At 40.9% G+C, this 123,304-nt stretch overlaps 8 protein-coding genes and 1 long non-coding RNA gene across 13 annotated transcripts; 2 read left to right on the top strand and 7 right to left on the bottom strand.

Annotated features, from left to right (window-relative positions):
• Positions 1-1,820: 1,820 nt before the first annotated feature.
• Positions 1,821-3,810, bottom strand: LOC145454238 (uncharacterized). Its single transcript, XM_080332238.1, has 3 exons — positions 3,235-3,810; positions 2,421-3,161; positions 1,821-2,375 (listed from the first exon to the last, which is right to left on the bottom strand). Exons 1-3 carry the CDS (start codon positions 3,808-3,810, stop codon positions 1,821-1,823), a joined length of 1,872 nt encoding a protein of 623 aa, XP_080188364.1.
• A 1,959-nt stretch (positions 3,811-5,769) lies between these two features.
• Positions 5,770-22,234, bottom strand: LOC145453744 (rabenosyn-5-like). Of its 3 annotated transcripts, none has more exons than XM_080331728.1 (12): positions 21,999-22,231; positions 21,805-21,939; positions 19,475-19,575; positions 14,999-15,038; positions 14,773-14,934; positions 13,881-14,086; positions 13,749-13,819; positions 13,491-13,683; positions 12,304-12,501; positions 9,237-9,354; positions 8,985-9,097; positions 5,770-6,233 (listed from the first exon to the last, which is right to left on the bottom strand). In XM_080331728.1, exons 1-12 carry the CDS (start codon positions 22,183-22,185, stop codon positions 5,922-5,924), a joined length of 1,836 nt encoding a protein of 611 aa, XP_080187854.1. In that variant the 5' UTR covers positions 22,186-22,231; the 3' UTR covers positions 5,770-5,921. The 3 variants fall into 3 exon arrangements, with proteins under 3 accessions (XP_080187854.1, XP_080187853.1, XP_080187855.1); XM_080331727.1 differs by having other exon boundaries at positions 12,289-12,501; XM_080331729.1 differs by lacking the exon at positions 5,770-6,233 and adding an exon at positions 6,255-6,410 and having other exon boundaries at positions 8,962-9,097; positions 12,289-12,501; positions 21,999-22,234.
• A 1,320-nt stretch (positions 22,235-23,554) lies between these two features.
• On the bottom strand, positions 23,555-43,373 carry LOC145453737 (isoleucine--tRNA ligase, cytoplasmic-like). The gene is made up of 30 exons (XM_080331718.1): positions 43,152-43,373; positions 38,787-38,943; positions 36,764-36,883; positions 36,514-36,705; positions 36,296-36,445; positions 36,085-36,240; positions 35,932-36,027; positions 35,536-35,658; positions 34,941-35,131; positions 34,682-34,882; positions 34,498-34,621; positions 33,910-34,067; positions 33,439-33,574; positions 33,291-33,373; positions 32,724-32,854; positions 32,363-32,454; positions 32,227-32,304; positions 32,048-32,163; positions 31,658-31,760; positions 30,744-30,930; positions 30,596-30,678; positions 30,163-30,239; positions 29,982-30,102; positions 29,170-29,343; positions 26,986-27,109; positions 26,796-26,924; positions 26,517-26,591; positions 26,341-26,460; positions 24,195-24,338; positions 23,555-24,122 (listed from the first exon to the last, which is right to left on the bottom strand). The coding sequence occupies exons 1-30, from the start codon at positions 43,268-43,270 to the stop codon at positions 24,064-24,066; spliced, it is 3,819 nt and encodes a 1,272-aa protein (XP_080187844.1). The 5' UTR covers positions 43,271-43,373; the 3' UTR covers positions 23,555-24,063.
• A 6,774-nt stretch (positions 43,374-50,147) lies between these two features.
• LOC145454012 (microfibril-associated glycoprotein 4-like) lies at positions 50,148-60,882 on the bottom strand. The gene is made up of 7 exons (XM_080331986.1): positions 59,955-60,882; positions 59,792-59,887; positions 59,361-59,411; positions 58,848-58,954; positions 58,671-58,767; positions 58,515-58,611; positions 50,148-50,548 (listed from the first exon to the last, which is right to left on the bottom strand). Exons 1-7 carry the CDS (start codon positions 60,100-60,102, stop codon positions 50,212-50,214), a joined length of 933 nt encoding a protein of 310 aa, XP_080188112.1. The 5' UTR covers positions 60,103-60,882; the 3' UTR covers positions 50,148-50,211.
• A 1,286-nt stretch (positions 60,883-62,168) lies between these two features.
• On the top strand, positions 62,169-72,086 carry LOC145454008 (mitochondria-eating protein-like). 2 transcript variants are annotated; one of them, XM_080331982.1, is made up of 13 exons: positions 62,170-62,302; positions 62,858-62,983; positions 63,052-63,273; positions 64,375-64,460; positions 64,710-64,805; positions 65,853-65,987; positions 66,497-66,559; positions 66,853-66,982; positions 67,614-67,838; positions 69,335-69,510; positions 70,148-70,268; positions 70,329-70,400; positions 71,507-72,086. In XM_080331982.1, exons 2-13 carry the CDS (start codon positions 62,897-62,899, stop codon positions 71,546-71,548), a joined length of 1,455 nt encoding a protein of 484 aa, XP_080188108.1. In that variant the 5' UTR covers positions 62,170-62,302; positions 62,858-62,896; the 3' UTR covers positions 71,549-72,086. The 2 variants fall into 2 exon arrangements, with proteins under 2 accessions (XP_080188109.1, XP_080188108.1); XM_080331983.1 differs by lacking the exon at positions 64,710-64,805 and having other exon boundaries at positions 62,169-62,302.
• A 498-nt stretch (positions 72,087-72,584) lies between these two features.
• Positions 72,585-84,940, bottom strand: LOC145454006 (N-alpha-acetyltransferase 15, NatA auxiliary subunit-like). Its single transcript, XM_080331980.1, has 19 exons — positions 84,773-84,940; positions 84,629-84,713; positions 83,574-83,767; positions 83,446-83,514; positions 82,687-82,827; positions 82,476-82,620; positions 82,254-82,338; positions 81,901-82,031; positions 81,659-81,838; positions 80,986-81,152; positions 80,589-80,741; positions 80,398-80,526; positions 79,584-79,733; positions 78,769-78,947; positions 77,798-77,873; positions 76,584-76,800; positions 76,131-76,268; positions 75,073-75,170; positions 72,585-74,359 (listed from the first exon to the last, which is right to left on the bottom strand). Exons 1-19 carry the CDS (start codon positions 84,827-84,829, stop codon positions 74,126-74,128), a joined length of 2,628 nt encoding a protein of 875 aa, XP_080188106.1. The 5' UTR covers positions 84,830-84,940; the 3' UTR covers positions 72,585-74,125.
• A 2,818-nt stretch (positions 84,941-87,758) lies between these two features.
• Positions 87,759-94,098, bottom strand: LOC145454005 (WD repeat-containing protein 17-like). The gene has a single exon (XM_080331979.1). It carries the CDS (start codon positions 92,366-92,368, stop codon positions 88,523-88,525), a length of 3,846 nt encoding a protein of 1,281 aa, XP_080188105.1. The 5' UTR covers positions 92,369-94,098; the 3' UTR covers positions 87,759-88,522.
• Positions 94,099-99,375: 5,277 nt separating this feature from the next.
• On the bottom strand, positions 99,376-109,309 carry LOC145454040 (serine/threonine-protein kinase PLK4-like). 2 transcript variants are annotated; one of them, XM_080332021.1, is made up of 15 exons: positions 109,056-109,309; positions 107,826-108,263; positions 107,304-107,505; positions 107,148-107,244; positions 106,934-107,092; positions 104,811-105,768; positions 104,141-104,256; positions 103,964-104,074; positions 103,438-103,562; positions 103,261-103,376; positions 103,108-103,204; positions 102,169-102,330; positions 100,836-101,155; positions 99,894-100,098; positions 99,376-99,837 (listed from the first exon to the last, which is right to left on the bottom strand). In XM_080332021.1, the coding sequence occupies exons 1-15, from the start codon at positions 109,081-109,083 to the stop codon at positions 99,750-99,752; spliced, it is 3,222 nt and encodes a 1,073-aa protein (XP_080188147.1). In that variant the 5' UTR covers positions 109,084-109,309; the 3' UTR covers positions 99,376-99,749. The 2 variants fall into 2 exon arrangements, with proteins under 2 accessions (XP_080188147.1, XP_080188146.1); XM_080332020.1 differs by lacking the exon at positions 109,056-109,309 and adding an exon at positions 108,793-108,987.
• Positions 109,310-112,092: 2,783 nt separating this feature from the next.
• LOC145453387 (uncharacterized) lies at positions 112,093-112,667 on the top strand. The gene is made up of 2 exons (XR_013919749.1): positions 112,093-112,211; positions 112,404-112,667. It is a non-coding gene; the product is annotated as an uncharacterized LOC145453387 (long non-coding RNA).
• The last annotated feature ends 10,637 nt before the right edge of the window (positions 112,668-123,304 follow it).

Genomic DNA, 123,304 nt, shown 5'->3' on the forward strand with positions numbered 1-123,304 from the left:
AATTTTCCGCTGTTTCCGCTGCTTCGGCTACACTCCATTTTCCGCTTATATGGATTCCGTAGCCAGCAGATTATGTCAGTATCAAAGCCCGCTATGTAATCGATGGTCAAATTTTCCGTCAAATTTGCCTCAAACTGGTATGGTTAACTTTTCCGCTGTTTCCGCTGCTCAGGCTACACTTCGTTTTCCGCTGATTTAGATTCCGCAGCCAGCAGATTATGTCAGTATCAAAGTCCTCTCTTCAATCGATGGTCAAATTTTCCGTCATATTCGCCTCAAACTGGTATGGTTAAATTTTCCGCTGTTTCCGCTGCTTCGGCTACACTCCATTTTCCGCTTATATGGATTCCGTAGCCAGCAGATTATGTCAGTATCAAAGCCCGCTATGTAATCGATGGTCAAATTTTCCGTTAAATTTGCCTCAAACGGGTATGGTTAACTTTTCCGCTGTTTCCGCTGCTCAGGCTACACTCCGTTTTCCGCTGATTTAGAATCCGCAGCGAGCTGATTATGTCAGTATCAAAGCCCGCTATGTAGTCGATGGTCAAATTTTCCGTCAAATTTGCCTCAAACTGGTATGGTTAAATTTTTCCGCTGTTTCCGCTGCTCAGGCTGCACTACGTTTTTCCGCTGATTTAGATTCCGCAGCGAGCAGATTATGTCAGTATCAAATTCCGCTATTTAATCGATGGTTAAGTTTTCCGCTATTTCCGTCTTTCCGTCTTTTAGGAATCGGCATTTTTTATTGTTTCCGCTGTTTCCGTTGTTTCCGCGTTTTAGGGTTCGTTTTCCGCTGTTTCCGCTGTTTCCGCTTTTCCGCTTTTCCGTCTTTTAGGGATGCCCCGCATCCGCTTATGCAACTCTCTCCGACCAATCCATTCTGGCCATTCGTCATAAATTCATAATAACAATCGATGAAGAAGTCGAAATTCAGCCCGTCAGGGTGCAGTAGAGAGCGGTAAAGTATTCCGTCTGTTGGGATCAGGGAGCGGCGTTGCCAAATGCCAACAGACAAGTCATCACGTCAAGTCGATAGCGTAGTGCTTGCTGTGCCATCGGAGTACCTAGTATAGCGTGCTCTGTCGTCGGCTAGGAAGGCTAGCGAAATCACGTCGGGTTTAAGTCAGCTGGCGATATCACGTCGGGCTCACCAAAATATAGCGTGCTCTGATCGTGGGCGCGCGTTCTTTAGGTCCGCGGCTCGGTAAGACATAGTAATCACGTCAGCATTACTCTTTTATTAAAACAACTAAAACATGACGATGCTTGTCCGACGGAGACTGAAAAGCGACTGCTCCTCGGACGGTGACAGAAAGGCGACTGCCACATGGGTTCGCAACATCGAGAAATACCCAACATAATCAGTGATCAGCGAGGGTAATTATGGAGCGGTAAGCTACACTAGTATAAGCACTGCGTTACTTCTTCGTCGCGATGTGCGTCCAACAAATCACTGCTCAAAAGATTCGGTTTCCTAAACATAAAAGATATGCGCAAACTAGAAGTGCCAAGTTTAGGGTTACCATATTTTTGTGACCCAAATTCCGGACGCTCTTTAGCGCCCACTAGCGGATTTTAAATGAGTTATGTGAGAAGTATATTTAAAAGATGCAAAAATAGAAAATGGCACAACTGCAACGCAACAACGACCTCTCTCTCCACGGGTCACACGAGCTCTGAGTCCCAATATTCACGACTATCAAACAACACGATTCCAACTACTTAAACGAGCAATCAATCAGTCGCACGCGCTATGATCAGCGTCCGATGTAACAGTCAGTACACGAAATCTACAAAGGCACATTCCCCCGTGATGAATATCACTCTTCATCATCATCATCATCGTCGTCATCTTCTTGCCCCCCTCCTCCTCCGAAGTCAGTCACGTAGTCTCCAAGGCGCACTGGCCTTCGTCGGGTTCGCGTACTTCTTCTAAGACCGGACTGGACCTCTTCTCCAACTTGTTCTCGAGTCACACCACTTTCTTGTGCGAACTCTTCGCTGCGCCGCGCTCTATCAGCCTCATCTTCACGATCCTCTGGCGATCGATTGGCAGTTATCCACGTCAACGGTACTCTGGGTGAATCACGGAATACCGAACTTGGCTGATGACTAACTCTTCTCACATCACCGACGTGTCTCGGGATGCCATCAACCTCCACTTTATGATCTGAAAGTATGTTAGTAATCTTACCAATGTTCCACTTCGTCGTGCATCGGCTGTTCGCCGGCTTCACCCAGACAAGGTCCTCAACGGACAAGTCGCGCACCTTGGGCTCGGTTCGGCTTACGGTTGTCTCTTCTGACGATTCCAGGAAGGGGTTACGCCATGTACGTGAGAATATCTTTTCAGCCGGCACCAAGTTCGTGCTACTCTGCGGAGACAAATTATACCAAAAAACACACTCTTGTATACTCACTCCCGTTCTCGCATTCATGGTCTTGATCGTTCTGTGGTGTCGCTCAATGATCGCATTTCCCGACGGTCGATATGCACATCTAAATTCCAAATCGACTCGCCAAACATTGCACAATTGTCTCAGACGATGCGATCGAAATGATTTCGCATTGTCACACAGCAATTGTCGAGGCGGCCCGTATCCCGAGAAAATGTCTTCCAAAGCCTTCGTAATCACCATATCCGATTCGTCTTTGATCTCTCTCCACACGGCGTACCTGCTGGGACCGCAATCGATGATTGTTAAATACTTTTTACCGTTCGCGAGGTGCGTAACATCAGTCGCTAATCTTTCCCAGTTTTCGGTCACGCTCAATTCGCCACCAACCCAACGTCGCGGTTTTGGATCGATCGACTTGCAAACATCACATTGTTCAACTACCGACTGTACGGTGTCTTTTGTGATATGGGGACACACCTGCTTGCAGAAATGAAGCGTCGTATCAACACCCCGGTGATTCATGTTGTGAATTCTCTTCACCGCGTCGGTGGACATATCGACTGAATGCGTGACCGCCGCAACGCAAGTCTTTTTGAGCCACTCCTTTGAAACTCGCGTCAACGCATCGGCTTTGTTCTTGTGCGACGGAACCAACTCCACAGACCATTTTATTCCGTACGCATCCATAGTCTCGTCAAGCAAAGTGAGTCTTCTCTTCACCAGCATCTCGGACAGTCCAGAAACTCTGATCTTCCTGTCCTTCTTAAGCAGAGAAGATAACCAGGCGTGGACGGTAGCCGAATCGGTATACACAGTGAACTCTCTCGCCTCCCACTTCACCGCCACACAGAAAACACCGCACTCTTCTTTCTTTACCATAAGAATTGGCAACGGCGCTCATCTCGGCACCATCCAATCCATGATCGGTAACGAGGGCACGTGCTATCGATACCAACTCCGTCAATTTTAACTGCTCCACCTTTGGTGTCGCCCTTATCTGAGCAGACACACGTTTTGGCAACCCCACGACAAAAGATAATTTCAACAGCTGTTCGTCTTCGTTTTCCCCGATGCCCGCCAACTTTGCCAATCGTTTCAAGTCGGCAATGAAAACGTCGACCGACTCTCCTTCATTCAACACCCTCATCTTGAATTCCTGATACGCCGAAAACTGATCACAGGCGAAGGCACGCAACAGAGCCTCTTCGATACGATTTTCGTCCTTCTTCTCAGTCTCCGGTAACTGGTCGTACACGGCAAATGCATCACCGTCGAGAAACATCGGGATTACTACAGCCAAATCCTCAAGTTTTAGCAAAGCTTTTGCCAGTTTCGCCTGCTTTATCCATGTTGCGATATCACCCGCTCCATCATACCGCGCCAACACATCCGTCACCTTGAAACTGGCCATTCTTGATGATGGGCCGCGATAGCTTGTGAGAAGTATATTTAAAAGATGCAAAAATAGAAAATGGCACAACTGCAACGCAACAACGACCTCTCTCTCCACGGGTCACACGAGCTCTGAGTCCCAATATTCACGACTATCAAACAACACGATTCCAACTACTTAAACGAGCAATCAATCAGTCGCACGCGCTATGATCAGCGTCCGATGTAACAGTCAGTACACGAAATCTACAAAGGCACAAGTTATGAGCACATTTCGATCAATATGACGTCACACCAGCAAAGCTTTGTCTATCGTCTAGAAGTGGTCACGATCCGGTTCAGGCGTATGTGGCTGTGCGTTGTAAGTTGTAACCACGGCCGAAGCCACATTTTTTCACCTCACTCCCGCACAAATAAACACTGGTCGGCCCGCCGTACGGTAATCGATGCAACTTCTGGGGGCGTAAATGATTTGAATGAATTACAGAAGAGTGCGGAAAACTAATCCTCTTCGATAATCGATAATCAATATCGATAATGATAATAATTTATCGTTGGGATATTTTTTTTATCTGAACAAGACACACAAGGTAGCCTAAATGCGATAAGACGCAATGCGTTGTAATGAACAGATAGGCCTATAGTGCCCGACGTCACAGTTCTTTTCGATGTTGACATTTTATGAAGCCGCGGCCCTTTATAGTTCTTTTTATTCCGTGCGAATCTTTTCTGGGCTTTTTACGGCGGGGAAAGCGGAGATAAGATAAGCCTCCGGCGGGAATCGTACCCTTATCGTCACCACTACGCTATCTCCCTCGCGTATTGTGGAATTAAGTCAATAATATTGGTTCCTCCATATATTATTATATAATTTTGATCCTCTCCACCCACATGATCAGAGTTAGCGGTCGAGCTGGTGGAGGATGATGACTTCGAAAATGCAAATAGCGTAATTGTACGTCATGATCATGTCACACCGATAGGATTATTTATCAGCCTGCACCACTGAGCTACACAAACACCGCACATACGGTGGTTTCCAACCTTTTATGGTCGCGACTCCATTTCCAACTTGGCATTGCCAAGCTGATTGCTAATTAATGGTCGGCAAATTTGCCCAGATTTATACTCACAGCCTATTTTGGAAGCTGATTACGTTCAACCTTTTCGTAAACCCCAGAATAAAGGTAAACTATCTTTGAATAAAGCATCCAAACGGCCTCAGCCGACTCTATGAATATACCGTTACCTTGTAATTGCGATTACAATTAGACTCATTTCTGTAAATAATTGCAATTTTATATTTTTTATCGCAGTTTTTGAGAGGGTGGTAGTCCCGATATCCAAACGAAGATATGAGATACTAAATCGCGCGCAGCGCGAAGAAAAATTTCATAAATCTGCCCAAAATCTATCTTTTCTATGTTCATTTATGAAAAAATTATGAGCTTTTTTCAAGCCTTCAAAATTCCCGACATTTGGGCATATTTTGGAAATTCCTCCCGGACGCATTAAAAACAGTGAAATTCCAGACATGTCCGGGAAATTCCGGACGTATGGCAACCCTAGCCAAGTTATGTATCAGTTCCATTGCGGGCACTGTCCCGAAAATTTTGAAGATTTCTTTACCTCGGAATCAAAAGCGCGTAAGTACACCACCCGCGCGTTCTCGTCTATCACTGTATCGCAGTCTTATGGTGTTTTGAAACGATGGAAATTCTTACCAACTGAACAGTAGCGGAGAGAAACTAGTTTGATGCGCTTGCTTCTAAAAGTACTCATCTTCTATCATCAATCGGTTTTATTAATATTTTCATCGTTTCAGAACACCACAAGACTGCAGAAAATCACTACATGAAGAATATTTTTGATCGGACCCTGTGCTGCACTGCTTACCCAATAGCTGAAACGCATTCAAAATTCTAATGCGCTTGCGTAACTGCCTTCATAGTCATGCAACTCACAATAACTCAATGTGTTGTATATATAATATGTATATATATTATAAGATAAATTACAATTACACTTGTCATGGTTGCAATTTGACATGAGAGCTTCAAATATTGAAAAGAAACGCGTTGAAACACCACAATAAAAATGGGGATCAGCTGCTGAAAATAGGAAAACGGATTATTTAGAAGCTTTTTCGAAAAGTAATTTTATTTCATTGAGATTTTCGGTAAGAATGTGCACTTCGTCGGTTTTTCCCGCCGACCTTGCATCAGCGATGCACTTGGTAATATAAGTTATTTGATGCTTCAACACATCGCTTTCGTTGACTACTTCCGCAGGTGCTTCATTCGAGAAAGGATTACGAGACACGTTTTCCGAAGTGCTACTGCGAAACGCCCGCACAGTTCTCTGTCTTCTATATTCCATCTCTAGTTCCTTTAGATTTCTGCCCAAGCTTTGCGCTTCCGATAGCATGCCAGCCGCCTCCGCCTGAACGCAATCCGAACAAATCAAGTAGTCACCGAGTTACTGCATGGTAGAAATTCATAATGGGAATGGACTCATGACATTTACTGAAACTGTCCGAATAGGAAATCAATTTCAGGTAACAATCAACTGTATTCGACCAGTGTGACATCAGGTACTATTCTATACAATAAACCAGTGCTCTTCAACCGGGGTGGTCGTACACCCTAGGGTGTACCAGAATTTGCAAAGGGTGTACCACTCGGATGGGGTGTACAGGGGTGTACCAGATCCGAATTACAATGAGCCGATGGCTAGCTATCACAAAGGCAAGTTTATGGGTCAGGACAGGTTGACGCACAGGTTTATGAGCATGCAGCACCGTAACTGCCACACCCCAAACCCCCCAATTGGGGGGGGTGAGCTCGAAGGGGGCCCCAAATTATTTCGTGAATTAACATAAATTATAGCGTATTTTTTTAAAATTTATGCAATTTTTTCCTAAATTTTTCGCGCTGTGCGCGATTTAAAGTTGCCAATTATGTTCATTATTTGGTACTCTTACCCCAAGAAAAAACACGCAACATTTATAGAAATGGACATATCGGCGTTGGCCATTAACACGTCACCACGCACCAAGATATATAATGATTTAGTACTTATTACATGCGACTCCAAGAAGTGTGCCAGAACGATCGGCAGCGCGAAAAGCTTGGCCGAAACGGACTGCCCTTACGCAGACCGAAAACTTCGTTATATATACCAAATAATAGGTTAAATTGTCCATAGGCGCCTAAATGACTGGCGCCATATGTTCCTGTCTTGGCAATCTGAACCTCAGAAGACAAATACCATCCAGCAAGAAAAAAATATATGCCAGTAAAGAAATACCAATTTGAAATCGTGTGCGTCTTTTAGTTTAGTACGTTAGAGCAATTTTATATTTTTGATATAGCAGACAGGAGGTCACGAAATAAAATCATGTAACGAAGTCATACCAACGGGTCCGCCCACCCGAAAATGTTTAATTATTATTTATGGGCCCTACAGTTTCCGGTAAATCTGATAACATGAGCAGAGAGGACAAGATATTGATAGCAATATATATGCAATGCAATCTTATTGGCCGATTGTATCATGAATTATCGAAAATTTTCGCGCTTCGAGCTGGCACACTAAACAGTGCAGCAAATTTCTCGACAAAAGCGAACACTGTGATGAGGGGCGGTTTATCACCCTATGAGAACCCAAAACTTAAGTTATTGTGGGGGGGGCGGGGCTGACGAAGTGCTGTTTAGTTCCTGCCAACGGGTATACGCCCAAAGATGTCTAATTATTATTGGGATGTCCTACAATTTTAAAACAGACTTCGCTCAGCTCTACCGGTAAATCTGATTACGTGAGCAGAGAGAGGATCAAAATTGATAGCAATATATATGTAATTCCCGATCATATTGCCCGATTACATTCTTGAATTACTGAAATTATTCGCGCTTCGCGCGTCTAGGCGGGAAAAGCGGTCTCACATAACGTACACCCAGTGGAGATGTGAAATAGCGTCAAAAAGCGGATAGCCAAGGGGGGGTCTGGGGGGCGAGGCCCCCCATAAGTTAGGTTTATCACCCCATGGGGGCCCTAGGCCAACGATTTGGGGGGGAGCTGACGAAGTGCTGTTACGGCCCTGTGAGCATGGTACGATGTTATCTCAAGTGTAATACTGTACACCGTTTGATTGCGATGTCATAAGCACAAATCTCCCGTAATCATTTAGCCGTCGGCAATAGACCAATGGCTCCGTTTGGTGTTGGAAAGTATGCAGTTAACAAACATGTGTTCAGCTAGTCATTTGTCTTTTAGTGATTTTTGAGGAAACCGCCGCGATAGCTCAGACTTCTTGAATCGGTACTTCATACCCGACGTTAATAAATACCGCAATGAAAATAAAAAAGTGACGTAGCCAGCCAGGGTCGAAACAGCATCCATGATGAAATCGAAACCCTTTTGTTTTAAAATGCCGATGTTATGTCCAATATTTCGCCATACATTTGTAATTTAATATTTTGTTACTAGTGATGCAAATTAGCGACAATAGACTGTGTATAGCGACATAGGATCTGAGGTTACTGACATCTCATGCAGCACATGTGCTTCTGTCGACTGTGTGTGGTGTGGGGCAGGCCTGATACGCAGTAGGCTGGTGCGCCTGCTATCATCGCTGATCTGAATTACCGCTTCTGCAGCAGTAGCTTTACCTATTCTCTCCCCAATACTGTTACATTTAGGTTGATTATCGTTCGTAATGTCATGCTGTTTTGGGGCTGACACGAAATAAATTCCAATTTGCGTGACAGGCGGCCTAACTGGCGGCGAATAGACTCTGTGACCAAATACTATTTTATTCAAATCCAAATTTTTGACGGCAATAACTCCGCTTCTACTGGTTGGAATTGAACCAAATTTGAAGAACATCGTTTTTATAGACAACATAATACTTTCATCGGGTGAACAGAAAAATTTCAAATTTTTCGTTATTTATTTTTCCCGTAGCAATGTGGCTACTGGTTGGAATCGAACCAAATTTGGTGTGTAGGCTTAAATTAGGTAACCTAACAATTTTATCAAGTAGCCAGTACGATTTGAGAAAAAAAGTCATTTTTGAAGACCCCTAATGAACAGGGGTGTACGAGTTTTGAGCAAACGTTAAAAGGGTGTACCACTCCGAAAAAGGTTGAAGAGCACTGCAATAAACTACACATTTATAGCACACACACACACCTGTTTCATGGATTCTCTGACATACGATATTTGTTCTTTGAGAGGATCTAATTCCCCGTCTTCTCCACCAGAGTCCTCCTCGTCTCCAGACACTTCAAACGGGTTCCCAGACCCTGAAAATGTGAGGGTCATCACGCGAAATCAACGAAATGCTTCTGGTAAAGATTCCAAGCTATCAGGAAGTCTAAGTTTAGAAACTGGCACCGCTCCATAATACAAGAAATCAAACAGTAGTGAACAGTGTCCACAAACTTGATATGTTTGAATCTTTGGCGGCAGGCCTGGCACGGTCGGCGCTCCACCCTGGGTCTCCGACCACGGCAACTTTCTCAGCAGGTTGCGATGACTCTTGCACACTCGAATACAGGATCTGAAAAATAAAGTGAGGCTATAATAATTCAAACTATCGTTTGGAATCATCTTCAAACACCGATCCACCCAACATAATACAGTGATCAGGTTGTTCTGACCAGGGATACCTAGGCATATCTATCCAGGGAAGTTAAGTTGCGTTATGTTAAGATCTTCAATCTTAATCACTAGGGCAATTTTTTTCGACATGTCAAAACAAGTCAAAATTAGGTTGAAATTGTAGCGTTATGTCGGAAAATGTCAAAATTGTAAACATTGTCAATTTTCTTTGCAACCTGCATTTCGTTTGTATCGTAGATTTTGCACTGTCGGGGAACTTATCATTTGACATTTTACAGCTTGTAGCCTACTTTATAAGCCTATTGTCATAGACGGCCATTGTGAATCATAAACATTCAAATAAAACAAATAGGTTGACATGGTGTTATGCTCAATGTACCACAATATCTAACTCAGGGGTTCTCAGCCCTTTCTTGGCCGTGGCCCATTTTCCGGATTGAAAATGTGTTGTGGCCCATCTCTTATCTTAGATTCATATTCCCGTTCAATGCGTGTTAATCGACAGCGCCGATATGCCTATTTCATTAAAATGTGTATATTTTACTATTAATATACCGATGATATTTAAATGTAAACCTGTCGGGACATGAAATCGCGACAAAAATTTTCAAGTTGAATGAATATCCTCCAACAAACGACCAACGAAATAATCTTGGGCCCCCTCGAACTCCCCCAATTTTGGGTTTGGGTGCGGCAGTTACAGCCCTGGTAGCATATGCTAAATCTCCTGTGTATATTATGATCGTCCGCTGCTCCATTGGCGTCGCGAAACACAATGATCAAATCCCCGCACCCGCCGGGTGATTGGGGTTTTAGTTCCACAATAAACCAACATGTCCCCAGATTTATCAGAACACGTGCGTCACGCGATGTGAAAAGCTCACCCTTAACTCATCCACTTAAGATTGATGCTGATCGATCAAAGGCAATTAATTCTGCCATCGGCAAACATCTGTTGGATAATCCGATTTGTGCGAATAATTATCGAGACGACCGATTTCGAATCGTAGGTCGAGGCCGTTCACAATTCCATTTGTGTGCCTTGGAATCAACTTTTATCAAAATACACCAACCAAAACTCTGTCAACAAAAGGAGTTCGTGTATCACCTAAAAATAGTACATTGAACGCTCTCTCATCCGAAATTTCATGCTGGTGACGTCATATTTTGTGATACGATTGTTGATATCCAATGTTCTTTCCAATTCTCTACTAGTTGCTGACGATTACCCCTGACGAGTGTCAGCCGAAAATATTCGGGTTCATTTCAATATGAATATACTATTCAATTGTATATTGAAGTTCTGTACCTCCAAGAAGCTCTTCCACAATTGTGAGGAATAATATAATCATTCTGGGTCAGCTTCAAACAATTCATTAATGAATGGGGTATTGGGGTACTACAGAGAAGTGGAGGAGTTTTTTATTATGCATGCTGTACAATGTACATTGTACGTCTTGTACCAAACCAACTGAAGTTGCGATGCCAAAATATCCAATCCAGTGATACAATTCATTCATGTGATTTCTAGGCCAGACATTTCAAACCGACTCCAAAAATTAATGCGCTCCGCAAAATCCTCAATCCATTACGATTCGTCGCGGTGGTGCAGTACACCTTCACCAGTAGTTGCCAATAATTTGCAATTATGACTATTTTTATCTTACAATAATACGACCTGCCGAAGCACGGTAAATCTATACAGCAATTGCACTTCATTCCGGGTTTATTGCACACCCCTTTCAACGGCATACGACCCTGCCAGAGGGCTTGGTTACTTCAGCATTACCGTCCAGTTATTATACACTCCAAATTATTTGAGTTGCTGTTAGCCGTAGGTTTTCATAACCAGTGCAAAGAGCCGCCGTTTGTCCCTCCCGTTTTCTACTTTTACATTCCGATTCCGTACGTGCCACTGCGTCCCATCAGAATCGGGTGAAAAGGTTTATGAATATATATTTTTATCGTTTGACATAACGCATATAGCTAAACTTACATTAATTCTAAAATTTTCTAAATAGCTTTGTGGCCAACCTCAAATGCTCCTGTGGCCCACCCTTTGAGAACTCCTGATCTAACTGAAGCAAGACTGCATTGCATGGGCATTGCATGGTTCTTATATCAAGAAGCGCATTATGAAAAATTGTGATGTAGACAACATTGTCAGAATGAAGCAACACGGTGTGTCACCAGCAGTGTACGCACGCACGACTTCAGTTTTGCCAGCCAACAACTGCTACTGTTGAACGTTCTTTCTCGTTCTGGGCAAGCTACTAAGTAAGGATAGACACTTTCTACCCGAGAATGTAGAAAAGTAAATTTCGATGTACTACAACAGATTTTAATTATTTCTACCATAATACGTGATGTAACTACCGGAATTCTTCACAGGGTCAGATTTCGTTAAAATCAAGTGTTTTCATGAAAACATTTGTCAGTTTTTGGGTCAAAAAAGTTTTTTCAGGCCGAACTACTACGTAAGGACGGACAGTTTGAACCAGAAATGATGATGAGTGGTACAATTCTAACATTATGTGGGAAAACACCTAATTTGCATACGTTAGATCAAAATTTGGTCAAAATGAAGTTTTTCAAGATAAAAAATATAAAACTTTGATTTTTTAAGATGAAATATTCCGTTTTTTTGGTCAAAAAAAAATTGCCCTGTTAATCACTTATTTGATGCAATAGCAGACATTCTTCGAGGCGATCGACTGTCAAAAGTCTGTGAAATCCCTATTACAACTACGTACTGGAGTATTTCTCTGATATTACTACTCGCGGCATAACTTAAAGTATTGAGATGTCTTGAAAATCACTGCTCCCAGTGCAAGAGTTGAACTTTCTATCGTTAGGCTACTTCCACACTTACGCTCTCCTGCCCCGCCTCTCTCTTTTTCCGTTCCAGCAAGTCTCTCTCCAATTTCAACCGTTCGATTTCCTGCTGACGCCGCTGCTCTTCTCTCGCCTTCCTTGCTTCCTCGCGCTGCTGTCTCAATTTTCTCTCGTGCTCGGCCCGTCGTTTCGCTTGTAAAACCAGGAGTTTAGGCGCCGATGGCAGCGAGGGTAAACTCAGCATGTTGTCCTGAGAGATAAACCAGCGGCTACAGTTAAGCAGTCACGAAATCAGGAAGAGTTTTGCCTAATAATCCTAAATCTGTGATTTGAAAGTGGATGTTGGCTAAAATCAGACTCATTCGAGTAAGTAATGCAAGCAGGCAAAACAAAAAGTCGAATTGGTCGTGGGGTCGCATATTTTCAACGGTTAATCGGAGATGGCTACTAACGCTAACTTACACTACAAATAAATATTTACAATCTTAAAAAATCTCAAAAGTAAGTCCAGTTACAATGACACCGAAGCTATTCGACGCGGTTTTCATGAAAAATTCACTCACCCCGAACAACTTTATGTTCAACAAACCCCAAAGTGTAAAAACCAAGTACTTTTGCCCAAAAACTGTTGAAGTGTAAGTAGCAAAAAAACAACATAACCACTTTAGTAAGCATTACAAGATGGCAACACCTACTCGAGTACTTCAAAAAAGCATTTTTTAGGCAATCTAACAATTAAATCAGCGAATCCCCAAAATATCGAAAATATCGAAAATGCAATTATTTTTGAACAACCCTATGACCAGTGACTGATCCCGGTTAGACTCTAGGCTTGTTTTGATAAGTCGAATTTTTGCGCCTGCGACATCGTAATTGGCAACACCATGCATTGGTATACAAAATCTCTCGGAGTTGACAAGTGTCCGCTCGAAAATGTTCGGGTTCATTCAAGCCGCGAATACGTTTCTCAATTGCAAATTCACAGAATACTATGAAACCAGAGATGATCAAAGTAGTTACCGCTGGCACCCGTGTAGAATCAGAAGTAAAAGTAACAATGTGAATTTCTAGCCATGCACAAATAGAAGTAGCGAATTCCAAGTATTCCAGGCCTAGATTTGATTGAAAGACTGAAAACTGTTAATAATTGTATAAGGTCGAAACCACTCAGTACTTCAAAAAAAGCATAAGTACTTCTTTATCGATCACTTCTGATCAAAGCGTGTCGGACGCACGTACGTGTAAAAAATTGCAAGCGCATTTCCGAATAGAGTCCTGCAGTCGCAAGGACCCCCTCGAAATCGGGTTTTCCTCGTCGCCCGCGGAGAAAGCCGCGATTTTTTTACTGATGACGTCGACAGCTTCAAAAGCTTGCATCAAACGTATCCTTTTCTCAGTAGCGTCATCGAGTCTGTAGTCTTCTTCCCCGTTACTACAAAATTAACATTGTAAGTGCTGGCAAAAAGCCTTTTCACAACGGAAATCTAAAGTACGCACTTCAAGGATTCGGCCACCTTCAGAAATTCCGGCGTCAGCTTCGCCGCGGCTTCCATTGCCGTAATCATTTTCTAGAAAAACAGTCAAAATTTTCATTCAACTCTTCCGGAAACGATAGCGAAACTACCGTACCTTGTGTAAAAGCACCAGCAGCGACGATTCCAAGTGTAGGTTGAGTTTTTCTTGATTCTTCTGCAACACTTTGTCGCATTCGACGCACACACGGACGCATATCCTTTCGATTTCTTCCTCAGTGAAATGCGGTAAAAACGGCTGGTTTGCCTTGCGGTGGTCGGGATTCCCTCTGTTCAACTGACTGTTTTTCGTGATGATATCCTCTGAAAAAGAGTCGATGTAATAGATGAAACGTCAGTATTTTCGTGCGTGTCAGTAATAGCAGTTTCATTTACTTGACGGGATATCTAAACAAGTGGATATACAGGCGAGGTTTAGTGTGACGTGGGAGTAGACAACTATATCACTCGACATTGAGTAATGTTCTTTCAAAATTGAAAGAATATAATAAAATAATATAATGCAGTGGGGCAGTTGTTAAAATTTTTAATACCATTACACCGATAATGATATCACAGACTTCAAGCACCCTCATTTTTAAGAATACCTAGTTGCTGCCAGCAATTAATAAATGACATTATCCTGTCGTCATTTACGTTTGCGGTTGTTTGAAATGAACTACACACAATAGTTTTGAATCTACCGATACTTTTACTCTGAATAGCCAACAACCAGACTTGATATGGATAGTAGGATTAAGTTGCAGGCCATGGACAGTCAGGACTTACTAAAGAATCATGTGAATAGTGATTGAATTTCATATATTGTCATAATATTCAAGTAACGCCAAACCGCAGGTTACAAACCACTGGATGAGGCTATGCCAGCACAGTCGGCAGTCGCAATACAAATTGTTAAAGAAAAACAACTCCCTTGATTCTGATTCAAATAGACCCGGTTCAACCCAGCACACCGTGCAAATAACATGATCTACTGCCACGGTAGCTACCTGCTTCTTTGATGGTGAGAAATATGGAACACTTTGCGCACATGATAGCGCCGCAAAGTCTACAGTGATGGCGTCTCCTGGCAATGTTGAATCTATTCCCGCACGTAGGGCAGTACGGAACGTCTTCGTCCAGCACCCACGGAACCACAGTTCGCTCGTACTCTGCCAACAGTATAGCTCATAAATTATTCGTAACTTTGCTTCAACCTTCGCAACACAAATCCACCTTTCCGTTTGCTGCTTTGGGACTCTGGCAGTTGCAATATCTGTAACCAGATGATGGAATAGTTTAAAAAAAATACGCAGATCAAAGGCGTAAGTAACGCCAGAGTTGGTCAAAGTAGACATTATCGGTACTCAAATAGAAGTAGAAGTAGTGTTGCACATTTCTACTGAAGTGCAAGTAAAAGTAGCTGATGTCCAAGTTAAAATGTAGGCCTAGTATAAAACAATAACCACATAACATTCCGCTAGTAGGCAAAACGTAATTGAGTAGGCGACTCTAGGTATCCCACCTACCAGTATTGGTCACATAATGATACAATATACTACACAAACCAAGGTGTTCAAAGTAGTCAGCATTGCAACTCAAGTCTAGAAATAAGAGTAATATTGTGGATATCTACTCAATTACGGGTTGGAGTAACAATTTCCAAGTGATGTCAGAACCAGGGTTGTAACCGAGTCACAAGCTTCAGATTCACAAGTCAATCTCACTTTTATAGTTTTGACTCGAGTCAAGTCGAGTCATTTTCAATTCATCGCTGAGTCAAGTCCGGAAGTAGAGGGACGAGTCCAAGGCCCGTATTCGAAAGGCCCGTATTCAAGAAACCTTACCTAGTGCTTAAACTCATTTTGCGTCAACATTGCGGTATTCAGAAAGCAAAGCGAGAGAACGAGTTTGAATTCGACTGGCGACGAGCTTAGGACTCTTTCGAGTTGTACTTTTGTGGTTATTGTATTCAATGAGGTTTGAATCGAGCTCAAAATGCGGCGTTTGACCAAACGTTTTTCAAGTCAAGCCGTGGGCAGACTCAAGGCCTTACTCATTCACTTTTTTACAATTTGGCCGTGAATATATTGTGGAAATTGCGCTGTGAGGATGTTTGGTGCCTGAATTCACAATTTCAACTGTAATATATAGCAATGCTATAAGACGGAAATCATGTTCTAGCGCCGTATGGGTTCATCGTTGGCTGCGTAGGCTATTCCCAAATCTGAGGACCTTTTTCATCGGAAAAGCTTCCAATGGATTCACAAAAGCGGTTATTTCTTCACAACGCTCTGTTTTAGCATTCGAATATAATATGTAGCATCAGGATATGTAGAAACGAATGGAGGAGGATTTTACTGGAAAACCACACACAAGCTGTTGTCTACAATAGCGATCTTCAATCCTAACAAGAACCCAATCCGCGGCACAACGCCTCAGCAGACAAATGCAATACACAATGGTAGATGACCTGGTGCTTTATGAATGTATGCAATGTAAGATCGTCGCAATACCGTTAATAAAACCGTCCGTCCCTATGTCTGGTGAAAATATCAACACTACCCAGTACCCACTACCCACCATCAGTAATCCAATGAATATTGAATAACTTGTGCTTAAACCTGAACACTCCAGGATAAAGTCTGATGTTTCATTGAAAATATTTGCTTTGGCTACCACAGCATGTCAAATAGTCATTAAATTGTTATTGAGCTTGGGAGATATTATATTTGATTTTTTAATGATGCAGTAAAGATATGAAGTCAAGATTGACCCCGTACGCCTGATAGATTTTTTTGCATCAAAAACGATATCAATCGCATTGATTGCTTGAATAAGCATCATTCGCATCGCATCATTCGTATTTCGCTAGGGATGTCGTGTGATTGCAGGTCAAACTCACAGCAGATAGTCACTAAATATTCACAAACGGAAAGCTGGATATTTCGAGCAAATTTTTGTAACAAAGCAAGTAAGACTTTTGAGATTGTCAAGGAGCATGCTCGTTTAGTGTTGATTTCTAATGCAGCCAGCGCCATGCATAGAGTGGCCACAGTTGAAATGCAATAAATATGAACCAAAGATGTTAAAATGAAGTGAAAATTCTAATATATGAAAAAGGTTCACAGTGCAGAACCTACCGAGGTTCTGTTGTGAACGCGAACCTCTAAAATTTCCGAGGTTCACACACAGAACGCGAACGTGAACCTCACGTTCACACCATCCCTAATATTAAGTTATTCATTTCGCGCACAAAGCTTCAAAACATATTTATGTACCAGGAGCTCTCACTCTCAAAAGTGATATACAGGGTCTCCTTATTCGATTATCACACGCTGTGCGCTGCAGGATATAATACCTAGTTCGAAAATTTTTGTTGAAAATAACCCTAGCAAGCGAGATGGCAGCGTTTTAACGGGAAATTGGCGATCTGAAACTCAATTTAATTTACATGAATTATAATAACCCACTACATTTATGAAAACATGTAGCAAACATCGTCGCGTAGCGCGACCAAAAATTTCGGCATTTGACATGTTTTGTTGAATGTTAATTGGCTCTGAATACTCGTTATGGATATGTCCCACTACTACATCATCTACTGCGAAGTCATTTTTCTTCAGCGCCCCCTGAGCGTTTCCGCCCCCTTCAAAATCGCCAGTGCCCCTTGGGAGGCGCTGGAGGCAAGGTTAAGAACCACTGGTGTATGTTATAAGCTATACTTGAATAATTTGAGCTATGTTGATAGTACGGGTAGTGATTACAGATAGCACGGTATTATTTCGTCTATACAACCAGTGTAGATTCCTAATACTGGCAACCAGCATCACATCTAAACCCGCTGATTGCCAGAACGTGCGTGAGCAATTATCAAAGCCGCAGACCTCTGCGAGCAGCCATCACTCATCAGCTGTCAAATCTATTGAGTGAAGAGTTAAAACTGAGCAAAGCTTGAAATCTTTACCGAATACAAAACGCTCTCTCAAATTGAGCAGGACTCAGCATGTACTCCGTTGAGCACAACTTGAGTTTGAGATGAGACATGTCTCTGAATACGGGTCGAAGTGTTGTGACTTGAGTCCGAGTCCCAAGTCATTGTGTTCACCGTTCAGTTTTGAGTACAATCCGGTTCAACCCACTCTTTTCAACTCTGCTGGAGTGTTATAGAATGGCTAGCATTCAAAATATCGTAATTTTCCCGAGCCGGGAGCCCTAATGGTTTCTAGCCCTATTTTCGAAGTATCATGACTGATAGACGAAATACCAATATTGTGGTGACTTTACTATTCTTCGAATTTACAATGAAATATCTGTCTTGGCCGTCCTAGTCTTGAATCATATGACTTGGTTCGAGTCATGCACAATGACTAGAGTACAAGTCGAGTTACTTTTCGCATTTGAAAAAATAACTTGAGTCAAGCCGAGTCTACCGTAGTGTCACTACAAATAGATACAAAATGTATTCAGGTTTTGAAATTCAAAGTGTAAAGAGTTCAACTGCAAGTATAGTAATCCAATACCACAACCTCATGAGCAAATAGTACAAGTACTAGTAGGCAAATCCTATGAGCGATGATATTCTATAGGGATGGTGTGAACCTCTGAAAGGTTCAGGTTCGTGTGAACGTGAACCTTTTTGAAAGGTTCTGTGTGAACGCGAACGTGAACCTCATGACGTCACGTGACGTCATATTGCTAATTCCAACCCTACATTTCAGTGAAGTGATAGCCTATATTAATGTACATTGAACACTATACCTATAGCGACGACTCGGGCCACATAATGCCACAATGCCAAAAGTACATATTGACGTTTTAAACGTCACCAGATTTATCAACTGGGGCAATCAATTGATATAATCACCCCAGAAAATCAATATCTTCCATCGCTTTGCCAACAATTTCGACGAGGACTTGCAAGGTAATGGATGCTTACGCCTTAACGGTCAAGGCCAGGCCGGAAATGCATTCGGCGTCCGAGTATTGCTATACGTTGATATTGAGCAGCGGTTAACAAGTTATACAGCAGTAGCCAACATCCCAATCGCACGGATTTGGTTTTATGATACAATAAACATATAAAATTAAGATTGACCCCGTACGTCTGCTAGATTTTTTACCTCAGACAACGACATCAATTTCGTTAATTGGTTGAATAAGCATCATTCGCTGACTATCTACATGTAGTGTATTTCGCTCTTGATTTTGTGAGATTGCGGGTCAAGCTCACAGCAGAGAGTCACTAAATATTCACAAACGGAAAGCTGGATATTTCGAGCAAACGTTTGTAACAAAGCAAGTAAAATTTTTGAGATGGTCAAGGTGCATGCTCTTTTAGTGTTGATTTTTATGCTGCCAACGCCATGCATTGAATGGCCCGTAGTTGAAATGCAATAAATTTCAACCAAAGATGATGTGATATGAAAAAGGTTCACAGTGCAGAACCTGCCGAGGTTCGTTTGTGAACGTGAACCTCTAAATATCGGAGGTTCACACACAGAACGCGAACGTGAACCTCACGTTCACACCATCCCTAATATTCTATGCTGATAACCACAGAGCTTCGAGGAGTATTTTGAAAAGAAGTGGAGCGAAGATCAAGTTATAACGCCCCCGACGCATACAAATTGATTCCATGTTATTTGTTCATTTGCGAAAATGTCTTAAAATCCAATCTCTCGTTCTAGTATCGAAATAAATATCTATTACCTTTCCGAGCCTGATTATGATTTTGTTGGTTTCAACCACAGTGCGATCAATCCTGGCATCTCTAACAGATCTGAAATCGTCAAAGCGTGGACGTATTGCACCTAAAAAACAAGGCAGGAAAAATATTAATGGTATGTTGAAATATCAGTGGAACTTAGCCTATGTCTACACAACATAATGTATGATGGGAAGTGTTGAATAATTAACTCCAAGGGCAACAGTATATTGTCGAGGTCAATAGGTGTACGTTTGTACAATGTGGGCTCTCATTAGCATATAAGCACATCAAGGGCCAAGGAGTTCAATTTCTAGAACACATCACGCTGTACATTGGCATAACTAGGATGAAAATTTGGGGGTTAGCGGAATTTCAATGAGGAATGACTTGTCTAGGATAGTGAGTACACATGTTGTCACAATGAACGAGTTCGGCAATCAATTTGGAGGGATGCGCCATTGGTCACGAGGGCTCGGTCCTGTAAGCAGTAGCCTATATGGGGGACAGAAACAGACATATAGTTGGCAACCTACAATTCATTGACGAAATTCGTCAATAACAGCTCTTAATAATAATAATAATCAATGGGTACTACAATTCAATTCGCTTCCAGAACAGTTGACACAGTGCACTAGATTTACACACATTCAATTACAGAATAATCAATGCTTGTCAACTATCAAATGAAATTATAAAATCAATATGTTGGATAGTTGACAAACATATTGATTATTTTATAATTTAATGTGTCTAAATTGATGAATGGAATCTCGGTACGTTTTGCCTGATATAGCAGGTGAGCAGCGATGATTCTCCAAGTTGAAGTAATTTGATAAAAACAATTAAAAATATAAAGAAATGTGTCAGCACAGGACAGTGAGGACATTGATTCCACACGGGCGGAACTATGTACAGTATACTGTTCAACATAATAGGTAACAAACGGCAACACAAGCCAGTTTAGTCCTAACAGGACAACACTACCTTTTAGGACAGTGTTTCTCAAATTTTTTGTCTCCACGGACCCCTTTTGGACCGTCACGGACCCCACGGACTCCCATAAGTTTTCGTTCAAAATTAGCTCACCGTGCAACCGACTGTCTTGTGCAAATAGTAAATGTAAGCTAGTGATAAACAGCCGCAAAATGACTTATCTTGAAAATAACAGCACACTGGATGCAGAAATTGGGTAGACTTTCATTATTTCGAAGGGAATTTTCCAGCTGTATTTATTGTCATGAAATCATGCGTCTTCGATTTGATATGAAGGAGGGCCGAAAATCCATTTTAACAAAGATATATTGGTATCGAATGTAATATTAAAACGTAACACTTCCAACGACAGCTTCTGGTGCGAGTTTTTGATGAAAATATCACTTCCAGCCTATAACCATTTCTATCTAGCATCTCATATTGAAATTATTTAGTGGTTATATCACATGGGAAAATGGATTTTGTGGCGAGGTTTCAATTCCTTCATTGGGACGGATTTGGAAAAAAAACTCAGTCTGAATTTATATTTCAAAGCCTGATTGGAATCTCCGTCCTTTTTTGAAATAAATCCTGCGTGATAGAAGCTTTTTTCGCGTGACAGAGTCAACTTTGCGGCGTGACAAGCAAGGATACTGACTTCAAATGACTGTGTTAAGCCAGTGACAGGAGATCAGATGCTAACGGTTAGCAACTGGTAAGGTGCAAGTACTTTACCAACAGACAGTTAATCAACAGATCCTGGCTTGAGAATTAGGTCAAAACATTATATACCACATACTAACTGGAATATAGCATTTGGGGTGGCTGAGAACATTGACTTTTTTCAATTTTTTTTTTTTTAATGAAATCAACGACCCGTGACGGCGTGACCGCGTGCAACTGGCGACCAAGTCGGCGTGATCCTGCGTGCCTTGGACACCGATTCCATACTGGTTTCAAAGGAATGTTTACTAATTTGCCGAGACTGACAACTCCAAATCCAAAATGTTTTGCAAATATTTCGAAGTCACCCTGTTTGACCTTGCTATATCTCCAACATTTCATTTTTCCACAAACCCCGACAAAACATCTCTAAACAGCAATATGTTTGCATCAGCAGGCTATTGGCAATTTGACAATTAAAATGAGTTTGCATCAGTTTTATTAACTTCAGACGACCATTTAAATGATGCGAGTCCAGAAGCTTTACCTATCATGAAGCGAAACTGGCTCATGCTTTTTGTAATTGAATAATAAAATGAAAATTAGGTTGTCAATCATTTTACAAATTTAGAGGCTTCACGGACCATAATGGTTCCGCGGACCCCTAGTTGAGAACCACTCTTTTAGGATATCTTACCTATGTCTTGAGGTTCCCAAAAAGACACATCATAGTCAACAGTGGACGATGTACGTTCCCCTGACTGAGTTGCAAATTGGATGGGATCATCTGATTCTTTGTTGAAAAATTTATCCTTGGCTTTTGTAAACGCCCCTGAAATATATTATACCTCCAGTATTCATAACCACTGGGGTAATACGTTTTTACCGGACCTTTAATATTCTTGAATAAATCTTTGTCTTCACTTGAGTGCTTTGTCTCAAAATGCTTTTGCAGGTTATGAAAAGACTGTAAATCCACCATACACATTGGGCAGAGGAAGCCCTCCAGCTGCGAGCCTGCCATTTCGCTACCTGGGACACATTCGTTTTGTGATCGCGCACCACGCATTCGTAACATTCCGCCCCATCCCGCTACCACTTGATTTCCAATATTTACTTGTAATATATTGCTGATGTTATATTTCCCCTGGAGGGCAGAGTTGAGCAACATAGGGTCGGTGTTGCATTATAGAGACTGTAGGACTACAGTCTCTATAGTTGCATAGCCTTTATAAGAGGCTATGGTTGTTGTGTAGGATTACCATATTTCGAAATCGGAAAGGAAGACACTTTTTCAAAATTTTAAAACTTAGAATCCCAGAGGAAAATCTTGAAAAATGGTAAATATTTCCCACTTTATGATCGGTTGACTGAAAAAGGGGTCAACTTCCTCGCTCAGTGCCCAAAATACAGTTTTTCTGTGGTTGACTAAAAAAAAGAAGAAAAAAGCTCAACTTTCCGTATCAGCTCCCGAAATAGCCGCCGTAGCGTTAATATTCAGTGCTGATTTACTGTATCTCAGTCGAATTTGTCTTACATTTAACAAAAATTACTAAAAGAAGGTGACAAAATCTCAAAAAGGAGGATATTTAGGCATTCTCGGAGGGCATTCCCATAAACCTCAAAAAGGAGGACAAATCATCCTACATGAGGACGAATGGTAGCCCTAGTGTTGTAGCCAAGGATTTACGTCGCGAATCACCAAGAATATTGTGAATAGCCAAGGATTAACGTGGTGACCACCAACTTTTGGCAGAATCTAGCGTCATGCCGCTGGCCGCTAGTGTGACCGTATGGTTGCTCCCTAGGGTTACCATACGTCCTCCTTTTCGGGTTTTTAAAAATGTCATCCGAGGACGCCTAAATGTCCTCCTTTTTGAGATTTTGTCCTCTTTTTTAGGAATTTTGGTCAAATCTATAGCAAAATTCGACTGAGATGCCGTAAAACAGCACCGAAGTGACGCTCCGGCAGCTATTTCGGGAGCTGACCGAAAATTGACCTTTTTTTTAGTCAACCACCCGACAATGTGAAGGCAAAAACTGTGTTCGAGAAAGATGACCCATCTCGCTTTTCAACTATCAGTGAAAGTCTCGCCCACTGAATCCAAACCCTGACCCTGTTGCTTCAAAAGTTCGTCGCAAGCCAATTGAGTACTAGAAATACGCTACTACGTTCCTGACCTGACCACCTCTCAATATTTATGTCAGTACACAGTGGATAACTGCGGAATTCCGAAACGATGCGCAAACCATATCCCTATATCAGAACTATCGCAAGTAGGCTATTTGTGCACACAAATACCCAGGATGAATCGACGCTAGTTTCATGCACACGATACTTATTGAACCAGTAACGGCTCTGTGCCCTACACTGATAAGTCTTGAGCAGCGCATTACCCACTGTACACCTGAAACCGGGGTTGTGACATTGCATGCATACTAGAATCTTTCTCCAATCATGGCCAGTGCCCACACATACTGTATTCCACATGTAATAGAACAAATTCAGATAGTTTCAGAGTCAGTCAGTCACTTAATATGATAGTAGAAGTCTCTAGTCTCATAATTTTTTGTATAAACTTATATCATCACTCCAGACAACGTGACGACAACAATTCACAATTCCAACCGACACTACAGCAATATCGTTAACGAGTTTACACTCTACACAATCCGGCCAACAAAACAAAACAGCTATCAAACCATTTAATATTAGGATTGGAACACTATGAAAGCCTATCGCACTTAGTTCAATTCATAGAAACACATATGACGTCATGGATGAGATAGTGCGATGAACATAACTAATACTCAAACCCAATATACCAACTACCAATCGATTAGACCGCAATATTGCAAACAGCGAATTAAAGTATGTGAAAGTGGCAGCCCCTGATTCATTAAATATCTGTGATGTATTACACATTTTTGGATTCCTGCAGCATACAAAAGCGGATCACTTCTTCAACTTCGCAAATACAGTTTTCCTGTTGAGACTGGTCACGTCGGAGAGTGCTGGATACAAACCAAATGAATCAACATTCACAGAAATTAACACGCACCGCATACCATACCAAGGATACTCACCAACGGAACAACTTTTGTCGGTGAATAATTCCACCGCCTTGCCGGTCTGGAATAGCTTGGAACATTCCTTTTCCAGCCTGCACAAGTCCAGCCTGTTGCACATCGGCGGGTTCTCCAATAATACGGTGCCGATCTTGGGCGAGCCTGTTATCAATTTCAAATGGCAGTTTCACAATGCTAGAGATTTGTGAACGCAAGTGGCGATCCAGAAGACTGAGCTCAAACTGATTAGAGATTAAATGCTCTATACAGCTGAGTTTGGCGCAATGCAGTGTTAAGTAGACCCAGCAGACCAACCAAAGTCTGAATGTTTAATTCCTAGCTAGGGTGTGTCGCAACCAGAGGTGGTCAGTAACGAAGTACTTCTACTTTTTCGAAGTACCCAAGTAGTTTTCCCCTACTTCTGGTACTTACTCAAGTAGATCTGATTTTGCTACTTCTACTTCATAATATTTTGTGATCTACTTACTTACTTTTCGCTATTTTCAGTTTGTCCAGTAGAAGTAGTTCAATCTTCCAATCAGGAAGATAGCCTGAGGAATTTCAGGGCCGTTTTCACGGAGTACCAACATTTAATTTCCATAAAAGTTGAGTGAAGACCAGAATTTTCGTCACGCTTCGCGCGCAGTGGATACGACGTTACCAGTATGATTTCACGAAAGTATCGATGAATATAATTTGGGTGGCGGGTTGGCGTGATTCCGTTCACACAGGGATATCTAGAACTAGATATCTAGATATCCCTGAGTTCACACCACATTGTCGCCCTTCGCCCACATGAAATAATTCATCGCAGCATATATGGCTCATCATAACGTTTGAAACTGATGTTTCGCAATCTAGCATTTACTTGTCATGTCGTAATCTAGCATGTCCATGGCGCTTCCTAACCTGGAAAAGTGGACTCTGACATTTTTTGTTAGTTTTAGAGCTGTTTCAGCATACCACCTTAAAACTTTCTGGACATGAAAAACGTGTTCCACTTTTAGAACTAGTATTTATGTTTCATTTTCAATTCCCAGTATCATATACTTTGAGTTATAATTAATATCAGTTGTTTTGTATGGATAACATACATGTTGAAGTATAAAAGCAAGTGTAGTAATGCCTTTAATTTCCGGAAATAAAGCTACTCAATATGGCATTTTTACGGTCCACCATATTTTTTATCAACGTTTAATAATCACGCGCAAAGTTTACACCGTATCCCATACAAGTTCTCCGTATTGCTCTTCGACTAAACTACGGACCTTATGATATGGGGGATGGCGCCATACCATGCTATTTTCTAAAACGTGTTGTTCGAGAAAACAGGATAAGTATCGCATTTCCATATCAATCCTATCATTTTCATCCCATGATGTGGACGAATGCTTATGCTATCGAAAATTGGATACGTGCTGGTATGCATCAATGTGAATCAAGCTCGTCACCTATCACATCGCTCAATTTGCACCTTTACACAATCCATGTGAACAAATTAGGATCGTTTTCACAACTCCTTACTTACTTGAGTACTTTTAAAGTCAGTCAATTATACTTCTATTTCAAGTAGTTTTAGGTTGCTTACGGAAGAAGTACTTCTACTTGTACTTGAGTAGATTTTTTCGTCGCTACTTCTACTTGAGTAGCTTTCTTGACTACTTTGACCACTCCTGGTCGCAACCTGTTGATTTAGCAAGAAAGGATTCAGTCTGAGTGATACCATCGAGTCAACTGAAACAAGCCCGGTGCACGTGTAACTTTGTGAATATTATGATGTATTTCCTAAAGATTTTAACAATAGCAACTGCCTAGTACATATATCGCATACTTATTATGTAGATGTGTCAAGTGACTAAGTACCATGAAACGTATCAATCATGAAAGATAGGGTTGAAATGAGTCGCCAATTGAGCATCAGGGTCGCGTATGAGAGCTTACCATATTGCAATATTTGTTAGCTGAAAAAAACAAACCTAATTCTCTTCTTCGCTCTAACTCTAACATATGCCGCGATAAATATCGAATCGTAGGAGACACCTAAATTATGATGGATTATAACCAGGAACGCAGAATATGATGGTTTACTAGTGCAGGTTTACACAGTCTTGCTTCAACGTTGCAAATCTTGGTACTTTTCAAATCAACCTCCTAACAATCGTACCTGACCCGGACTTTTCCGCCAAGACAACATTCACAAACGGCGATACCGGGCCGTCCGAACTTTCCACGTCGTCGATAAAATTCAGACTCGCAAACGCCCGAGACGTGTCCGAGAATATCCCTGACGAACGCAAATTGTCAACGCCGAACATATCAAAAAATAGACGTTTGGCCAACCTTCAGCACTCGACATGTTTCGCTTTTTAGTCACTTCCGCCACCACATGACCGACTTTAACCGTGTTAAAGTCGACTGAAATGAAGAAACCAAGCTGTTGTCACAATCGATCAGAATTTGCTGCAGTCTGACATCAACAAATCGTACTATTGCTATTGAATAATGGTTCAAGCAGTGTCTTGCAAATCACTATATAGAAATCGATGGAGATAATTGAGTAGCGACGTTGAGTACGTTGACCACCTACGCATGCGAGTACCTCTGAACTAGAACACCTACCAAACATGTCGTTTACCACAGTCATCGAGCATCCATCGAAAAAGGCCCTCGACAAAATGGTGCAAAACTGTCGTTGGCTCACCACCACCGGGCAGTTGCGAGGATTCTCCAGCAGGACAGTGAGATTGCCTGAAAATGGGGATCAATTCAAACTCGGCGTTATTTCTTGAAAAAAAAAAATCCGGCTTACAGGAGGGATTCCCATTCATTACAATCTCGACGTTCGAGTATCTACAGAACGGCGCGCCTTCCTTGGCGTCGTTGCAGTCTGCGTGTCCTCTCGTCAGTGTCAACCCGACTGTATCTTGTTTCATCTGAAAATGATTGTGCGTTTTTTTATACCACTGTACCCGCTTCAATATAGTCACGGATAGAAAAGGGAAACACAAATTCTCACGTCTAACAAATCCAGTGGCGTGCTTCAAGTCAGCAACGGTCATGGCCAGGGATGCAACCAAGTCACACGGTTCCGAGTCACAAGTTCATTTTACGTTTATAGTTTTGACTCGAGACAAGTCGAGTCATTCTCGATTCGCCACCGAGTCAAGTCCGAGCGCAAGTCAGGGAGCAAAGGGTCGAGCCCGAGTCATTGTGTTGAGAGAGAGCTCATAATAGAGTTAATGGTAGGTTCAATTCACTTTTTTCGAAACTATTGGGTGAGATGGAAGGCCTCATATTCGTAATACTCTTTTTCTCACTCTTAACAGGTAGAAGGCCCGAGTCAATTTCCATTTTCAAGTGGTGTTATTGATCATTTCGTAACAACTGGAAAAATTTTATGAAGAATTTCAACATCTTGATGGCGCATTGTTTTGAGGCCCTACATAACTAGAAGGCAGGGTTGCAACCAAGTCACAATGCTCCGAGTCACAAGTCAATCTCAGTTTTATAGTTTTGACTCGAGTCAAGTCCGAGTCCAAGTCCCCGAGCAGAGGGTCGAGTCCGAGTCATGGTATTATGACTCGAGTCGAGTCAAAGTCATTGTTTTGACTGCCCAGTTTCCAGTTAAAGGCTTGTTAAATCCACTTTTTGTAACTCTGTTTGGTGATATCGAATGGTTCGCATTTATATTATGCTAATTTTCGTCATTTTTAGCAGTTTCTGGGCGCATTTTCAAGTACCAGTACCAATAGAAGAAATCCCAATAGTGTGATTACTTTACTATTCCTTGAATTACAATGAAACGTCGGTCTTGGTCGTCTGAGTCTCGAGTCATATGACTTGGTTCGAGTCATGCGCAATGACTCGGGTCCAAGTCGAGTCAATACACAAATTGACTCGAGTCATTTCCGTAATTTGAGAAAATGACTCGAGTCAAGTCGAGTCATCTGAAAAACGTGACTCGAGTCAGATTCGAGTCGAGTCATGAGTCGAGTCATTACAACCCTGCTAGAAGGTACCATATTTTCTCTATTATAAAAAAAACTTGCTATAGGCCTATTCATTTCTCAATTAACAGCAGCAAATATTTGACCTAAACTTTAGGATTTTGAAAAGGAGTATTTCCAACACCCTAACCCCTGGATATGCGACTGTGTCATAGTAACTGACCTGACAGTACTTCAAATTGCCAACTACACGTGGATTATGTCAGGATGGCAATTCGATAAATCAATGCCAACCATTTTCTAGAAGAGACGCGTCTCAGGTGTCAAAACTGAGGACACAATATATTATAGTGTTCCATTTTGCCACAGTTAATGGAAAAATATATTACGTTAATGAAAACCCCACGTACACTAGGGCTCTTCAAAAATGACTTTTTTTCTCAAATCGTACTGGCTACTTGATAAAATTGTTAGGTTACCTAATTTAAGCCTACACACAAAATTTGGTTCAATTCCAACCAGTAACCGCTTTGCTACAGGAGAAAGTTTCTATTTATTATATAAAAATAATTAATAAAAATTTGAAAATTTTCAGTTCACCCCAAGAAAGCGTTAGGCTGTCTATAGAAACGATGCTCACCAAATTTGGTTCAATTCCAACCACTGGAAGCGGAGTTATTGGCGTCGAAAAATTTGGATTTTAATAAAATAGTATTTACGGTGACCGATTCTTTGTTTATTTATTATAGTTCTGCTCACCGTAAATACTATTTTATTCAAATCCCAATTTTTCAACGGCAATAACTCCGCTTCCAGTGGTTGGAATTGAACCAAATTTCGTGTGTAGGCTTAAATTAGGTAACCTAACAATTTTATCAAGTAGCCAACACGATTTGAGAAAAAAAGTCATTTTTGAAGAGCCCTAACGTACACGGGTGATTCTGACATGCAATAATTAAATGCACTAGTCAATAGTGGAGTTTCTTACCGCAATCAGACACAATATATTTTCTGTTTGATACCGGTTTAACATGCTGGCATTCTACCTTTGACGATTCTTCAATGATGACATCGGCAAAAGGCGAAACCGGATACGGAACAAACGGCGAACGTATCAACGTCCGTATGAAATCAGAATGCGATGCCGCGACCTTGGTAAGGCTCGGTGACGTCGAAGTATCATAATACACGGTCACGTCGTCGGTAGGTACCAATTTTGCCTGAAATAAGCAACATAAATATCAAATTGGAATATCGGAATGGATTCGGGCCAGCGAGTGGCTGCGGCCATATTACGTCATAGCACAGCTAATAGACTGCTCTATTCCAGTGGTTCTCAGCTGCCGGTCCGGTCAACTTTTCTATCATTCCGCCAAATATATTTCACAATTTTACATCTCAATTGCAAAATGCAAGAAGTCGGATGGTTGTCCAATAAAATTAGGAAAGGGAAACCTCACATTTTGAATTGATTTAGAATGTTGTTTTTCTGCATCTGCTTCTATTTTGAACTTTGTGCATGTCAAAATGATGTGAACGTTGTGCTTGAATGTTTCAAAGGAGACATATGCAGTTTAATAGAGGCAAAGTCGCAGCTCTTTCAAAGGAAACCAAACCAAAGTGCACCACCTAGCAGAAATTTGAATAGAACCACACACGAAATGTGCAATATCATAAAGGCAGCAAATTTGTGATTATTTTGAAGTGTATAATATTAGCTATTGAGTCCCATACATTCGTCGTGATTTTGATCTTTAACAGCGCAGAGGTCAGTAAAATTTGATTCGAAATTTCACCAGTTCTAAGTTTCAGAACCGCTGCTCTCATCCACACTCGATAAGAACATAACCTCCCATACCTTTTTCCTCAACTTCTGTATGCGATTTACTATTTCCCTCGCCACGCCTTCATCGAGTAGACTCTGGTCGGGCGTGACATCAAGCAGGACCATGACATCGTTGTCCGAATGAGCCTCGTACCTGGCACAAATTTTCAAGTTCTGCTACGATTATAGAATGGAATGGACAGGGGAGACTTACTTGGCCTCGACGCCTGGTCTGGTTTCGAATTGATAAATTAGCCTCAGGTCTCCTTGCACGAGTTTGTGACCGCACACCTGAATTATGAACAAGCGTAACGACACCGCTTATCAACATACGGCATTTGCGATATATCTTTGTGGATTGAATGATGGTACCGAAATTTATGGCATTCAAGATGGGAAATACCAAAATCATACGTAATTGGATTCATGAGACCAGCCTGACACACGTCAATACGCCAATACTCAGAGAGCATAATTCAACAATAAGCAGAAATGATATTTACAGTTCCCCCAGGTATATTTGATAGAAAAAAATGTTTATGTGAAAAAGCGTGTCTTATGGGCCAGTAATAGCATATGCCTGATGCCCATCCTCAATTATTCGCAACCTAATACCTATTTTTCAAAAAAGATTAAATGTAGGATACCTCTATGGAGCCAGTCTCCATGAACTTTTCCACCTCTTCCGGTGAAAGCCGTTGAATTGCTGCAGACACTTCTTTGAAAGCTCCTAAAAAATCAGAACAAAATAGGTCAGCGCCATTCAACCATACGAAAACAAAGACACAAACTCGCCTTTCAGTCTTTTGCCCAAAATCAAATGGTCGGGCTGCGCCTTCAGCGTGATTCCGTATTTGTCCTTGTCCGATGAAAGAGTGATTTTTCTGACGTTCAACTCCTCTACGACATATTTGCGCAGACTGTCCACGTCGTCCAGGTATTCTGGGCTTTTGTGGATGATCACCACCTCTTGAAGCGGGTACTGTAGAGAATAGTGTACATTGACGTGCCGATTTGTCATTTGAAATGACAAAGTACTATTTTTCCAAAACGCCCAAGAAGGTATGCCTGCTTGTGCAACTTACTCAAGCGGCTATGTTTTAGATTACGGTACTTACATTTCTACTCAACAATTTTTTCAGCAAAACTACCTACTTTTTACATTTTTACATTTTGTTTGGGTTTAGAACGTAGTTTTGGATATGTCTGTGTCACTTTTATTGAAGAAATGACAACTGAGCGAGAGAGCATCTGTACCACGATAATTGAATATGTACGAAAATTGCGCCCGTCTGTTATGTCATTGGTCATTTTGCGTCATGAAGATGCACCCCCGCAATTTCGGATGCGGTCACCTCCGATCATCTGCTAAAAGTATGTGAGCCATCGACCAACGCTACTTTTTGAAAGTACCGACTCGTTAGTTTTCAGATATTCATTTCACACTTCTACTTGGAGTAGTTCTGACACGTCATTGAAATTGCTATTCCTACTCGAAATTGAAATTGAATTTAAAGCGTCACTACTACTACTACTGCAGGAAAGCTGAACACCTCTAATCATCACTTATCGACGTCACAATCGCTATCTGCTCAAAAAGTTATCAAAAACTCAAACGCTAATACTTGGCGGTTCAAACAGATGTGTATGCAGATATAATAACACCTGATATAGGCTAATCAACGAATGCATCGCGAGCAAATACATACCTTATTAGGCAAAGTCTTCCGGTCTCTGATGACCCGTCCGAGCTCAATAACTGATTGCATGCGGCCGACGGCCCTCTCGATTGGCACATTGACCAGATTTTCCCTGCGACAATATTGTGAATTTTGATTCGTTGATAAAACGACTCTCGGTGTGAACTTGAGAACATGGAGTCTTATTACTCGATTTGAATCATTACAATTGATACTGGGATCTTTGTTGTGTTCAATCCCACTCTGGTGACTGACAAATTTATAGGAAATATCGACCGAAACAAGGTCCAGACCACCTTCCAGATGAACCAACGTATTTCCAAGCTCACGGACCTCTATCCACTTATATTGCAGCATCAAGGTTGGTTGGCAAAGCAAACAAAAACCCCAAACCCACACCTGACTTCAGGCAACATCAAATAATGAACGCTAGCGTCTTCCTTCTCGCTCTCGCCCGGAATCAGCTTTCTCAGGTTTTGATAAATGAGTTCCGTCAAAAACGGAGTGAACGGACTCTGAAATATAAAAAATCAGTTCCAGTTCTAGTGAACTCGCGGCTAAAAGCGACGGTGACCCACCATAAGCTGAACGAGCGTCATTAACACGCTGCACAAAGTCTGCAGAGCCATGTCGCAGTCTTCGACTCCGCTTTCCCCCTAAAAGAAACGGGAGTCTTTAAACTGGAAAACAAAACCCAAATACAAGACCGTGTACCTTGATACGACGACGATTGGACCGCACGTACCAATTCGTCAGCAAATCCACGAATCTAACCAATCTCGGCACCACCGTGTACAGTCGATACGCTGTAAGAGTCATAGAAATACGCGATTTTCCATACTACGATACAACTCATACAAGAGTGTCAGAATTAGCCAAACTATATACAAAAACACAAAGAATTCTTATTTTATTAATATGCAGATATGGTCAGTAACGCAGGACTTCTACTCTTCCCAAGTAGATACTTGAGTAGGTTTTACCTAGTTGCAATACTTGTTCAAGTAGTTATCATTTTGGACTACTCTCAAACATAGTAAAATGCTATCATCTCTACATATAAAACGACACCAACCGTCCATTTCTTTTTTGACGAAAGCCACCAGGGACTGGATGCATGATATGATCCATCTGTCCATGATGTTTGTAGAGTTAGCGAGCTTCTCTTGGTCGTACACGAATTGCAACCCTTCGTCTTTCTCAAACCTGGAAAGGTGCGACGGTTTCATTTCCGAAGGTGCCAACCGCTAATCACCACACGCACAATGAATGAGTAAAGTCAAAATATTAACTTTTATCTTGTCGTAAGCATTGAAAATTTGCAACGTCTCGGGCAGAGTTCAGCAATTCATGTACTCAAATCAACGTGGAATAAATTTTCCATCAAGTAGTGATCGAGCCTCGTAATGGTTACGAAGTGGCACGATAAAGCCATGGTCCAGAAATTGAAAATCAACAAAAACTGTAAGCATAGCCTAGTTGTTACTTTCCATTCAATTTAGGAGAGTTATGAAGCAGACACGGTCACAAATGTAAAGGCAGTGTAAATTTTTAGGTTACTGCAACTGCCATATCCAAAGCTAAGTTTGAAATACACGAGTTTCCATCAACGTGTTCTAGGAAACATCTCACAATATCATACCTTAATATGTTTTGTATCAGGAAGCGGTACGCGTTGTACCATGGAAGAAAGACATCCTTCAATATGTCCCTCACGCCGGCTTCCTGAAAATATACACAAGCTCTCGTCAGAACGGTTAAATCCTGCAATACTCATGCCGTACCAGTACCTTAAATCGCAAATTCTCCGCCCTCACAACTGGTGAATTGATCAGATAAAGACGTAGCGCATCGGCGCCATACGAGTCCACCACTTTTATGGGATCGGGATAGTTCTTTTTTCTTTTGCTCATTTTCTGCCCGTCCCTAAAACACAGTGGGAGTAAGTATGTGACTCGGTTAATACCAAGTGGACACCAGCACAGCACATATAAAACACCGAAAATTTGAAGCAGGTGTACATATGAAAGTTCGCCAGTATTGCATCTTGGATCGAAGGCAAATGACAGTGATTATTAGGAAATGAACATATAGAACAGTCTGGCATTAAACTATATTAACAAATATCTAATAGACACCGGATTTTAAAATCATTGGTGAGTCAACAATGTATAACCACAATAGCAGAAAGCTCGTTCACTAGAGAAACTTGACGATGGTATGCTAAGATACTATCAACTGATATTAGCGGTAAAACTCACTCGGCTAGCACCAATCCGTTCACAATCAGATTTTTGAAAGGCGGTTTTCCGAACAACGCAGACGACAGCACCAGCAGAGTGTAGAACCAACCTCTGGTTTGGTCGATACCTTCCGCGATAAAATGCGCCGGAAAGCTGTCTTCGAATTCTTTTTTATTCTTAAAATTACAAAGTTTTAAAAATCAAGGCACGTACACACTGCTCGGTTTTGCGTAAAATCTACATTTACAACGAGAGACACTTTCAGTTATTATTGACCAACACTTGAGAAACATATTTCCTCTATTTTACCTGCTTGTCAGTTCATTCATATATTTACTTGGAAAGACAGTTTCATTTGAACAGCCTTAACGGTGTATACATTACTAGATTGACCGGTGCTTCTCCTGCACCAAATGAACATTGTATTGATATTGAACCCATGCAAGTCTTATTATGACAGCAACAACCATAAAAATAAACAGATGTCAGAGATTAGCCCAACAATCAGTGTTTTGAACATAGTTCAAGCTGACTGAATTCCGCAGATTTTTAGGACTACTGCAATAAAAACACTTGGACGGAAAAAGCAACAACACCCTACTCTACCTCAAACGGATAATGCATCTGAGCGTAAGGCATCGACCCGCTTTCAAACCAACAATCGAAAACCGTGTCGACGCGCCGCAAGACTCCCTTTCCCATACGCGATGGAATAGTGATCTGATCGACGCTGAAAAAAACACGATCTCAAATACAGTAGCCGCAAACGTGCAAAGTTATAACGACTTACTTCTCTCTGTGTAGATCTGTTATCTTCACTCCCGACAGAGTCTCGAGCTCTGCCATAGAACCGATGCACACGACCTCTTCCATATCGTCGCTTGTCCACAGCGGAATCGGCGTGCCCCAATACCTGTTCCTGGACACGGCCCAATCGTGGGCGCCCTCCAACCAGTTCGCGAAACGTTTTTCTTTCACAAAATCCGGTACCCTGATTTATTCTTCCCGTTAGAACATTCTCTGTACAGTACGAAACACCGGTACCCTACCAATAAGTTTCGTCGTTATTTTTCAAAAGCTGCTCCGTCATCTGTTCCACTCTGATAAACCAGCTCGGCACGGCTTTGTACAGCAACGGGGTGTCGGACCGCCAGCAAAACGGATAATTATGCTTCGTCGTGCCTTGATGCACGAGACGTTTCATTTCCTTCAGCATCTTGCAAATGTTTTTATCGGCGTCCTGTTGATATTAAATGTTCGTGCAGAAGATAAAGGTGGTCAAAGTAGACATTGTTTACACTCAAGTAGAAAGAATGTCATAAATCTCTACTCAAGTACAAATAGAAGTAGAATCAAGATCAAAAACACTCGAGCAAGGAACGCAAATAAGGGAAAACCTACTCAAATACTCCACAAAAGTATGTTGTTACTGACAACCTCTGCCAGACACAACCCAATATATTATCGTCTTGTATGAATTCTAGCTCACTAAAAATGCTGTTTCTCATTTAAGATTACCATTTTCTTTACCCTGAATACTTACCAACAAACGCAATGCTCTCCACACTAGGGTTCGCTGGCCTATTGAATATGGTTGTATCGAGTTTCGATAATTCCCCGACCCTAATGAACACTTCCACTCACCTTGACGTACTGTCCTTCGAAGTCGGTAACCTCCTTGGTGAATCTTCCGCTTGCGTCGACGGGACATATTGGCTCGCCGTCTTTCTCAACCACTCCATTCGTGGTGCACACGCGGTAATCGTCCTGCGATGAAAAAATCAATACCTAGACTCAAGGTCCTAGAACAACAAAGTATTTCAGGATACGGCATTGGCATCAGCACTGATTCAATGTTGCATGACAAGGAATAAAAATTCATCAACAGGATATGGACATAATCCGAAATTTCAACCACCCTGACTGTCGTGTCCGTGGGTGTATATATTTCTACGAATATGGCCTGGCAATTAGCCCTGCAAGATAACTGTTGACTCTGAAGCATACGTTTGAATTGAGCACTCATAACGACAGCCTTACCGCTCCAAAATAGGGCGCTTGGTGCACAACTCCAGTACCGCTATCGTCTGTGACGTACGTATCGCACAAGACTCTGAAAGCCCCCGTGCCTTTCATCTGAACCGAAAACTACATTAGCCGATTCGAGCAGACCTTACACCCACAAATACTAACGTGGCTAAAGTACGGAAACAGTGGTTTGTACCCTTTTCCGAAAAGCGTCTTCCCCGCAAACTTATCGAGTATTTCGTATTCCTTTTCTGATTTGTACAGCGACGCGAGCCTCGCTTCCATCAATATGTACTTTTCACCTGATTTTATATCTTGAACCTGAATTATGAATTTGTAAATCAGCGCTACATGACTATAGTCACTAGTGTCTTACTTTCACATAGATCATAGTAGGGTGCACGCACAACGCCAAATTGCTGGGTAGTGTCCATGGCGTCGTGGTCCACGCTACCACTTTCACAGACGGGTCTTCGTCCAAGGGAAAACTCACGATAACGGCGGGATCGTTCACATCTTTGTAGTTCTACAGCATAATAAATTAAAAACCTGATTGCATTGACCATAGAGTCTATTTCAGCTTTTATACCGCACCTGGCCAGCTTCGAAGTTTGAAAGGGGAGTGTGACACCCTGTGGAGTACGGCATCACCTTGAATCCCTTATACACAAAGCCTTTGTCGTAGAGTTGCTTAAACACCCACCAAACGCTCTCCATAAACCAAGGATAGAGGGTCTTGTAGTCGTTTTTGAAATCAATCCAGCGTCCAAGACGGTTCACGATTCTCTGAGATTTTATTCGGGCATTATTAGAACAACACCGGCTCGAAAGATAACTCTCTTACCTCCCACTCTCCGGAGTAACGCATCACAATAGAGCGACACTCTTTGTTGTAAGCCGCGATGCCCATCTTGGCGACGTCTTCAGGTCCCTTGATACCGAGCGTTTTATCGATTTCATACTCCTGCACGAAAACATAGGTAGCATTGAAGCATTCATTAGTCACAATCGTCAGCGTTTTGTTAACAGATAAGGAAAAAGGGTGAAAATTTGCAGAACAGTACAACACAATGAGTGGCACCAGGCAGGGTTGCAATGACTCGAGTCATGACTCGACTCAAGTCACGATTTTTCGGTGACTCCACTCGAGTCATTTTTTCAAACACGTAAAATGACTCGACTCGAGTCAATTTTTGTATTGACTCGACTTGCACTCGTCGTGCATGACTCAAACCTAGTCATATGACTCGAGACTGGGTCGGCCATGACAGATATTTCAAGTTGTAAAGTTACCACATTATTGGTACTTCGTCTATTAGTCCTGCTACTTGGAAAATAGAGTCTGTTAGGACTGAGGAAAATTACAATATTATGAATGCGAGTAATTATATCACTTGGGCAGAGTTGAAATAAGTCGGTTGAACCGGATTGAACTTAAAACTGAACCTTGAACACAATGACTTGGACTCAGACTTGAGTCAAAACGCTATGACTTGGACTTGACTCTGTGGTAATTGAAAATGACTCGACTTGACTCGGGTCAAAATTATAAAAGTGAGATTGACCTGTGACTAGGAACCTTGTGACTTGGTTACAACCGTGGTACCAGGGATAGATTATGGCAATCTTTGTGTCAACCGGAGCCACAGTACTTGATTGTTCAAACATCACTAGTCATAGAATGATAAGCCATGATTTTCATGGAATATGAGGCATAGGTATAGGTAACACACTGCTTTGTGATGCAAAATATAACCATCAAGAAAAAAATCTAAACTAATGAATGGGCCTATATAAGAGCGGCTGGATATTAGTAATTGGACAACCTGGGTTAGTGGGTCATTATCCAATTCAAGCCATGCCGTGTGACTTGATTTGATCAATCAAAACAACAGTTTGTCCTGTTTGACAACAGTACACAGACTCAAAGCGTTATACAATATTGTTTCCTCAAATATCATACTTCTCATATAGCCGACATATCACACTTTGCCATATTGGCTTCAATTTGAATCTATGTTTATATTCTTGCTATTGTGTTGTAAATTCTTTATAAGGGACCCTCAAAATGTCTTTGAGTTAATAGATTACACTGCAGTGAATGTAGTCTTCAAAGAAATATTCAAGTTTAGCGCCGTCAATCACCTATTCAAATATCAGACACAAGTCAACAGAGAATGCCTCCTCGAAATGGGTGCAGTCGGGAGCCAAATCTCGGCCAAATTATTAAAATGTACCTATCATGGCGCCGGCATTATGCTTTTCAAATCACAATAAATCAGTGACATTGGACAGGCCAACAAGCCTAACTAACCCGTAACCGCTAACCCCCAATTTTACCCAACCCTAAAGGGCCTACCCTAATCCTAAACCCCCATTTAACTCAATCCTTATACCCCTAACCCTAATTCCTAATCTTATGACACCTCAACCTAATCCATAATCGTAAACCGATTGTTAATGCAATAACTTTTGACATGTGTCATGGGGAACCCTGATTCGCGATGTTGATATCTTTGTGGATAAGAAAGTAGACTCGACCCAATAAGACATAGAGACAGTTTTAAGCAAAGACACCCTTAACTACAAATCCTTGATCAAAAAGGTGTACATGGTGTTAAGTAAAATTTGCAGAACCTATGACCTATGAGTATTGAACAATAACAATAAATTATTAATATTACACTTTTAAACAAGGGTGGGAAACCTCTCCATTCCACCACAAGCCTGATATGGATAAATGTAGTATTCGGCGGGCCTGACCACTCGGTGGAAATTTTTATAATTATGATGTGATTAACTTTGAAATATCATGGTACGGATCTGTCCAGCATTTTGCATTCAAGAGAGTAGGCGATTGTACTCACAACTGGAAGACCGTGACAATCCCATCCAAACCGTCGCTCAACATGAAATCCACTTTGATGAGCAAATCTCGTCACAATATCTTTAATAGTTCCAGCGAGGATATGGCCATAGTGAGGCAATCCGGTTGCGAATGGCGGCCCATCATAGAATGCGTATCTGCACACAAAGGGTAGTTCCAAAGTCAGTCATTTTATGGCACATTCGTCACGGGGGAACCAAAGTAGCTTGGCATGTGTATTTTATTTCCAGATTTTGAGATTTTTCGAATTAATACAAAATCAAAGTTTTTGTATTTTTTGGGCCATATCTTTTCTTGGACATGTTTATGTTTGCCACGTTGTTTCAAGTTAACCATGGCCGAGATATGGCTGAAAGAAAATGAAAACTTTACATAAATTTAATTAACTTTCTCAAAATGTTCAAAATAGACACAAGCTATATAGGGTAACCCTAAAAGGAGGGAACGCGGAAACTGCGGAAAACGCGGAACTCGCGGAAATGGCCCCTAAAACGCGGAAACTGCGGGAAAAGCGGGAAACCTCGATTCCTAAAGCGCTTAAAACAGAGGAAAACGCGGAACGCGGAACAGTCGGTCATTGACCTCTATAGAGCACAAAGTAGGCACTAAAACGAGGAAACAGCGGAAACGGCGGAACGCGGGACAGTTGGTCATCGACATTTGTAGATCTCATTGAAGGAACTCTAAAGTCTAAAGCGAGGAACCTGCGGGACATCAATCTTAGAGTGAGGCGATTTAGGCCTCATAAATAGCAGAGAACTGTCGTAATAGTTGAAAATTGAAATTAATAGGTATCTGAGAGTCAGACAGTCGTTCACTAACAATTATACACCTGGCCTCGTGGAACATACCTTGAAAACGCGGGAGCTGCGGGACACCCTAATTTTCGAGTATAAGGCAGATTTAACCTCACAAACGACCGCAAACCGTCGTGATAGTTGTAAATCGAACTTATGAAGTATCTGAGGGTTAAGCCTTCGGCCACTGACCCTGAAAGACGCTGAACATAGCCTGGCGGAATATAAGAAAACGCGGAAACTGCGAACACCTAAATTTTCGAATACAACGCAGATTTAACCTCACCACACCATCGGCCGCGAACTGTCGTGATAGTTAAAAATCGAACTTATGAAGTATCTGAGGATTACACATTTCGGTCACTAACGATTATAGACGCGTGTATCCATACTGGTACTGTTGTATTCTCATGTAAATGCAGCTAAATTCAATTATGGGTATTTGCGAAGGATTTTTTTTCAGGATACCGATAAGAAAATCAAGACGTATATGTTGGACACTAAATCGCGCGAAGCGCGGACATATTTTTCAGCTTGTATTCATCTGCCCCCAAATACTGATATATTTATTGATTTTAGGAAAACTTTCCAGAAATTTAGAGGGAGAGCGATCGCCCCTCTCTGGCTACGCCAGTGAGCCAACCAGAAATCAGCGATAACTGCGCCACTCGCTTCCCCAACTGGCTCGGTGTAATGTATTAGTGTTATGCTATTCTTCCTTCACAGCAGCGACCTATTAAGGGAGTTGGAGCCTAGATGAACTCTCGACGTCTCGGCACTCCAGAACGTCGTTCTGTCGAGGAATGAACTGCCAACTCCCACCAACAAGCCAGCCAAGCCCTGAAGCCAGCCAACGAACCAACCAACCCCTTCGGCAGCAACTCTTCTCCAACTAGGGATGCATTTAAAATAAATGGTGTTATAAAACACTTCGTTTAATACATGTTTGCAACAGTGTTTTAAACAAAAGTCTTTAAAAATATTTGTGTTTTTCAAGTTGCAAAATTATGCCATAATTGTGTAAATACTTTCCAGAAAGCATGTTGTACGAGCTTACGGATAATAACCACCAGAAATAGCCGACGTATATCGATATGGAACGGTTGGACCCCTCAGAAAAGTCGGTTCAACAGCAATAGTGTACATATATTTCGTCAAAGGAGCTATATTAAATCTATATTTTCAATTACCAATGTGAATCCACTATGACATCACAATTGAATATTCGCGACGTCATGGCTTAAAAAAAAACAATAAAATACATGTTTCAACCAAAGGCCTTGTTTTAAACGTGTTGGTTTTAAATGCAACTCCGTCCATGCTATTCCTATTAAACGCTTAAATTAGATGTATCTAAGACTGGTAAAATGGCGAAAAATATTAATGCGCAAAGAGGTGAAACGAATTATTAAAGTAACGAAATCATAAACCGGTAGTATCATAAACGCAAAACACAATTGAAGGTCATGTAATAAAAAAGACATGCATGCATTCACCCACGCTCAGAACAGTTTAACACTGAGCGAGAAAAAAAACGGACGTAGCCTATGTCTAGATCCAGCACTATGAAATGAAAAGGGCAACCACAAATATAGAAATTCATATTGCTCGTATATTCGACTCCCGATCATCGAGAATTGATGCTCGATAATAACAACTTGTTCATGTTTTCTTCCGATTACAATACTTCCGTGGGTGTTATTATATATGTATTCGGTAAAATTTGAGTCCCCGCAGTTTCCACGTTTACTAGATCATATTTTCCACGAGGGCAGATTGTTCGTGAATGTATAATACTGATCAGTGACCGAATGTTTGATCATCAGATACTTCATACGTTCAGTTTTTAACTTTTGTACGACAGTCCTCTGGTGTTTATGGGGCCTAATTCACCTTATACTCGAAATTTAGGGTGTTCCGCAGTTTCTAGATATTTTCCACCACGCCATGTTCAGCGTTTACAAGGCTAATTTCCCGAAGTTTAACCATCAGATAACTCAATAAGCTCAATTTTTAACTATTTTCCGACAGCTCTCGGCCATTTGTGACGCCAGATTCGTCTTATACTCGAAATTTAGGGTGCTCCGCAGTTTCCGCGCTTTCTATATACTTCCCACCAGGTCATGTTCAGCGCTTACATGGCTAAGTGACCCAATGTTTAACCATCAGATACCTCGTATATTTTCAATTTTCACCTATTACGACAGTTCTCGGCCCTTATTGTGAGGTCAAACTTGTCTTAAACTCGATATTTAGGGTGTCCCGCGGTTTCTAGATATTTGCCACGAGGCCATATGCTGGGCGTGTATTGTATAATCGTTAGCGAACGAATGTTTGACCCGCAGATACTTGATAAGTTCAATTTTTAACTTTATACGACAGCCCTCTGCCATTTGAGGCATCATTTGCCTTATACTCGAACATTTGTGTCCCGCGGTTTCTAGATGTTTGCCACGAGGCCACGCTGCGCGTGTATAATCGTTAGTGACCGAAATGTGTAACCCTCAGATACTTCATTAGTTCGATTTTTAACTATCACGACAGTTCGCGGCCGATGGTGTGGTGAGGTTAAATCTGCGTTGTATTCGAAAATTTAGGTGTTCGCAGTTTCCGCGTTTTCTTATATTCCGCCAGGCTATGTTCAGCGTCTTTCAGGGTCAGTGGCCGAAGGCTTAACCCTCAGATACTTCATAAGTTCGATTTATAACTATCACGACGGTTTGCGGTCGTTTGTGAGGTTAAATCTGCCTTATACTCGAAAATTAGGGTGTCCCGCAGCTCCCGCGTTTTCAAGGTATTGTCCGCGAGGCCAGGTGTATAATTGTTAGTGAACGACTGTCTGACTCTCAGATACCTATTAATTTCAATTTTTAACTATTACGACAGTTCTCTGCTATTTATGAGGCCTAAATCGCCTCACTCTTAAATTGGTGTCCCGCAGTTTCCTCGTTTTAGACTTTAGAGTTCCTTCAATGAGATCTACTAATGTCGATGACCGACTGTCCCGCGTTCCGCCGTTTCCGCTGTTTCCTCGTTTTAGTGCCTACTTTGTGCTCTATAGAGGTCAATGACCGACTGTTCCGCGTTCCGCGTTTTCCTCTGTTTTCAGCGCTTTAGGAATCGAGGTTTCCCGCTTTTTCCGCAGTTTCCGCGTTTTAGGGGCCATTTCCGCGAGTTCCGCGTTTTCCGCAGTTTCCGCGTTCCCTCCTTTTAGGGTTACCCAGCTATATACTTCGAATCCACAGCGACGATATCTTCTTTAATGGTGAAGATTAAAGAAATATTTAAAATGATGAAATGTGGAGACAATGGATATGAATGAGCTGCATTCAGCCCCGTTGATTCAGTAATTCATTCATTCCTTAGTTTTATTACTGTTTTCAATAATTTAAAACACCACAATATTGCGGTCACTAACAAATATTATTCAGGTATTCCCTCGTAAAAGAGATGCGGGATTAAAATGGAGGACCTAACCACTTATTAAGTACAGACACTTAAATTAAGTTCGATAATATAATGTATCACACAGCGAAAATATAGCGTACCGCGGTTTTCCTTTAGATTGCTTCAGCGAATTCCGGAACGTGTCATGCTTATTCCAGAACTCGAGCGTCTTCTCCTCCTCTTTAGGAAAGCTAATGTATTCTGGCACAGCTTCTACCATATCTCAACAGTCCTCCGCAGCCCACACAATCGAAATTCCAGACGGTTTTCTATCTACGTTGCTCGCAAAACACAGTTGCGCAAACAGCGTTGCCGTTGCATGATATTTTGGACACGCTCTGTGCGTGCGCCTACTCGTGCGTGACTAGTCACGCCTCTGATACGCATAATCTTAGTCATCCGTAATGAGCGGATCTTGGTTCTTGAGAATCCGAATCCGTCCGACAGCCAGAGAATCTGAGGCACAATCCGTCCGAATACCAAGAATCTTGTCGAGCAACCCGTATTGAATAGTTGTTGAAAATTCCCAGCTGAGCTGAGATACAGTCCTACCACTGAGGTATATAAACACAGTCCTACACTAGTCTGCCTCAAGATTACCGGACCGCAATTTGACCTGATCTAACATATCGACCTATATCGACACATGCAGCATTCATTTTTGTCGCTTACCTTTATGTTGTCCTTTCTTTTATCCAGTGTGCAACTGAGCATGCCTCTTATTTACATGATCTAGGCCAAGGTGGGTGTCTGATTAAAAGACTACTCCAAGTCGCACAAGTACAGCACACGCGCGTCAACGAAGAACAGTACTACCATATGATCAGGACTGAATACAAGAAAACGCATTGCTCTATCAAGTATGCCGGACCCCAACTGTGGAACAGCATCTCGCCGGCTATCCGACAGTCGTCGAGCATGTCCGCATTCAAGTCGAAATACAAGCAATTTCTTCTAAATCAATACTAACCAGTCTTCAGGATTACCAGACCACGACCTAACATCGACCTCGCCCTCCGCCACATGCCACCTCATTTTGTCGCTTACGTCTTTTATTCTCTGCATTACTTTTCATTCAGTGTGCATGCCTCTTATTTACTTCGCCTAGGCTAAGGTGGGTGTCTGATCTTATAATGGCTACTCCAAGTTGTTTCGACACCTTATTCCTATCTTTTCATTGTATCGCAGTCATGTGATGTTTTGAAACGATGAAAATATTAATAAATCTGATTGATTGATTGATTCCTCCTATCTTTTCATTATATCGCAATCGTGTGGGCCGTATTGATTTGATAAAAATATCACTAATAATATTACTGGAGTAAACAAAAACAAATTGGACTTGCAAATATAGGAAGGGTGGCCTAATATAACAAACACACAGAGTGAGGGAGATATATATATATATTATTATATTAGAAAATAAAGACTAAGAAGTAATGATTTTACAATCATGAGAGAGTCGACAGAGAGTGGATATAGAGATAATCTCAGCGTCCGCTATCTCTCACATCGAAGGCTCGTTTAATAGAGCAATTTCACGCTCCATGCTAATGATATTGTCTACTCCCTAATGGTAGAGATAAGAGACGACTTATGTTTTGTTTGGACCCTTGAGCGCACGAACAACTTTAGAGTCGTGTCATGCAGTATTTCCGCATGAGGTGTCCACAGAGGTGGTCAAAGCAGTCAAGAAATCTACTCAAGTACGAGTAGAAGTACTTTTAATTTCCATAGGCAACCTAAAACTACTTGAAGTAGAAGTAGAATTGAATGAATTGACAAAATCTACTCACTCAAGTACGTAAGTAGCTGTGAAAACGATCATAGTTAGTTCGCATGGATTGTCAAAACGTGCAAATTGAGCCATATGAAAGGTGCCGAGCTTGATTCATATTGATGCATACCAGGAGCAATGTTCCCTCTAATTTTTTACGAGCTTGCGTACACTCACCAACTCACTGCGCAGACCCTTGGTCAACAGTGCGTAACGACTAAAAAAAGGTCATCACTTCGGAATTTTCGTGCGCAACGTAGATTTTCTGTGCGCAGGGACCGTCTCAACACTGCGCATATGCGCAGGTGCGCAGCTTAGAGGGAACATTGACCAGGAGGTATCCAATTTTCGAAAGCATAAGCATTCGTCCGCATCATGGGATGAAAATGATAGTATTGATATGGAAATGCGATACTAATCCTCTGTTTACTCGAACAGCGCCTTTTAGAAAACATTATGGTATGGCGCACTCCCCATATTATAAGGCCCATAACTCAGTCAAAGAGCAATACGGAGAAGTTGTATAGGATACGGTGTAAACACTTTGCGCGATTAGTAAACGTTAATAAAAATATAGTGGATCGTGAAAATGCCATATTGTGTAGCTTTATTTCCGGTAATTAAAGGCACTTGCTTTTATTCTTCAACGTGTATGTTGTCCAGACAAAAGAACTGATATTAATTAGAACTTAAAGTATATGATACCGGGAATTGAAAGCGAAATATAAATACTACTCCTAAAAGCGGACCATGTATTCCATGTCTTTAGTCCAGAAAGTTTCAAAGGTGATATATGCTAAAGCAGCTCTAAAATTAAAGAAAAAGTTGGAGTCCACTTTTCCAGATTAGGACAAGCCATGGATTCGACATGATAAACATGAAGTAGACAATGTCGTGTGAACGGAACCACGCCAACCGGCCATACCTAAATTACATTCACCGATACTTTCGTGAAATCATACTGGTTACTCCGCATCCACTGAGCGCAAAGCGCGACAAAAATTCTGGACTTTACTCTACTTGTATGAAAATTATATGTTTACACTCCGTGAAAACTGCCCAGAAATTCCTCAGGCTATCTTCCTGATTGGAGGACTAAACTACTTCTACTTGACAAACTGAAAATAGCGGAAAGTAAGTAAGTAGATCACAAAATATTACAAAGTAAAAGTAGAAGTAGCGAAAATCAGATTTACTTGAGTAAGTATACCAGAAGTAGAGGAAAACTACTTGAATACTTCGATAAAGTCGAAGTACTTCGGTACTGACCACCTCTGTGTCCAAGTCCATACCGTTTTTTTTCCTGGTTTGTTAATGAAAAACACTTCTGGTTACAACTATCTGAAATTATATGAAACAAAATCTGAAATAGAGTCGATATATTCAATCCAACTGTATAGCATAGCAACATTATGCAAAATCTAGTCTGAATCGCTATGTGATCTGAATGATGCTCATCAATGATTATTATTATCATTTATAAAGAGTTCACTTTTATCATCACCCTCGAGATTAATGCGATCCGATCTGAACTGGACTATAGCAAGTTTTTTTTCGAAGACAAATTTCAGAGTGGAACTCGATAGATTCATTCCGATCGAGTTTATCGGTACATTGGTATGATTTATCCTCATTTTCAAGCACTATTATTTTACAACTACATCTCAATGGTCAGGAATTTGGATTTATATGTTTTCACATACTGTAGGCCTACGAGATTTTGCCGAATCTCACAAGACACTGTTATCACTAGTCAACACGATTTTTGCGCCAGGGTTCGGGTCAAATTTTACCCAATTTTGCCGGCGGCGTTATTTTTGCTCTATTACGTCTCGGACGTTTTTTAAAAATAATATATAGGTCGATACTACTACGTTTTCGCGGTACTCAAGTAGATTTTGTCTGCTTGCAGTACCAGCTGAAGTGATTATGTTTTCAGACTATACTTCCATTTTTACCTGCGAACAGTATTTTCGATAAACTATTTACTTTTGCAATTTGTATTTTGACTATTGTAGAATGTAGTTTAGGGCAGTGTTGGGATGGCTCAAGTCATGACTTGACTCGAGCCAGACTCGAGTCACCTTTTTCATATGACTTGACTTGACTCGAGTCACTTTGCTAAAATGACTTGACTTGACTTGACTCGGCGTATCAGAAATGTGGACTGACTCGTGACTCGGAGCAAAATTCACGAGTCAATTTCAAGTCATCAAGTAATCGGTGTCGATAATAATCACTTCATCTTGCATATGTTCGGATTGTGCGCGAAACGCTGGTGGAACTCGTGAGAGCGACCAATCATTCAATGATCGTGCGTTTCACCGAACCTCCATTGCACTCTCTCATAAATAAATTGACCGCAAACGAAGTGATAAAAGCTTACGGAATACGTTGGCGTAGTCTAGTAGTGAACTAACAAAAAAGAATACAGTCCATCCTCAAGATTACCGGACCACGACTGACCTATCGATCTCGCTTCCCATGACATGCCGCCCTATTTCTTGTCGCATTCTTCTTCTATACTATCTTCTTTACTTTCATTCAGTGTGCATGCCTCCTCTTTACATCGCCTAGGCCAGTGGTTCTCAACCGCCGGTCCGCGGACCGGTGCCGGTCCGCGATGACATTCCTGCCGGTCCGCGAGGAATATTACAATTTTATACTTTAATTTCAAGAGGCCATGTTGAAGGCTTGTCCTTTAATAAAATAAATAAAACATCTAATTTCAAACTGATTCAAAACCTCGTGAGGTAACGTTAGGGCTAGAAACATGTTCGATTTGACTTAAAGTACAAGACGTTTCATTTGACGACATGCGAGCGACAAATACAGAACAGATACGAGCTCACTCATCGCTGAGCAGCGCAGTTTGATCATTAGCTTTCGATTCATTTATTTTGTGCAGGACCGTAACTGGGGCACCCCAAACCGCCCAATCGGAGAGGCGCCGAGCTTGAAAAGGGCCCAAAATTATTTCGTAAATGAATATAAATCAAAGCGTTTTACTTGAAACATTTTCTAACATTTTTCAATTTCTTTTCGGGCTTTGCACGATTTAGTGTCCCTAAATGCCTTATTAGGTGCCCTTATTTCTCCGAGAAATACGCATGATTTATAGGCATGTTGGCGTCAGCCATTGCCGCACCACGACGTTTCCACACATAATGAAGTTTAGGTTAACATATGGGACTCCGAAATTTGGGCCTAAAATTCGACCGCGAGAAAAGCGCTTCAGTCGTGAATGATCGAAAATTGTCGCCATTGTCGCGGTAAGGTACGTAAACTCCCTGCTTACGGTGAGTAGAATGGATGGGATCACAAGTACAGGTGAAAACATCCACCCAAGTGTAGGGTCTTGGTGCGAAGCCCCCGAAAGTTTGGCTTATCAACCTGTGGGGGGCCTATCAACGTTTTTTGGGGTGGGCTGACGAAGTGCTTTTTCGGCCCGGATTTGCGGATGGCTGGTATAGCTGCTGTAATGTGCTTTCTTGCGGCACGCACTGTATTCGCAGTTGTCGGAGTAGCCTGCGTCTGGTGGCAGTGGGCAATGAGCAAGGGAGCACGACAAGGTGCTTGGTTCGACTCCGATACGGTTCTTCTTTTGATATTGTCGGTCGGTATTGAGTTGGCGTGGCCGTTTAAACCCACGACCTTTGGCGCGAAAGACTGTAAACGACTTGCAGCGGTAGCACATTTATCTGGACAAGGAAATTTTACCTCGACTTGGCAAACTCACTACCATAAAATCACATGGATGCCGTCATGAATATCATTAAATACGATCAAAACCCTCCAAATGTCACTCTCTAGCATCATATAATTGCCAAAAACGGTTACATTTTGGCTTCATTTCAATTTTGACAGTTCACCGGTCCGCCAGACATTTTTTGAAATTTTACCGGTCCGCGAGGCGAAAAAGGTTGAGAACCACTGGCCTAGGCCAAGGTGGGTGTCAGATTCCATAGACTAATCCTTGTCGCTTCGACATCTTCCTGTCTTTTCATTGTATCGCATTTTTGTGGTGTATTGAACTGATAAAATTGCTAATAAACCAATGATGATGATGATGAAGAAAACTGTAGATTTCTGTTCTCTGATTTTACCTTAACCAAACCTCTTGTTTTATTGAAGTTGAATTCGAATATAGTTTTTACATAGTCCTCAACCATTGGTGCAGGCTCGAGTTGTATCATATCAATTTGTAAATGGGTAATGCATTGCATCTTATCAATTTGTTTCTCTATTCTAGGCTTACCATATTTTGGAAATCTAAAAAGAGGACACTTTTTCAGAAATTTCAGACTTGCAAAACCGGAGAAGAATTGTCAAAAACCGGTGAACTTTTCCCACTTTGTGATCGGTTGACTAAAAAAAAAGGTCATCTTTTCGCTCAGATCTCAAAATACCGTTTTTCTCTCCACATTGCCAGGTGGATGAATAAATAAAAAAGTTCATCTTTTCGCTCAGAGCTACGTCTTTAACTCTATAATCGTTCCGATCGGTTCGGGATCAATGACCACCTAATCATAGACAGCTACCAAAATGCAATGACGTAGACCTAATCATGCCTCATACTCCGAAAATCGATTGATTCGACTTGACTCGAGTCAAAATGTGTAATAACTCGAAATGACTCTTGACTCGAAGGCAGTGACTTGATCCCAACACTGGGTTAGGGATAAGATTGCAACACTGTCAAGAGTTAAATTTGGTCGATTTATGAAATTGGGAAAATTCATAGCGAAAAATAATCAGGCGTAATAGAGCAATTCTGAGCTCAGAATCGGATTCAGCAACTGAAAATTAGCCTGAATCAATCACCTACCTAGGTTAGTTATCTATAGTTTTTGACAGTGGTCGGAACTAGGAAGCCCTTTTAGTCGAAGGAGTAATATATTTACCCTATATTTTCAATTGTGAATGCAAATCCACTCCGACGTCACAGTTAAAGATTGGTGACGTCATGGCTAGAAAACATATTTTAGAAAACAATAAAAAAACATGTTTTAAACAAATGCCATGTTTTAAAAATGTTTATTTTAAAATGATTTTTTTTCTAAATGAGACCCTAGGCCTGCTGCAACTCATGCTGTCAACGACGGAACTGTGTTCGAGCTCAATCCTTGCATTTGACCTTCTTCGGGCCTTTTAAAGACACCGTAAGAACATCGATGCAAGGGGAGGTGCCCAGATAAACCGACGACCCTTATGTCATATGAGTGCTACGCAGAAACTCGAACCGCATGCATATTGCATAGTCTCTCGTTCCGCGCCCGTGGGGCGTGGATAGAGTAACTGTGAATTGTGCAACCATGGGTAATGAGATCAATGCATTTAATACAGCAATATAAGCATTAGGCATATGCCACGTTAAAATCAATTTATTTCATTCGGATTTTCATTTCGGTACGCTTCATGGAATACAGCTTGGTAGATTTCCAGTGATACCAAGATACACCGTCCATTGGGTCTGACATACCAACGGAATACGCTCCACCGGGGTAGTACTTTCCGTTGAGATTAGACAAATTGCAGTTGGTAAACCACCAACCACCTTTCAAACTCGCAGCACAGTTTCCATCGATATCACTGTCATTATCGTGGTCTTTAGTTGAAAATCCCATTCCGCTGGCATCCGACAAAGAGTCTCCAGCGTTACCCGAATATCCACTAAGCTTCAGCTTGTAGTTCTGTTTCGAACCTCCGATGGAGAATTCCCTATATAAATCGAAAATATCTGTATTGTTACAGGAAGCATGAATATTGTATCATGTATAGTTCAATCTGGTCATTCACATCACTAAACTGTAAATCCATGGGTGTATTCATAATATTTCCACCATTGCCTGGGTGTTAATCAGTTTAACATCACTTTCAGGTACCAACTTGCGCTTTCACATCCATTCCAAAGGGTGAAAACGAGTAAAAAGGCACGTCTAGAACACGTAGATAGAATCCACCACACCCCTGGGATTTATATTCATATGGATTGGTGTGTTTGACTCATTTTCGCCATTTGAAAGGGGTGTAAAACATAGCTTGCTACCTCTAAGTGCCGTTGATCTATAGTTTACACCCCATGATATGGTGGAAATTTGATTCATACACCTATTTTTACACACATGAATTTACAGTGACTCGCACACCAAGCATTGAAATGACTGAAGTCGCGATTTCGGACTTCAAGAGCCATAAACATCACGGCTCAATAAACCTTGTATGACCTTTGTGACGTAACTGTTATAGAGTTCATTGCCGTTCAGTTTCGCCCTCATTGCCTGCTTTGTATCAGTTGCTAATATTTGGACTATCAATCTTATTCAATCGTATTTACATCGCAATTTTTATAGATCCTAAAATAATTATTATGAATAGTCTGATTTGAAATTTGTAACTGTCCTCAAGGAAACACCGTCAAGTAAGTATATATTGATTTATCCGGTACTAAACAATTTGTGTTAATTTGCTGTGTATTAATGCTTTCAGAAAACCGTTTTTCGTCTGTATAAAATAAAAACCAACGAAGCAGGCAGAAACGCGTCATCTTGGGGTGTTGGATAGGACAGTTATATATCCATTGTGTATATGTGGAAGATTCCACCCCTCTTTCGCGGTTACATAAAGTTTTTTGACGAATTCCATCAACAAGTGCACCAATCAACAAAGAAAACTCAACTGTCATTGTCATGGATTTCAACAACCAAACCAAAGATCCTGATCTGGATGTGACGCCGAGATGCGAAGAAGACATCAAAGTCACCAAAACAAAAGACAAACCAAAGTCTTCAAGGTCTCATGGTGCCAGATCAAAATCATCAGTTCAAACGAGATCCATGTCAAAGGCTTTAGAGCACAAATACTTGAAAGCAAAAAGTTCAAGCAAATCAAGTTCAAGTCATCGGTCATCAACAGGTACCGGTACTTCTACATCAAGTCATTCAACTAAATCTCGCTATAGTGGAATGAATGTTGAAAATGTCGTAAATTATCACCGGAAACTGCAAGAAATAAGCTCTGCACGAGCAAAACAGGATATTGAAGATATCCAGGCTTCAATGAACACTGAAATACAATCAATTAAAAATCAAACTGCGTTGGCCCGAGCCAATCTACAAGAACAAAAAAAGAAGTTAGCAGAAGATCTACGAAAGAAACTAGACGAAGAAAAGAGGAAGTTGGAGGAAGAACAGAGGAAGTTGGAGGAAGAGCAGAGGAAGTTGGAGGAAGAAGAACAAGAACTACAAAGACGGCAAAATCAACAATGTGAAATGATTAAACAAAGGATGCAGCAAAATGCTGACGAAACAGCTCGCCGTGTAAGACGAGAACATTTGCAAAATACATGTGAACTAGAACTAGAACTCACTAGACGTGGTGTATCAACGCAAAGTTCACCTCAACTGACAGCGGAAGAACTGCAGCCATCTGAAAACAGGAGCCTGGCTCCTCAAGTAAGCAATGTTCCAGAACAACTACAGCAAGCAAGTGCTGCTATTCAACCTACGAACAATGTAATAACTTCAATTGCTGAAGCGTCTACAAGTGTTGCTCCAAATGTAACTCCACCGATATCTTCGAATACTTCATACGCAGGTGTGGCTATTCCTTTTAATATGTCTCACAGTTCTCGCCAAATGTCTAATGCTATGAATGAGAATGTTTGTGTGCGTGAAAGATCTAACAGTAACTGTGTGACTGCTCGTTTGAACGCATGCATTGCACCCAAAAATCAATCGCCTGTAATTGATGCCGAAAATAGTCGCCTTGTTGTAGCACCTCCCATGATTGATACACAAATAACTCCTAATTTGCCTAGTTCCTTTGCATCTGGTAGCGTACAACCCTTTGTGCCAGCTAATTCAAATCAAGCAGCTACAGCAGGCTGCGCAGTTCAAACAGCTGCAAACTCTGATCTCAATGTAAAGCCTAACCAACCGACAAGCTTGTTTCAATGTGAGAATCCGTATGTCATTCACCAGGTTAAACCTAGTGATAAAATTGTCCCATTAAAGTTGGAACCAAAATGTTTTAGTGGCGACCCAATTGAATTTGATACATTCAAGGAAATGATAAATGCTACTTTGAATCGTCAACCATGGTCGCAAAAGCAGAAGTTGATGCATCTTTTGCAATATACCCGTGGTATTGCCAATACTTTTGTTAAAGCTTGTGAGGATATGGAAAACTGCTTTGATGAAGCTCTTGCAGTCTTGAGAGACAATTTTGGTCAACCGTTCCAAATAAGTGACCGCTACATAAACACTGTTACAAATGGCTCGAAACTCGTAGAAGGTGACAACGATTCTCTCCTCTTATTTCATGCATTGTTAACCGCCTGCACAAATAAGTTAACCAAATTTGGAAGAATTTGTGATGTTTCACGCTCCATGGTTGAACAAATTGCCGAGAGACTTCCCCCTTCTTGGCAGCCTGGTTGGAGAACCTTAGTGGCGGAGGTCACTTTTGACCTGAAAACCGAACTGACTGTTGAGCATGTAAATGACTATGTTCGCCAGAAAATTAGAGAAATCACTAGTAAATATACCAACCCTAATCATGAAATATCCAAGAAGCAAGTTACGGGTGTATTCAAAGCTGGCAAGCCCAAGGCATCATTCAGCACACAAGTTGTGACTCCAACATTGGAACTTTGTTTCATGTGCAACGAAAAGCATTTCTTGAATCAATGTATCCAGTTCCGCAAAATGCAGTATCCTGATCGCGTTGAATTCGTCAAAACCAAAAGGCTCTGCTTCAAGTGTCTAAAGTCAGGACACTTCGGAAAAGCATGCAAACGCATTCAAGCTTGTATAAGGCCTGGTTGCAAAGGCAATCATACAACACTTCTTCACCCACCTGAAGAAAAGATAAAAGAGGTTGCTAACAAAACCTTGGATTCGGCAAATGAACAAATTGAAGGCCAAGGCAAAATTTCTGATTCAAAAGAAGCTACCTCTTTCTTCAGTGCTTCCTGCGATGACAATGAATATGATGATGATGAATGTGTGACTTTGAATGTAGTTTTGGCAAGACTACGGATCGTTGGCACTGACAAGTACATCGTCACCTTGGCATTGATTGATAATGCAAGCAATTGTTCATTCATATCTGAAGAACTCGTGAAACTACTCGGTCTTGCTGGGCCCGAGCGAAACGTAACTTTCCAAACAATCGAACCATCTAAAAATACCAAGAAGTCAACCATTGTTCGTGGTTTAGAGATTTCTGATTACGAGGGATCAGAATACGTACCTCTGAAGTCACTGATATCTACAGAGAAAATCGCTCTGGACAACGACCTGCGGCCAACACAAAGTGATGTACATCAATTTCAACAATTTGAAGACATTCCAATTCCAGATCTTTCTGGAGACATCGGTCTGCTGATTGGTAAAAACAACCCCAAAATTCATAAGCCTCTGGAAACTATATATGGACCTGAGGATTACTTCGCAGTGAAAAGTGCCATCGGATGGATGTTTACATGCCCAAAACAATCCGAACCTTTCAAACCTCACTCCTATTTCATTCAAACCAATCCAAACCCTTTGTGCAGGATGTGTCACGATGATGTCAATTCCATAGCAAATGACAAAACTGAACTCTCTGTAAATGATAAACTATTTATGGAAAAGGTGTCATCGACAATCCTACTTGACTCGAACGGGCACTACCAAATGGAATTACCATTGAAACATCCGGATTTAACACTGCCCGACAACAAACATCAAGCAAAACAAAGAATCAATTATCTGCAGAAAAGATTCCAAAAGGATCCAAAGTTCTTCGATGAATACAAAGTTTTCATGTCTGACATGATCACAAATGGATATGCCGAGAAGGTTCACAATGATGGGCCAGTTGGTAAAACCTGGTACCTGAGCCATCACGGTGTGTATCACCCTGAAAAGAAGACTATCCGCGTTGTTTTCGATGCATCTGCGAAATTCAATAACCTGGCGTTGAACGACCTTCTGTTACAGGGGCCAGACCTAACAAACAACCTTGTTGGTGTTTTATCGCGCTTTCGCAGAAATGAAGTTGCGATCCAAGGTGACATTCGATCAATGTTCCACCAGGTTAAGGTTGATGAATCTGATAGAGACCTGTTACGCTTCCTGTGGTGGAAGGATAATGACCCAAACCAACAACTTGAAACGTACCGCATGACTGTGTTTTTATTTGGGACTGTGAGCAGCCCTAGCTGTGCCAACTTTGCTCTACGAACTGTCGCTGAAGACAACAAAAATGCCTATGACATTGATGTCATAAATGCGGTTCAAAAGAACTTCTACGTTGATGATTTTCTTGATTCCTGTGAGGATACTCCTGCTGCAATTCGTCGTGTGGAAGATGTCAGCTCTCTGCTAAGCAAAGGTGGATTTGAACTGACAAAATGGGCAAGCAATTGCAGAGAAGTACTGGCAGCAATACCAGAATCAAACAGAGCCAAAAACCTGAAAAATATTGACTTGTTAACTGATGAGCTACCGATGGAGAAGACATTGGGGCTTGCGTGGAATATAGAAGATGATTCGTGGTGCTTCCGCGTCAAAGAAAAACACAAACCTTGTACCAGAAGAGGAATTCTGAGTATCGTGAACTCAATTTTTGATCCGCTGGGAATAGCGCAAACTATAGTGCAACCAATGAAGGTATTGATGCAGCACTTATGCAAAAATAGTTACAATTGGGATGACCCGTTACCTGAAGAAGCCAGAAAGATTTGGTGCGACTGGTTATCTCAACTACAGAAGCTTGAAAACTTTACGATTCCAAGATGTTTCAAACCGTCAAAGTTTGGACAGGTGACAAGAATCGAACTTCACCACTTCTCAGATGCCTCCGAGTTGTGCTATGGTGCAGTATCTTATCTGAGATATGTGAATGATGCAGGGGAGATTCACTGTTCTTTTGTCTGTGGAAAAACAAGACTCGCCCCCATCAAAGGTTCTACCATTCCGAGAATGGAGTTGTGCGCTGCAACAATATCTGCCAGTTATAACAAATTTCTGCTAAAAGAGCTGGACCTGCCTATTGACGATTCATACTTCTGGACTGACAGCACAACTGTTTTGCGATATCTCACAAACAAAGACAAAGCTTTCAAAACCTTTGTTGCGAACAGAATCAATATGATCAAAGAGTCTTCAGAATTATCAGACTGGAGATATGTACCTTCAAAACAAAACCCTGCTGATATTGCTTCTCGGGGCCAGACTGTTTCTGAATTCTTGACTTGCGACATGTGGAAATTCGGTCCAGAATTCTTGTGGAAAGATTCTTCGGAGTGGCCTCAACAACCAACATTTCTAGAGGAGTTATCTTGTGATGACCCTGAAATCAAAAAGCCAAACAAATTGTGTTTTCTTACAATTACCACATCAAATTCTGTTCTTGATGAACTCATCTTCAAGATCTCATGCTGGACTCGACTGAAAAGGGTGCTGGCATGGGTCTTGCGCTTCAAAAATAATCTTCTTGCCAAAGCGAGAAACAAACAACCAAATGCAAAGCTGACAAACAAGGCATTGACTTTAACCGAAGTTAAAGCTGCTGAAGAAATGCTTATACGTCAAAGGATGGAGGCAGAAATCAAAATGCTCCTATTGGTTACGACTCAAAACATCCGATAATCATCCCAAAAAAGAGTCCAATTGCAGAATTGGTCATTCGAGATGCTCATGTTTCATGTGGCCACAGTGGCCGGGAATATGTTATAGCCCAAGTCAGAGAAAGATTTTGGATTGTCACAATCAATTCCAAAGTACGATCCGTTCTGAAAAATTGTGTCTCATGTAGGAAACGTCAACGAAAACCAGAATCTCAACAAATGTCTGATCTACCATCTGATAGATTAACTCCGAATGACCCGCCGTTCCACGCAGTTGCGGTTGACTGTTTTGGTCCGTTTTTGGTAAAACGTGGTAGATCTGAGTTAAAACGATATGGCGTTTTGTTCACTTGCCTAACCACTCGCGCTGTCCATATTGAAATTGCGAATAGTTTAGACACTGATTCTTTCATTATGGCACTGCGTCGCTGCATTGCACGCCGTGGACAAATCAGTTTGATACGGTCAGATAATGGCAGCAACTTCACATCAGGTGAGAAGGAGTTGAGACAAAACATTTTAACTTGGAATCAAACAAAAATACAAGATTTTTTGGTGCAAAAACAAATAACTTGGTTGTTTCAGACCCCTTGTGCATCCAATCATGGTGGTGTATTTGAAAGACAAATTCGTACAGTGCGAAAGATTTTGGGTGCTTTGTGTGATGAACAAATATTGTCTGATGAATCGCTATTAACATTGATGTGCGAATGTGAATCAATTATGAATAATCGCCCCATTTCAACTGTGTCTAGTGATCCACATGATTTGACCCCAATAACCCCTAACAGTCTGTTGTTGTTGAAAGATAAACCCATGCTACCACCTGGTGTGTTCAATGTCAAAGATGTTTACTCCCGAAAAAGATGGAGACAAGTCCAGTACTTGGCTGATCTTTTTTGGACAAGGTGGAAGAAACAATACCTTCCACTACTTCAGATTCGCCAAAAATGGAATGAAAAGAAAAGAAATATCACTGTAGGTGATGTTGTGCTTGTATTGGAACAAAACCTACCTCGTAACATGTGGTTGCTAGGTCGTGTGATTGAAACCCTACCTGACAAGTCTGGGTTGGTGAGAAGCGCGAGAGTGTTTACCAAAACGAATATTTTGAAACGACCCATAAACAAATTGGTGCTTCTCTGTGAAGCTCGTGACTATTGAGAGCTGAAATTTGTTACAGTTTTTTGAGTATTGTAACCTTTCGTTTCTTTGTGTTTTTATTGTGAATTTGCAGTTGTGTAAAAATTGCCAAACTTGCATAAATTCAAATTTTCAATTTTTAAAGGGCCAGGATGAAGTCGCGATTTCGGACTTCAAGAGCCATAAACATCACGGCTCAATAAACCTTGTATGACCTTTGTGACGTAACTGTTATAGAGTTCATTGCCGTTCAGTTTCGCCCTCATTGCCTGCTTTGTATCAGTTGCTAATATTTGGACTATCAATCTTATTCAATCGTATTTACATCGCAATTTTTATAGATCCTAAAATAATTATTATGAATAGTCTGATTTGAAATTTGTAACTGTCCTCAAGGAAACACCGTCAAGTAAGTATATATTGATTTATCCGGTACTAAACAATTTGTGTTAATTTGCTGTGTATTAATGCTTTCAGAAAACCGTTTTTCGTCTGTATAAAATAAAAACCAACGAAGCAGGCAGAAACGCGTCATCTTGGGGTGTTGGATAGGACAGTTATATATCCATTGTGTATACGTGGAAGATTCCACCCCTCTTTCGCGGTTACAATGACTTAACATTATTGACGTTTTAGGGTTACTAGCATTACTGTCATTATAAATTCATAACCTCAAGGTACAGAATATCCGAAGTAGAAGGCAAGCAAATTATGATTTCGGTGTCCTAAATTCTTTGATAGGAATTGACGGCAAATATACACGAAGGCTATAATTATTCAACGACCACACGAATGTATTTTGCGTTCCAATAACATTTATAAAAGTCCATTGACAAACACATCCCACCATCGTTCACATCCATGCATAACATCAACCGCTTGTAGCCTATATGCCTACATATTTGATGCTGCTATAATATATTGTACTTGTATTTAGCGAAGCTCCGCTTTCCTTTCCAGTCCCATAGATCGATTCGAAGTTCATATTCTCCACTACGAAGAAGCTTATTCAAAGTCTCGAATCCTAAAATAGATTAATAAAATAATGCAAGCAATTGTACCGCGTTGAAACGCCATATATACCGAGCCAAAATTCTTTTGAGAGTCGCCCAAAACCATTTGAATAGTCATTCCAGTTTCTATCGAAGTTAAGTTTTCCATTTTGACGGGACTGGAAAACCTGTGTTTCGAAACTCAATAAACAAACTGTTTAGACTGGACAAAAATAGTATAGAATCCATAAATTAGATTTATCCTTACGATCCAACCGCCGCCGTCAGTCTTCGTGTCGCACAATACTCTTATTCCTTGTGGGTAAGATAGGCCGTAAATTGTATATATTCCCGAGCTGCCTGACTTCGGACATTCTGCAAACGTGAGAATGGAGATAATGAAAGTATAGCAGAATAGGACAATCGACTTATTTAGTTATATTTACTCGGGATAAAACTGGGATTCATGCTCAGCTAGCGAAACAGACGAGACTCACGAGACAATTAATATAGGCTATATATAATGATGACCGTAAATCAGAAAATAAGGTTTTCGACCAAGTAACACGAATTTATACTGATGACAGCACTCTATCAAAGCGCAACGGTATCTACAGGTTCCAAATAACTTCCCACATCGCAGATCACATAGTCACAATGTAAATAGAAATGCCACCGACCCCTCAAATTCCAGACTCGATTATTGGAACATTGCGTCACATCATATGTTACTTATACGTTATCATCTGTGACGTCATGACATGACAATAGAACATCCTACCTTGTAAAAGAGGTTGCAATGCAAGTTTTTCTTCCAAAAGTCGAACACGTTCTGAAATTCAGAATTAGAATTTGTAAATGGGCTGGGTCGGTCATGGCTTATGGCCATGGTTGGGTTTGATCAAAATGACGTCACAGCATACAGAAATGATGCAGAAGTCATCTACGGCTAAGCCTCGATCAGTATAAAACGAGAAATCTTCATTATTTTTGTTCATTTCGCAGTGTCTGGACTATCGTGGTATGGCCATTGGCCATTGACGGATAGCCTTCTTGACGACAATATAGCAACGATGACCGTGATTATACAAAGTTGGATCACTTTCACCCTTCACGTACTGGTATTTGCTGCTGTCTGTTGATTTTTGGACTCTGCATAACACGCATTCAAGTCTTGTTAGCATAGTATTATTCCTCAAGTTTATAGTTTACCTTCCAATTCCGTCATATCCTGATTTTGGCGCCTATTGTATTTGTTTTGTTCGCCATCCACTTTTTGGAGACCTTCTATGTCATCGCGGATTTTTTCTGACAATAATAAGTTATGTTTAGCGTCAATCGGATAAGAAAGGAGTTTTTGAAAGCCTTGACCTACTCATTGGTGCTTTTATCTGGCTTTGCAGGATCTCGGACACTTTGTTGTCGAAGTTTTCATTGACTTTGCACGTGAACAATCCACTGTCATCACCTCGAACTTGAGCAACCAAACCTACCCACAACCCGAGTACGAACACAACCTGCATGTTGTTCGGTTGTTACCAATGAATCCAGAGCGAAACAATCTTGGTTTCGTTATATGCGGCAATATGGTTTGGTGTTTAGAAATTGGGATATTTTGAATTGTTTGTGTTGCTGATTTAGTTTTTGTATCCCCGGGCCAGATCTAAATGAAATTCGATATATTCGCCCATATACGCGATGATCATATTTCATTTAGAAAGATTAGAAGTATAGCAGCCTGAATGATAGTAGGGCCGAAATAATAGGGATGGACAAGGATGCCAAAACGCTGACCTCTACCACATGAATTTCTGTGACCCAGTTCTATTTTCAAAATTCTATACCGATTGCTAGGCAAAATCCCTGTAATCAAAATATTTCGAGTTGAGTGAAGTTACTGTTTGAACGACTATAACGTTTTTTTGTTGGTTGGACAAGGCATTACAACTAAAAATTGCACCTTCGTGGGAACTGCGTTATCATTTTTGGTTGTTTGGGAATGTTATGGAACCAAAGTTGGTTAAAAGGGATGAGGGCATTAGGCCATAGACGTAATCGGTGGTACATTTCAGCTAATCCACCCCTTCCATCGCATACTGAAAATATTGCGTATTCGAATTTACAAGGCCTATATTGCTTCGAACCTCTGAACAAGTAATTGTGCAATCTATCCTGTTAGTGTGGACAATGAACATGCTGGACAGTCCCAAGAAATGCCTTTGCTCATTGATTGCGTTGTATCGAAAAATATTCGCTACCCAAGCTGTTCTTCATAACGGTGTCTCGCAACCAGAGGTTGTCAACGTAGTCACCGTCGGTACTCAAGTAGAAGTTGAAGTAACGCGGTAAATTGCCACTAAAGTACCAGTAAAAATAGTAATTTACTATAGTAAGCAAAAAAGTAAGTATGTTCGAGGTCTATAAAATTGTCACGTAGAAGTAGACGTGTAGTCTAAATTAGAAGCACTTGAGGAAGCAGTGCGAGTAGACAACATCTATTTAAAGTAGGCTACTTCGAAAAAGTACTGCGTTAGTGGCCACCTCTGCTCACAGGCAAACAAACATACGTTTTATGTGGATTGGAGGTGTCTGTTAACATTTTAGCGCTGTGTCCTTGAGTTTTCATGCAAATTTCTCCCAGGATCGGAACAGCACTTTGTCAAGCCGCCCCAAACGACGGTATATTGAACCTGTGCAGGGTCTGTAGGACTATACGAAGTCGACTTCTACTTATGTTGAGTTACGACACGTACTATATAGTCATTATGTCAGAATTTAGTGTCCATTTTGTCTTACACTTCGACGATCCGTGGACCGTAATCATTTTTTCACCATTATTTAAACTCTAAATTTGAATCTGCTGCAGTCAATCACCCGCCTGCATCATGTCATTAGCTTGAGTCGTAGGTCACCTGGGCCGAAAATTGATGGAGTGATCGAATATCGAATGTAGGCTAAACATTCGATAGATACATCGTCATCGATGATCTATGTGCCTAGGCCAGGTGGGTGCCTGATTTCTAGGACCAAAGAATGTAGAAGTCCTATATTCTTTGTCCAGGACTACTCCAATTCGTTACGACGCCTTCCTATCTTTCATTGTATAGCAGTCACGTGGTGTATTGAAATGATGAAATTGGGAGCAATAAATTGAATTGAATTAAATGGATATCTTGTGGCGCAGTTATTAGGAGTCATAATTCTCAAAGACCATGTGTATCTCGTGTTTTATCATCGAACATGCAAACGACTATTGTCTGTATAATCGTGATTACTTTGCAATGTAATCGTAATCGACAACTGTGTTATTTTGCTGTAATCGTAGTCGTACCGTTATGAAGCAATCGTGATTGCATCGATAACATTGAGTAATCGCGCTATGGCTGGCTCGCGGCCCCATACATATACAATAATACTAAGTTTAGAATAGAACTCATGCCGCTCTAGTCTACACTCGCCCGAAATATCTTTTGTATTGCCGGCAAGCAGCGCACGATATGTTATTACTACGTCTCATCTTTAACCCATTCACGATAACAGTTTCATTAATATTATCATTGACTATCCGTGCTCGAGTCGCTGAACCTTCCATGGTTACGATTAAGCCTACGAGAAATTACTAGAGCGTTACAAAGATACCACCATCGCGCATGCGTGGCGTCCCTAGTTGCAGTGAATGGGATAAAAAAGAGATGGAAGAATAGCCTGCGCTTGTAGGCCGAGGTGAGTACCCTATTGTTTCTTGTAACTTTGCCCTACTATATTCTCTGGAAAGCCTATTGGTGTTATCCGACAATGTACAATAGCTGATTAAAAGGACGCTTAAGAGAAACAATGCATTCCTCTCTCTTTGTATAAATGAATTCTGTTTCACTCTACCTAAGATGTCGGATATCGTATCTTATTTTAGGATAAGCCTCTTGGAGCACTACGGGACGAGTAAAATCTGAACTTTCTAGTAAGGGCGTACTCGAATAGCGCACCCGTCTAGTGAAGGTCGGACAGTCCTTCAAGTGGCTGTCATATTTTGAAGATGTAACCCGAATCCCCGCAAACAATGCTCGACATTCCAAGTGTTTTCATATTGCGAACTTTAACTTTGTAACGTAAACATCGAGAAGCATATGTATTCTGAGGGCGTCAGTAATATAAGATAGTGTTATCAGACTCTAGACAGGTTTTTGTCACTGAATTTAGGTCACACCATACAGGCAACACGAGATTGTCCTTGTTCATTTTTGTGGATATTTGTATTATGTTCTAGTGGCCTTTTTGCAGGGTTTTTACTGTTCAAGTTGACGAAACCTATATACCAAAATGTCTGATACGATCAGAAGACTTGCAAACACAGGCTCCTTTAATGTGATGCAAGATAAAGTTGACAGCCTACGAAGAAATTACAGCGTATGTAGAATTGCATTCTTGTGCCTAATGAAATGAGCATCTAACAGCCATTACTTTATTGAATTCAGCGAAACACGTGCGATACGAATCTCGGAAGGATATGCGAACTGATCGAACTATCTTCGAAGCTTCAAGGCCAACTTTTCACTGCAATGAGCCTAACTGCGTCGGAAGGAGGCACATACGGTGGAGTTGATACGTTAAAAAGCAGACTATTGCCGTGGCTTGGAAGCGGTTTCAATGCATCTGGTGCCAACGTATCGTCAGACACAAGTCTGAAACTTCTTCAGGTTCGGATTCTCTTTGCTTAGGATAAAATATTTAAATCAACTAGAACCGTTCACTTAATGAGAGAAGGGATAGGTAGATTTAAAAGTTTAAAATTCTCTATCTGTGAAATCCGTTTCGAAATGACCTGCAAAATTATGGAGTTCATATCTGGTCTGATAATAATCAGGTCATAATCACCCAATTCGAATGAGAGGCCGCGATCATTCAAACGCACTGCATATTCATGCAACATTCCTCAATTCTAAGTGGAGTTGATGTCTAATGCCATAACTTTTGCATAGAAATTTCTTATGCCAGGAAAATTGATTAGGCCTAACACATTACACCACTGTATTTTAATAATCATGGTCTATGGTTCAAGTTTGCTGGCTAAATACAAGCTATTTAAAATGATCATTCATTGTGAGGTTTAATATCACGTTGCGAAACATGTGCTCATTAATTTTATCGATGGTGTTGCAAGGAAAGAACGACACACAACTTTAGTTCAAAACTGATTCCGGCACGTACTAATGGAGTAATCTACTAAGTCCTGATGTATTTTAATTATAAAGAGATATGTTATTGCCTACTTTATCTCCCGTGCGTTAGTATTCAATTCTTTCCAAATCTTATGACCTTCCTTGTTGGAAGTAAGTTTTCAGAGTTGTGCAAACATACTTCGCGAATATCATCATATCCTCTACAAACAAAAGGTTTAATCTTCGATCGATCCTAAATCTTTTCAACAATCGTGGCATATTTATGGATATAATAAAAGCCAATTAACATGTTGCTTAAGCTTTGGTAACGTGGGCTTAGTGAAAGCAAGTAAGGACACTAGCTACGCAATTGGAGAATACTTTGTAGCAAACAGAAATGTCGCTATCCAGCTAACATATTGTTTGATGATACCGTCATCCTTGAGATACCCTGTGTACTACGGAAAAGTAAATATGAATCACACCGCGGTGATGATGTAAGACTTTTGTTAAATGAGGAAGCGTTAATACCTATAGGAGCCTTAGCGTCTGATAAAATAAATAGACGCCAGCAAAGTATCAATACATCAAGTTATGTGTCATTCTGTGCAAACAATGATAAAAATGAACGCTTTTCAGGAAACCGTGGAGAAGGACAGGAAGATCGCAGAGCTGGAATGCGAACTCAACCGGTCAAAAGATGAACTTACCGACACCGTTGACAAGTATGCTTTTAAAACACTAGTTCAGACAACCGTATTTTTGTGTATTGACCGTGGTACATTTTGAATGACACTCAATTACCCGTGACTTTGCAGTAAGAGGTTCTCGAGTGGTGTTTACGTGATAGAACCAAAGCGTGGAATTTATGGGATAACTGTCCTCAACGATTGCCCGTTGGATGCTAATACTTTACGTCAACAAGATTGCTGTATTGGACTGCACGTGATTGTGTTTTTTTCTTTACTAACCAGATTAAACAACAGTGAAGCTGAGCTTGAGCAAACAAAAGTGGAGTCTGGAGGCACTTTGCTTGCTTCTGAAGAAGAAATACTAAACTTGAGAACCGAGTATGTTTGATATCAGCATGAATTTCTCCAAAACTAACCATCATGTACTCTACATTGTGTGATATGACACCATTAGTAAAATTTGCAATTATAATTTTGCATTTTCTGTAGCTGACAATTTCTCTAATCTCGGACATGGCTTATGGGTGGTGATGGCACCGAACATAGATTTAACAAAGATCACGAGTATGCCAGTATAATGATTTATTAACATATAGAATTTAGACCAGTGATTCCCAAAGTGGGTGTCAGCGGGTCAGCGCCACCCTGGGGGTCGCTGGCCACGAAATGATACTTTATTTCAGGGTTGTAACCGAGTCACAAGATTCCGAGTCACAAGTCAATCTCACTTTTATAGCTTTGACTCGAGTCAAGTCGAGTCATTTTCAATTCACTACCAAGTCACGGAGACGAGTGTCGAGTCCGAGTCATAGTGTTTTGACTCGAGTCCAAGTCATTGTATTGATTTTTCAGTTCCGCGTTAATGTCATGTGAAACCCACTTTTTACAATTCTGCTTGGTGATATCGAATGCTTCACATTCATAATATACTAATTTTCCTCACTTTCAACAGTTTCTGGTAGCATTTACCAGTATCAGTACTGATAGACAAAATATTAATAGTGTGATAACTTTACTATTCTTCGAAATTGCAATGAAATGCCTGTCTTGGTAGACACAGTCTCGAGTCATATGACTTGGTTCGAGTCATGCGTAATGACTCGAGTACAAGTCGAGTCAATACACGAATTGACTCAAGTCATTATAACCCTGCTTTATTTCTTGTGAGAATGGCGCCAGGTGAAAAACTTTGGGAGACACTAATCTAGATGTAATATATTCAATTCTAAGACCTGCTCTAGATATTAGCTTGTAGCGTCAAATTATTTTTTTTATATCACACAAAGTTTAAATTCATGTGCATAATTATGCAATTTCGAATCCTACTACAAGGTAAATAAGCTCGATGAAGCATCATCACTACGACATTTCCTACTTAAATTATGCCATTAGCAGGCGTTAATGTTGCGCCTGTTTCTTATTTAGCCTTCGCCTTGCCAAAGAGGAAGCGAACAGATACAAAAGGAGAGTTGACGATCTGAACGACTACGAACGTCAAATCAGATTTTTGCGAAACGAGATTTCTAACTTGCAAGACGAGAAGGACATTTTGCAAAGCAGGTAAACCGATACGGCTTCTCTAGAAATATTACTGATGACAACTTCGCAAACATGCTGCATGTAATTCTCATTTTTAATGGAAATGCCACATATGTAGGCCTTGGTCGGATAAAGCAGTCTGGAATTGGAACTGTTATGGTTTGTCTGACACTTATTGAGGTTTATCATCATCCAACATGCTTTCCGTTCATTATTCATTACTTAGCATCACTATTTGGAACTTTCTGCCACACTGCGATGGGGATCTATTTTGTAGTATGGAATAACTTTTGGCTTTTGTGCCTGAATCATTGGATTCATACACGGATTCATATTTAATGCTACTCACCCTAGCACACAAGGCAATGATGGTCGCTGTGTGCTGTAGCCTTGACAACTATTGTGTTTCTAATCTCTTACATGCTTGTGAACGTCTACAATCTTAAGATGTAAATCCACTCTGTATTTGCGGATAACCTGCCCAACAGAGAGATGATCGTGAGTTCTGACAGTGCCTTTTTATTCAACAGCCTCCGACGCTCCAGAGCTCGCAGCGTTAGCCCGGTGAGAGCAACTCGCGATAGATCACCAAGGTAAGGAATTTAGGGATGGAACTTTGTACAATGGCACACTCGGAACAAAAGCGTTAAGAAAACAGGAACTGTGCGGAGACCGGTTTGATGTGGCAAAACCAACAAAGGCTATTGTCGTTCAGAAAGTTTTCATAAATCCGCGATTTTTATTTGACCAAAGAAAAACACTCGGTACAGTCACGTTGGCTGCATAGATCATCTTTTCAACGTTTTTATTATTCGTGAGCGCCAATCATATAATTATGCGATGAGATATTTGACATTGAATTACAATTGTTTGTTTCTACTTTCAGCCCTATTAGAAGAATTCCCCCCTCGCCGCTACCGTCCCCGACGCATGCCGAACTAACCAACTCGATCAGACATTCGCGGCTTGTCGCCAGGTTCAACGACCTTTACGCTATCGACAGACTTGATATGCAGGTACGGGTCGATGTTAAATAATGATGCAATAACCGCAAAACTATACCCAGAGTTGGAAACGGTGGAATCGGTTCGATTTGTGACTGGGATTTCCATGGAAAATTAGTTTCTCTACTCGAAATTGTTGGAATGGTACAATTGTCAATGCTTTAAACTGAAAACTGCTTAGAAGTGGTCTAAAACCACAACCTTGAGCAGCAGTTCAAGTTGGCATAACCTACTTAAGTACTTAAAAAAGTAGAAGTACCCCATCACCGGCCACTTCTGTGTGAAGATACTGACAATTACCAATAATGATTCAACCATTGGCTGAACAGGGTGTTTCCGTGTTGCATTATAGGTAGTGGTTGGATTCAGCCGGTTCGCACCGGTTCAATAGAATGAAATTTTATGACGTCTGCGAATTGGTTAGGAGTTCTGGTTACTGTCAATTACTTTTTGTAGCAGAACCGGCTGAAAATATGACTTTTGTAATAGAACCGGCTGACAAAGAATTTGAACCCCGCCACGAGTTCGCCCTGTGTGTTACCCATGGCAAGAAAGAACACATTGGCTAATGTTATGGGTTATGTGCCAGATAAAGTATGCAATGCCTATTGAAACAATGGATTAATGATATAAATTTTTTAAGGACCGCCTGCGTCGTTTTGTGGACGACGACGAGATGGTGAAAAGAATCCTATTTATCGCCACTTGCGAATCGTTCCACGTCGCAAAGATGGCGTTTCGATCCTTCAGACTGCGTGCCAGACGTCTGCTGTCGCCGATCCACACCGGACCCGGCGAATTGGAAGACGCCGTCAACGACTACATCGTCAGGAATTTGGATTTGCACGACCTGGAATCCAGCGTCGACGTAAGGGGGATATCTCAGCTAGTTCATAGCTTAGAGTAGTTTCGAGGTCATTAAATATTTATTGCTGCTACATGCCTCAGTCATTCGAGTGTGTACAGAGCAGTATACTTCAGGAATCGGAGCTTACGTCAATGGTTCCAATCTTCCAAACCTTTACTAATCGGGCCAAGTGTCTAACCCTTACACTAAGCTGCATTCTAAATTTTCGCAAAAACCGAAGTCTATGACAATACACAGCTAGTACATTACTATAGAATACTAGTGCTCCTAATGAACTGTGCATCAACAAGAAGAAAAAAGTAGATATTAGAATGAATATTTACTAGGGATGGTGTGAACCTCTAAAAGGTTCAGGTTCGTGTGAACGCGAACCTTATTGAAAGGTTCTGTGTGAACGCGAACGTGAACCTCATGACGTCACGTGACGTCATATTGCTAATTCCAACCCTATATTTCAATGAAGTGATAGCCTATATTAATGTACACGATATACCCAGCGACGACTCGAGCCACATAATGGCACAATGCTGAAGTACATATTGACGTTTTAAACGTCGCTAAATGTATCAACTGAGGCAATCAAATGATATAATAATCCCATAAATCAATATTTTCCGTCGCTTCGCTAACAATTTCGACGAGGACTTGCCAGGCACTGTAAGCTTACGCCTTAACGGTCTAGGCCAGACCCGAAAATGTATTCGGCGTCTGAGTATTGCTACATGGATATTGCGCAGAGTGTAAAACGGGTTTCTATACTTGCTACCACTATTACTCCATTAACAAGTTATACAACAATAGCCAACACCCTAATCGCCCGGATTTGGTTTATATGATACAGCAAACATGTGAAGACAAGATTGACCCCGTACGATACTAGATTTTTACATCAGAAAACGATATCGATTGAATAAGCATCATTCGCTATCTACATGTAGTGTATTTCGCTCTTGATATTGTGTGATTGCCGGTCAAGCTCACAGCAGAGAGTCACTAAATATTCACAAACGGAAAGCTGGATATTTCGAGCAAACTTTTGTTAGAAAGTAAGTAAAATTTTTGAAATTGTCCAGGTGTTGATCGTTTATGCTGCCAGTGCCATGCATAGAGCGGTTCGCAGTTGAAATGCAATAAATGTGAACCAAATAAGTTATAATGAAGTGAAAATTGTAATATATATGAAAAAGGTTCACAGTGCAGAACCTACCAAGGTTCTGTTGTGAACGCGAACTTCAAAATTTCCGAGGTTCACACACAGAACGCGAACGTGAACCTCACGTTCACACCATCCCTAATATTTACTGCTAATCAGCGCGAGTGCTGCTGTATGAGTCTGGCTTGCGTCTTAACCAATGGTTTAGTAGTTTCAAGGACATTAATATTATCTATTGCTCCTGTATTGTTCGGCCAGTCGACTGTGTACCAAGCAGTATCCTAAAGCAATCAGTGTTACATGCTGGAAGTCTGTGTGTTTACCCACCGAGCCGTGTTCGCAGAGTGTCATCCGATCCATGAACGTCAACCCGAAGATCTCCTTCCCTCCGGAATGTGACTTCTCTCTCGTGACTCCGTTCATTCGCGAAGTGTGTCGCGTGGCGTACGCGATGCAAGCCTTGGAACCCCCGCTCGACGTGCCGCTGGCTACTGGAGGAGAGTTATTTTCGGACGCGAAGTAAGAGAAGCTTGCTGCGTGACAATACGATGTACCGCCAGTCCTATTGGATTCATCATCCGTTTTTTTCTATATTTTGCAACCGGTGCCTTTAGTGTGTGGTACATTACACAAATTACTATATCGTAAAAACCCAAGTCATTGCACACTTAATTAGCAGGGCTAGGGAAAAGTGAGTACCTCACTGATTCAATTCCGAATTGAGTATTCGAGTACCATTCATTATGACGTCAAAGCAATAAGAATGACTTCTAAAGTTCAAATATGTACTTTTTGCCTCCACAAATGAAAAATTTCTGGTTTCACCATCAAAAATATTTAAATACTTTCGGGCTATGATCACAGACATATTGTAGCATTCAGCTTGCAGTCGAGGTTTCAAGGCTCTGTGGTGTGAATAAAGTATCAAAACAATATTTCTCGGTGACAAAAATTCACTGCCATTCAAAAATCAGGAACAACGTCCGGCTGCTAGCTGGTACACTCTACAGGGCACTGTACAATACCGTGCAGTATAATTTCATCCCTGTTCTGAAAGGTGAATCGATATCCACACTGGTCAATCCTAGTAATGTCAGTTCTGTTCATGAAAGGTCCTTCAATCTCCATCACTTTCTGACGACGTCCACCTTTGCAGATACCGTAGAAGTTACGACAGCGAATACAGCGCGCCGCTAGTCGCTTACCACATCTGGCCAGCCCTGATGGAAGGCGACATCCCGCTCATCAAGGGGGAAGCTTGCACCAGACGTGGAGCGGTAAGTTGCAAACTTTTGCTCGTAATGTTCAGACGCTGATTGGTTTTGTTTTGAGAGCAGCTATCGTCCCCGAGAAGAAGTCGATCTCCCAGCCCGCTACGATCCAGCTCGCGCCTATCTCGCAGTAGCTTGGTGAGTCGTGTAACATGACGGCGTGGGTGTTGTTGCTTGTAGACCTCGTACAGGGCCAACAAAATTATTGGTAATAACTAGGACATTGTTTACCCTAAAAATGGAAGATTTTGACAATTTTTTATGTCAATACACATGATTTTGACAAACTTTTGCCCTCATGTATGTAAATTAGGCGTTTTCCCACATAATGTTAGAATTGTATTACTTATCTTCATTTCTGGTTAGAACTGTCTGTCCAGACAAAGTAGTTTGGCCTGAAAAAACTTTGATTTAAAACCTGACAAATTTTTAAATGAACAAACTTTTTATTAACCAAATCAGGACCTAGTTGTAGTTACATCTTACATCACACATTATGGTAGAAATAATTAAAATTTTTTGTAGTACAAAGAAAGATACTTTCCTACATTCTCGGGTAGAAAGCTTGCCAAGAACGGAGAAAGCTGCCAGCCAACAGCAGCAGTTGTTGGCTGGCAACACTGAAGTTATGTGTCCACTGCTGGTGACGAACCATGTCGCTCCATTCTGACAATGTTGTCTACATCACAATTTTTCATCACACGCTTTTCGATATATGAACCAATGCCCATGCAGTCTTGCTTCAGTTAGAATATTGCGGTACATTGAGCATAACACCACGTCAACCTATTTCTTTCATTTGACCATTGCTCTCAAATGTAACGAAAAAGCACCATTGCAGTTACAGAAGTTTTTCACAAAACACCTTCACAAAACTTATTTTCTTTCTGCAAGCACAATTTTTATTCACTTGGTCATCGTAATAACTGAAATCTAACAAGCGTATAGTTCCCTCAGTAGATTTACAGAAATTTTGAAGTCATTGTTCTGTGAAGAAAATATAAGAGTCAGTGGTAAGTGAACCGACTCCAGAGCCCTAGTTGACATGATTATGAAACACGATTATCAATTTTTGAAGAGCTTCTTGGAGGTACAGAACTTCAATATACAGTTGAATAGTATATTCATATTGAAACATACCTGAAAATATTCGGGTTTATTTCAACATGAATATACTATTCAATTATCAATTTTTCTATCCAAAAATACCTACTCAGAATCAAACTAAATTCCAATTTCTGCAGAGCCCGGACCGCGGCAGGAGCAAGTCGAAGAGAAGATATTAGGAATTCAACGACGCTACGTTACTAGATATCAACTTTGGACAATATAGACAGGGCGCAGAATATCGGAAGTGCCAAACAATGCTTCCGCCTTGAAAGCATTGCGAACTTTTCTCTTCAAATCTTGTATTAATTACCTTACGTAGACAATGACACTGTTTTCTGTGATGATTTAGTGACTTTCGCATTTCATGGATATAGCTCGTAAACGATTACAAGCGACACTAATAATGCACTTAGCGCTGACATAGGAGCTCTTTTTAATAAGGATTTTCACTGTTTCGGCGTAGAGCCTACGATGTACCACTGCTTACTATTAGATTTAGGCCTTACTTTTATGTACATAGAGTTTTGAAGTTATCTAGTAACGGCCCCGCACTCATGCGCTGTACATTTACTGCAATAATCGAAGGGTGTCGTAGAATTGAACACCACATCCCGTGTTCGTGTGCGTTTAGAACGTTTTTAAAAGAGAGCGGGCTGTTCTATTTTTCCAAAGTGGTTTTATATGCATGTAATATAGAGTAATAATTCCTGTGAATGTATGGGTTGCGTGGTAGAGAATGGACGAAGGACGGTGACCTTATTACGAGAGCAGGTAGGTAATCAGAATGGTGGAATGAGCAATGTAAAAGGATGCTGAGATGACACGTCTACTAAAAATATAGGTTTCAGTTACTACCACAAACATGTAGGTTGTAGACAAAATACACTGTAATTGGAATGGTCTAGTTTTATGACATATTCAACAGATGAGACAGGGGTCACGCTGATTAAAATCACAGCCTGCAAACTCAACATGGGAGATTTACTGCAAAAAATATTTCCAGTTCAAACAATATCCCACCTGCAATCATGCAATTACTTCACAACACCTGACACGGTAACTAGCAGGAGCTGAGTTCTATACCAGAACCAAGACAGTATTTTTCTTAATCCCCAAGCCAAATAACACAAAATTTCACATCATGGTGCCTCATCCAATGCCAACTTTACCTCTAAAACCCATTGTCACACCCATAAATTTAAGCGAGCGATGTTTCGTGTAACAATTTTATTACGAATTTTCATAAATCAGCAAACAGGACTCAATTACAGTCGGTACAGTCCGATGACACATACAGCTGTGACTGGCAGACAGCATCAGTCACCGAAATCACACATGCAGTTCAAATGGGCGGACTCTTATGCCTATCGACAGTATCCATGATCAATCAAGCAACAACGGGAGAGAGGTTATTATTAAATTTCAACTTTTCAGACGGACTTCTCAATGATCGTATTGATGTTCCTCAAGTTCTGTTTGGTGCATTAAAAATTGCTGGGTTTGAATACCTTGTCATAACAGTAATAAGTCAAAATTTTTTCGGTGTTTCTTGAACATGACCATCCCATTCCGCTTGATGAAAATGCTGCGGTTCAACCACTGCTTACAGAGAAATGTTTCCAGGAATATTTGCAGCCATGGGAGTTCAAGTGTCTTAATTATATTTTTCCTTGATAAAAACTTCCAATGTGCAGGGTGTATACTGCATATTTTCGATTCTCAAATTACTACGATTGTGACCAGCCCTCGATACAATACCAGACTGCTAGCGGCGTACAATGCCCTTGCCCATCTTAACCTTCGGGCTGTAGTGATAACACTGGACCCGTGGTTAATAAAAATCAACAGACAGATATTCACGCCTGTGTCACCTTATTAAAGATATCACGCTTGCGCTAGATTGGAAGCAAAGATACCGCACTTTAGCAATAAATAGCTTGATACTTAGACAGGTGAGTTGTGAAGATATCCGCAAGCAACAGTTTTAGCCGTACGATACACTAATATCAAGTGACAAGCCACGGAGTTGTTGAGAGTGAGACCAAAGGTGGCACTAGCCCAAGTGTCACGTAATTATATGGGCGGAAATTAGGAAAATTAGCGGTCTAGACGAGACGAAGACATGGCGATAAGCCATTATAAAATCGAAAATGTATGGCATACCATAGATGTTTTTTCATGGCGGTTTTAATCATGCAAGGTGCACCGTAAAATCAGCATGCATTGTGCGAGTAATATTTCACGAGCGACGCACTCCCACATTCATATCGTATCGATTCATCTTGGTTAATTATTATTTATCGTAACTCGACACGAACCCCAGGTTGAAAATAAGGTCGGATGAAGTTGAAAACGTTGGCCTCAACCAGTGGTGAGATTCAGCCGGTTCTATAGAATTGTGTCACTAGATTTTATGAGACCAGCGAACCGGATATTGGTTACTATCATTGATTTTTTTGTAACAGACCCGACTGAAAAGTGTGGCTCTTGTGATAGAAACGGCTGAGTAAAATTTTGAACAGACCTCTACCTTTTTGACCAATTGAACAACACTACAAATTCTACGGACGTAAACTCCAAACAACCGCGATTGTGTGAACCACGCATGACAACGCACGGCGGACTGCAATTTCAAATTTCCTAATTCGCGTAAACAAGATAATAAAGTCGAGCGACCGTGCCGAAAAATCATCAGGGGCACATCCCAGATCTCCGGAAGACGGAAAGTAACCTTTGACCCCGCAAAGACACAATTAATTACACGGAACTGGGACGTTGCTTTGCTCTTCGATCTGATGATCGGACATTGTCCCGTTCTCCGCCGCCTGCGAATCCGATTCGGGCGCGGAAACCTTTGAAGACGACGACTGAAACGCGGTGGCCCGGGGATACTTGCCCCGGCAGTAGTGGATGTAATCAAGCTCTAATTCCGGCGGGACGTCTCCTAAATGTCCCGCGCGTATCGCTTGCAGGCCTTCGACGCATGACTGCAAAAATATTCAGAACGGTTTAGGACATACAGGCCAAACATTTACATTTAAAAAAATGACAAAGTAGATGTTCTTTTCAGCGTGCCTTCACTACTAGAGTTGGTGAAAGCAGGATTGTATCGACTCGAGTCGCGATGTTTTGGTGACTCGACTTGAGTCAATTTGTGTATTGACTTGAACCAACGGCCAGGGCAGACATTTCAGTGCAACTCCAAAGAATAGTAACTGTATACGTTAAACGCTATCAAGGGCAAGGTTATTGGCTTCATAACCCCAATTTTGTGGTTTTAGTCAGTGAAATTGTACCAGAGCTATTGCCGCGGTTTACAAGCCTTCAAAATTTAATAATATCAATAATAATAAACATTATATCATTACTATAATACGGCATTGTACACAAGAGGCAATAAAATATACAAGAAAATGTTAAGTATAAAACACAGAGTGCATAGTTACAGGCCAGAATAAACACTACTGTAGCTCGAACGCTAGCGCGACTAAAACGGTTTTGATTTTGCGCTTGAAAACATACAGCGAGTCAGATAATCTGATAGAAACCAGAGGATTGTTCCACAGAAAGGCAAGGGAGGAAGAGAGGGTTCTCTCTCCGTAGGTCAATGTTTTGATTCTTGGAACTGAAAAGAGTTTCTACGACTGAGAATGCGTACTGAAAAGGCGTATTGGAAAAAGTAACGTAAAACATAACTCACGGTGACGGACGCCGTTGGCGAATAACTTTTCCAGTGCGACAGAAGTTCAGACACTGTCTCGGACTTTGACGGGTCGAGAACATACATGGCGCGGCAGCCTGGAAAGAAAACCGCTGGATTAGAAGCTCAACACCGGTAGGATAATCGGTTGGTCAACATTTGAGCGTGCGACACAATGGAAAACGACAGCTGAGATTGCCTGCATCATGTGAAGATCTTCTTGGAGGTACAGAACTACATAATAAATGAACCCAAATATTTTCGACTGACACTCGTCAGCTGTAATCGTCAGCAACTGGTAAAGATTTGGGAAGAACATTGTATATCAACAATCATATGATGAATTATAATACTGGACAACAAACAAATTTCATCACCGTAGGTGAGAACGATTTTAGGGTAAATTGGGGGCGCTGAGCTCGAAAATTGCATTGGTTCCTGCAGACTGGCTTTATTTTTCAAGATATCACCGAATTTGGATGTTTTTATTCACACCAGGTTACATTTAATCCGAACAGCCTATAGTAAATGTTTCAATAGGTCCGTCTGTACTGAAACCACGAGGATGTGAGAAATGTAAAACACCATTAGATCGGCGGAACGAAACTGTCCTGCATAAATCTATTCTTTTCCACATATCGAACACAAAAATACCACATTATTTGTATTTTCATCGGATGCTCCTATTATATTGTAATTTGCGACGATAAGCTTCCTATACCGATAAATGGGCTTGAAGTAAACAACAAATAGCAGTAATTCGGTATTAGCAAACCAAGTATGCCTGAAACTACAAAAAGACGACCATTTTTCATGGCATATGTAGGAATAGGCAACATCACAAAAAATAGAGCCAATTCGGCTAAGGTTGCCCCTGAATTGATCTCACATATCATGAATTTGAAAAAAAAATTTTTTTGGCCCTGTGTAATCTTCAACAAATCTAACATGCCTACATGTAGCATAGTCATTGGTCATAAATGTCCATGAACCCTACAGCAACATGGGTTTGCGTAACGGGCGAAAAACACAGCAACTCAAACAGTCAAAAGGCTTACCCGAAAGAACGCAATCCATCGAGGAGCTGTTCCCTGTGATGTATTTCAGATTGTACGCCGCGTAGTCTGTCGACGTTATCAGGTCCCGCAACGAGGCTTCGATAACCGATTTGACCGCATCGACTGAAGATTCGTACCCTGAAACAGCGAATGAATATGTTAAAGTGAGAAAAATTAGGAAATCATACATGTAATGCATTCGATGTGACTCAAGACTTACAAACTTCTTGCTACTTCAACAAGTCAAAGTTCAAAAAGTGAAATGGAAATAAAATGAAAAGAGCTTCTTGGAGGTACATAACTTCAATGTGCAATTGCATGAAATAAACTCAAATATTTTCGGCTCAAGTTATTTACCACTCGAGTCAATAGTGCAAGTAGCAATATACTCGTGCACTTGGGACCGCCTCTACGCACGTGCTAAAATTCACACTCAACACATCATCCACTCACCAGACCGGATGAATCTCATAAGAATAATGTGCACCGCCGGATGCTTGACGCCGCCCTCCGCGCACTTGGCGGCCCTGGACACGGACCGGACCATGAGGAGGTACTTCTTCGCGCGTTCGTAATACTCGTACGACAACAGGTGAGTCGTCAAGGTCTTCGGAAAGTGCAGTTGCAGGGCGGTCAGGAAAGGTCTGGCCTCCTGAAGCGGATTTTCAACCTGAAAAGGAGAGAAAGTCAGAAAGAGATACATTTGAGCGTGTGCTAGAATGCAAATATTAAACGCAACTACTAGTCCAGAATCAGGAATGATTTCAAAAGCACTTTCATACTGGAAGTAAATAGTTGGTATTCACACGAACGTAGTACTCGTGAAACTTGATTGAGGATACTCAGCGTCATGATTGTAATGACTCGCATGACTCGAGTGACAATTTTTTGGTGACTCGACTTGACTCGAGTCAATTTTTCAAATTTTAAAATGACTTGACTCGAGTCAATTTTTCAAATTTAAAAATGACTTGACTCGAGTCAATTTTTGCATTGACTCGACTTGTACTCGAGTCATTGTGCATCACTCGAACCAAGTCCTTTGACTCGAGACTAGGACGGCCAAGACAGATATTTCATTGTAATTTCAAAGAATAGCAAAGTCACCACATGATTGGTATTTCGTCTATCAGTCCTGATACTTGGAAAATAGGGCCAGAAACTGTTAGGGCCTGAGGAAAATTACGGTATGATGAATGCGAGCCAGAGCCATTCTAAAACACTCGAGAATTTGATTTGTGTCAAGTAGATAGAGTCGATTTCCAAGCAACTAAAAGATATGCCTTCACAAAAGAGTCATATTCTATCAAGGAACAATACAGTTTCAACACATACATTCCCATCGCTCGAGTTACAAAATCTCAGTGATGTATATCTCAGCATAAAAAAACGAGTTGCATAACGGAACGGCAATTCTGCAGTAGTGCTATGAAATAGTCATAACAGCCCAGCAATAGGAAATTATTTCGGATGAAATGCAACTAATGTAACTGGCATCATTTCCTTGCGGCCACAAAAAATGCATATCTGTGAACTTTCCAAGTCATTATTAATGTTACAATGTCATAGTGTGTCGTACTCAAACACTCGACTCAGAATGGAATCGCCCAGCTGCTAGATTTTGCCCAGCCACGTTCAGGGGTCAAAGACATTCGTGCGATACTCACGCTGACCAACTTCCTGGCATCAAATTCGACCTTGGCCGAACTCTCGCTTTCTTCGTCTTTGTTATTTTTTTGCTGCCTGAAAACGAAATCACACGACGTTACGCTCCAGAGAAACCGAGACTAGAAAATCTTTACCACCGCTTGTCGAATAGTTTTTGTCTATCAGTTTTTAGGGGCACGACCAAAGGTGGTCATCAACCGTGTGCTTCTACTTTTTGGATTAGTCAAAGTGTTACCTTACTCTCACTGTTATCTTTTTAGGCTTCCACCACATCTACTCGACAGCTGTTTAGCAAAGACTTTGGATTTTGTGCGGTAGAAAGTATTTTTACGACACGCTTTTATTGCTCTCATGAGTAAAATATTTGGATACCAACGGGGCCTTGGAAATTCGCGCCTATTTGTAGCGTTACTAACTAACCTCCGACTAACTGATAAAAGTTTGTGACCCGCGACCAGTCTTTGAAACTGCTCAATCGAGTCTTTTTGACATTGTCTCGAAAATCATCACCCAGGGTTGGAAGGACTCAGGCCATGACTCGACTCAATGGGCGTGACTCGAACCAAGTCAGTCTCGAGACTAGGATGGCCAAGTAACTTCGAAGAATAGTAACCACATTATTGGTATTTTGACTACCAGTTCTGATACTCGGAAAATAGGGCCAGAAACTGTTAAAACTGAGGAAAATTGCTATAGTATGAATGCGAGCGATTCTACATCACCCGAGCAGAGTTGACAAAATGGGTTGAACCGGATTGAACTAACAACTGAACACAGTGAACACAATGACTCGGACTCGAGTCAAAACGCTACCACTCGAGTCAAAACTATAAAAGTGAGATTGACTTGTGACTTGGTAACAACCCCGTCATTAACGCTACTTGAGTAAAAATTTCTCAAGTATTAGCCACGGCAACTCTTTAGAAGACCACCGGGAGTCGGGGCACGATCCAGTTCTTCAGAAACCGACCTGTTTTTGCCGGCCTTTTCCTGCTCCTGTTTTTTCTTCTCCTCCTCGGCCAGCTTGCGTTTCTGTTTCCTCTGCTTGTTACGCAGCTTCTTCAGCTCGCTTTTACTGAGCGTGTCTTCGGCGGCTTGCGAGTCGTCGCCGTTCATTTGCTGCGGGTTGTCGTGGAGACTGACGTAGACCTGGAGCGTCGATGAAAAAGCGAATCTGAGGTTACGATATTTTATTTTAACTGGAAATTTTATACCCGGCAGTTTTTTTCAAATTTTACTGGCAACTTGATAAAATTGTTACGTTGCTTATAAAACACTGCACACCAAATTCGGCTTAATTTCAAATCCTAGATGCATTGCTGTAAGAGAAGAAAATTTGTATTGAATCATACTACTAGTTGTTGACGATTACCCCTGACGAGTGTCAGCCGAAAATATTCGGGTTCATCTCCAGATTAAGATACCATTGAATTGAATATTCAAAGTAAATAAAAATAAAAAAATTTCAAATTTCATTGGCTGACCCTGTGGAATTGTCAAGCTGTCTAGAAAAAAAAGGTGAATCTAAACTTTGGCTAAATTCCAACCAGTGAAAGCGAAGTTATTGCGGTTGAAAATTTTGGATTCAAAAAAATAGTAGTTACGTCAGACCTATTTTTTTGAAATCACAACGAAGACAGAATTTAGTTTCCTGTCGACTCAGCACACCCAAAACTGCAATTGACTACGGCAACACAGAACACAGAAATTCTCAATTACCCAACGATCTGAGATTTCACAATAATTACTTCCCATCATAGATCGGGCATTTTTCCGGCACGGTACCTTAATCGCGATAGTCGCCGCGTCGAAATAGAACCGATGCGATCGCAGCTTATCTTCCGACTTGAGCATGGCGACGTAGGCCCGCAATGTCATCTTCCGCATGCAATACTGATGGAAATCAAACTGATCCTCCAAGATCTCGGCAAAATGCTGGAGAAACGGAATAGAATAAAGAAATATAATATAATGTAACATTTCAGGACAAAAATTCCGGATCGCAACAGTAGATTCGTGACACGACTCTTAAATAATGTCGCCACGTTTCAAACATTTCAAGTAGATTCAGAAACAAAGTCAATGACAAGACAGGGTAAATAAGAAGGAGCCTTTTAGCATCAGCACCTACCACCTTTGGGAACAGGTCACTCACTACCTTCGAGTCAAATCCTTCACTCGATTTTTACATGTGACTCGAGACAAGTCTTGACTTGATAGGAAAAAAGTGACTTCATATTCGTAATCAGCGTACGAAAATTGACTTAGTAGTCGTCATTTTGGGCAAAAAAAAAAATCATGTCGACCAATGTTATATTCAAGTTATCGCACTTTGCAAGAGGATTGGTTGCTATTTATTGTGCATCGAGCAACGAATGTCAGTTTATTACGATTGCAAAAGGGCTTGCAGTTAAAGCAGGCTTCACAATCGTTGAATGTCGGCGGTTGCCATGACAGTTCAAACCGACGCGCCAAGATCAACTTAAAATTGGACTCGAACATTTCACTTCGATTCACCAAGTTGGGCCATTTGAAAGAGTTGACTTGAGTCAAGTGGCCGACATCTTTGTCGCTCGCAGACGCTATCGCTCCCACTCACCCTGTCAATTTCGTGACACTTCTTCAGCGCTTCGCCGTATTTCTTGTCTTTGAAGTAGGCGAAGGCGCACTCCACCTCGAACCACATACACTGCATCTCGCGCAAGTATTCTTCGACGCTGACGTTTTCCTAAAACACATAAACGGTATACTAAACGGTCCGGCCGAATCTCAAACCGCCGTCGTCCGTACCCTCGTGAATTTCGACGCGACGTTTTGCGCGTCTTCGATCTGGCTGTTCCTGATCATGTAGCAAGCGCACTTGCAGTTGACGAATCGGTCGGCCGTGTCCAGAGACTGCGCCTCGTCGACAGACGCCACCGCACCATCCATGTCTCCGGCGTGCTGAACGCAAAGAAACACACAAGGTTACATGATGCTATAAATATCCCATTACCGTAATACAGGGTGAATTTTATGCCGTTCTTATGGCCATTTCTCTCATAAAAGTGATCCAAACTCATCACAAAACTGAAAAAATGAGTAGCTTTGCCTAAAATCGAAGAAAGCCGAAGCAGGAGCACAAAAACCACAACCACAAAAGTAGACAAGACCTCCTAAAGGTCAAAGAATATAGCTATGATCCCACCCGTAGCATCTTCCCCTTCAAAACGTGCAGCTCGATGAGCGTCGGAGTATGGTCGATTGCTTTGTTGATGTATTTTATGGCCTCCTCCACCCGGCCGGTTCTGTCGTAGTGCTGAGCGATGTAGCACCACGTCCACAGCGTCACGGCCGGAGATTGTTTGACTTCGTCTGTCGCAGAGAGCGTGCAATTTGAGATCAATGTCTAGCAGAGACAAAGATACTTCTCCTAACTTCAAGTAACAAATTCAAACATTAAATACTTGCTACACTGCCATTGTACTGCAACATCCCCAGTGATACTCTCCAGTGGGGATTACCAAATTAGGCCAATTTTGCCATACAATACGAAATACCAATAAGAACTAGGCTACTACTAAATGAAAGATTAGAAAAGTATGTAATAAACTGGTATAAGCTTGGATTCCAAGGTCTCCGAGTTTAATTGATAATGTCATAATACCTATCTTCTTATCTTATGACCCGACCACTCGTATTGCTCACTCATGGAATCCGCATCATATTATTAAAAATTATGGATGTAGTATATGTTTTATATTTTCATAGAAATATTGCTTAGAGAACACACATGAAATCACTGCAATCTGCCAGCACAAACGTCTCGTATCCCTCTCATTCAATACACAAAGCCCGATAAACTTTCAACAATATCTGACCTGATGGTGAAAATTTCTGGCACGTCTCCAGCGACTCCTGGAATCGCAGTATAATGTCCTCGATAATTTGAACTTTCTCTTCGTCTTTGTAAACGGGTTTCAGGATGACAAACAAGGGCGGCACCCCGCGCTGCAGCCCGTTGCGAAGAAATTTCTCTACTCTTCGTTTGAAGGAAGATCCTACAAGAATATAACTACAGTTGCCGGGTTGCGAAGTTCTCGCCTGGCTGTGAAATACATGCCTGAGGTGAAATATAAGGGGTATATAATCGGACAGTGACTCTTCGGGAAAAGTACTCCGATAACGTCGTAAATCTCTTCTTTCTCGTTGACACTGCCGGGCCGCACCGCTTTCTCCATTAATTCAAAATACCTGAAGAACAGTCATCATTTATGAAATGGGAAGTTCGGAAAAAGAACGAAAAAATCTCCAGCACATCAAACTGCAAATGAATATCCCATAGGATGTCGTCGCGAATTTCGAATTTACGTGGACCCTCACGGGGGTATGTGTCTGTTGGGTGCGTCTAGTGAGCAGTAAGTCAGGACGATTCACTTGAAATTGTATATTTCTTTTAAACCTATACTAGTTCACCTTTTATTTTCAGGATTTCGATACAAAAGTTCGGTACAAATCTTCTCCGCCTTGGAATGTTTTTCCATATCGAGTAAGATTTCGGCTGTGAAACAGATGACGGAAATACTGGATAGCGATATTCACAGAAGAGGTTAAAACGCCAGTAAACAGAATACACTATACTGACATCAACACCAGTATCAACATGACAAGTTCCACCAAGCAAAACAATTGACCAACCTTGAATTTCAAGTAATGAGCTTTTATCCAAAATACTACTTCTGTGCTTCTCCATATGTTTCAAAGCGCTCTCCAGCTTGCCGGCTTCACGCAATATCGTTAATTGATAAAAAATTAGTTCACTGTACTCATAATTCTGACGGTTCTGAAAGTACAAATTAGTAAAAATTATATTACATAATATGTATTGTGTAATTAATAGACCGCGTACCTGGGCTTGCTGTGTCTTTCGGAACTCTTCCAAAACAGTAAATGCCATATCATAATCTTTTACAAGGTGTAAGGCAACGCCGTATCCAATCCAAGATGCCTGTTGTCCGGACTTCAGTTGCAATAATGTGTATCTTGTGTCCTAGACAGTACAGACAGACTTGACATTGTAAGTTTTCTTTTCATGACAAATACTCAAACTTCAAACGCTATTTCTCTGAATTTCTACACTACAAGAACCAGGAATGGGGCAATGTATCTTGATCATAAAACAGCTTCAAAATATGATGGAGATAATTGAACTTGTGAGCTCGGCAATAGATATTACTTCAAAGTTTTGCCTCCACCATTCCTCACTATCACAGCTATGTTTGCAGGGTTTCATAGATGGCATTGGAATTACAAGCATTGTGTTATGCAGTGGTTCTCAAACTGGGAGGGGGGTGCAAGCATCTGAAGGGGGCGCGAAGCTTCATTCAACTGAAAATTTCTTTGTGCTTCACACAATTTACCTCCGATTCATAGTTATTGCTCTGTGTATAGGACGAATTTCATTTTGAGAATTCTCTCATCCACATTCATAACCTTCCATGCCATCAAACTATCCGTTGGGATTGCAAGCATGCTGGTTTCATTTTGCGATATGACGATAAGGGGGGCGCGAAATTTATCACTATCATAAAGTGGGCCGTGTCTAAAAAAGTTGGAGAACCACTAACGGTGTAATGTGTAAACCGGTACAAATCAAGATTTCATTTACCCGGTATCCTTCCAAATCTCTCATGTGAACTTGAAGCATTGAAAGATCTCTCAAAATGTGAAGGTTTTCCTGAAAAATGACAGAATTCTCGAATATAGTTGGGTATCCAGGATTCGCAGTGATAGTACCTTGTCCCATCGCAGAGCGTTACGATAACACTTGATAGCTTCGTCATACTTTTTTTCAGACCTCTGAAGTAGTCCGTAAACGTGCCAGCACACGTGCGATGTCAAATCATTTTTAAGACCTCTCCTCACGAGATCGTATGCTTCTTCCTTGCGGTTCAAGCAGTTGAGTATCAAACCCTTCATAGCCATTGTTTCTATAATAAAAAAAATACATCAGAAACAAATACCGTATTTCATATTGAATATCTACCAGGAAGATCTACCCATAGCAACCAGGCCCTCACTTGAGTCTGGCAGGCAACAAAACTTTATATCCAAAAAAATGTTTGATAACAATCTCAGAAAGATCAATTTCAGCTGCTACACCTTACACATTGAATTGAATCAGGCTTTATATACAAATTACACACAAACGATCAACTAAAATCGAAGTAGAGCTGAGTTCCAGAGTGGAATTGGTGGAGGAGGAGGACGTAGTTTATTTTTGTCCTTGATGTTATTGCGGCATATGCACCGACTCATGATACACATATACCGTTACACACATGGAATCGGTGTCCTGTGCTCACACTATGTTTGATTTTTTAATTATTTTTTATTAAATTACTTTAACTTGGAAAATCATCGCTGCTCACCTGATATATCAGGCAAAAAGGCCAGCGATTCCAATCAATCCGTGCATATGCATACCATGAGTGCATGATGTGCATATGTCGCTGGACAAGAAAGGTGCAGATATAGCCTTTTACGGCTTTATAAGTCATGCACAACCCCTCCATGCTATCCCAGTAATGCATGCGCAAGCAGGGTAGTCATGGATACCAGTGTTACTAATCAGGTCGGGAATCGAACCCACGACCTATACCGATCAAGAAGACAGACGCTTCACCATTATTCTATCTTGTCGGCAACGTCATGCAGAACTTTCTGTTCAATTACTTGATTATTTTATGCAGAAAAGCTCTCATCACGCAGGATTTATTTCAAAAAATGAACCGAGATTCCATAGGGGGCTGAGTTCAGAATACTGCATAATAGATAGTACATCCTCTTACCTCCGTGTTCAGCATATTTAGGATTGCTCATTATTTGCTTGGCGAATTTCAAGCCATTCCGATATTGCTTCTGCTCATAGCATTTCTGAAAATGACAACAATTTATTTTAACAGCCTATAATATCGATTTTTATGCTCCCTTACCAAAATACGATTGAACAGAGCCTTTTCCTTGGTTGGAAGTGGTTGCTTTGATGGCATTTTCAAGGTTGTAACCGACTTTTTGTCCCCAATATCACCTGAGAAAATCTGTCATTGGCCAAGTAACGTACTAATTTATCCTGCAAATCAAAGTTCGTCGTCATCAGTGTTTCAATTGGTTAAATGTATTGGCAGTTCGAGTACTTAGGTGCAACGCGGCTTAGTATATTATTACTAACATTACACAGCACAGCATACAAAGTATTACGAACTTTAGATCAGTCTTGGACGCTGCCTAATCTCCTTCACGGAAGGAAATGTACCAAGAGAATTCCAATAGAGTCGTCACTACATAGCCCAAGTACTCTGATGAGAGCATTTTCAACGTATCACCATTTCATAACACCACAATTTTTTCTTTAAATAATCAATATTCAGGGAATTGATTATGAAAAATCATATTTGTTTTCATTGCACGCCCTTTCCCAAGGAGAGACGAGTATAAAGTTATACAAATACACTACATTTAGAATAAAAATGATGACATAGGCCTGTTGGATACGTACTTAGTGTTACAAATGGCTCCACTCCTATAAGCGTGGTTTTTATTTTTGCAATCTACTAAAAATGTTGATTGTTTGTGAAATTTCAGGCAACATGGCGTGTGTTATGAGCACAAAATTGCATATACTTATCGTGTAAACTGAACAAACGTTCGGTGTGGTCTTACGCTGTTTTGTGGGGCCCGATAAAAACGGCGTGAACTGTTGCGAACACTCTTCTTGCCATATTTCTCACTGACCAAATCGTAAATGGTGGTCATCAAGTGGTTGCATTTCCTACGTCTACAAAAATATTCAATTCATTACCATTTCACCAGAATGCCTGAAAGTCACGATGACTTGAGTGACGTTTCTTGAAGGACTTGATTAGAATTGCTAACTTCCTGAGGTTACTCGGTCCCGATGTATGAGCATTGAGCAATGAGCATTGAGCAACATGTAATGACTCGTGACTGGGGGGAAAATTTTAAAGTCCTTGGATTTTTTCACTCTCGGACACACTGAGAATGACCACGTCATGAATAGTGAACCTTTTTGCTGGATTCCGTTTCAATACACTTTCTCTGCGGTTAATTCCATCAGTAATTACACTGCAGTCGAGACAAAACAGCAACGATAATTATGTCCTTGTCAGTGGTCATAGTGACCTTGGCTGGCAATAAGGTAACACTACTTCCAATATCCACTGAGCCAATAGCTCTATAATGGCTGTGATGCAACCATGCATAAATTCATTCAATAAGTATCGCTTGTGTGAAACCAGCTGAGGCTCCACTAACATCAGTACCTGTGTGTCATGAACGTCAGAATCCATCTCGGGCTATATGCGACATTAGAAACAAGATTTACGAGCCATCCAATACTGGGTAATCGTTTTTGACATGACTTTGCTTGACTCGAGTCACTTCAAAAATTCGAGTGGCTCCAGTTGACTGGACTCGGGGGTCAAAATTCGCATTGACTCAAATGTAGTAACTTGATCCCAAGAATGCTCAGTACATGTTCTAAACCGCAGCATCAGCAGTCTTTCCTCGCCCAGTAGCTGAGCTGAGCTCACAAACTATTTCCCAACCGACTGCTTTTCGCCTCTGGCAACAATCTAGGCTTAGTAGCAAAGTTATCATCACGACAAAAGCACAAGCAACTGGTATTTTATACTTTGCAGCATGATATATTCAGATAAGTGCATCACAAGAATAAATCACATAGCACAACAGCAACAATACGAATTGCAGGAGTGGTCCAGGTAGTCAGCGTGGGTACTCAAGTAGAAGGAAATCCACAAATTTAGTAGTAATAGTTAGTAGAAATAACTATTTCTAAGACATGGCAAAGCTACTTCAAGTAGAAATAGCAAATGAAGGTCTGAAAGTAATCCAGTGACTTCTAAAAGCAGATTTCGTCAGGCGGTCACATATTGCAAATTTCACAAATATATTCAGTTAACGTGTAACAGGGACTATAACGATCAATTATGTGAATTTTTCACTCAGAAAAGTTATGCAAACATATCCCGAAACTTCTTACTACTTTACAAAATACAAAGTGAAGAAAGTAGGTAGTTTTGCCTGAAAATCTGTTGAGTAGGAGGGGAAGTAGTCTGAAAATATTGTTAGTCATTGTGAAAACGTAGAAATAATTCATTATTGACCACCTACAACGAGTTGATTCTTATCTACCATACCAAACACCAATCACACTAGGTAACATTGCAGTGAAATAAAAAATAAAAATACAGTGTTTCCACAAATACAAAAATATATTCCGGTAGTCATTACAAAGAAATATAAATAGTAACCTATTGTTCTACCATTGTTCTACCAACCAAAATAATCACTAATTGCATCGATTCATTAAGAAATAAGCATGTGTTAGAATATGAATTTTGCAATGAAGTTAGATGATAGGTAGGGCTGGGCAAAATCGAGTACCTGAGTGATTCGATTCTGAATCACGTGAAATGCTTCGAGTCGAGTAATCGAGTATCACCCATTATGACGTCACAACAGAATGTAATATGACGAATTTCAAATCTGTACCTTTTATGCGACCACAAAGACTATAATTCCTATTATCCATCACATTGAAGAGATTTTGGTATTTTTTCGACCATGCCGATTTTATTGCACTTGGTGACAAAGTTGTGGGATGATCATCACTTCGGAAATAAGTTATTTCTAGTAACATTCGTAGCATTGTACTATATGTTTCGTATGCTACGATACCGCCAATCAAGGCTCCGAAACTTCAGCAATGAAAATTAGTATCGAAACTATATTTCTCATTGATAAATTAGCTTTCAGTGGCGAGGAGAGTATAATTTCAGTACTCGAAAAAATCTGATTTTACAACTCGACTCGAATCATTAAAATTAATACTCGATTCAGATTCGAGTACTCGAATCATTGTGCCCAGCCCTATGATAGGTGGATTAAAATCTTTCTAGAATCATCAATTACTATTTGTAATACCATTTTAAGCATGCCAAGGACCAGCAATTACGTGACTAGGAAGTTTAATTGTGTATATAGTGGTGTGAATCTGGAAAATAAATATTGACCAAACATGCAGCCACTGGTTTACCATGTCTGCTGGATATGAAACATAACGATACAATATACATCAGGTCTTTTCAATCAACTGCTCAAACAGGGTCCCACTGCACTAAAATCCAAGCTACGCATATGAAACAGGTAGAACCAATTGCAACAACGCTAGAAGTCACATCGTATAGTTATGATTCAACTCGATGGTTTTCATATTGATGTAATGATGTGCACTTCCACAGTAACATATGGAGGATTGCAAAGTATTGTTCATGCGTATGTGAGTTGTGTATTGTACAGTTATTATTGCAGTCGAATATTGCAATTTTTACGTCATACCGAGATAGGTCCCCGTTTTTCTATTGCATTCATTCTCATTCATTGAAATGGACGAGGAAACCACTATTAAAGTTTTAGTAAATTGAATTCAGTTCATGGTTCGCAGGGCAGGGCAGAGCCAGTGAAGAACACAATGAAAATAGTAGATTTCAGTTTTTAAAACGTGATGGCCCACCATTCAATAGCCGTGACATCAAATTTCACTTTCTACATATGCAACTGGACTTTCATCGGAGAAGAAAGATGGCAAACACCTACATTATCACTGAACTAGTATTTAGCATCAGCTAACAACACACCTCAGTTCAAAAAGGAATTATCCTTCTCCCAGATCCAGTAGGTGAAAATTCATTAACTCTAGCCCACATGACAGCTTCGTCCAGAGCTATCATGGTGATACCGTCGTCTAAATAAAATTTAGGGCCGTGTATTTGCTGTTTGGTCAAAGTCGACATTATCGAGCTGGTGTGCGAAGGCAGCGGCGATCCGACAGCCACCGTTTCTTTGCGAGAAATCGATTTCACGTTGGCCAGCTGAAAAATCCTAACCTCATTCAAGTGTTTGCTTTTGATCGTTTCTGCTTTGTCCGTAATGGTCCTCTTCGAGATGTATTCGACCCAAGACCGCAAGTAGGTCGACAAATCTTTCGAAGTCAAGGGAAAGTCTTGACTCTCTCCAACCGCCATCTCTACTCGCTCCGTCATGGCGACAGCGTGCTCTAATAACGGCGTCACAACTGTTAAAAATCCATGTTTTAAAGCCTTCAGACAGCCAATCAAAGCAGATATGGCAAGCAACTGATTCCTCGCATGTCGCTGTTCACGTTCCGTTAATATCACAGAAGAAATCGTGAAAATATTAGACGCCTGAACAATTTGCTCGTCGTCCAGGCACCAATCTCGCCGGCTTATTTCCTTTTTCAGATATTTTAAACCCACCTCCAAAGCTTTCAAGCGTTGAGTAGACAGCAAAAAGCACTGTATCGCTTTTACAGTATTTCCCGACGCCAAGTATGTTTCTCCAAGCTCAGAAAATCTATCCGGAGGGGGCAAACCTGCATACTGGTGAAGATTAACCCTGTGCGATTCATCACCGATAAACCTCGCGCACGACGCGTGTACCGGTGTCCAATTATCATCCGTGACGTTGCATTGCAGGAAAGCGTGCACCATCTCGATCGCGAAATAGTAATTGCCTTTGCCTTCGAGTTTACGAGAATAAAGAAGAGCCGCCTGCCTGGTGGACTCGTCGCTTATTTTCAAAGCCTTTCCGAGGCACAGCGCGATTATCAACTCATTGCCGCGCAGCAGAGTGTCGATGGCTCCGCTACGGTCGTTTTTGGACAGAAGATAAGTCGCAGACCGTAAAGGATCGCCACTGTTAAATTCAAATAGCGAGAGTTTCTCAAAGCATTTGTCTCGTAATATCTCAAGCTCTGGATCAATCGTGGTTCCGTTCTCTAATTCTGTAGATTTCACTGTGTCGTTGCGATCTACAACAGGCGCCGAGACGCGGCCTTCACACGCACTCTGCGCTAAGAGCAGCGCGTCTTTGTATTCCGCATATTGCAGCAGATCTTCGACGCATTTTTTCCCATCGCCGATCGCGACGCGATAAGGCAAGTACTCGCTGTCACCAGATTTTTCCAGCAAACGCGCGTATTCTTCCGCCAACGATCTCCAATACTTCATCGACACGCCCGCAGCTAACGACAAAGCGGTTTCCCACCGTCCGAGCTGCTTCAAGATTTCACAATGTTTCCGTAAATTGCCGATCTTCAGATGAGACGAAGCCGCATTTTCCAGTAGCATTTCCTGTTGACGATTCCCAGACGCCGACTTTGCGGATGTGGCCATTTCGATTTCCAGCGCTTCAGCGGCGGTGTATTTAATCAGGTGATCACGGTGGACGATACCTTTCTTATAATCGGGCGACAGAGAGGTCTCTTTCGCACCCTGACCGAAAAAGGCCACGTCCCACAGATTTTCCAAGGCCGGATTGCCGATAAAAAACTCCGACAACCAACGAAGCTTGAGGATAGCGGAATCAGGTCTTGACGATAATTCGTTAGAAATTTGCGTCGACATTCGTCCGGACAACTTCATATCGGAACTTACCATCACCTCATCCGCAGTTGCTAGAATCTGATCAAACCGATGACCGACAAGCGCTTTCGCAAACAGCATACTAACGTAAGGAGCCAAGCTCCATAATCTCACCGTGGAATCTCGTGATGAAGATGCTAGCAAAAACGGTGAAGACGGATGCGAATCTAACCCGTATACATCCGCACCGTGATCATCGATCACATCCAAGCACTTCTGCTCCAACTCCCTCACATCCCACAGTCTAATCGTGCTATCCCAAGACCCAGACACTAGAAGATACGGGATTTCGTGATTCCACGATAGACCCCTTACTTTGTCAGTATGTCCGTTTAGCACTGCGACACAAGGCGACTTCGAAGCGGTGTTCCACACGCGCACGGTACAGTCGTCGGATCCAGAACACAACACGTTTTCGATCAAAGGGTGCCACCGTACGTGAAACACTTTTTTCTCGTGACCTTCCAGCGCGAAAAGACATTTAACGTAAGAGTTAACATACCAAACTCTAACCACACCGTCGTCACAACCTGTCGCTAATTTATCTTTATCGTTATTGCTCCAATCGCACCCATACACTGCAGCTGGGTGATCCATACGACGTATATTCTCTCCATTCAACTGCCTGACTACGCAGGTCTTGTCTTCCGACGCGGACGCAATTTTGTGAGAGTCCTTCTTACTCCAAGCCACGCTGAAAACACAATTGGTACCGTGTTCAGCGAACCGTTTGATGACACGTCCCTTCTTGTAATCCCACACAAACACGCCTTTTCTCCGTGTTCCGCACACGATGCAGTCTAGATCCTGCGGCGCCCAACTTATGGAGTATATAACTCCTTCATTTCCGACTGACGATTTCACCGGGGATAAATCGCTGGTCGACCAGATTTTAACAGTGCCGTCAAACGATGCGGTTGCTAAGATTTTAGAATCGTCGGCTTTGAATTTACAATCGAAAATAGTCTCGATATGACCCTGATCCTTCAAAACGATCCATTTGCGTCTCTGTAAATCATACAGTCCCACGCCGCCATCTCGAAAAGTACAAACCACGTTCGCGGGAGGTACAGGTGTCGCGATCGATTGAGACTGGGACCGTTTTCTTCTATGTGAGCCGTACAAATAATTTTCGTCATAACTCTGTCGAACGCCAGTACCTTTGATAACGTGGATGCCGTTAAACCCCATTTGTTTGATTCGGAAACTTCCGACAGGCGTTTCCTGACCCACAGTCCAGAGTCGCAACACCCCGTTTTCGCGATCCCCAGTTAAAAACATACCGGGAGCCGAATGTATCCATGAAAACGTGACCGTAGTAACGGCCTTACTGGGCAAACAAAAAGTAGTAACAACACTTCCACTCACGGCATCAACCATTCTCACACCGGTGAGTAGATTCGCGACAAGAATATAATCTTCAGAAAGAGGGTCCCAACTTAGCAGCTGCACAAAATCTCCTTCGATGGATTCCTCATCAAATTTTACCTTTGTCTTTTTGAAAAGACCCTTTTCCCTGCAAAACACAGACACTGTTCCATCCTCGTAGCCAAACGCGACAGTCTCAGGTTTCGAATGATGCCAACGAAACACAGACACCTTAGTTCCGGAGATACATGCGATGTTTTTCAGTACGTTCACTTTTCCGTTTGATATATTCCACTCTTCCAGATATCCAGATGATCCTATATAAGTCAGATATGCACCGTCATCACTATTCACCCAGTCGATACAGCGCGGATCCTGTTTCAGATATCTCAGCTTTGCGATGGCTTTTTGCTTAACTACGTCCCACACGATTATCTTTGAATCCCCACCCGACGTTGCGACAAGGTTGGTTCTTTTTTTGTTCCACGAAATCGACGAAATGGCTTTATCGTGCTCTGCGTTGATGGAGGACAGCTTGTATTCTTGCGATCCGGGCAGTCTCTCGTAAATGTACACGGCCAGCGTTGAGCAGTACGCGAATTTCGATTCCGTGCCATCCAGCATGTTCGGATTCCATGGTTGGCATCCGGCGGGCAGCAATTGCAATTGTCGCATCATTTTTTCTAATTTTGCGCTACATCCGAGCAGGCAATACTTAGAGTACCGTACAAAGCTAAGACTGAAATTGGGATAGAAATAGCAATTATATCCAGTTGAATTTCGACACTAGAGAGTTGATGTAGCCTAATAATTTCACCAACGCTCAAAACTAACCAACTAGCGTATATCTAGTATTTGAAGAGACTCTTAATTATACATTTTAATAACATATTTATGTTGAAAAAAACCCAAATAGTTTCGACTTACAACGGCAGAGCCTCAGGGGTAATCGTCAGCCACTAGTAGAAAATTCAAAACAACATCCCAAAATTATCCAGGTTAATTTCAATATGAATACAGGCCTATTATTCAATTATATCTAGTATTCATATAATGACTAACCAGTAAACAACCGTATCTACTACTAGATTTTATAGCCTAGCCATCATTACGTTGGTTCAATCTCAAGATACTTCAAAGTGGTGATCAAAACTTTGTCCACTGTACAGGGACTGTGCATCATAGCAGCTGTATTTTTGTAAAACAAAGAAGTGTCATTTAGAATGATACTGATACGACAGCTGAAGTATTGTCAGAAACTTCCACAACCCCATCTCTCAGGCTAAGGTACTTAAGATAATTGCGTCATTCAAGAGTTTATCTCATAAATAATCAATTCCTAAAGGACAGTGTCAAATTCTGTATCGATTTTTGCAAAGGGTGAAGTGAATATAATCTTCTCCCAATAAAGCCATCTAAACACACTGCATTTGACGAATCAATAAAATTGCATTCGAGGGCTACTGTGCAAAAGCGAGCTAGGGGCGGCAATTACAGTTAAAACAAAGAAAATCAGTTGTATAATCAGAAGTCAGACAACTGATTATTATTGGTGTCCGTGCTATGATTGGATATTATATTAGATCAATTGATGAAATGTATATATCTCGGTAAGCCAGTACAAGGGAAGTTTTCTTCACAAGTAAATGCAAAATATGCTATTGAATTGCCAAACAATATTCTAATGGAAACTGTTACATCCCAATTATCCCTATATGTTTATAATCAAATAAATCTTCTACGGAAATAGTCTGTCCCTAACCTCTCATCATCTGGAGACTATACTTATTAGAAACTTTATCCACATGTAGTCAAATTTCGTCTCAAACACAACACCTACAGTCTACATCATTTTTATATATATTTTCATTATTCGAAAATAATAAGCAGGTTCAAAAGATATCAGCACTCAGCATAGGCGCCGAACGCTAATTTTCCTTAGGCATGCGAGTTCGATGACGTCACAAAGGAATGACGTCATGATCCGACGGAATTGATATTTAGGGATAATATAGCATCAATTCATGAGGGTTAAGTGCCTGCATAAATGCCGATTATGCAATATCTGCGTGTTAACAAACTTGCGCGTATGATAAGCTTGTCAACGAGTCCGGAAGTGCTGTCAATTAGCGAGTCCCTGATCGCTAGCGAACAATTAAATACGCCGCTTATCAACGCGTATTACGTAACCTCGGCGACGATTTGCGCAAGGCAAAATGTCAGAGTTGTTATGGAATCTGTTCTATAATGGCACCGATTTCAGGTTGTTCCAACCTTTCCCGTCTTTTACAACTCAAGCCTTGACAGTTGACACACATCTTCTGATGATTATGTTTAGGTATTAGCGGGATTCACTTACGCATGCACGGCGCACTCACAATCGCACATGTCTGCGGACATTCGATGTCATTCAGGTTAGCGATGCCGCTCTTCAATTACAATCGCTAACCAACAAACACCTAACGGCATTGTCACCAAGCCATCGAAAGATTGGAGCTAGCGCATGCTAGGCTCGAGAGATGGGAGCCAACGCATGCCTGGCTCTAGACGCGATAGTTAGCCAGCGATGATATCTTTCGTACCAGGCCTGTTGCAGATGCGATTGTGTAGGCAAGCGATAATATCGTGTGCGCCAATGCAGATGCGAATGTGCAGGCAGCGATGGCACCGGGCCTACTGCTGATGTGATTGTTCATCAAGGTCAAGCGAGTGAAACTAGGCTTGTAGGAGACGCGATAAAGCAGGCAAGCGCCCCAAGCGATGATTGCCGAACGCACGGCAATCAGTGACACAATTTCGCGCTCATCTCAGCGGGAGATCGTGTCGCGTTACATTGTGCACAGACATATCTCGTTAATTGGCAACGCGATTGTAGCTAATTGGCCGCGCGCAACGGGTTACCTCGCTCACATAAGCGGTAGTAGGTAATGTCGTAAACGGAAATACATTGCGATTCGTTCTAAATAACACAATCGGGGATTATGCCGATTCATGTCGAACCGAATTCTAGGCATGCCGCATGCCTAAAAAAATGTCTAGGCATGCCTGGCATGCCTTGCATGCCCAGGTTCGGCGCCTATGGCACTCAGCAAAGAAATGCAGTAACTAACAAAGCGATGATAAAATACCACATCCATGTTATATCACTTATTGTGCTGGATAGCTTCAAAGTCAATTTGATATATGTATGCTGTATTTGTCCATTGATTCAACAAGGTTGGACGATCGAGTTTTACCTTGTCGTTATGGATACATTGTTAACTAAACAAATATGCACTTCAAAGCAACATTGTTTAAGCATCATTGTCATCTGGGTTAACAAGAATGGTTTCATCCAATAAACCCATCTCGATCACGATGATTTAAAGCTATTTAAAAGACTAGGCCTAAGGTTTAGGATTTACTGGTATTCCTCTCATTACAGTACAGCCAAATATTCAATAGAAAAATATTAATATTGAATTCATTTCAATTCTGAAGCCATCATCCAACATTATCCATCTCACACTATTAGTTTAACCACAGTATGGTTTCAATCGAAAACAGTGACTACTATAGCTATCAAGAAGTGTTTAATAAGATTACCAGCCTCGTGAAGGGTCTTACTATCAAGCAGATAATTATGGTCAGTAACAAATTACTGCTACTTCGAAGCGTCTTGATAATCACTCACTACCATCAATTTTACGTGCCGTTGAGTAGGAATTCACGGAAATACTTTACTGGAGCTTGAATTGAAAAAAAAATGCTATCTGAGAAATATAAAGATACTATTCGGACTTTGGACAGTGGAGATCACATTAGTTACTTGTACTTCTTCAAAAGTTGTTGCAGTCATTAAGAACTTTAGATAATTACAATTGCAGTGCAAATTACATGGGTAGCTCAACTTCATATGTTGATCAAGCAGAACCGTGGCGTTACAACTAAAGGCAAGATATACTTTGTCAGCGACTAGTGAATACCTCTGTGGATGGGGATCCAGGGTCTACAAATTTGCATGCTGGTATTCACGCCATATAACGTAAGATATAGCCTATCCCTAAAATACATCAAACATATATTAGATTAGAGCACTATGAACTATCAACGTATCCTATTCCCATATTATATGAGACAATTAAGGGGGTAACAGTGCCCTGACCGGTTTATGATTAATATTTTCGGAATCAGAGTGAAATTAGATTTTGATTAAGACTGGTTATATTAACTTGAACAGGAATCACCACATAAGATTATAGATAAAAATACATATTAACATAGATATGATATATATCGTGAATAATCAATTACAAATAACGATTATTACGGTGTGCAATCACCCAAAATGATATATCGAACATAAAGCATTTTCAGAAATAGCAGGGTACCGTTGCGGGAGTATAGCCTACTGTAATAGACAACATTGTGTATTTCACGCACCATATTCGGATACAGATATGACTTCCTGTTTCAACTCCCCGGAAACATACATCTCTGCACCGTATGTAATTTAAGTAAAGCGGTGTTTTTAAAGTGTGATATAATCACTTGACTGTCCATTCAATCATTCAACATTCAATCAAGGTGTATATGGGTATTTTCATTCAATCAGCATGCCTCTTAACACATTCTTCGATTTGCTAAGTACTATCCATTTCATATTTGCAGGTAAAAGTGGGAGTTCAATGAATGGACCAACTTCATCAATGAGTACAACAATTATGACGGCCTGCTGTATAGTGAATTGCAATTCTTGTATAGTATCTTTAATAGAAATATTTAGAATTAATATGCATGAACTTTTTTCATTTCATTCTAGTAGAGTAGGATTTACTATTTGATTTGCTTTCATATGATTTACCTTGTCAGGACGACAGCTCAGGACAGTACAAAACTAGAATTATTGATTATGTAATATCCGACTGAATTCAAGTATTATTTATATACACTTGAATAAAACACATTCATACTCGATATGCGACGTCTTAGTTAGCCTACAAACCATGCGCGACCGCCGTGTTCGCAAAGCAAAGTTAACGAAATGACAAGATGATACAATACCTTGATAATTAGGTTGTCGCTTGTCGGAACAAATGATATCGTACGAAACCACAAGCCGATACAGTGGCGGCGATAGACTGGGAAATATTCTGCAGTTATTGGGCTTGCTATATTCATAGCTAAGACAAACTGATGGACTCGCTCCTGTCTTTTCATCAACTGATTCCGCGACTCAACTCAGCCCGCTGTCGCACTTGCAATACACAAACACACTGCCGTCTGGCATCGTAGTTACCATGGAACAGCGACTATGATCTCGGCACCGTTCCGCATGAGTCTGTCCAGTGAAATCGTTATCATCACCAGTTTTTAAATGATTTTATGCTTTCAAAGATAAGACGAAATTGCGATTTAGTAAAAGATATGAAGGTGTCGAAACGACTTGGAGTAGTTTTTCAAATCAGACACCCATTGGTTGATAAGTCAGATCAATGTCCGATAATCCCAGTGATCTATATCAAATATCCATATGGTATCCAGAGGTGGTCAAAGTAGTCAAGAAAGCCACTCAAGTACGAGTAGTAGAGGTACTTCTTCAATGAGCAACCTAAAACTACTTGAAGTAGATTCGACTGACTTTAAATCTACTCAAGTAAGTAAGTAGTTGTGAAAACGATCGTAATTCGTTCCCGTGGATTGTCTATAGGTGCAGATTGAGCTATGCCAGATGTGCAGAGCTTGACTCATATTGATGCATACCAGGAGGTATCCAATTTTCGTCAGCATAAGCATTCGTCCGCATCATGAGATGAAAATGATACTATTGACATGGAAATGCGATACTAATCCTCTATTTACTCGAACAGCACGTTTTAGAAAATATCATGGTATGGCGCCCTCCCCCATATTATAAGGCCGTAGTTTAGTCGAAAAGCAATACGGAGAAGTTGCATAGGATACGGTGTAAACACTTTGTGCGATTAGTAAACGTTTATAAAAAATATGGTGGATCGTAAAATGCCATATTGTGTAGCTTTAGTTCCAGAAATTAAAGGCATCACTACACTTGCTTTTATACTTCAACATGTATGTTATCCAGACAAAAGAACTACTAATTCGAACTCAAAGTATGATACTGGGAATTGAAAGTAAAATATAAATGCTACTTCTAAAAGCGGAAAATGTATTTCATGTCTTTATAGTCCAGAAGTTTCAAAGGTGGTATGCTAAAACAGGTCTAAAACTAAATAAGAAGTCAGAGTCCACTTTTCCAGATTAGGACACGGCATGGGCTGCTAGATTACGATATGATAAGTAAATGCTAGACGAAATGCTAGTGCGAAACATCAGTTTCAATCGTTATGAGCCAATTCATATGGGTGACAATGCGGTGTGAACAACCACGCAACGCGCTACCTAAATTATATTCACCGATACTTTCGTGAAATCATACTGGTTACTCTATATCCACTATGCGCGAGGAAAAATCTGGGCTTTACTCAACTTTTATGAAAATTAAATGTTGATGCTCCGTTTGTGTTTGTGTTTGGGGTATTCATGGTGTTTGTCGACTACTATGGTCATTTACACCTGGCCGATATTCTTATTTTTCCGTAACTGCCGACTTGTAGCACGGCCCACCTCTAGACTTTTTGTATGACACCGCTGACGTGGATAAGGTGGCGAGGAGGAGTTGATGCTCTGTGAAAACAGCCCCGAAATTCGCCAGGGTATCTTCCTGATTGGAGGATTAAATTAGTTCTACTTGACAAACTGCACATAGCGAAAAGTAAGTAAATCACAAAATACTGCGAAGTAGAAGTAGCGAAAATAAGATATACTTGAGTACGTACCAGAAGTTGAGAACTAATTGGGTACTTCGAAAAAGTAGATGTACTTCGTTACTGACTAATACTGTATATTGTATATATCATATAGACATTATTGGTAATTCTGATGGCCGACTAGTAGCACTTATTCACAAATCGTGTCCACGAGTATTTTTTCAAGTCTAGTTAGCAGAGATGTATCAGTTTAGTCATAATTTCATCAGATCAATACACCACAAGATCGTGATACAATGAAAAGATGTATATACATCATTCGTCGGAGACAGAATCCGGACGAGCAATTTCCAAATATTTTTGCATTCCGAAATAAGGAGTTCCGCAAAGGGTCTTCAAGTAGTCTACGTCTTGCATATCGTGTCTTGAAAAAGACTACTCAGCAGTCAGTACTACTTCACAAAAATCCAATTTAGCAGACAAAGAACTGCTTATCAACTCGGATTTCTAGTACATGTTGACTAGGCTTACCATACGTCCTCCTTTAAGAGGATTTGTCCTCTTTTTTACTTTTTTGAAAGTGTCCTCGGAGGACGCCCTTTTGTCCACTTTTTTGAGATTTTGTCCTCTTTTTTGAAAATTTAGGTCAGATTTAGAGGAAATTGCGAGTGATATGCCGCAAATTAACGCAGCTCTGAGCGAAAAGACCTTTTTTTTTTTTCTCAGTCAACCGATCACGAAGTGGGAAAAATTTACCGGTTTTTGAGAATTCTTCTCCAGTTTTGCATGTCTGAAAGGTGTCCTCTTTTTACATTTCCAAAATATGGTAAGCCTAATGTTGACCCCATCCCATTTCCCAACTTCTGAACGGCTTTGACATCCTCACAAAAACCATGGCAATGAGTGAGTAGTTCAGAGTATGTGTGGAGTTGTCATTTATTACATTGATGTCAACACCCAAGTGCTACACAGACCAAAGAAACATACGCGCTTCATTTACTAACAGAAATATAGAGGCTCTGAAGAACATTCAAGAAAATATTTCCAACTACGCACACCAATAAAGAAAACTATAAAATTCTAAAACAAAGTAGACATCAGCTACTAAAACAGTTTTGTGAAATAGGTAGGGAACATGACTAGGAAGTAGGAACACAAGTATGCAGAGTTATTATGATTATGCAATTTCGGAGGTACAATGCTATGGTGTTGCGGTCCTGGAAGTAGCACCAAGGCCACTTATGATGAGCGTCATTTTCAGCAGATTGCGCAATTATCTCGGTTAAAAAATACTACTGTTTCAGGAGCAACTCTACAACAAAAGGTAACTGCGACAACTTCCTCTTCACATAGTCTGGTAATTTCGCGCCTTGTCCAAATCTGTGGGAAACATTTCAAGTTCAATACAAGAAGTCAGATTTAAAAAAAAAAAATACCTTTCTATTTGACCATTCGTATGGCCGTACACAATCTTTGTGGACGCCGACTGCACCAAAATTTGTGTTTTGTCCTCATATTGAACCCAGATGTCGCCGCAGCTAAGGTGTGATGCGGTGCCGAGATTTGGTATTGAAACGGAACGAACTACTTCGTCTCTGCTTGCCAGTGGAGCAGCATTAACTTGTAAATGACTGGCCGAACCTGAATAAGAAAGGCAACTTTACAAATCTAAAAATGAATTACATTTGTTATAGCATGATGCTTTAGGTTTTATGCAGGCATCGAGGTTAAGAACATTACAGCCACTAAATTCTGAATTTTTCTGTGTTCATACATCATTGTATCTTATATCCATGTCAATTTAGTATTAGCTACACCGCCAATGCGATGCAAGCGATACGAGCCAAATCTGATAACAAAATCACATGGTTCAAATCATGACAATTGCAGATTACTCAGTTCACTATTATTAAAAATGTATTGCACAATTACATAGCAATAAGGATAGAAACCTAGACTTCCTCCGCTATTGCGGCATCACTTTGTAACTCAAAAAATAATTTAGTGTACACCACGCAAGCACGATAATAGCATCGGGCCCAGAGCTTGCACCTACGAAAGTCAATGATGTCATAACAAGCCACACAAGAGATGAGGATCGATTCGAATTTGAGAAAAAAACGGAATTGATGAATTGGGCTACAGATATACGAATAATTCGAAGCTGGGTTTTGATATAGACATGAAAATTCACCTTACTTTTGACAAAATTTCAGCCATTACCAGACTTGTACATGTTATGAAATTGATTCTGAATTTGGTCTCGAAAATCTTAAATCCGATCACTCCATACAGACACACCGACATTATCTTCCAAGTCCAACACTTTACTTTAACCACACTCCCCAAACCCCCCCACAATCACAAAATCAACGAACCTGTCATGCCAGATTCAGAATGCGTCGGCTTTGACGATGATCTCGAATTGGGCGTTGCGGGCAAACTGCGATGCCCTTTCGAAGGGGCCTTTGAGCTCACGCCCGTCGCTACCGTGTTGTACGACAGGACGGACTCCGTCAGACGAATGGGCGGCGCAATGCTGGGCGACGTGGGACTAGGCACGCATGGCGAGGGCATGCTGCCGGGCGACATGCACTCTTCGCGAGCCGGGTCCCTGCCTCTTCTTTCGGGCGTGTTCTGGCAAGAGGTTTTCCGTCCTGTTATTTTCGTCTGTGTCGGGTTGGCGTGGGGCGGTCTCCTGCAAATAATGAGATTTTGCAAGTGAGTTTAAGGGGGTGCTTGTACGAGAAAGGACTCGACTTCGGTCACGATTTTTTCTGGCTTGACTCGAGTCATTTTCTTCTACGGAATACGGAAAATGACTTGACTTGAGTCAACTTGTGTACTGATAGTCATTGCGCATGACTTAACCAAGTCATATGACTTGAAACTCGTAAGGCATTTCATTGTAATTTCGAGGAAAGGCAACGCTACCACGCTAATGGTATTTCGACTACGAGTACTGGTACTTAAAAAAATTACGCCAATAACTGTTAAGAGTGAGGGAAATCAGTATATTATGAATGTGAGGCATTCGATATCACTCAGGCCGAGTGAACTCCAAACTGAACAATGGTAAACTGAACAATGACTCAACTTGACACAAGTCAGAACTATAAAAGACAGATTGACTTGTGACTAGGACCGTGTGACTTGGTTACAACCACATATTGTGCAATATTCCCAACCCTGCAGAAGATACAGCACGAAATCTAATCCCTGGTTACATAATTCGGACTCCAACATGGTGTAACACGCATATAAATGAACATAATGATCATTTTAATGAGGTGTGAGGTATGCAAAAGCTCAGTAATGAAGTATTTGTACTTTTTCAAAGTACTCAAGTAAGTTCTGAGATGAGTTTGCAACGGTTTCGTGTGTGGAATAGCCATCACAGTAATTGCAGAATATGTTTTCGAAGATTGTACCTATTCAAGCGTCACTGTCGCATTGAATATTCACAGTAGCACACCTCCGATTAATTGCCAAAAGTATACAGCACTTGGTCTGAACTTCTGGAGTACTTTCAAACCTTTCAACTTCTAATTCCACTTGAGGTAATCTTGACACTCCTTGGAAATACCTACTTCTACTCGTACTTGAGTAGATATTTTAGGTGTTACTACTACTGGAGTATCAATGCCGACTACTTTGACCACTTCTGGCGGCACGCCACAAAACAAACACGCCACAGTAAATTCAATTTACCTCGACACCGTTATCGGAAAGTATGCCGAGCTTTTGCCATCTCTCTCCATGCTTGATATGGTCGATTCCAATTTCAGGCATTTTTCACGAATCTGCAACGCGTGCCCGACCTTTTCACGCAGCTCGGCGCACAAGCTCTCCGTGTCATATCCGTGGTAGACGCTGAAAATAATTATCCAACGAGTCAGTAAAAAACAGCTTGAATTAAAAGACGGACCGCTCAACTCTTAGAAGATGGTAACTTTTTTAAAGTACTCAAGTGGATTTTGCATACTCGAAGTACTTACTCGCGACTTTAGACTATCTCCACTTCCAGGCAAAACTTCTACCTTCTCACACCCTAGATTTTGAAAGCAGGAATAATTCTTAGAATATGTCTGCATCACTGATTTTGTGTTAGCCGCTAAGAAAGTAGCTTCGGAGCATGTTTTGCATTACTTTTACGTCCGAATGGCCTCCCTTTTCGACGATTTGTCCTCCTTTTAAGCCTAATACGCCCAAAAAGACCGCAAAACACGTTAAATTTCTGCCTACAAGACAGACAAAGGGATACGCGGGAGTCAAATATCAAAAGCGACCCTTCTTTTTCAAGTCAACACCGCAGAAGTATCGTGAAAAGTAGGTAACGCGGTAGAAGTCGTGCCAAAGTGATGACCTTATTTTTAGTCTACATAAAAAGAGTTCCAGTAAATATATCAAAACCAGCTGTCTTTTATTCCGGTGAATCAACTTTTATGATTTGATAAAAGCTTGCTCCTTTCCTGATTCCAAACTATGGTAACCCTAATAGCTAATATCCTTTCACTGTAACTCAATGATATATTCGAGATTCAATCTATTTGCAGTATTCCCAAGGCATTTTGTGATGGATGTGATTTCAAAAGCAGAGCCCCCCCCCCCCCCGATTAACTGACTTCTTCTGACCATATTTGCTCTTACCTCCCGGTCTTTGTGTCGCTGGCTGGGTGAAGGGTTGTCAGATGTCCCGAGGAATCGATAATCTGCGTTTTCCCTTTCGTCTGGTGAACTTTGGAGCCTGGTTTAACGCGTGGTTGTTAGCGAAAGCCATAAAAACATTTCAATTTCAATTACCATCGTAGAAGCACACTTCAAAATCAGCGTCCGGGTCATTTTCCATAAGCATACATTTCGCTTTATTTGTGAATAACGTCACTTTTGTTGTTTTCGATCTCACCAGTTGTACGAACCTTGGTATCGAAACATCGACGATTACATCGATTATAAATTACAAACCAGGCCACGACTTACTTTGCTAGATATCTGAACTTATTTTTGTAGCGGTCCGGAATATTTTCCGTCGTAAAATCAGAACATTTGTCACCAACCGCCGGCACTTCGTCCATGCCTCGTTCCGTTGCGTCAGGGACATATATCTAAAACAACGGCGGTTTATATACAATGTAATACAGAACATATGTTAGGTGGCAAAAATTGCCTGAGGGTATCCGTGTATCAAAACAAAAAAAAAGAGTCTGAAAAGTGAAATTGTCCTGTTCTGTAGCCTACTTTGTACTGTTTTCCCTGGGTGTTGTAGTTATCAAAGTGGTCTCAAAGTGCTCAAATGCTACTTCAGTAGGTATCAAATTACTCTTTTTGCCTGAAAATCTTTGAAGAAGTGGAAGCAGCCTACTAACATAACCACGTTAGTCAGTAATGCATGTTGAGCAAAACGTTTGAGTACTCTTCACTAACTACCTCTTGTTATATTAATACGTCAGAATCTAAATCTTGGGGCAATAGTTCCAATGACAATAATTTTAATAGAGACAACTACCTTGACGTTTTTGCCATCGGCCGACAACCTCAAGACTTCAGTGACACCTTCTCGCCCGTTCTGCGTCTTTATCGTTTCCAGGCAGACCTCGCCGTTTTCGAGAATGCTCAACTGTAAGAGAATACAGAAAGGCCATCAACACAGTCGGAATCGGGCAAACCGTAATTCAAACTTTACAATTGCGTTCTTCATTCTTTGCCGTATGGTGGGAAGTCTATCGGAGTTTATCGGGGGTATTGGCTCTTTCGTTTTAGTCCGGAGAGAAGCGGATTTCGACGAATGTTTGCTGCCATCTGCAATTGAGCATTATTAGATAGCACACGATTTCAAGTACCCAATATGAAATAGAGATGAAGCAAAAATTCTTTGAATAACGCGACAAGTCGAAAGAAATCGCAATTCGATGTGCAGACGGGCGACTAAACAGACGTAAATTAATAGCACTGTTGCCAAGATCAATGTATTGTATATATGTATATAGCTAATTTTAAAAGACGCAACAGCATAGATATCGCTTTGTCGATAAATAACATTTTTAGCATTCGAAGTCGGACCAAATATCATCCCAAACACAGAGTAGTCATCGCTGTACTAAAGTAGAAGTGAAAGTAATGTCATAAATGTCTACTCAAGTTACAAGTAGAAGTAGTGATTTCTAAGTAAATAACAAAGTATTCGAGCCCTGAAAACCGCCAAGTTTAGTAGCCTAAAATCACTACCACTAAGCAGTGCAAGGAGACAATACCTAATATAAAACTTAGAAAATGCAGAAGCAGTTCATTACTACCAGCAACCTCTGCCTGAACAACGAATATTTTCAACATGAGCAAACGCTCACCCAACGTACCGACGGGTCTGGCAAAATTTCCATCAAACTTCCTTCGACTCTCTCCCCCCACGTCGGGCCGAAAATTCTCCTTGTCCTCCTCGTCCGCCGGCCCCCGAGCCGTCCGCCTGTCGTGCGACACGCTCCGGCACCTTTCCAACTTTTGCGGGATTTTTTGCAGCGAAGACGAAGAGCTGGAATACAATTCGCTGCGCGCCCGGTGACCGCCGGCGTACGACAGGTTCTCGCAACTGCGAAACTTGTGAGACGCGTCTGCGCGCCTGTCCGCGTACGAGTCCGAATCGCAACAGCTGCAGCTGGTGCTGCTGTGTTTACGACACAGGGAATAATTACTGCTCGAAGCGGCGCGTTCGAAAGAATCCAACGACGGCTGGCTGCCGCGCCACTGTCTCGAAGTTGACTTATAAAATTTCGGGTCATACTTAGGTGTCCCTGTCATAAAATTATCGCCTTTATGAGCGTCGCAAATATTCGATAACGATTTTTGAGAATCCGCGCGCGTCTTATTGTCATATTTATCGCCCGCATTACTTCGCGCCCTTGAAATATTCGACAAAGCGCGCGTGTGTGTATTTGGGCTCTCGCATAGTTTTTTCGGGGGGTTCAATTTCGACGGTAGCAAATGTTCAGAACTTTGACACGATTTGGGAGAGTCCATTTCTCTGCGGTTTTCAAACTTCGGGGTGCTGTAATTTACAGGGCGCGCGTCGAAATCCCTTCCATCAAAAAATCTGCAGTCTTCGCTGCCGCAGTTCGCTTTCCTGCATTCGCCGCAAGCGTCTGCGCGTTTGTCCGAACGCGGCACGACTAACGGGCGCGTCTTCGGCGGTAGCCGTGACGTGGTTGGAGTGGTCTTCTGACCGTTTAGTTTGCTGTACCACTGTGTCGAATTCGTCGTCATGGTGGCCAGTCCGCTGTCTATGGAGTCGTCCTGGTCTTTGCTGTCCCAAGCTTGATTCTGAATTCATATATACAATTACATCTCTGCAGCACATCAATTAATCAACACGGGAGACCTAAACAATTCGCGAACGTGGTCAAAGTTATCATTGTTGGTACCCGAGCAGAAGTAAAGCAGTAAACTTTGATTGAAGTACGTAAAGCAGTAAACTTTGATTGAAGTAGAAGTATCAATCATATGAGGAAGTAATGCAAATACGCAATAGGATTGAGCACTTAGAATTACTTCACTACTGACGACTTGCAACACGAGGAAAGTTGTCATTGCCGTTAGCTCTACAGTTCCCCACTGTGAAACTCTTCCAATGGGCATGAATTTTGACCATCTTTCTATACGGTATATAAAAGCATCATTTGGGTAGTATTTCTATGCTATATATTCCAACCATTTGTAGATGTAACGAGTTTTATTAGTAAGGCTGTTGTTCATCGATGCTCGGCACTTAATATTTACTGATTTGTCCAATCAGAAAATTACATTGGCGGAACAAATAATAACAAAGCAACTTAACGGTGTCGAACAGGGTGGGGTCGATATGACTCTGGGTAGGGTCAACTGATCTGATCACACCCTGCATTCAACAATTACAGATGTTATTTATATAGTTGATTGGAATTGGTCGTGATTAAAAAATTCAGCTCAGCATATTAAAATAATTAATTATTGATATGAAAAAATTTAGGGTGGCACAAGTGGGGTCAGTAATATGAGACGAGGTGACGGAATAATAATTTTTTAAAGGTGTGATACGGAGGGTAGAAGGTCCCATATGGATGTAGACGTGGAGGTATAGACTTCCAAACAACAGGACCGGCATAGTCGATTGATTTCTTTGTGACATTACTTGGTGGGAGGACGTACATGGATGTTGCCCTTGGAAGAAAATCTGGTATTGTGGGAGCGTAGGCCTACACTTCGAGCAAGGACAAAGAAATGGTTGAAGACAGGAGGCAAGTCATTCGAAAAATAATAAGGGAGCATTATAAACGAGTCGCTCAAGCAGAAATGTAGTCTTATGAAATGAAACCAACCACCAAACGCAACTCTTCGATTCAAGTTATTAAATTTCATTCACAAGAAATTTTCATTCAAAACAACACACAATTGTGCAACTTCGAGGTCGGTAACTTCAATGCTATTACAGAATAGCTACTCCACATACCATGAAGGAATGATCCAAAACTGCCGACAGCGTGATTCTGTCTGAAGGATTTTTCCTCAAAAGTTTCCGTATCAAATCCCTCGCGCTATCCCCCACTTCTGGAGGAAGCTCATAATCTCCCATCACCACCTTACTCAACGTGCTTTTGACAGCGTCGGTCTTAAAAAAACGGGAACGTAAACACAAGGAATCAACGGTACATCGAAATACTTACATCAAATGGCGGGTGACCAACTAAAAAGGTATATAACATGCAACCTAAAGACCATACGTCCGATTGGAGACCGTGGGCACTCCTTGTGGCAATTTCTCTGAAATACGATAGAAAGATCAAGCAATCGTAAATTATTAGGAAAGGATATTGACTCACGGCGAAATAAAATTAGGCGTCCCGCACATCGTGAAGTGCTTATCCGTAGGCATAGCGAGTTTTGTCGCAAGGCCAAAGTCTGCGATCTTAATGTGGAGAGTATCGGTGAGCAATATGTTCGACAGCGTCAAGTCTCTGTGAATAATTCCTTGCGCGTGGAGGTGTAACATGCCGTCGACAATTTGATTCATGAACGTACGTGCTGGAAAGACAACGGGCAATTCTGTCACATAGTGACTCTACAACTGGAAAAAAATCGCTGTCAAAACACGAAAACTAGACGGAATCAAAGAATACTAGCTGAGAGTTACAGAACTTCAATAAACAATTGAAAAACATATTCATTTTGAAATAAACCCTACAGCTGACACTTGTCAGGGTAATTGTCAGAGATTAGTAGAGAATTCAAAGAACTGGTGCTTATTTCAATACGAATATATGATTCAATTGTGTGTAGGGCAATGATAGCAAGTATGTCATTAATACGGACCTGCATGAATGCATCAAAACGTAATTTTTTACCTTGATCTTCAGACAAGTTTCCATTTGACTTTATGTATTTGCTGAGTTCCCCGCCCAGACACAGTTCTAAGACGAGATAGACGTAAACCTCATCTTCAAAACAGTGGTAAAGCTCCAAGATTGACGAATGCTTGAGTTGGGCTTGGATCTCCACTTCGTTACGCACCCTGTTCACCATTCCCGACTTTCTCATGCTCTTTTTATCAATTACTTTGATCGCGACTTCTCTATTCGATACTAAACACCTGGCCCTGTAGACACAGGCGAACGCTCCTCGTCCAAGGAGATTGCTGACTTTGTAATCGGAGATTTTGCTGCCTAACTCACAGCCGGCAACGTATGATTGGGTGGAGTCCATTTTGGATGTTGGTGGGTTTCGGTTTGAGTAACTTTGCATAACGGCGGCTGAGAAACGTTGGGTGGACGTGACGCAAATATCTGAAAATGAATGACACTTTGACACATGCAAGAACAGTTTAAATAACAAACTATTCATTAATTTATGGATAGTATCATTTGAAAACATCAAAAGATTTGAAACTATATGAATGGATACTGGAATGTTAACCATAGACTATGATAATTATAATTATAACTAAAATAATATAACTATATAATTGATTTGATGAAAATAATTAATCAAACACCCACTACAGCCTACAAAATCAGTAGATGAAAGGCTGCATTAAGAATTAATAACAAATATCTCAACTGACAACATCAATAATTACCAATAAAGAATACTGCATTAAACATAGGCAATAAATTGAATCAAAATCAGTGTGCAATTTCCTTGACATGGTAGGCCTGTACAGTTAGCTTGTTGAGATTATAATATATAGTACACTGTGCAGTTGTACACACACACAATAAACTAATCTTAAACATTGTCTATTAAAGAACAGCACCTGATATTAACTTCAGATCAACTACAGGAGAATATAGCAACACCAACACATGTACTTACCGGAAAACTTACAAGTTAGTGCTATCAAGTTTTGTACTAAAGACCATATTCGCATGCTTTGCAAATTTCCAAACACATTACACTGCTCTGTCTAAAAAAGTAAACACATAATTAGGTCGGAAGTAGACGCTAGACTTTGTCGCAGAATGAAAACATTGGCAAAACGATAACTTGACAACCATTTCCAGAGAACTGACTATGCTACGTACGGTAATGTTCTTAGCTGAAGTGGAGTGTAGACGTACGTGAGTACTTAATCATACCTTTTGTTAAATGCCCGTCACATGGCATGCAATGTCGGTTGCACTTTAAAACCCCTTCTTCAATGGAAGTTCTTCAAAGTATCCGCTTAACAGTCGTTGCTGCAGGCCCAGGCTGGATGTGGGCAAGCCCGGAATGTACAGTGTTTCACATGATGCGAGTACTCAAAAGTAAACAATTGCAATTCGAAGGAATTAGCTTATCTCAGGCTAGAAAACGATGCTTATTTCAATTAATACTGAAGCAAATATATATTGGAAAGAATATGTCACGATACTTTCAATATTATTTGCATATTTTGACTGCAAAATATACGACGGGAACACTAACGGCCTGACCACAAGGATCAGTTGCCTCAGTAAATACAATCAAATTTCCCACTGTTTTGTTATCTACTGGAGGGCGCTATTTCTACATTTGTTCAGTGTTGACATTTACCACACTCTCCTTTGATGAGGCTCGCCGATTACTAACCGATTCCTTTCACCACATCTCTAATATTGGCATTTAATTGTGATTTATCAGATTCATTCGTTCGTTGAACCTAATTCGACTCCAAACAGAGTTGGATTGGGCCATTCCAAATGTCTGAGTAATATATCGACGGGGATGAGAATTTGTAATTGATTGACGTGATTTGAACATGATGCCGAACAGGCCTATTCCTCGCAAGTGGCGAGTCTCCCAAACCAATCCATACACAGTGCACAGTGCACACGCTGCATAGTTGCTCATTGCACCGTGCACACAAAAGACACTATCTTGTCACTCGTCGAGCAGATGTACTTTTGTGAAAGAGAATCTTATTCAATGCGTGTCAAAAAATATCATCAACATTTTATTAAAATTTTCATCTAATCAAAACACCACAAGATAGCGATATATAATGAAAAATAGGAGGGTGACGAAACGACTTGCAGCTGTCTTTTATAATCATACACCCACCTTGGCCTATGAGCATGTTAATATGAGGCATCCAAAGCACACTGGATTTAAGAAAGGGAAGCATAAAAGAAAGCGACGATCGAGATGAATGCGGCGTGCGTCGGTAGGTGAGGTCGATATGTCAGGTTGTGGTCCGGTAATCTTGAAGTCTGGCTGGTATTTATAGCATTTATATCCTATACATAGGCTAAGCATGAGGCTGTATTGCATAACCAGTATTAAAATATGTGTAGGGCAAACTATTTGCGGGGGAGATAGCGTAGTATAGTGGTAACGATAAGCGCCTACGAATCTGGCGGACTCGAATTCGATTCCTGTCGGAGGTTCATCTGGGCTCCTCTTCCCCCGCCGTCGTCGTTCTTACGGCGATAAAAAAAATCCCAGAAAAAGATCCGACGAAAGAAAGTACTTACATAGATAGCAAAGAACTAGAAAGGGCGGTGACTTCAAAAAAATATCAACATCGAAAAGAACTGTTACATTGGGCACTGTAGGCCGATGTGGATGTCTAAAAAGGATCGCAACTGCGTGTCGTTCGATATCCTCCTATCTGTTCATTACATCGCATTGTGTCTTATCGCACTGTACATTGTGTGTGACTTGTTCAGATGAAAATTACAACGATTATTATTATTATCTTCTTTATTCACAGTAAAACTGGTAGATACACACATAATCCGGGGAGCAACCTGCCCCCAAAGGAAAATGGCGAGATTGGAGTAAATTTTTAAAATTTCAGTAATACATTCAAATTGTTATTCCTATGCAATAGCCTACACGGAGAAGTCAGATTACAGAATTGCAGCAGATGAAGAATTGGCAAGGGTTACAGAGCAGAGGTAGAGATGATTGAAGATGAAGAATCGAAATTACAGAAATTATGCTGTGATTCACAAGTGTAATTTTAGTCCAGTGGTGCATTCAAGGCCTTCCGAAGAATGTGCACAGTGCCCAATAATGTGATCTTTTGGATCATGTCGAATCGAACGTTACCCGGAATTTGTTGGATATGTCTCATGAGGTTTTTTCTCGCGACCCCTGTAGCGCCAATGACTATCGGTACAATGTTTATTTTGCATCGCCACATTTTCTCACATTCCATTTTGAGGTCTGCGTATTTGGAGTGTTTTTCTGATTCTTTTTGCACTAGGTTGTGATCAGCTGAGACAGCCAGTTCAATGAATAAGCATTCTCTTTTCTTTTTTAGTTTGATTATCATATCCGGCGGTTGCTTCTGATTTCGCGGTCAGTTATAACTGGTACATCCCACAGAATTTTTAGTTGTTCGTTTTCTGTCCCTGATGCTGGGCTGTAATCGTACCAATTTTTTGTCGAAGTGGTGATGTTAAAATGTTTGCATAATTCAAGATGGATGTAGTGACCGATCCTATTGTGCCTCCATGTGTATTCGGTAGCTGCAAGTGCACCACAGCCGGACATGAGATGTGCTACAGTTTCATTTTGGTTGTGGCACATTCTGCATTTTCCGTCCGTGTTTTACTTATTATTATTATTATTATTTGCAATAATCAGTCACCACTAACCAGGGTTGTTATGACTCGAGTCCGACTCGAGTCACGATTTTCGGATGACTCGACTCGACTCGAGTCATTTTCTCAAAATACGAAAATGACTCGACTCGACTCGAGTCAATCTGTATATTGACTCGACTTGGACTCGAGTCATTCCGCATGACTCGAAACAAGTCATTGACTCGAGATTCAGACGGCCAAGACCGACATTTCATTGTAATTTCGAAGCCAACACACTATTGGGCTTTCGTTTGTTGGTACTGGTGCTTGAAAATGCGACCAGAAACTGCTAAAAGTGAGGAAAATTGATATATTATAAATTCGAACCATTCAATATCACCAAACAGAGTTAAAAAAGTGGATTTAGGAAGACTTTAACTGGAAACTGAGCACAGTGAGCAGTCAACACAATAGGCCCATTTACATGACGGTTTAAGTCAGCTTCGAAGCTGACTCATCGATCCGACTCTCTCGTATTCCATGAAAAGAGAAAGGCAAACTGCTTCAAGTCGACTCGGGCCTCAAGCTGTTGTGTAATGTGGTTTACGATCGGCTTGAGTATTCGGTCATCGGCGTCCGGCGATTTTCGTTCGACGGCGCTGGTTTTTGCCGCGCGGGCTCTTGGCATCATCTGATGTTGAGAAATTGGGCAAACATGACAAGGAAAAGTGGGGTTACTTTGTAAGTGCTCGCTTGTTTACGATGGAATATATGTAGTACACCAGTACCGGAGTAGCAACCGTGCTCTTTTAGGGCAGTTTTATATTTGATATTTGGCTGCGACGCTTCGATCTGCAGTAGCCTAGTTGCTGTCATCAGCTACATAAAATGGCTAACAAGGTAAAACGTTGCATCTGTATTTCATTTTCTCAGACTACAGTTCGGAGGAGATGTGGATTGTACCGGTACTACAATTCGACTACGACATGCATAGTGAACTGATGGAAGAAGCGGCCTTGCAGTGTGCTATATCGATACGGGAATACATGAACGATTGCTGCATTTCGTTCATAGGCCTACTGTTCCACTGGATAAACTGATGTGAGCGCGCATGTGATGGGATGGAGCTGGTGTCTCTCCCGGGTGGATGATATGGAGATTTGTGACTCTCCTGGTGATGATGAAGCGCAGCGGTGTTAGGATTATTGCTGTTTTCATTTCTGGATTCTGGGTTATAGTGTTCTGCTGATATGATGCGGTCGTGCCGGTGTTCACGATTTTCAGCTTGCCGTTTTGATATTGTATTCATGGTAGCCTATGTGTTTGTGAGGGTGCTGAAATTGGCACTTCTCAAAGTTTAATTGGTGGGTAGCAATTTAGTAGTAGTGCTCTATATTGCTCTTTATGAGTTTTTATAGACATTCTTGGTATTGTTAATTTCCTATTTGTTATATCATGCCAACAAGATAGTAGTTATGTAGATCGCTGGTGACCTGGCAGGGGTTCTTATGGGCGGGGTGGCGAGCTAACGAGAAACCGGGGGTGGCGAACTAACGTTTTCGTCTTATGGCGGGGGTGGCGAACTAACGTTTCGTCTTATGGCGGGGGTGGCGAACTAACGTTTTCGTCTTATGGGCGGGGTGGCGAGCTAACGAGAAACCGGGGGTGGCGAACTAACGTTTTCGTCTTATGGCGGGGGTGGCGAACTAACGTTTTCGTCTTATGGTGGGGTGGCGAGCGGCTATTGTGTCTTGTGGTCGCACGGTAACCCTTTTCAGCATAGGGATAGCTCGCACGCGGCTTCGTTGTTGGCATGTCGTACTTCGTGTTGAATATGTATCAAGTAAATAGTCATGTGATTGGTCCTTAGGTAATGTGTATATTCCAAATTACGGCGAGTACGACAATGATATATCGTTATTCTTATGGACGCGGCGATGATTCGTACTTTCAGGCATCTCTCACGCGGTGTTGAATATGTACGAGTCGCCAACAATAACCGCGCAAACGGAAACGTGGTTTGTCGTGAGGATTAAGCAGTGCGTGCGACCTATATTTCGAATGACCTGTGCGCTGAATTATTTCTCGTCCAGCCGCTACTATCGATTATTACACTATTCCAACACGAAACCCGGGGTGGCGAGCGGCACTTATTTCTTATGGCGGCGGGTCTTATTTCTTATGGGTGCGGTCGTGATTCGTACTTTCGGTATAGACTGCGGGCGGCATGTCGTACTTTCAGCAAAAAAGGTGTGAAATAGTTTGCCAAGTCTAGGAATCACTTGCGAGGTAATATTTTGGTATTTAGTTTACCACAGAGCCGGCGTAGACGGCGATTCGAATATCAACAATAACAACGCTCACGAATTAACACTTCAAATAGCTGTGAAATAGTTTGCAAAACCCCGCGATCGCTGACAAGATAATGTCTCGGTCATAACCATCTTTCACGACTTGGTGTCATAACCATACCGATCGCTCACGCGGTGAAATTTTAGTAATCAGTTTGTCACAGTACTTGATATCGCTGGTAAGATTTAACAAGTAACGAATAACAGACCGCGGTAACTTGAATAGCGACAAATTGTCACTTATTTCCGCTCTAACTCTAATCCTTTGTGAAGTGAACGCTTATTCAAAAGGGTGTGATATAATTTTAAAATCCAACGACCACTCACCGGATAATACTTCAGACGTAGCAATTCCGCATACCCGCCTACAAGGTAATATTTTGGTAATTAGTTTGTCACAGAACCGTCGCAGGCGGTGATTGGAAAACCGACAATTTGTCACTCGCCCGCGATCGCTATATGTTTCACGCCTCCATAATAGTGGCTGACTTTAGTTGCGTGATAAGATCCATGAAAATATTCAATCAATGTGTTAGTTTATCAACTTGAAATGAAACTCACTACACAAATCAAGTCGATTCGTATCTGAATGTTTTAAATCGATACAACTCTAATCCTTTGACAAATCCCTTACCGCGTTTTTGTTGAATCGAACGTAACCCGAAGATTACTGACGCCGACTTTCAGCCGCATCGAATTATTCGCACATTCCGCGCCACTGTTTTCACACTTATAGAATCAATACCAACTATAACTCTACAAGAATCAAGAATCACAAGTATGTGCATTACACAGTTATTGTCTTTATTAACTTGAAATCAAACACTTAACAAAAACACACAACTAATCATTTGGCAACTCTAGCATTACCAAAAAATTCCAGTATTGTTGATTGAAAATCCTTGAGTCATTATTATCAAAAATGTTATAGTACCGCATCGGAATCCATTCGCGGGATGTACTAAAGTTAAATCCAGATAATCCAAAATGAAATATTCGGACTTTGACATAGTCTGAATTGAAATATATTGACAAACATGACTACCAACTTTGATCCAGTCACATTTCAAGATCATACTTTGAAACAATCCTTGAAACTTACAACTCTATTCACGACTGAGTTTTCCGTTTATCAAATAGAGTTTCAGTAAATACTATCGCGATATTTTAATGTGTTACTACACACAATAGAATCAATCAATGAAATAGCACCTGTTGTAAATATTTCTAACTTGACAACCACTTGTGCGTACCGCGATCGACTTGCGACGCGATGAGTTAAATCGGAATATTTCAATCTATTTGTCGAAACCTTGAACAAACTATCAGGTTATTTTTTGTTGTAATCGAGTGAACGGAAATAGTATTACGTCTCAACATTTTAGCATCTTCCCATAAACAAAAGAGTAAAATACAAAAAACCTTGTCAATTCAATCCGTTTGTAACTTACCCAACCAACTCAACAGTATCCTTACGAAAAGTAGACAAGACTACGCGAGTAATCACTACAATCCAAAATCCATAGCAAGTTCGGTTGTATTCATATCCCTACGGCGCGTCTTTTGTTTTTCAACTGTAAAAGTCGTTACTATTTTGCAAGACAAAGTAATTACTACTTGATATATTTTATAAACCAAAGTAAATACTACTCGGTGTGTGGTTTGAGATTAACATATTACATTTGAGTATACCGGATTTGAATGCCTGACCAACGTAGTTGAGAATTCATTTCTTACAATCAAACGCCGGTTTTACATTGAAAGGTATCATACTGTAAACATAAGGATTGACACATTGATTTGCTATACGAGATTTTGTAATGCTCGACCACGACTTGATTATTAAATTATTCACGATAATTAGACCCGATGTTGTGGTAAAGGTTATTAGAAAATATCACTTTTGGCATCGAGTACCAGTCGAAGTGGGTGAACAATAACACCGAAAATGATAAATGCGTTTCGTGCTACTATTGATACAAGTTCATTTCTATCAGGCGAAATAAACGCCATCACAAAACTCAGAGCATGCAAAGGTCTTGATTGATATGAATTTCGATTTGTGTCTTATGATTTTAGAAATATTATGATTCGTTAAACCAAAGTCGTATGTCCGATTATTAATTGATTGGAAACTTGATCACGTACCTCGATCATTACAGAAGATTATAACCCCATTGTCCGACAATCTTTTACAAAAGGATCGAAACCAAGTAACCCAAAGTCGTTGCCGTCGCATAAACAATTTGTACGACGTTTGATAATTGTACCCTATACGTTGGTGTACTAGAGATATTTGTAAAACACACTCTGGTAAAGAAATCGAAAAGATATCCTACACCTAAATCTGATAAAACCATTTTGCACTTTTTGTTCGTCAGTAGTATCCATAATAATTTTCCCATTTCCTCTCGTCAAAGTAGATGTAATCATAGTCACTAAAGAACTTACTTGGATGTGTTTGAATTCTAGACATAGTTATGATTTACTCAACGCAAGACCCAAGAACAACCGTAGTTAACAACCGTGCACACGTATCCAAAATATCGCACACTCCGCTATTCCTAAAGTACAAACACCCGATACAAAATATCACTTGTTGCGGCATCATCTTCACAATATCACCATTTTGTTTGTGTCAATTAGTTACTTTGTATGTTATCCCACAACTCTTACAAAAGTACGAAGGATATTAACGTCGCACTAAGTAATTAACTTTACTCGATATTCTCACATTACGAAACTAAAGAATGGTTGGTTAGACTCTACAAACTGTTTCGATATCACAAGACCTTTATTGTCTGAATGGGTGTTCATGTATCTTAATAATCAAATAGTTCAACACAGAACTAGTACTAACAGAAACATCAGAGTTGTTTACACAAAAGTTTGTATGTGTACAGTATGCGAATACCATGTGTAAGTCCAGCGCAATTGCAGTATCCATTCGAGTTTAGTCAACACAAATTTATTACAACGGAGCCACGTAAACTTTCGTGAAAGAAAAGCATACTCACTTCCAGAGGGTTATGTCAACACCATAGCAGTTCCCCAACAACAAAGTACATATGTTTCTAGCCACGGTCCTTACATCTTTCACATAGATCAATCTACTTTGCTAACGAAAAGTGCTGAGTCATCACATGATCGCTCTCACAACAAAACAGATATTATCATTCAAAATATTCCTAACCCTTTACACACCAGTGACAAATCATACAACGAATATGCTTTGCGGGTCGAATTGTTGTTCAGTGTCAAGTCTACCTGTTGAAACGTACATTAAACAGCGCAATCCAATTAAAACCACGAATCTATTTTCATTTCGTCACATACAGAAAAATAAATTTTCTTTCTCCAACACATACTTGTAACCAATCGCTTTCATTAAACACACAACACCATAAAAGTATTTACTTTCTACAACATAGACATTCCGATGTAGTCAAGAAATATTTTTATTAATCAAAATCATCGATTTCTGTTCACGGCGTTAGTGTGTGCATGTCATACCTGTAGGCCCCGTATTAAAATGGACACGACACGACTGACTGTAAGGAGATAGAAGTCTATCACATCGATTTACATGTGGTCTTCGCTACGGTTTCAAAAAACGAATCATCTCTTTTGCATTGATCTAGACCGAGCAAGTTAGTTAATGGCCATGATTGTGTTTGTCATATGCGAATGATAGGGTTACTGTCAAATCTACATACAACAATCTTCTGACGATCATAATAGCAATTTCATTTTCCGCCCCTTCATAATTGTACAACTCGGTAACTACGTTTAACAAGACCAATCACACTACCGGCGTTGAACACAAGATACCTACCCAAGTAAAAATATCATTCTGGTTTGGACAACTGACGTTTACCTGTGTAAAATTATCATTTTCACTCAGAGATCCACCGTTACCTAACTAAAATACCATTGTCCTTTGGAGATTTATCGTTTATCCAGTGTAACAATCCCCTTTTCACTTGGAAATCTATTTTTGGCCTGAATAACAAACCCCTTTTCACTTGGAAATCTATTTTTGCCCTGGATAACAACCATTTTTTATTTGGAAATATATTTTTTCTCTTGGTAACAAACCTTTTTCACTTGGAAATATATTTTTTCTCTTGGTAATAAACCTTTTTCACTTGGAAATATATTTTTTCTCTGAGTAACAAACCTTTTTCACTTGGAAATATATTTTTTCTCTTGGTAATAAACCTTTTTCACTTGGAAATATATTTTTTCTCTGGGTAACAAACCTTTTTCACTTGGAAATATATTTTTTCCCTGGGTAACAAACCTTTTTCCCTGAGCAACAAACCTTTTTCACTTGCAAATATATTTTTTCCTGGGTAACAAACCTTTTTTACTTGGAAATATATATTTTTTCCCTGGGTAACAAACCTTTTTTCGCTTGGAAATATATTTTTCCCTGGGTTACAAACCTTTTTCACTTGGTGATCCGTCGTTTACCTGAGTAAAAATATCATTTTCCTTTGGGGATCTGGCGTTTACCCAGTGTAACAATACATTTTCTCTTGGCCATCTAGCTTTTCCTAGAGTAACAAAACCATTTTCATTTTGAAATCTGACAACCACACCGACAATTTGATATTTTTGTATTTTCTTACAGCGAACAGCGACAAAATATACACCAACAACGACTCCGATACATTTGTCTAATCAAATATTCACTTGTGTTGGTGCATCCCATCAAAATCGTCGGTTACCCACATGCAATGCGCTCTTGTACACAGAAATGCATGTTTTGGAAAATTGGACAATAGGCTTCGATAGTTCTGTGATGTCCAGGTTCGTGCTTTGGATTTTCCAGAGTCAAAATGTCTGAATAAAACACCTCCTTGACGATGGTTGGTATGTGGATAACGGTGTTCGGAAACCGGTTGGATTTATGTTACCCATCGCGATAACAATTCCAGGTCGAGTTTTCCCCCGCGCGTTTACTATATTGTGTCTTTATTGGTCAATGTATGTCTCGACATTCAGTTTGAAATCGGAAACCCTGATAAGTATGTAACCGGATCCGGATATCAACTCTGAATCGATAAACCAATGAACAATATTCAAAGTAAGCATGTTACACCCTGTGTTCCCACGAAAAAATACCATCCAGACATACGTCGCGCTTGTTTGCCCACATCAGTATACGCGTAAATGGAGGTGTGTGACATTGCATGCAATGTGTTGGTATACAAACATCGATCCACAGACATTATCATAGCCGGTAGTTTTGATGTAGATCGAATGTCATCACACCCGATAACAATGTCATACCAATAAGCCACATTGCAATGACTCTGAGTCCGCGCTATTACATCGATATTTCGACACCGTTCACTGATTTACTCGATGGTGTTATCGTGTTGTAACATTACAAGATAGTCATGGCCCTATCTCCGGACAGACCACCCAGACCAATTGGATACATCGATCAATGTGTTGTCCACACCGAAGTTTTCTGCTGCAGCGTTTGACCATGGTGAACTATCGAAGTGGTGCTCGAAATGATTGCGATCAGTCTTTCAGTCACGATGCATGGATGTCGCTACTCCCACATAACGACTCCAGACAAATATCGTGAACAGTGATTCTGCAAATCTCGGACTGAAACTGTGATCCAATAAGGTGTGTTTCTGTGGAATGAAGACTGCAATCGTGCACCACAATAGAACACTACCTCGCGATTTCACACGCAATCATAAAACACACTTTCGTAAGGGTCCAGTTCGTCCGGTGACATTTCGAAACGGTCGTCGCCACAAGAGATCGGTATCATTTTGAAACGACATCGTCACAAGTCTATTGACGTCGATTCTGTTGGTCATGTCAATCCGTTTCACAATCTACCGTTTTTTAACTCCCCGCACCATAGTGTTACGGCACAGACAAGAAGCGTCGGTGGAAATAATAAAACACGGAAAGCACACTTTGGTGTTATTTGACATGGATTTTACACCCGACGAACCTTACATTCGAGCGATGCATTGGAATGACGCTTGTATTATTGACGTAGAAGGAACAGAAATGTATCGATTTATTGGTTTCGTACATATCCAACAAAAACCAGGGTATGTGATTGTGCGTGGTTCGCATATTCGACTGTGAACGCTCTAATGGTATATGCTGTATAGTTCACTTTCACCATCGTGCGAATAACCCATGTTACGGTTCGATGTTTGTGTGTCTGTATGTCACGCTTCAGATTGACTCAGAGTCATTGCAATGTGGCTTATTGGTATGACATTGTTATCGGGTGTGATGACATTCGATCTACATCAAAACTACCGGCTATGATAATGTCTGTGGATCGATGTTTGTATACCAACACATTGCATGCAATGTCACACACCTCCATTTACGCGTATACTGATGTGGGCAAACAAGCGCGACGTATGTCTGGATGGTATTTTTTCGTGGGAACACAGGGTGTAACATGCTTACTTTGAATATTGTTCATTGGTTTATCGATTCAGAGTTGATATCCGGATCCGGTTACATACTTATCAGGGTTTCCGATTTCAAACTGAATGTCGAGACATACATTGACCAATAAAGACACAATATAGTAAACGCGCGGGGGAAAACTCGACCTGGAATTGTTATCGCGATGGGTAACATAAATCCAACCGTTTTCCGAACACCGTTATCCACATACCAACCATCGTCAAGGAGGTGTTTTATTCAGACATTTTGACTCTGGAAAATCCAAAGCACGAACCTGGACATCACAGAACTATCGAAGCCTATTGTCCAATTTTCCAAAACATACATTTCTGTGTACAAGAGCGCATTGCATGTGGGTAACCGACGATTTTGATGGGATGCACCAACACAAGTGAATATTTGATTAGACAAATGTATCGGAGTCGTTGTTGGTGTATATTTTGTCGCTGTTCGCTGTAAGAAAATACAAAAATATCAAATTGTCGGTGTGGTTGTCAGATTTCAAAATGAAAATGGTTTTGTTACTCTAGGAAAAGCTAGATGGCCAAGAGAAAATGTATTGTTACACTGGGTAAACGCCAGATCCCCAATCTGGCGTTTACCCAGTGTAACAATACATTTTCTCTTGGCCATCTAGCTTTTCCTAGAGTAACAAAACCATTTTCATTTTGAAATCTGACAACCACATCGGGTGTGATGACATTCGATCTACATCAAAACTACCGGCTATGATAATGTCTGTGGATCGATGTTTGTATACCAACACATTGCATGCAATGTCACACACCTCCATTTACGCGTATACTGATGTGGGCAAACAAGCGCGACGTATGTCTGGATGGTATTTTTTCGTGGGAACACAGGGTGTAACATGCTTACTTTGAATATTGTTCATTGGTTTATCGATTCAGAGTTGATATCCGGATCCGGTTACATACTTATCAGGGTTTCCGATTTCAAACTGAATGTCGAGACATACATTGACCAATAAAGACACAATATAGTAAACGCGCGGGGGAAAACTCGACCTGGAATTGTTATCGCGATGGGTAACATAAATCCAACCGTTTTCCGAACACCGTTATCCACATACCAACCATCGTCAAGGAGGTGTTTTATTCAGACATTTTGACTCTGGAAAATCCAAAGCACGAACCTGGACATCACAGAACTATCGAAGCCTATTGTCCAATTTTCCAAAACATGCATTTCTGTGTACAAGAGCGCATTGCATGTGGGTAACCGACGATTTTGATGGGATGCACCAACACAAGTGAATATTTGATTAGACAAATGTATCGGAGTCGTTGTTGGTGTATATTTTGTCGCTGTTCGCTGTAAGAAAATACAAAAATATCAAATTGTCGGTGTGGTTGTCAGATTTCAAAATGAAAATGGTTTTGTTACTCTAGGAAAAGCTAGATGGCCAAGAGAAAATGTATTGTTACACTGGGTAAACGCCAGATCCCCAAAGGAAAATGATATTTTTACTCAGGTAAACGACGGATCACCAAGTGAAAAAGGTTTGTAACCCAGGGAAAAATATATTTCCAAGCGAAAAAAGGTTTGTTACCCAGGGAAAAAATATATATTTCCAAGTAAAAAAGGTTTGTTACCCAGGAAAAAATATATTTGCAAGTGAAAAAGGTTTGTTGCTCAGGGAAAAAGGTTTGTTACCCAGGGAAAAAATATATTTCCAAGTGAAAAAGGTTTGTTACCCAGAGAAAAAATATATTTCCAAGTGAAAAAGGTTTATTACCAAGAGAAAAAATATATTTCCAAGTGAAAAAGGTTTGTTACTCAGAGAAAAAATATATTTCCAAGTGAAAAAGGTTTATTACCAAGAGAAAAAATATATTTCCAAGTGAAAAAGGTTTGTTACCAAGAGAAAAAATATATTTCCAAATAAAAAATGGTTGTTATCCAGGGCAAAAATAGATTTCCAAGTGAAAAGGGGTTTGTTATTCAGGCCAAAAATAGATTTCCAAGTGAAAAGGGGATTGTTACACTGGATAAACGATAAATCTCCAAAGGACAATGGTATTTTAGTTAGGTAACGGTGGATCTCTGAGTGAAAATGATAATTTTACACAGGTAAACGTCAGTTGTCCAAACCAGAATGATATTTTTACTTGGGTAGGTATCTTGTGTTCAACGCCGGTAGTGTGATTGGTCTTGTTAAACGTAGTTACCGAGTTGTACAATTATGAAGGGGCGGAAAATGAAATTGCTATTATGATCGTCAGAAGATTGTTGTATGTAGATTTGACAGTAACCCTATCATTCGCATATGACAAACACAATCATGGCCATTAACTAACTTGCTCGGTCTAGATCAATGCAAAAGAGATGATTCGTTTTTTGAAACCGTAGCGAAGACCACATGTAAATCGATGTGATAGACTTCTATCTCCTTACAGTCAGTCGTGTCGTGTCCATTTTAATACGGGGCCTACAGGTATGACATGCACACACTAACGCCGTGAACAGAAATCGATGATTTTGATTAATAAAAATATTTCTTGACTACATCGGAATGTCTATGTTGTAGAAAGTAAATACTTTTATGGTGTTGTGTGTTTAATGAAAGCGATTGGTTACAAGTATGTGTTGGAGAAAGAAAATTTATTTTTCTGTATGTGACGAAATGAAAATAGATTCGTGGTTTTAATTGGATTGCGCTGTTTAATGTACGTTTCAACAGGTAGACTTGACACTGAACAACAATTCGACCCGCAAAGCATATTCGTTGTATGATTTGTCACTGGTGTGTAAAGGGTTAGGAATATTTTGAATGATAATATCTGTTTTGTTGTGAGAGCGATCATGTGATGACTCAGCACTTTTCGTTAGCAAAGTAGATTGATCTATGTGAAAGATGTAAGGACCGTGGCTAGAAACATATGTACTTTGTTGTTGGGGAACTGCTATGGTGTTGACATAACCCTCTGGAAGTGAGTATGCTTTTCTTTCACGAAAGTTTACGTGGCTCCGTTGTAATAAATTTGTGTTGAC

Source organism: Botryllus schlosseri, chromosome 13 (assembly GCF_051294905.1).
Source record: "Botryllus schlosseri isolate E-star chromosome 13, Bs_hap1, whole genome shotgun sequence".
Taxonomy (NCBI): domain Eukaryota; kingdom Metazoa; phylum Chordata; class Ascidiacea; order Stolidobranchia; family Styelidae; genus Botryllus; species Botryllus schlosseri.

Bases quoted from the DNA above. Each gene is read 5' to 3' on its own strand.
- LOC145453737 (XM_080331718.1), bottom strand. From the start codon at position 43,270: ATGGTAGAAGCTGTGCCAGAATACATTAGCTTTCCTAAAGAGGAGGAG. The intron at 32,855-33,290 runs GTATGATATTGT...GCACCTTTCCAG, and splicing joins CTGATACAAAACATATTAAG to GTTTGAGAAAGACGAAGGGT. The intron at 32,305-32,362 runs GTACACGGTCTT...CGTTTCTTTTAG, and splicing joins CCAATCGTCGTCGTATCAAG to GGGGAAAGCGGAGTCGAAGA.
- LOC145453744 (XM_080331727.1), bottom strand. From the start codon at position 22,185: ATGTTACGAATGCGTGGTGCGCGATCACAAAACGAATGTGTCCCAGGT. The intron at 15,039-19,474 runs GTAATAGATATT...ATCTGGTTACAG, and splicing joins TCATAATCAGGCTCGGAAAG to ATATTGCAACTGCCAGAGTC. The intron at 6,234-8,984 runs GTGTGTGTGTGT...GATTGCGTTCAG, and splicing joins TCAGAGAATCCATGAAACAG to GCGGAGGCGGCTGGCATGCT.
- LOC145454012 (XM_080331986.1), bottom strand. From the start codon at position 60,102: ATGCAGGTTGTGTTCGTACTCGGGTTGTGGGTAGGTTTGGTTGCTCAA. The intron at 59,412-59,791 runs GTAAACTATAAA...TCTGAATTTCAG, and splicing joins GGATATGACGGAATTGGAAG to AACGTGTTCGACTTTTGGAA. The intron at 58,955-59,360 runs GTAGGATGTTCT...TCACGTTTGCAG, and splicing joins ATTGCAACCTCTTTTACAAG to AATGTCCGAAGTCAGGCAGC.
- LOC145454008 (XM_080331982.1), top strand. From the start codon at position 62,897: ATGTCTGATACGATCAGAAGACTTGCAAACACAGGCTCCTTTAATGTG. The intron at 69,511-70,147 runs GTAAGAGAAGCT...CCACCTTTGCAG, and splicing joins GAGTTATTTTCGGACGCGAA to ATACCGTAGAAGTTACGACA. The intron at 70,401-71,506 runs GTGAGTCGTGTA...CAATTTCTGCAG, and splicing joins GCCTATCTCGCAGTAGCTTG to AGCCCGGACCGCGGCAGGAG.
- LOC145454040 (XM_080332020.1), bottom strand. From the start codon at position 108,847: ATGCGAATATGGTCTTTAGTACAAAACTTGATAGCACTAACTTGTAAG. The intron at 103,205-103,260 runs GTAATTGAAATT...GCGTTAAACCAG, and splicing joins TGAAGTGTGCTTCTACGATG to GCTCCAAAGTTCACCAGACG. The intron at 102,331-103,107 runs GTAAGAGCAAAT...AATTATTTTCAG, and splicing joins AGCGACACAAAGACCGGGAG to CGTCTACCACGGATATGACA.
- LOC145454006 (XM_080331980.1), bottom strand. From the start codon at position 84,829: ATGCCATCAAAGCAACCACTTCCAACCAAGGAAAAGGCTCTGTTCAAT. The intron at 82,828-83,445 runs GTAAATGAAATC...TGTACTGTCTAG, and splicing joins GAGATTTGGAAGGATACCGG to GACACAAGATACACATTATT. The intron at 80,527-80,588 runs GTACGGACGACG...TATGTGTTTTAG, and splicing joins TCGCGTCGAAATTCACGAGG to GAAAACGTCAGCGTCGAAGA.
- LOC145454005 (XM_080331979.1), bottom strand. From the start codon at position 92,368: ATGATGCGACAATTGCAATTGCTGCCCGCCGGATGCCAACCATGGAAT.
- LOC145454238 (XM_080332238.1), bottom strand. From the start codon at position 3,810: ATGGCCAGTTTCAAGGTGACGGATGTGTTGGCGCGGTATGATGGAGCG. The intron at 3,162-3,234 runs GTGGGAGGCGAG...TCTCTGCTTAAG, and splicing joins GTTTTCTGTGTGGCGGTGAA to AAGGACAGGAAGATCAGAGT. The intron at 2,376-2,420 runs GTGAGTATACAA...TTGTCTCCGCAG, and splicing joins CCATGAATGCGAGAACGGGA to AGTAGCACGAACTTGGTGCC.